We start from the raw sequence: 121,896 nt of genomic DNA on the forward strand, positions 1-121,896 counted from the left end.
AGAAAGTAAATAAAACCAAATTGAAGAGTTAACTGAAAATAAATCATTTTATTGCTACATGTCATCATATTTGACAACAATTCTATGACTGTTATTGCTAATAAGGTTTGGAGGTTGATGAATATCCATGGTATGTAAAAACGTTCAATAAGTTAGTGAATTTTGGGTTTGTTTGTACTTCTATTTGTAACATTTTTCTTTCTTTTAAAAAGTCCTAATCAATGATAATAGTATATAAAAGTATTGGATAAACCAACTTCTTGATAGTAAACAAAAAATACTTTAAAGTATATTTATTGTAAAGCAAAAAAAAATCATTTATAAAGAACAATCATGGTCCTTAAAAAATCAATTGTTTATGCAAGCTTATAGATACCAAACTCAGAAAGTCATAAAGAAAAAAAACTATTAAAAGTGGTCAAAACTAAATATTTCTATTAAAAATGAACAAATTTAAAACACAAATTGGTAAAAAAATAATACTTGTAATTTAATTGAGAAGAGGTCATTATTCACAATACACAAATCATTTTCAAAAAATAATTAGAGTGAGATGTGGCTCAACTGATTGAGCATCTGCCTACCATATAGGAGGTCCAGGGTTGAATACCCCAGGCTTCCTGGCCCGTGTGGTGAGCTGGCCCAAGTGCAGTGCTGCCACGTGCACAGAGTGCCGAGCCACACAGGGGTGCCCCCCACATACAGGCGCCCCACATGCAAGGATTGTGCCCTGCAAGGAGAGCTGCCCTGCACAAAAAAAGTGCAGCCCACCCAGGAGTGGTGCTATATACAGGGAAAGCTGATGCAGCAGGATGATGCAACAAAAAGAGACACAGATTCATAGTGCCACCTGACAAGAATGCAAACAGACACAGAAGAACACACAGCAAATGGACACAAAGCAGACAACAGGGGGAGGGGAGGAAGGGGAGAGAAATAAATAAAATAAACCTTTCAAAAATTAGTAATAATAATTAGAAAAAAAAATTCCAAGAGGAATAAACAGATAAGATACAAAGTAAAAATTTTAAAGTACTAATTAATTTACTAAATGTGCTTTATTTTATTACTGTCAAAAATATAAATCAAAAAATAAAGAGAAGTTTTTCTATATATTGGCATAATATTTTTTAAATATTCAGTTTTGAAGAAGGGGAGATTGTGAGAGAAAACTTTCATGCACAGTATATTTAAGAAAAATTTGGTTAAAATCCTTTTGAAGGGCAGTGGAGAAACATTTAGCAAACACTTAAATATGTGCTGTTATTTTTAGAGCAATGTCTATCGAGTAAATTCTTGCTATAACAGAATTCTGAGCAACCATTAAAAATGATATTTTAGAGGCAGTGAAAATAATATGTGAAGGAATCCAAAAGACTTAAAGCTTTTATGAACATTTGAGTGGCACTGATATGTCTTAGGGGATACACACAAGCTGAAACTAGAGAGACAAATGAAGAATAGAGTATAAACTATGGTTTTATATACAGAGGGGAGGATTTTGGAGTTTTTACAAATGTTGGAGAGCTGCAAAGAAAAGAAAAGACATGATTTCAATTTTAAAATTCTTTAAAAGTAAATATGTGATGGTAGCACAACACTGTGAATATAATTAACAGCACCAAATTATTAGGAAATACATACATTATGAGAACAAAACTTTAAAAAAAATGATAGGACTGTATGTACAGAGAGCCCTAATGTAAACTATGGACTTTAGTTAATAGCACAATTATAATAATATTATTTTATCAGTTGAAACAAAGGTAACATACTAATGCAATGTGTTAATAATGGAAGGGGGGATATATAGGAACTCTGTATTTTCCACATGATTTTTATGTAAAACAACTTTGCTAGTAAAAATACATAGGTTATCATTTATTCTAAAGTAAGGCCTACTGATAGAGTATCAAATTCCTGGGATTGTCTGTCCTATCTGTTGTGTCTAGATGTCTCTAGAGGCCCCAGGAGTCCCCCTGCATGAGGCACTGTTTACTGTGGCAGTCAGTGAGATCCTCTTCAGATGTGCACAAGTATAACCTCTGTTAGACTCATTTATAAGTTTCCTATACATGGTTCTTCTGTCCCTTTTATTCAAACCTATAATTAGTACAATAATTAAATATGTGCCCCCAGAGACTTAAATCTTCTAGCTGTTCATATGCGGGTTGAACTCTGAATCTCACCAGAGTTGCAGCCCAAACCTACTCTCCAGGTCATCAGACTTGCCCAGGACAACTAACAAATGATGATGGTGGACAACCCCACTTCAATAACCAGAGAATATCTACAATTGCAAGCAAGACAGTTCCTCCATCTGCCCCATAGGATCTAAGTCCCCTTTCAATTGAAAGCAGAGTGGGCATCACCATTCCAAAATTCTCAAGATTGAGGAATGAACAAACATAGTGGGGGAACGCAACTATGGGCTAAAGTAGACTTACTATTCTAGTAATGGAAGAACTCGAAACATTGATATAAAGGCAGTGGTCACCAGAGTTTCTGAGAGGAGGGAGACCGAAGAACAGGTGTAACATGGGGTAATTTGGGGGACGTTGGAATTGTTTTGCATGACATTGTAATGACAGATTCAGGCCATCATACATTTGGTCAAAACCTATAAAACTGTGCAATGCAAAGTGTAAACTATAATGTAAAATACAGACCATGGTTAGTAGCAATGCTTCAAAATTTATTCATCAATTGTAACAAATGTACCACACCATTTTGTTAATGGGGAAAACTGTTGGAGGGGAAGGGGGTGAGATATATGGGAATTCCCTATATTTTCGATGCAACATTTATGTCATCTGAAGCTCCTTTAAACCTAAAAAGAAAAAAAAAAAGAAAAGAAATAAACAAAATAAGTAAAGTAAAAAAAGCTATATTAAAAAAAAAGCTAAGGGGAAGCCATAAAACAAAACAAAACAATAAATAAATTGGCTCTTTACTGAAGATTTCTATGGATTATTAAAGAAGGGTTTATATGGTTTATTATATAGCATAATTCCCTAAAACCTTTTTTAAATATTTCTCCCTTTCCCAGTTTCTACCCATCACAAAAGCAGCTTAAATCTTTCTTGCTCTTTATCTTCAGCCTCACAGGCCCTTCCTGATTTTGCTCCTCACTTTTATTTTCCCTTTTTTTGCTCATAAAAATGAATTTGGCCTCCTGAATTAGCCTCTTCATCTGTTATCTTGAGCGTCACAACAAAGATGTAGTAAGTGAATAGCACAAAGAAAGGATCCTCCTTCCAAAGTGGATTAGGGTTGAGTAGGAAGGAGAAGACTGAGGTTTACTTACCCATCGTCAATCTCATGACCTTCATCGCCACCTTCCCACCTGTCTCAGGACAGAGGAAGACAGAGAAGACTGGTTTCCAGCTGGGCAATGGTGTGAATGGGGATGCCATTCACATGGGAAGTGTGGGAGAGGAAATGGATTCATGGGGGAAATGAGGAATTTGGCCAGAATTCAATCTAACCTTAATGTGTCCTGTAACACAGAAAATGTTAAATTGCCACACTTACATAGAAGAATAAATTCATGAGAAATAATATGTAGAACAAGACTGCATGAAGAACTATGCTGATTCAAGTATCTCCAGGATTGTATCTAGGAGAGTTTAGACGAGTGCAGGGGTGTAGACAGTGGCTAGAAAAAGTACTTTAAAAACTTCTTTAGATGACTTATCTGCTCTCTCTGAATTCTCCGAATAAAACTAATGCACACTGCAGATTGAGAATAAAAGTAAACAACATATTTTGGTGAAATATACATGAGCAGTCATCCCAATCTTTCACAGACACATGCCTCTGAATTTAGATTTTGTTTTCCTACTTATAAAGAAGTCAGAGAGAATATTGAATATGGAGCTGTCATTTCTTTCCTTCTTTCCTTCAATAAGCAATGTAATTCAAAAGAAATTAAAGATGTACTTCACAGGAGATAAGACAAATCCATATAAATCTAAGAATTTTAAATGAATTTGTGTACAAAGGGAACAGCCAAAGGAAAAAACGTACTAATTAGGGTCTGTTTTCTATTGTACTATAAAAAAGAACTTCTTAGATTAAATAAAACCTGTATTTTACTGAAAATTCTTTTTTATGAAAATTTTGACTGAGCATGAGTCCTTGGTAGGCAAATCAAGTACAGAATCCAAACATGATATAAAATGTAAGTGCACTTTTTAACAGCCATTGAATTATAACCAGACTTCATAGACGGCAGGTCAAACAAAAAATAATTCTAAGTTTACATTAGAAGTGCCCATAAGACACTGAATAATGAACTTACTAAAAGCATTATTTCATATATAGTTTATGACATAACTGCCTATTTAAAAAAACTAATGCAAATAAAACATAAGGTTCAAAACAGATATTAAGGATAGAGGAAACACTAACTATGGGTTAAAAAATAGTTTCTTAGAGTAGATGGAGTCTAAGGAAGTATTCAAAGGGAATTATGGGCATAAAGGTTAAGGTAAAGATGATATAAGGGAATATATTTTATTATATATTAATATAGTTTTCATAAAACTTCAAATAAGCTATTTAAGAAACAGAAACACTTTGTGTATTCTAACACCATTGCAACTGTTCCTTAACTTTGCTGATAATCAGAAGGACGTTGCAGATGAGAAAGTCAAATCACAAAGGCACAGAGAAGGATAGGAAAGACAAGCATGAGAAAGGCAAGTAGTCCCACCTAGGGAGATACAGGAGCAAGAGGCACAAGGACAGAGTGACAAGAAACAGGGAAGCGTTATATTTTTTTATTTATTATCAATTAAAAGTGGAAATTTCAGCTTAAGTCACGGGCTGGCCCCTCACATGTTTTGTGATTTTAAACAGCCATCTTGTCTTTGTTGACCTCAAATACTAGACAAAGTAAATTCTAGGTTTTTACTGTTTTAGGATTCCATTCCTTATTTATACCACTAAATCCATACTTATGCTCATGTTATTTTAAACTTGCAGAATAATTTGTTTTAATTTAACGGATTGAAATAGGCACTTGAATTAAAACAGACGATAAAAGACTGAACATGTTTCTAAGATGAGCAAGAACGACCATGGCAAATTGATATAAGGCTGCTTTCACTTCAAACTAGAAATAAGCAATAATAGGATATTCAAGATAAAGGATGCAAATTAGGGAGTGTGTGCAATTTCTTTCTTTGCCATAGTTACATATTTTTTTCCATTCTGTTTCTTGCAATAAACATGCCTAAAGCAGGCCTGGCCAATCTGACCACAGGACTCTTCAAAGAGTTTCCACTCTTCAGCCAAATAGAAATAAATTATTTTGCTTTCTATTTGATTGATGACACATTTTTAATCAGCTTTACTGAGGTACACATTACATACATAAAATACATCCATTTTAAGTGCACATGTCAATGAGTTTTGACAATTGTGTATGCCATATAACCATCGCAGGACATATGTCCATCACCTCTGAAAATTCTCTTGCAGCCTTTCTCAGTTAATGACACCCTCACCTTGACCCCAGGCAACCATTCACTCTGGATTAAATTTGTCTTTTCTGTGGTTTCATATAAATGGAATCACACAGTAGCCATCACCAACACACTCCAATTTGCTTATCCATCCCCTGTTGATGGACACCTGTATCATTTCCATTTTCTGGCTATTACGAATAAAGTTGTATGAACATTCATGTGCAAGTTTGTGTAAGCTTAACTTTTTCATTCTCTTAGGTGAAAACCTAGGAGTAGAATTTCTAGATCATATGGTAAAGGTATTTTAAACTTTATAAAAAGAAACTATCAAGCTGTTTTCCAAAGTGACTATACCATTTATAGTCCCAAAATCAATATATGATAGTTTCAATTGTTCTACCTCCTGACCATTTGCATATCTTCTTTTGTTTATTCCTCCTCTGCTTTGTGCTTTTGTCACACATTTTACTTCTGCATACATTATAACCCCCAAAAACGTATTGTTATTACTTTTTCTAGAGTGATAAAATATTTTAAAAGATACTAAACATTACAAAGTAAGGTCTTTTTCTTTAATCACATATTTAAGATTACCAGAGCTCTTCACTCCTTTGTATAGGTGCACATTTCTATTTGGTATTATTCTTCTCCAGCTGAAGACTTCCTGTAACATTTCTTGTGGTTCAGAGCTGCTGAAAACATATTTTTAAATTTTGTTTCTTAAAAATATCTTTATTTTGCCTTCTTTTTTGGAATTAATTTTGCTGTTTTTAGGCTTTTAGATTAATAGCTTTTTTCTTTCAGCACTTTAAAGATATTCCATTGTCCACTGGCTTATATAATCACAGAAGAGAAATACACTATGATTTTTATCTTTGTTTCTCTGTATACCTTTAATTGCTTTTAAAATGTTCCTTTTCACTGGCTCTCAGAAATTTTATTTTGATGTGTCTTGATGTGTTTGTTTGAGCAGGTATGTTTTTATTCTACTTTTTTGAGTCCATTGAGCTTCTGGAATCTGTGGAATTACATTTTCATCAAATTTGGAAAATCTTAGGCCACCATTTCTACACATACTTTTTAGTCCTTCCACTGTCCTTTGCTTCTAGGACTCTAGTTACACATATATCAATCCACTTAATATAGCCTTACAGTCACCAATACTCCATTTTTTTTTTTCTGTCCTTTTCTTTCTGTGCTTTATTTTGGATAGAACTTATAACAATATATTCAAGTTTTCTGGTCTTCTGTAATGTCCAATATGTTGTTAACCCAGTCCAAGAAAATGTGTTCATATAGTGTACTTTTTAATTCCAATAAAGTCCATTTGGTTCTTTCTGATAATTTCCATTTCTCTGCAGTTTTCGTGTTTTATTTATATATGTAAAAATAATTATAATATCCATTTTAACACCTCTGTCTGCTAATTCCAATATTGCTGTCATTTCTGTGCTTTTTTTTCTATTGACTGATTTGTATCCTAATTATAGGTCCTTTTTCCTTCTTCGGCATCTTTATAATTTTTTACTGAAGGCTGGATTTTGTGAATGTTATTTTCCAAGGGGTTTGAATGTTGTCTTCTTCCTTGATAGACTTTTCTAACTTGCAGATCAGTTTCATCAACGGAGAGCTTATTTACACACTTTGTTATTGTGGGCCTACAGTGAACTTCCTTCACTCCCGTGATAATTCACTCATGCATGATAATTCACTTTGGGACCTACACTGAATTTCCAGATGATCATCAAGGACTCTCTCTCTGGATGTTCAGAGCTCAAATGTTTTCTTGCCCTTGGTGAGCTCTGGGAATACTTCAGCTTATTACTCCATGGTCACCCTTTGTCCACCTTTGTGGAGTTTTATCTACATCTGTGCAACCTAGTGCTCCTCAAAGACCAAAGGACACCCCACGCATATGTATAGAGTTTTTCTCCTGCAACTTGCCTCTTTTTCCAGAATTCTGCCCAGTAACATCCAGGTGCTCCAGTTTACCTAAATTCTGAACTCCCTACTCTAAACTCAGAAAGATTTTCAGGCTCTGTTTGAGTTTCCCTCCCAGTGCCATTGTTAGAAATTGAGTCTAGGCAGAAAGCCAAAAAGATTGTAAGGTTTATAGTTATTTCCTTTCTCTCAAGGATCACAGTCCTACGATGCTTTTTCTCTAATCACTGCAAACAGCTGTTATTATTTTTGATGCGTTGTCTAAATTGTTTACTCTGGGAAGTTAGGGGCTGTCTGACAGTTTTGTTTTTTTTTTTAAACACAACCCTGCTACAGGATTTATTCCTGAGGGGGCTATATGGTGAGTATAGATTCAGAATACATGGAATTTATATGGTAACTTCCTTCAGAAATTGCTACCTGAAGCAATGTTTTGTAATTACATCCAGAATGTTTCAACAAAGACATTTACTGTCATGTTATAACTGACTGTGGGGAAGTGGACTTGGCCCAGTTATTGGGGCATCCGTCTACCACATGGGAGGTCTGCAGTTCAAACCCCGGGCCCCCTTGACCCGTGTGGAGCTGGCCCATGCACAGTACTGATGTGCGCAAGGAGTGCCGTGCCACGCAGGGGTGTCCCCCGCATAGGGGAGCCCCACACGCAAGGAGTGCACTCCGTAAGGAGAGCCATCCAGTGCAAAAGAAAGTGCAGCCTGCCCAGGAATGGTGCCGCACACACGGAGAGCTGACACAACAAGATGATGCAACAAAAATATACACAGGCGGCAGACTTGGCCCAGTGGTTAGGGCATCCGTCTACCACATGGGAGGTCCATGGTTCAAACCCCGGGCCTCCTTGACCCGTGTGCAGCTGGCCCATGCGCAGTGCTGATGCACACAAGGAGTGCCCTGCCATGCAGGGGTGTCCCCTGCGTGGGGGAGCCCCACATGCAAGGAGTGTGCCCCGTAAGGTGAGACGCCCAGCGTGAAAGAAAGTGCAGCCTGCCCAGGAATGGCGCCGCACACACGGAGAGCTGACACAAAAGATGATGCAAGAAAAAAAGAAACACAGTTCCCATGCTGCTGACAACAACAGAAGCAGACAAAGAAGATGCAGCAAATAGACATAGAGAACAGACAACCGGGGTGGGGGTGGGGGTGAGGGTGGGGGAATGGGAGAGAAATAAATAAATACATCTTTAAAAAAAAAAAAAGAATATGCCTTTAAAAAAAAAAAGATACACAGATTCTCGTGCCGCTGACAACAACAGAAGCGGACAAAGACGACTGCAGCAAATAGACACAGAGAAACAGACAACCGGGGTGGGGAGGCGGGGGGAGGGAGAGAAATAAATAATAAAAAAAAATTTTAAATAAAATAAAATAACTGATTGTGGACAGCCACCTCTGACTAAACGCAAAGCTCAAAGATCCTATATATCTTTGTACATCTCAGACAACAAATTTTAAATTAATGCAATGTTGTTACGTTAAATTAACCTTATTATTTCAAAGAAATTCATAATTTTTATATTATACACTCACATATATGCATTTATTATTATAGTATAATCCAATTTTTATTTTATTTTACCGGTGTTTATGTATATATGTCCACAAGTCCAAATTGTGATAGCTCTGTTAAAAATGCTAACTTATTCAAAGTGTTCTCTAGTTATTTCTGATACTCCCAAATGGGTGCCAGTAATGTTACCATTTAGCCAATCTCTAGCAGCTACAGTCAATACGTGGCATCCAATATCCTCTCCCTCCCCCTTTCATTGAGCATTCCTGAAGAATCTTACAACTGTCCTCCCTGATGGTATTCATTACCCCAACATCTGTGCCAAGGGTGCCGAATCTTAAAGCTCTCCAAGTCCTGGGAATCTAGAGCAGGAGTGGACTCCATGAAGAGTCAAGGATAATGGGCCCCAGATAGTTCTAATATGTTTAAAGTTTTACAAAGTGTTTCATAGAAACAGTTCTTCCAAGTTCTAGCTCTTCTCATTGAATCCCTAGTTCCAGTCCAAAGAGCCAAGCTGAGAACATATGCCATACTGTACCTTCCATCCTCCTGCTTGACCAATTTCCAGTGCCCCCTGCTCCCAACCAATCTTAGAAGTAGGTGGAAAAATGGGAGTTAGGAGGCTGTAGATATTTTATATTCCAGAAACAACTGAATCCCAATCCAGACAGTAAAAATGCCTTTTAATAGGACATTAATTATTCATTGAGATTTCAGAAACCGTAAAAATGGTGTTTACATATTTCTCATTAAATGAAACATATTTTCTTTTTAAAAACCCTCAAGATTTTTAAATATCCTAAAATAATTACCATATTAAGATGCTTTAAGAAAGTAATTTAAATGTTCAATAAGATCTCATTTTAATAAGAAATTATAATGAGTGACAGAATAAGCAAATTAGAAGTCAAAAATGAGGAGAAATTATGTCATGAAAAAGGGAAAATAACTTTTGAAGAAACATACAATAAATTCCACAATGCCAGAAATTTAAGTAGATAAATACCAAAGTCTATTAGGCCATGTAAAATATGGAGAACATCCTGCATCTATTTTGCAAAAATATTTACACTGCTTATAGAAAATGTACAATTCATAGCAATCTTTTTAATAATAGCTCTTCTGTTAATGTTAACCATTATTTGGTAAATAGTAACTTCTAATGAACTATATTCATTTCGTTTTTCACCCATGCATTTAAGCAAATCAAGGAAATGGGAATGTATTATACTATATTTCTTCTTCAATGTGAGTAAGCTCACTTCATTTAGTATGAATGTTTTAGTACATTCATACTAAAAACTAATCATAATATAATAAAATGGATTAGATTGAGGCAAGAAAGTTCATAGACACAATTACTCTCAAATCACTGAAGAACTGTTAAGGCAAGAGCACAACTGGGAAATCTCCTGAAAGTCTTCAAATCCCCAGTTACTGGATATACTAGATGAACTTGCTGTATAGAATCATATTTCTCAACCGTAGAGTATATAAATGTCACAAAGATTCATGATCACACATGATTTGAGAATAGTTTCAAGATTCTTTCTCTTTTTTCCTTTCTTTCTTTCTTTCTTTTCTTTCTTTCTTCCCTTCTTTTTTTCCAGGTATATACGCCTCAAAAAATTTAAAAGCACAGGAATCTGGACATATTTTTAGGAAAATATAGCTGAGTAAGTATATGTGGATGCTGATAGGACTTAGAAAGAAAGAGAGCAAGAAAGGAAGGGGAGGGAGGGAAAATTTTCAGGACTTCTCACCACCTATCTTCCATTTAACTCTTTTCTCATTCCAGGGGGATGGATTTGCAACCTTTCCCCTTTTTAATTCTCTTCTGATACTCTTTCTCCAGATTATAGCACAATATATTTCATCAACCGTTTTTAAGCACATGATCAATTTTCCACATTGAAAAATGCCTGAAGATTCTAATTCTATATAATTAAATATATCCTACAACTCATTGTCAATTAACTTCACTCAGCATAAAGCCTAAGTGAGTCTCTTCCAGGCACACCCTATTTCATTTATTTCAACCCCTGGAAGACTGGCCCATTCTTAACACAAGCTTCCAGATTATCAAACTTCTTTATTAATTCACTGTTTCTCCATCCCACTTCTCAGAATTGACTGACTATATTAAAACAAGTTCGCCTCATACCATTGACAATGTCATTTGAATACTGCCTCTAATACCTCTAAAGGCCTGTTATGGTCAGTGAAAATGCACACCTCAGATCTCCTGCCCAGGAAGCATAATCTACAGGCGGCCCTAACTGCTGCTCTCAGAATCCACCTGAGTTCCTCCTGAGGCCAGGCTTCATACATGCTATCCCCAGCCAATGACTAAGCATGGCATGGATACTAAAGCAGGCCCATCCCTGTGATTCTCAGGACTCATCTGATGGGCGACTTTGACCTGGCCAAAACTTTCTAACCTTTATCCTGCAGTCTGAGACTCTTCAAACTCTTGCCTTCCTTCTCTCTTTCACTTTCCACTGAGGTCCATGATTTTCCCCATTCCCTATAAGTCCTTCCCCCTTTTCTACCACAGGCATTTCCCCAAAAGAAACTATTGCAGACTGATCCCATCTTGGTGTCAGGACACAAACTAGTGCACCCCCAAGTCTATAGCCAAACTGTCTCTCTCAACACCAGCCCATTCAACAGTGCTCTTCATTAGCCATAATGGTTTCCCATTGCGGGTGTATAAATAACCACAGACTTTGACTTAAAACAAACTTATTGTCTAACAGCTCTGAAGGTGAGAAGTCCTAAAATCAAGGGTCAAAAGGGCTGTGTTACTTCAGGAGAGTAGGAAAGAATCTGTTCCTTTGCCTTTTCCAGTTTCTAAAGGTTGTCTGTACTCCGTGGCTCATGGTCCCTTTCCTCCATCTTCAGAACCAGCAGGGTAGCTGGTTCAAATTTCTCTTTCTCTCTCTCTCTCTCTCTTTTTCTCACCACTGCTTGCATTATCACATCTTCTTCTCTGACCCACCTGTCTTAGAAGCATTTTGGTGACTGCATTGGTTCCATATGGCTAATCCAGGATAATCTCCACATCTTCAATTAATCACTTCTGCAAAGCCCCTTTTGCCATGTAAGGTAACATATTTGTAGGTTCTGAATTTAAGACATTGACATCTTTGGGGGTGTCATTTTTCTGCCTCTATCTTAAGAACTCTCAGAATTCTTTATTGAAGTATAATTATGACCTAAGTAATTTGCCCACGTAAAGTATCCTAACATGAAACGATGCCTCATAGACGCTTGAATATTAATTCTATTTGTTTGCCCCCACACTTTAGGAAGTACTATAGAGTTTGCAAAGTATACTTTAAGATAATTTTTCTCATTTGTGCCTTACAAATCCCTTTGAGTATGTACATGAGGTATTTTTATTTTCATTTTATAGCTGAGAAACTGAGCAATTCCTATGTGCCGGGTTCTGTTCTAGGCACTGGGAATGGGATATCAATCAATGGCAAAATCCCCACCTACATGGAGTTTGATCAGTAACTCAAACAGCACTTCTCATTATAAAATATGGATAATTCTCAAAAAACATTATGTTAAGCAAAAGAAGGCAGACAGAGCACATACTGCAGGATTCCATTTATGTAAGGTTCAAGAGTTGGTCAGACTAACATATAGTGATAGAAATCAGAACTGTTGTTTTCTCAGGACAGGAGACTGGATGGAAATTGACTGGAAGGGGCACAGGGAATGTTCTAGAATGATGAGTGTTCTGTATCTTGATTGGGATGATGGTTACCAAGACATATGTTTGTCAGAATCCACAAAACTCTGCACTTGGGACCTGTGCATTTTACTGCATGTAATTAAAATTCAACGAAGAGAATAAATAATTTTTTTAACTCCTTTTCTCACTACCATACTTCCTCTTCTTTTATCAAGGGCTTCAGCAGCGTTGACACAGCTGCTTGATAGATAAGACAGAAGCAAGACAGGATCCTGGCAGTTCAACCTTTCTCTAGCATTGGTTAATTTGCTAGTAGGGAGATGATTTAATCTTTGTTGATCATATTGCATCCAATTCAGCTTTAAGTCATTCCTGTTCATCTCTACTTTTTATTTCATTCCTAACTGTGTTCTCAATCTTCATTTTGTTTTATCTCTTGCCTTTCATTTGTTTTTGGTAACATTCCTTTTATTCCTTTTAGGGCAGATATATTTGCTAAAGTATCGTAATTCAATGTGCTATAAGCCTTGGTTTAATCATGTTTCTCCTCTTTTGAAATTCCATTGTGATAGTCTGTTGTGTCTAGCTGTTCCTAGTCAGTGTCTAGCTGTCATAGTCAGTCGGTCATACTTTGTTTCTCTTTCCTATAATCTGCTTTCCTAGTCAACAAATGCTTTGCTTATATGAGTCCAAGATGGGGGGGAGGAGGCAAGATATGAGTCCAAGATGTGCAATTAAGTTTCCTGCTTCATCCAAGTTATGAACTTGTTATTTTTTATTAGTTTAAATTAATGGCAGAATGATTGCTTCCCTCAAAACATACACTTTCATCTCCAAAAGGAATTTTTCAGCAGATGCTCTGCTTTTAACAGAATATGTCTTCTACCAACTGTCCACCAGATGAAATTCTTGCTTCTCCATTACATCTTGCCTTAGGGACACTGTTACTCACACCTTCCCACTGGACAACAGGTTTGTAGTAGATATCTCACAGATACACCCTCTGTTTCTCTCTCCTTTTATGGAGATAGAATGTTAGATATTCTAAACTAGATAGCCTTCTTAGCACTCAGTACCTTCTACTTCTATTTAATATATTTTCCCAAAGAAATAAAAAGTATGGAACATTTATTTATTCAAGAATAAACAATTCCTCATATTAACACTTGCCCTTTTAAAATGATATCTCTAGACTTAGTTCCTTCCTCGCTGTTTATTTTCAATATTACTAATTTGTTATTGTATATATGTTGAAATGGTGTTAAAAGTTTAACAAAGTTCCATGAATAAAATCAAACAAGTTAAATATGGTTTTGTATTACATAGTTTTTTTGTTTTTTTGTTTTTAAAGATTTATTTATTTATTTCTCTCTCCTTCCTACCCCTCCCCACCAGGTTGTCTGCTCTCTGTGTCCATTCGCTGTGTGTTCTTCTGTGATCATTTCTATCCTTATCAGTGGCACCAGGAATCTGTGTTTCTTTTTGTTGCATCATCTTGCTGTGTCAGCTTTCCGTGTGTGCAGCACAATTCCTGGGCAGGCTGAACTTTCTTTCACACTGGGCAGCTCTTCTTACAGGGCACACTCCTTGCACGTGGGGGTTCCCTACCCGGGGACACCCCTGTGTGACAGGGCACTCTTTGCGCGCATCAGCACTGCGCATGGGCCAGCTCCACATGGATCGAGGAGGCCCGGGGTTTGAACTGTGGACCCATGCGGTAGGCAGACGCCCTATCCATTGGGCCAAGTCTGCTTCCTTTTATTACAAAGTTTTGACACTATGGCATCTACGGCACAAGACTTTGAAATAATAGGGATATAAGAATTTTTTTAAACATCGTTTGAAATAAAAGCTGTATTTTTAAGTGAATATTCGATAAGAACTCAATAATGTTCAGAAAATGCATTCTCGTATATTATATGTAAATATGTGTGTGTGCATGTGTGTGTGTGTGTGTGTGTGAACATATGAGTTCTTAGTTATGCTTCTAATGTTTGGAAAGGTAGGGAGGAACAATTCATTGTGTGATTGAAAAATATTGCTATTAGATGATGAGGCAGAGTCCAGAGAATGGAACCACCCAGTTCATTTCCTTTTCTGTCATTTTCCTTATCAGTTCATATTATGTCTTCCTTAAAAGTACTTTTTGCCCCTATAACTTCCCCAATGTTCTGGATCTCAGACCAATTTGCATATGTTGTGTAGAGGAGGGTAGCTTTACAGCCTCGACCCCTCAACTCCTTTAGAAACCTGGGAGCAATTCAGTTACAAGACACCACTTTCTCTTACACTGACCATTTCTTCGAGTTCCAGGATGTTCTCACCGACCTGGATATTTCCCACATGCTCTGCAAATATACTCTCCATTGCTCCCTTCCCTCCTCTGTGCCCCAGGAAGCTGGCATTATGGGCTGAGTCAAGCGTGCCCTTGCCTGTTTTCCAGGCAATTGGCCAATTGGAGGCAATGAGGCTGAGAAGAGAATGAAATCTGGGTTTTATTCCCCCAGGGCCCACCAGCGACTGTAGGCCTCTTCCAAAGGCCATACCCTCAAGTGACTTCTGCATCCTGCCTTCCAGACCTACTGTTCGTAATGGGTCCTTTTGCTGTTGTCGTCCCTCCCACACTCTTGTAAATAATTCCTCATTACCCTCTCCTCAATTATCCCATCCATTTCCTTCCAGGGCCCTGAATGCACACAGTCTCCTGTCTCCTTTCTTCATCTTACCAAAGATCCCTCCTTTTAGCCTAATATATCAGGATCCTGGGCCCCACTGGGGGCAAGGGAAGGGCCAAATTACCAGAAAGTGTCATGGGCAAGAAAACCCCACTCTGTAAGAGTGAGCCATATGAGGGATAACTACTAGTCAAACTATAAACAGAGAACTATATATGGATGAACACTGTTAAAAGTTAGAAACTGACCATATTTGGCTTGAAAAGATGAAAATCCTACCCACAGTTAAAGCTTTGCTTCTCAACTGCCAAAACAAACATTGCAATATACTTAACTTGTAATGCTCTTATGTTTAATGACGTTTAAATGAATCTACTTTTCTGACATAACAAGATTTTTTTCTCTTAATTTGAAAATATATTTTAATGCCTTCAACATATTCACTAAAAAAAAATGTGAAAAATAATGAAAATCACTCTGAGAAGGGAATCAAGGGCATTTTCAGAAGGTCTTGAAAAGCAGGCTTGGTTCCCAACTTCCTGGAATCATTGAGGAGTGTCTGGGCAGATAACTTACATAAGTAGAATATGCTCAGAGACTGGACAGCTGTGGGTTTATTTGCAACCATACCTTCCCCCCCCCGCCAAAGCCCAGATTTTTCTGATAAAATTAGGGTCAAAATTAGTATTCTAGACAGCAACAGAGGGAAAAATAAATTGCAAAAGATAAGCCTGAGGAGTCCCAAAGCACACTGCCTTGATCCATAGTAATGTTCTTTGCTTTTTTCCCCTCAAAACTCCTTAAGAGAATTTGGAAAAAGTATGTAACTTTTTGTAAACTTCTAGAATGACATATAAAACTATTTAGCCCAGTTGGAATAACTGCAAAAAAATGCCATTTGCAGAATATTAAAATACTAGATTATTCTTTCAAATGTAACCAATGGACTAGAAATAACATATCAATTTTATGCCATCATCGTCCATCATATAAAATAGATGAGCAAATACATGACAAGATTTTCTTTATTGGTTGAAAATTTGTCTTAGTCCTTTTTCTCCTTGAAATGATCGTACCATGTGACTTCTACAGAATCTACAGAATATGATTTTGAAGTAATATATTTTGATGAACAAAAGTATTTTGATCACCTTCTCATAACTCTCTGCTACATAAAATATGGCTGTGAATTGAAATTTTTATTGCCTGTTATTTATTTAATGAATGCTAAGTTAATTTAATAATTATGTCCTTATAAATGAAATTAAATTGGTCTGAATATAAATACTCTGAGAATCAGAATATCCTCTTCAAGTCACCAAATTTATTCTCAGGATCAGGACTTTTCTGATGCTTTGATTTCATCCCCTATTACGGCTTCAATTTCTGAAATATCATATTCCCTCATCCTATCACACTCAAACCATGGCTGAGCTCACTTCTGAGCTTCTTTCATTTGTTCTTCAATTAAATAAAGGTCAAATTGGATTCCTTTAACATTAAATTTTGGACGTTCCCAGCGTTTGGACCAGGGCTTTAGGCTTCATTTTTACTCTCATTGTATTAACAGGAACTTCTTCGGTAGGATCTTGTGCTGCTGGCTTCATATTCATATTAAAAGTGCTGTACTCAGAAAGGGCATCTCGTAAGTTTAACGAGCTATCATCCAGTCATTTCTCTAATTTGACCACTTGGATCTCCTGAACTTGAGGATTATTAAGTTGAAAGCAAATCTCAACACCTTGTCCTTCAATAGTATTCCGAAAACTAAAAGTAGCTCCAAGTCCTTTTCCTGGTGTCCGGAACCAAATCCCCAGAACTGGCTGGTTTTTCCATTGGCGCATAGGTCGGCTGTAGTAACACGGCCTTTGCTTCCAACATAGAACCATGGAATGTGGAGTACTTTTCTCCTTTCTAACATATCTTTCCTTTCTATTTGAAATTTCAGAGGATCTGCTCTTTCCTTTGGAGGAAAGAATTCAGGCCTGTCTCAAAGTACCTTCTCTCCTGGCCCGGGGGGCGGCGCTTGTCCACGATGATAGGTTTGGGAGGCTGACCTCACCGGGCGGGAAGGCCCTGTGCTCTGCAGTCGGCACAGCCCCTCGCCAACCAGCAGACCACGGAAACTGGCGCAGGCAGAAGCGCTCGTAAACTAGGGTCGCGTCCAGCGCAGCTCCACAGCCCGGTGCCACGTGGGCCGCCGTGTCCACTTGCCTGCCTGTGCGCTTCAGCATCTAAGAACGAAAACTTTTCTTCTGGAGTGAGGTATTGTTACAGTCCTGGTATTATATTATAATAATAATGATTAAAATTATTAGCAGTACACAACTGATCAAAACAACATAAATATTTCACAAGTTTTCATGAATAAAAATAAAGTCTATTTGAAAGGTGTATCGTAATTGGATGGATTAGGGAGTGTTTATGGTGTCTTTACTGAAGTACATTTTGCTGACACTAATATTTTAAATTCCTCTTTTGCCCTGCCCCTCACTCATCTACCCACCCACCCATTCACTCACTCCACTGACACCCAGAGGTATTTCCACCACTAAGCGCTGCAAAGTGGTAAGTTCAGGGTGGCTGAGATGCCTGTATTTCTTTGGTATAAAATGGAAAACGAGTAATTGTAAAAGGGGAGGTGGAAAAGGTAAACCACAGATGACTTATCTGGCAAATCAATTTTTATGAAGGGTACATATGGAAGTCCAACTACTGATTCCCTGAAAACCAATTGGTTCATATTGCCCTTGAAAAGTCTCTGAATATCCCCCAGAAGAATCTAGGGATGTTATTCTATTTATCCTGTTGATGGAAGTGGGGGGAATTCCCCAAGTAACTAGATTAAACAGTAGCATAGGTTCTTGGTACAACACCGCCCTCCAGAAAAGAGATAACCAATAAGGAAAACACCATAACAAGTGGCAAGTGATAAATCCAGAGGAAAGAGGTCCCTGTGGAATATTAATTATATTTGGAAAAAATATTGTTCGATAAAATTATTCAAATGTGCATTTTGAAAGTCCAGTAATGTTCCTTGAATGACATATATATAGGCTATATCTGGACAAGATGAAATCTATAATCATCTACCAAAGTGCAAATCAATGATAAACCACTTCACATGCCCTAGGAAGATTGTACTTTTAAAATACAGTTAAAAACAAGTGATGGCAAGGATGTGAAGAAATTGGAACCTTCTTACCCTGCTGGCAGGAATGTAAAGTGGTATAACCACTTTGAAAAACAGTCAGGCAGTTCCTCAGAGGTTAAAAATTCAGTTCCCTTATGGCCAACATTTGTCTACACAAAAACTTGTACACAGTGTTCATAGCAGCGTTATTCATAATAACAAAAAAGTGGAAACAACCAAAATCTCCATCACCTGATGAACAGATAACCTTACTATGATGGAATATTATTCAGAAAAGAACAAAGTACTGATACATGCTACAACATGAATGAATCTTGAAAACATTACACTAAGTGCAAGAAGCTGGACACAAAGGACCATATATTTTATGATTTCATTTATCTGAAGTGTCCAGAATGAGCAGATCTACAGTGGTGGAAAGTAATTATTGGTTGCCCAGGACTGGTGGGCTTTGGGGGGAATGTGGAATGACCTCTTTTTGAAGTGACGAAAATGCTTTAAAACTAATTGTAGTGATAGTTTCACAACTCTGTGAATATACTAAAAACCATTTAACTTGTACATTTTAGCTTTGTAAATTGTATGGTATGTGAGTTACATCTCAATAAAGCTGCTATTTAAAAAGAAATAAGAGAATCCTATATTTTATGCATGACTGTTCTGTAAACCCACAACTTCTCTAATTTAAAAAAAGAAATCTATAACTGTGCCTAAATTTTTTTCATATGGATTCCAATCTTCCTTTTAATCATTCTCCCATATCAGGCAAAGTACATGGCATTTCTTTCTCCTCTTTCAATCTAGCATTTTTCGATGAACTTCTCTTTCATCAGAGCTATTTGGGTTGAACCTGCAGCCAAGTGGGTGGTCGCTTTCCTGATCTTGTCCCCACCCCACCCCCTCCGAGAGGCATGCGCCACTCCCATTGCTTGGAACACCTCTGTTTTTCTTCTTTCCTTTGTCATTGAAGAACTAGCAAAGTCCTAACTTAAACACCGAGATTTCTGGGATTAATTCCAGCTTTCTTGTGATATCAATCAAAAAAGGCAGTGCTGAATAATCCTAAACAATAATTTGTCTACAATTTACTTTTTATTTGCTTTTGAAATAGCTTATGTGCTATTTATCACATTGAAAATATTAATTTCACTTTGCATGTAATATCAGCACCCCCAGAGCATAATGCTCTCACTAAATGGAAGGTTGAAGGAAAAAGTCTGAGGTGTGTCTAGTAGTCAGGGGAAAACAATTATAGATTTGAACGTTTGTTTTGCAATAACCATAGTGTGTAAGCTCTTTGCAAATAATGAGAGGTTAGTGATTTTATCCTTTAACTGCTTCCAGAAATGTATTCAACACCTCGACTGCATCAAAAAATAAAGGGAAGCATACCAAACAACCAAGCATACTTTTTCCCCCTTTTTTAATCTTTTTTTTTAAAAGATACTAAGTCACACAAAATGTTACATTAAAAAATATAAGAGGTTTCCTATATACCCCACTCACCACTCCACCCCCACTCCTCCCACATCAACAACGTTTTTCATCAGTGTGGGACATTCAGTGCATTTGATGAATACATTTTAGAGCACTGCTACACAGCATGGATTAGAGCTTACATTGTAGTTTACACTCTCCCCCAGTTCATTCAGTGGGTTATGGCAGGATATATAATGTCCTGCATCTGTCCCTGCAGTATCACTTAAGACAACTCCAAGTCCCAAAAATGCCCCCATATTACACCTCTTCTTCCCTCTCTCTGCCCTCAGCAATCCAATGGGACTGTCTCCACATCAATGATACGAGCACAGTACAAGTTACAACTAATTGATTACAGTCAGTTACAAACACACTTTTAAATATTTTACACAATATTTCCTTTCAAGTCACTGTGATACCTCGCCCTGAAGTGAGATTCAGTTACATGATCAACCTAATCCTGTGGTTCTATTTCCCAAATATTCACCTGATAGAAGCAGGAACATCTTGTTGTATTGGGAAGAGTCCTGGGCCAGGTCTCAAGAGATTTAGGTCCCAGGTCTAGCACTTAACTAATCATGGGAACTTTGGCAAATCCATGTACTTCTCTGAACCTCAGTTTCCTTGTCTGCAATATGGGTATAATAAGAATTTTCCTGACTCTCTCACAGGATGGATCTTAGATTATAAGTATTGAGGAAAATTATAAAAGACATAGGCAAATATTAAGAATTTTTAGTTGGGTGAGATAATTGGACCTTTTGCAATATTAAGCCACTTGCCCTCCTTTTGGCCACCTTATCTGAAAGAAATTATCCCCTCAGGAACTAAAACATACTATCTTTTCTGGGAATCAAAGAGCTAAATGGCTTCCAGGAATTTGTTTCATTCTTATGTTATTATAATTAACAAAGTAATTAATTAATTTTATAATTAAGAACCCAAGAAAGGTTGCCTAACAATCAGAGTTACACAGCTCTTGACTTTTAGAACAGGAAGCAATATCTAACTTTAAAGTCACATTTTTTTCCAGTATACAATATTTTTGGAGGCATTCTCCTTTCTTTGAACTTCTGAACATCCTCCATCCTTTTAAGGCATCCAAATTAGAGTGGCCACCATCCACAGCCCCTGGAAATGGAGAAAGATGATATGAAGACTGTTAGCAAGTTAGGATGGCAATAGTGCCCAGTTTATTCACTATCTGTCTACACTGGTTATCCTAACATAATTATAAACAGTGTCCTGCTTTCACTCTCAAAAATGTCTTGATCTGGACCTGACATGCTTACACTGGCTTTACACTCTGAAAGTTAATCAGAACCATCAAGGAGTTGGAATACATTGTACTTATCAATTTTCATTACCAAATATCAACATTAAACTGTAGCCTTCTAAACATACTACAGACTGGTTTTTAAAAAAGCGAGTGTAGTTAAGCTAAAAAGGCATAACATAAAGATAAAAGACACATGATTAATTACACTCAAGAGACAGAAAGAAAAGAGAAAGAATGAAGGCATGAAAAAGTAAATAAAGAATTGTGATACTGGACTTCTCAAAACACTCAGAGAAAAATAATCCACTGGTACATAAGAAGATATTTTGAAAGACAGTGTGTAAAAGCAAGATATCTCCTCTAACATCTCACATTGTCTCTTCAAAGGAGGCAAGTGGAGTGAATAAGAACGCATTTTCCATTCCCCATAGGGACATTTTAGCTAGGTTGATTATTTTGGCCCCTGTGTGATCCTATGAGTGCATGTTTGCCAGGGACCCTCCCCTTGGAAAGAGTATTTTTCTTAAACCAGTACCCAATTTTGCTTTTCATCTATCTCCTGGTTTTAAATGACAGCTAGGATATGTTGCCTTTTACTCTTGAAGTTGCCAAACTTAAAACTATCTCCTATTCCTACTGAATTCGCTAATTTGTTTTTATGGTTTTAGCAAAATCAAAGTTATATGTGCACATGACTTAAAAATATCAAATATTTCTACAATGTTTGCTACTAAAAATAGTGGAAACCTCTCACCCCACCCAGGACCATTTCTTGTTCCCAGAGGTAACCTCTTTCAATAATCTCAGCTCTAAATAAACATGCTTGTAATGTGTTTCTTATTTTTCTTTAGCTTTACATATTAACTACTTCCCACCCTGGAAGAAGATTCAGTCATCTTCATCCCCTCTCTCCATTTTCTTTCCATAAGGAAAACAGAAGATAGGCAAAACAAAAAACAAAAAAACAAATATTGATTGATTGATTGCATAGTACTTCTCTAATGAAATCATATGTTAAAGAATGTGTATAAAACAATCATGGGCCTGTAACAATACCATCAGGGTTATTTTTCAGTTATTTTCAAAAGAAGTAGAACAAAAAGGTATAAACACATAATTCGGTATATGTAGTATATTATTGGGAAAGTTAAAAAACTTTGTGTATGTAAAAAACAGGTATGTGTGCTAAAAATTTTTGTACTTAGTAGGCAATAACTCGTTTTTTCCTCAGGCCTAGGATATAAATACTGTTAAGGACACAGAGGAACACAGAAATCACATACATTTGCCAAAGTCCCACAACTAAATGTGACACAGGAGCTCTGGGTTCAGAGCCTGCACATTGGACATTGCTCTGTACTATTCATTCTGGCAAGAGTGAAAAAAGTACTTCAGTAGCATAAATAGATTAAAAGCCCTGATCACAATGAAATATTTTCCACGAAAAGAACAGAACTGACAAATGAGTTCCAAACTGCAATCAGTAATCTCTCAGTAATTGCAGAAAATTGAACTTGTAACTTAAGATGGAAATGAGTAAAAGTCACCTTATGTTCAAAGTGGAGATGACAAATATCATATACTAAATTCAATGAATCTACCATCAGTCTTGGTCACAATTCTGAACAAAGTAGTAAGTAGATAATTTGGGGGAGAAGTAATGATCATTAAGTATAGGACTATGATCACCAAAAATAGGAAATGCCCATTTAGATGCTTAAATTTTACTGATACACTGTCAAACTGATAAGCTGGTCTGTATTTCAGCAATACACTTGACAAAATCTCTTGTAAAAAGGTTGTGAACAAGATGAAGAAATCAGACAATAATATAATGAAATAAACAGATAGCCAGAGGAATAACTGTTACCCCCAAAAGTGATAATTAAAAAGTCAATATTAATATGAATGACTGTATTTATATCATTCATGCATTCATTCAACAAATATTTATTTAGTGCCTACTATGTGTCTGGAACTGTGCTAAACTTTAGGGCAAAGCAGGAAACAAAACAGGCAAGGTTCTTTCTTGAAAGAGGCAATCAGTAAACAAAACAATTGCAGATTATATTGGTACTAGAAAGGAGATAAAAAGTCTGAAGAAATAAAGTGTTTGCAGGGGAAGCTACTTTAGACTGGGTGTTTAGTGAGGCTCTCTCTGAGGAGGCGACACTTAAGCTGAGACACGAGGGATGGAAAGGAACCATCACTGCCAGGAGCTGAGGGAGTGGTATTCCTGGTAGAGTGGTCAGAGGGGCAAAGGTCTGAGGGAGGAAAAGGAAGAGAAAGGAAACCAGTATGCCTGGAGCAAGGCAGTGAAAGGGAAGGCGGTGTGAGACCAGGCTTGTGAAGAAGGCTGAGGGCAGGTCACTTAGGTCTCCTGGGCCACGGTGAGGAGCTTGTACTGCCAGAGCAAGGAGAGGCCACTGAAGGTTTTAAAGAGGAAAGTAAAAAGATTCAATTTGCATGTTTCAGAATTCTGCTCTTTTCTGACCACTGTCCCACTGTGAACAAGTAAAAATCTGGAAAATATCACTTAAAGAGTTCGTTTAAAGGCATAGATGGATTACCAACGCAGCCAGATCAAATGAAGCCAAGATTGAGGAGAGAATGGAAACCTACAGTGATGTGCTCAGCATTTAAATCTGCTTCCCCTTGATTACTAAAGCAGTTCTTGAGAAGCTGAGAAACTGAACATTCGACAGTTTCATGGGGCTGGCAGAACACAAACTTGGATATAAGGGTCCACAAAGAAGGACGGACTTTAGTAAACACCTTTGACTTTTACTTCAGATTCCAAAAGTAGCAGGAGTAATGTCGAACTAGAAGTAGACCAGATCCTGCAGACACTAACTTCAGCTTTGTGTCAGCTCTCTCTGATTCAATTATGGTGCTCTCTGCTTATCCTTACTGCCTGCCAGAAGCAAAAGTAAATATATTCGCTGGAGGACGATGACTATATAATACCTCAAATCATCTCTACAATTTTTCATACATAATCTGTGGTACAATATAAAAAATAACCAGGTACACAAAAAGACAAATACTGCTTGAAAATCAAGATTAAAATAAAACATACAATAGAAACAGATTTTAAGGAGATCCAGATATTGGAATTATAAAAAAAAAACATTTAAAAATAACTGTGATTAATATATGATTAGGAATTTTAATGGAAAATTGAAAAGTATGAGAAAAAATCAAATAGAAATTATAGAACTGAAAAACAAAATAAATGTTTAGAAGCCAGTGTTAAAGAGGATTCAACACATATGACAGAATTAGTATTCTGGAAGATAAGTCTAACAACAACAACGAAAAAGACAGACTTAACTGCATAAAGAGGAAAGGAAAAAAAATACACAGAAGAGCATAAGAGATAATTGGGTAATGTAATGAAATGTAAAAGTAAAAAATTATAATAATACCTTAAAGTATTCAAAAGAATTATAGAATAGAAATACATGGCATGAATAAGCACCAGGAAAATAATTGGAATTAAACAGTTCTAAAGTTCCTACATTTGTAAAAGTATTGATATGTGTTGGAGTTTAATAAGTCAAGTATGTGATTTATACTCCAAAGAAACCACTGAAAGGATATTTAAGGAAAAGTGTAAGGTGAATAGAAAAAAGAAGAATATAGCAGATTTAAACCTAAATATATCAATAATGACTTTAAATATAAAACTGCTAAATATTTCATTAAAAAGATAAATATTATAAGACTAGATTTTTAAAAGTTATATGTTGATTACAAGAGGTATGCCATAAACATATTGATAAAGAAGGTCAAAAGAAAAAGTATGGAAAAAGAGTCACCAAGCAAACACTAACCAAAGGAGATTTAGTGTTACCATATTGATATCAGAAAATGTAGAATTTAAGAAATATAAGTAGAGAAATAAAAAGGATATTTCTTATGATGAAAGAAGCAACCCACTAGGATGAGATAATTTTTACATCTGTGCTCCTAATGACGTAATTTAAAAATATATAAAATGATAATTGACAGAAATAAAAGAGAAATGGGTAGTTCAGAAAACATAATCAGAAGATTTTAACAGACATCTCTCAGTAACTGATAGAACAAAGAGCCAAAATTAGTGAATAAAAGATTTGAACAATATGATTAATAAACTTGACCTAATTAACACTATACCCAAAAACTGAGGAATATTCTCTTTTTTGTAAGGTACGTATGGCATATTTAGCAAAATATACCATATACTTGGTCATGAAGGAAATTCAACAAAGAATTGGAATAAGTTCTCTGACTGAATTAGCCAGAAATACCCAAAAGATAACTTGAAAATTCCTAAATATTTTCAATTAAAAATGTATTTTTTAAAAGATATTTTTTAAAAGATACTTAGATTACATAAATGTTACATAAAAAATATAGGGATTCCCATATGCTCCACTCCCTACCCCTCCCACATTTTCCCACATTAACAACATCCTTCATGTACATTTGTTACAATTGACAAACACATTTTGGAGCATTGCCACTAAGCATGGATTATAGTTTAAATTGTAGTTTACACTCTCTCCCGCACAATTTTGTGAGTTATGACAAGATATATAATGCCCTGTATCTGTCATTGCAATGTCATTCAGGACAATTCCCAAGTCCTGAAAATGCCCCCATAATAGTCCTGTTTTTCCCTCTTCCTTCCCTCAGAACCTCCAGTGGTTACAGCCTCCAAATCAATGATAAAAATCCTTCCATTGTTGGAATAAGTCTATAGTAGAATACCAGTAAGTCTAGTGTAGTCCATCTTTCATTCCCCAATCCTGAGGATTCTGGGATGGTGATGCCTGCTTCACCTCTAATTGAGAGGGGGCTTCAATCCCATGGTACAGATGGATGGGACTATCTTGCTTGCAGTTATAGCCCCTCTCTGTTCCTTGGGATAGTCATTGTCCATCATCATCTCCTTATTAGTTGTCCTGGGTGAAGGTAACGAGCTGGAAAGCAGGTGTTGCAACACTGTTGAGATTCAGGTCCCAGCTGGCACATGGAAAAAGCAGAGATTTTATGTCTCTTGGATATACATCTAATAACTCTAGTACTAACTATAGTTTCAAATAAAAGGGCAGAAGAGTCATATGTAGGGAAACCACCACTCTGTCAGAGTAGGGAGTATAAATTCCAAGTAAGGCTCTCTGGTAAGGCACCAAACTCCTGAACTGTCTGCCCTGCCTATAGTGTCTGGATGTCTCCCGAGCCCTCAGGAGCCCCACTATTTTAGGCAATATTTACTTTGGCAGTCAATGAGACCCTACTGAGACATTTATAAGCATAACCTGTGGAATAACCTCCTGACTCATTTTGAAGTCTCTTAGTCATGTAAACTCATTTGTCTTTACCTGTTCCCCTTTTTGGTCAAGGCCTTTTTCCAGATGCATTGCTATTTGGTGCTTGTGCCAGGGAGGCTCATGCCTGGGAGTCATGTCCCATCCTGGGGGGAAGGTGATGCATTTATATGCTGAGTTTGGCTTAGAGAGAGGCCACACTTGAGCAACATGGGGGATCTCAGGAGGTAACTCTTAGGCACCCTATACTATTAGGCTAAGTTTCAATTTTGAAAGTAAAGGTAAATAAGTACAGTAATCAATATCAGGGGTCCATTAATGATCCATCTTCCTTCACTAGTCACAGCCCCTGTACTCAGGGTATCCTTGCTGTCCCATTAAAGAATGTGGCAGAGCTCCCCAGGATGGGAATTCGATATTCTTTTGGTTATTGTGTGAATTTCCACCCACCATGAAAAAGCCCCATGAACACTTGAACACATTTCTATGCCTTATAGATATCCAGCTGGACTTCCTCCCATGCATCCCCCTCACTGAAACCTTGCACCAATGATCTTCCCCTGCCAGTTGCAACCCTTCTGTAATCCAAAATTTCTTCAAAAATGAAGCCAACAAAATAACCAAATACAAGTAATAAGAAAAGAAAATAATAATGATTGTTTTAAAAATATCAAATAAAATACAATTTTTAAACCTTTAAATAAAAAGTAATAAGAATATAAAATTTTTTTTAAATGTGTAAATTATGTTTTTCATCACTGTAAGATCTCTTGTCTTGTATGTGCAGTGACATTTTCTTCCATTTATTCCCCCAATGTCTCATTTTTTTTTCATTTTGTCTTCAAAGAAGCTTTAGGTTACAGAAAAGTGATGTACAAAATATACAGAATATAGGGGATTCCCATATACACAACATCCTCCCCCTTTTCCCCTTTCCCTTATTAATAACATATTACTTGTGGATCATACATTTGTTACAAGTGATGTACAAATACTGAAACATTGCTACTAACCATGGTCAATGATTTACATTATGGTTTACATTTTGAAACATACACTTTTATAAACTTTGATGAAATTTAACACAGCCTGTATCCATTATTGCAGGATCATGCAGAACACTACCATGCTCCCCCCACCAAATGCCCCATGTTCCATCTATTCTATTCCTCCTTTCCCCTCCCCTCAGGATCCATGGCAACCACCAAGCTTCACTCCTTGAAGAACAAGATTCAGTTACTTGCAATAACATTGAGGGCTTGACATACTAGCCTGTCCTCCCCTATTAAGCACTGCCTCTGCTCTCAAGAGACTCCTGCCCGGGAGCTGTACAGAACATATATCCAGGGGGCATCGTAATGATTGGATATACTCATAGTGGCAACAATTAAAAACCACAGCAGGGGGGGTACTGGGTTCCTGGCCAGTGGTGCTCTGTCGCGGTCCCTAGGGAAGCAGCGACAGTCTCCCAGGTACAGCGGCGGGGACCTGGAGGGAGTGAGGGTTCAACAGTGAGCCCCTGATGCTAATGACTATGCTTGTGAGCTGATAAACCTAAAATAAGAACAAGGCCTAGAGCAACATTGTGCCTGGGAATTTCCTCCTGTCAGCCTTCATGTTACTCAAATGTGGCCAGTCTCGAAGCCAAACTCAGCATGTAAATGCAATGCCTTCCCTCCAGCGTGGGACATGACACCCGGGGACGAGCCTCCCTGGCAACGAGGGACCACTATCAAATACTAACTGATGATGCAACTGGAAAAGGACCTTATATGGAAGGTTCAATGCGGATCAGCAGAATATCCATGTCTACATAAAATAACATGACTTTAAAATGCTGTTTGACCTAAAGTAAGGGGGAAATGGAAAGGAGAAATGAGTTTATATGGCTACGAGTTTCTAAAAAAGAGTCTGGAGGCTGGCAGAAGGATTGCCCTCATGCACAACTGAGCAGAGTCAGAGAGACAGATAAAGCAGATACAACCCCCAGATATTGGTTCCTTTGAAGGCTAAAGAGACCCATGAGAGTTATGGCCATGGCCGATGGGGTTAACTACCAGGGCAGATGGCCCCTCATTGGAAATGGTGTTTATGTGTGATGAATCTGGACTCAGATGGGATCTCCCTTCATAAGACTTTCATGCTAATGTGCTGGAGGTGCAGTTAACGTTGGGATTTAAGATATATTTAGGGGATTTGAATCTCTGGACTGACAATGTGATAGCCAGGTCCTGAGCCTCAACAGACTCCAGCACCTACAATCTGATTTATTGGACTTACCACACTCAGCTAAGATGGAGTTGAAGAAGGACAATCACCACACCATGGAGCCTAGAGTGATTACAACTGAAAATGGGAGGATTGCATCCAGCATCCATGTGGAATTTGAGCCTCCTCTTGACATAGACGTGCAATGGACACAACCAATCCAATGTCCACATAGAAGAGGTGGTATTGGATTGAGAAAAGTGGACATGGTGGACGATGGGTATGGGGAAAGGCAGGAAGAGATGAGAGGTGGAGGTGTCTTTGGGACATGGAGCTGCCCTGGATGGTGCTTCAGAGGCAATCACCGGACATTGTAAATCCTCACAGGGCCCACTGGATGGAATGGAGGAGAGTATGGGCCATGATGTGGACCATTGACTATGAGGTGCAGAGGTGCCCAAAGATGTACTTACCAAATCCAATGGATGTGTCATGATGATGGGAACGAGTGTTTTGGGGGGGAGAGGGGGGGTGGGGGAGTGGGGTTGAATGGGACCTCACATATATATTTTTGATGTAATATTATTACAAAGTCAATAAAAAAAAAAAAAAAGAGACTCCTGCCCCCTCTATTCGAGAACATAGCAGAACTCCCCAAGATGGGAGTCCAAAATCTTCCTGCTCATTACGTGAGTCTCCACCCACTGATACCACACACTATGGCAAAATGAACACTCATATACTCCCTAGAAGCCTGCTCCAGCTGTGCCCTATCCTGCATGCCCACCACATTCAACACCTTAAACCAGTGACCCTCCCCTGCCATCTTTGTCAAAAGAATATTCCCAACATTGCAGTTTCAACCACATACCAGCAAATCCCCAGGGTTCACCTGCTCCCTCCCTCAAACTTCCCCCCAGTTCCATAAACAGTCCAACCCCTACTCCCCATTCCACCCCCCTAACAACCCAGCCAAACCGCCCAACCCAATGGCATCACTGTCATTCCCATCCACTGCACAACTACACTCTTCCACCTTATCATCAATTTTGCCCACATGGGCATTAGCTCACAACCTTCTTCTCCCTTTCTGTCTCCTATAAACCTATCTTCCAAACTCTATTTCTGTGAGTTTGCTCAATTTGCTTAATTCAACTATATCTGAAAGGGGTCTAATCCAACATATATAAAGAAATCCTAACCTCAAAAATAAAAAGACAAACCATCCATTTTTAAAAGTGATTTGAATAGACACTTCTCCAAAGAAGAAATACGAATAGCTAAGAAGCACATGAAAAGATGGTCAACATCACTAGCTATTAGGGAAATGCAAATCAAAACCACAATGAGATACCATCTTACACCCATTAGACAGGCAACCATTAAAAAAAAACAGAGGATTACAAGTGTTGGAGAGATTGTGGAGAAACGGAAACCCTTATCCGCTGCTGGTGGGAATGTAGAATGGTGCAACTGTTGTGGAGGACAGTTTGGCAGTTCGTCAGAAAGCTATCTATAGAAATGCCATATGATCCAGCAATCCCACATTAGGTATATACCCAGAAGAATTGAAAGCAGGGACACGAACAGATATGTGCACACCAATGTACACAGCAGCATTATTCACTATTGCCAAAAGTTGGAAAAACCCAAATGTCCATCCACAGATGACTGGATAAACAAATTGTGATATATACACACAATGGATATAAGAAGGAATGCAGTATTAGCACATGGGATAACATGGATGAACCTTGAAGACTTTATGTGGAGTGAAGCAAGCCAAGCATTGAAAGACAAATATTACATAATCTCACTGATATGAATCAAGAATGCATTTTAAACACACATGACTCATGACCCAAAGAAGAAATTACAGTAGTTGTTTAAAATGTTGTTATGAATGACAATAAAAACACAGCAGATGAAAACTTATCAACATAAGACTATTCTTAGGTGAATTGGAGCCCTACCTTATGCTATGCACAAAACTTAAAGTTGATTACAGACCTAAATGTGCAAGGTAAAACAATAAACCTTCTGGAAGATAACATAGGACACAATCTTCATGACTTTGGAGTAGGAAATGTTTTCTTTAACAGGATACAAAAAAGCACAGTCTGATAATAGAACTACATTAAAACTAAGAACAACCATTCATCAAAAGACATCATTGAAGGAATGAAAGGATATTTGTACAAAGTGGTAGAAGTTGTTTGTAACACATATACTGACAAAGAATTCATATCTAGAATACATGAATATCTCCTTTAGGTCAATTTGACAAAAATGAAAAAATCCAATAAAAATGGGCAAAATACTTGAATAAGTACCTCACAAAGAAAATATTCATATAGTCAATAAACTTATGAAAAAGGGCTCAACATCAACATCATTGTTCATCAGGGAATGCAAATAAAACCCGAAAGAAATTAAATACACACAGATCAGAATGGTCACAATTAAAAAGACGGACAATTATGAAGTTTTGTGAGAACGTGAGCAACTGAAACTCTCATTCACTGTTGGCAGAAAGGTAAATTGGTACAATCATTTTATAAAATTGGAAGTGTCCACTGTAATTGAACACACACTTACCCTATGACTCAGCAAATCTTCTCTAAGGTAGAAACCCAACAAGAATAAGCATGTGTGTATCTGCACCAAAAGACATATTCAAAAATGTTCCTTAGAGGACTATTCATAACGGTTCTAAACTGGAAACAACCTACATATCCATCAACATTAAAATGGATAAATAAATAGGGATTTATCCATATAAGTGGAACACCATGCCTAAATGAAAATGAAAATAAAATAACTGCTTCTACATTACAACAACATGGATCTCACAGTCACGTTTAAGTGAAAGAATTCAAGGCCCCCAAAAAAGAGTAGTAGGTATCATAATTCTCCTTATGTAAAGTATAAAATGGGCAAATCCAATGAATTGTGTTAAAAGTCAGGGCTGTGGTCACTGTTGGGGAACAGGTTGGGGATCGTGATTGATACTGTGCACGAGAGAGGCTTCCGAGGTCTGATAATGCTCTATTTCTTGATTTGGGTGGTGGTCATAGGATGTGTTTTCCTTGTGATATTTTATTAAGCTGTATATATATGATTTGGCAACTTATATGGCACCTCAATAAAAAAAGTTTTCATTCTTAAAAGATTACTTTTTGTGGAGAAAGCAATTTATGGGAAAAGAGCAGAAAGCAGAGTCAACCAGTGGTCCCGTGAGACCTCAGACAAGGCAGGGGAAGTGAAATGGAGGAAGGTGAGGGGATATGTCTTGAAAGTAAAATTAACAGGATTGGTAAGTATAGAGGCAATGAGGGAATTAAAGATATCCCCTCGGTTTTTCAGTTTGAGCAATAATGCAATGGAAATGACCAGAGAAGGGCAGATTTAGGGGGCGAAATCAAGAGCTAGTTTTTGGATGTACGAAATTTAAGATATCAAAGTTGCCAGCAGGACATACAAATCTGAAGCTTGGAAACAGGCACAGGTACAGCTATGAATTCAGGAATCATCAGCATATATAGGGTATTTATGGTCATTAAATTGAAATGCTTCATAACTTCACTCTCAACCTTGGCTGATTCACCATTTTATCTGTGACTATGGATGAAGGTGTAAACAAATCCACAGATAACAGTAAAGTCATACATTAAACACTGTCAAAAGTAAGAAAACAACTCAAAGCATGATAAAATTTATTAGGAATAATGTAATCATCTTCTTAGGTTCAAATCATCTTACTAGTGGTATGACAACTAAAATACAAAGGAGTGAAAAAGACATAGCAATTTTAATTTCCAACATGATTCACTTGAATCAACACTAGGAAAAAGCAGCAAAAAAAAAAAAAAAAAAAAAATCCAACAGTCTAGAGATCAGTGCAATGAAGAGAAGATAGTATCTTTGCTTTACCCTGTGCTGATCAGACCACAGACCAGTCACACTTTAAGTGTGATTTTTGAGATACTAGAATAGATTCAGAGAAAAAGATTAAATGGGAAACAGTGACATATGAAGAACCACTGGAAGAAATTAAGATGTTTAGCTACAAAAGAGATTCAGAGGGGTCAGGGGTTGGTGTTTAAAAAACTACTTTCAAACACTTTAAAAACTGTGCAATGGACACAACCAATCCAATGTCCACAGAGAAAATGTGGAATGGGTGTGGGAATGGTAGCCATGGTGGCTGCTGGGTGTGGGGAACGGGAGGAAGAGATGAGATAGTGGAGGCGTTTTCGGGACGTGGAGTTGTCCTGGATAGTGCTTCACGGACAATTACGGGACATTATAGATCCCCCCAGGGCCCACTGGATGGAACGTGAGAGAGTCTGGGCTATGATGTGGACCATTGACTATGGGGTGCAGTGATGCTCAGAGATGAACTTACCAGGTGCAATGGATGTGTCATGATGGGAGAGAGTGTTGCTGTGGGGGGAGTGGGGGGTGGGGGCAGTGGGGTTGAATGGGACCTCATATTTTTCATAATGTAATTTTTAAGAAAAATAATAAATAATTTAAAAAAAAAAAAAAACTGACTTTTAACACTTTTTCCCTAACTTTGGGGGGAAAATTTAAGATCATTGAATAAAATTGTAGATAGATTCTGGCACAAAATAATGAAGAATTTTCTGATAACTTCATTTGGGTTGCTTTATAAACTAATTCCCCACTGCCAAAATATTTCAGTGTCTGTATGGCTACTTCCAAAGATTCACAGATGGGTGGATTATTGGTTGCAAATCGCTAAAGCCTCCACACCTCTGAGATACCATGAATGAGTAAATCAGGGATTGGGAAAAATAACATTTTGGAAAGGAAGGGAGCAGTAAGCAAAAGGAAGGGGAAGAGGAGGAAAGCAGAACAGGAAGGAAAAGGGAAACATTTCTATCATGGAAACACTTTCTCTGACAGGAAAAAACAACAACACAAGGACACTCAAGACATTTAGGGGAAAATAAGATCCATAGCATAGGCTACTAAAGTAGGTTTTTGATACCGTAAACATTTCCCTACATCTAGAACTTACCTGGTCTTTACTATTTTCCTAAAGGACAATCCAACTCTGATAATCAGCATCCCATAGTATGAATAGTTCAAACGTAACAATTGTCACCTCTCATTTATTCTATTATGATTTTTTTAAATGAAAAAAATAAACTGGCAATACATGCATGGTGAAATTGGACACGATTTTTCAAAGTGAAAAAATAATAACTCTATTTTTTGGCCCAAACATTTAGCTATTTGTGCTCTACTCCTTCAGAAAATACTTTACTTTCATAGTACAAGTCTTCAGAACCAAGTAATTTGAGTACTGTGCCCTTTACAGCAACATTCTGCAAATTCTACTACTTCCAAATAAAGTAGTATGCAGTTTTCAGGACCACAGTGTTTTACTATCTGAGTTTATTTTCAGTGATTTGTTTATCCAAGAGTTACCAATGACAACAACAACAATAATAAAGCATACTTTCATTAAAACGTGCAATTATCTAAATGTATATAGACTGAAAATAAGTGATAGGTGGAATTTTATACTAATATTAAGGGGAGAAAAGTCACTATTTTTAAAATAATAGTTCTCATATCCCAAAAGTGAGATGGTAGCATAAATACAGATGTTATAGAAAACAGAACACATTTTAAGGAAGTTTGTTTCTGTTGAGGTTAGCATGATGAGAATGTTCTGAATGTACTAAAGGATTCCTCTTTTTTTTTTTATGAAAATGCAAACATCTACTAAGATTGCTTTTGAAATAAGATGTTTACTCATTTACTGCTTGTTTACCTAGAGAAGAGTGACCTTATTGAGACACTCAAAAATGTCAATAGCCTGTTTATAATGTATTTAATGGAGTAACATCTCTATTATCTACCTTTAGAGACAATCCTGTGGCTATTCTAAACAAGAAACTGAGAAGCTAATAGGCAGATGCCAGGCATCGAAGGCCTAAGAGGACTCCGGACACCCGAAGGAGTGAATACGGACTTCTAAACTGCCTAATTTATTTTTTGTCTTTAAGGACAATAGAATTCTGCCTTAGAGATCTGTGTAACCAGTGAGCAGAAATACACAAACATTCTTTAGTAAATGCTTTGGAAACAAAATTCTTCCCAGATATTTATTGATAGGAAAATCTAATCTAAAAATTCTTCTGGCCAGCCCCTTGGCAACATCCCAGGCTTCCATCTGCTGTATGCAGTTGGGTTTCCTTTGCTCTTGTCTCACAGATGACTCTCTCCAGTATTAAAGTAACTCAGGAGGTCACCCACTTGGTAGAAACCAAAACAGTAATTACTAAGACCCAGGTGCAACACACTCTGCATTTTAGCCCTATTCTCCTATTGGAAATATGCAAAAATCTTCCCATCCTTTTTTCTTTTGGCTAACATAGCTATGTTAGTTTTGAAAATCAGAACTGACTCCAAATGAAAGCAGAATAAAATCTGTTTTTTTTAAATTACCAGTGAGCACAAAAGCTTTGAATCAAACCCTAATAAATTTTTGTCCAAAATTAACACCCAAATCAAGAAAACAACCTCTAAATCTGTTGTTATAATAACTAGTAATCATTTGTGTACATTTCAGTTGGTATTAGGAAAGACTTAACTATTGCAGCTTTCCAAAAATTATGTCCCCATTTGAATTTGAGGGAGTTGTACTATTAAGAGTTTAATTTGATTCGCTAAGCCAAACTCAGCATATAAATACATTACCTTCCCCCCAGCATGGGACATGACTCCCACTGATGAGCTTCCCTGGCACTGCAGGATGACTACCAAGCACCAACTAGCAATGCAACTGGAAAAAGACCTTGACCAAAAGTGGAAAAAGGTAAAGACAAATGAGTTTATATGGCTAAGAGGCTTCAAAATGAATTGAGGTCATTCCAGAGGTTATACTCATACAAATCTCAGCAGAAACTCTTTGCCAAAGTTGATACTACCCCAAATAGTGTGGTTCTCAAGGTCTCTGGAGACATTCATACACTATAGTCAGGGCAGATAGTTCAGCAGTTTGGTGCCTTGCCAGTGGGCCCTACTTTGGAACTTATGCTCCCCAGAGTGACAGAGTTCGACTCAGTTGTGATTTCCCTACGCATGGCTCTTCTGCCCCTTTTATTTGAACCTAAAATCACTACTATATTGGTAGGTGTATGTCCAAGAGACTTTAATCTTTGGGCTGCCCACATGCTACCTGGGCCCTGAATCTCATCAGAGTTGCAACATCTACTCTCCAGTTCATTGTTCTCACTCAGCAAAGCTATTAATAACATGGAGGTGATGATAGACAGCTACCATATCAAGGAACCAAGAGAGTCTACAACTGCAAGCAAGAGAGTCACATCCATCAGCCCTATGGGATTACAGACCCCTCTCAATTAGAGATGGAGTGGGCATCACCATCCCTGAATCCTCAGGATTGGGGAGTGAACTATGAACTAAAGTAGGCTTACTGGTATTCTACTACAGCCTTATTGTTATTCTAGCAATGGAAGAAGTCTTATCACTGATTTGGAGGCAGTGGCCACTGGAGGTTTTGAGGAAAGTGAGAGGGCAAAACAGGAGTAATATGGGGGCATTTTCAGGACTTAGGAATTGTCTTGAATGACATTGTAATGACAGATACAGGCCATTATAAATCTTGTCATAATCTACAGAATTGTGTAGGAGAGAGTGTAAATTACAATGTAAACTTTAATCCACACTTAGTGGCAATGCTCCAAAATGTGTTCATCAATTGCAATGAATGTACCTCATTAATGGAAGATAATGTTAACGTGGGAAAATATGGGAGGTGTGGGGAATAGGGCATATGGGAATCCCGTATATTTTTATATGACATTTGTATAATCTAACTTTAAAAAAACAAAAAACAAAAAATAGTTTAATTTGACAAGTTAGTGCACATCAAATTTAATTAATGTCCATTTCATGTTCTGGAAAGATAAAATATCAAAGTCCTAAGAAGATATCTTATTTATATATACAGTAGTCCAGAAATCAATGGGATACTCAAAATATTAAGGGGGAACATCCTTCACTTATGGAAAACAGGATAAAATAAATCTAAAATTAAGTGTCATACATTGTTTGGAGTAAGAATGAAAATGACCTATCCAATCAGCTCTAATCATGAATATAGACTTTTCAAGAGTGTACCTTCTTCCTCGTTTATTTCCAATAGCCAAGTACAAACAAAAGCTAATTCTTGGAATTCTTGTGTTTGAAGAGAGGCTTTTGGCTAGAGGAAGTGCTATTTGAAACAGCCGGAAGATTAAGCTGGCCCCTATTACAGAAAGCTACCATGTCTTAATACTAAGTAAAAAATTCCCTGCTTCATTCTATCAAGGCTTATTTTACACAGAATGTGAACCAAAAGGCCAGTGGTTGGTAAGGGGAAAAAAAATGAACAAAACTTTCACTAAATACCATACATCTCTCTGGCACCACTCCACAAAAGTTGATTCTTGAGTAACGTGAATAGCAGACATTTTTTTAATCTGTTCCTTGAAATATTTGTGTGGGGTTGTTCTGTGCATCGTGGCCAGGAGTGGGGTTGGGAGCCAGAGAGGAGTACAGGGGGAGGGTAAGGACAGGGAATTATGCATTATATGCAAAGTATATGAGAGAGAAGCATGCACAGGAAAAGCAGATCTGAATTCCTCAAGGCTTGTTTTGTTAACAGTAAGCCAGCCTGGGAAGGGCCCCATGAAGAACCTGGTAAGCAACTACCTGGCTGTTCCACTGACAAATCCGTGGAGTTCCTAGTTAAGATGACCTAAAACATGCAAGAACTACTCTTCACCAAAATTGTAAAAACAAACAAACAAAAACCTGCTAAATTTTCATAGCAAGATGGTATATTAGGGATCAAGAAGTCCCAAACCAATGTTTTTCAGATCTACTTTTTAGAACAGTCCTGGCCTTTGTGGAGAAAATGGAGGCAGCACAGCAAGGTAGACAGGGCTTGGCAGTTGCCCCTTTTGTTCTCTTGGTGTCAATCTGCCTTCATTAGCACCAGCGTAGTATCCAATATTTGCAATTAATCAATGATAAAGAGTTCTTCTAAAAATTGTATAGGATAGACAAATATCGTTAAGCATAATTTTAAAAATTCCTGGATTTCTGATACATTGGAATAATTGGAATTGCAATTCTGAGATTTGTTTTATCTTATGCATGGGTTTGGAAATGAACAGCTGTAACTGTTCCAATCATATCTAATCCAATAGCTCTCAAATGGCACTGGGGATTTTTCTTCCCAGGGGATATTTGGCAATGTCTGAAGATATTTTTGGTCATCATAACTGGGGAGTGCTATTCGTATCTAATGAGTAGAGGCCAAGGATACTGCTAAACATCCTACAATGCACAGGACTGCTCCCCATAACAAAGAAGTATGCAGCCCAAAATGTTAACAATGCCAATATGGAAAAACCCTAGTATAATTCAAGTGCTTTAAGTATTATTAAACCATAATGATGAGATCAAAAAGTCATTATTCCCATTAATAACCATTCGGCACAAAAGCAATTTGAAAAAAATGCTTAAAGCTACATGTAAGCTATGCAGACAAACAGATGAATTATTTATGATTTGTAATAAAATTGAAGATGAAAAATGAGACATTATTTTGATTAAAATGTTCACATATAATTTCCAATGAAAAAGATAACCTTCTTTCTAGGGTACTATGTTGAGAAAAGTAACAAATGGTTAGAGACTATCCTACTCACCAATTCCAATCTATCATCAAATTGTTATTCTTTAAATATATCAATATTCCATCTGAAAGTCAGCCCCCTTGCTAGAAATTATGGTAACAGCTAGAAAATGTATATACCAGTAAGGATTTATCATGAAAGTTTTGAGTCTCCTTGGTTGTAAGACAATAACATCCATAGCTTATTAGTAAGTAATCCTGTGACCTAGGAGATACTAGAGTGTGCTCAGCCATTTAGCTCCAAACCACCTCCTCTCTTCTCTCTTTCCTGTTTACCTCAGTTTGTAGGGACAAGATTCCGTTTGCTTTGGGAATCACTCTGGTTTAATCTCCTTGAGAACAATAACAATAGCTAACATTTTTCTAAGCATTTACTACTAGGATAATCAGAATCATTTTTATAGCTCCTCTTACAAAATCTTATGTATTAAAATGGACAAGAATTTCATAAAAATAAAAACCTCATACAGACCAAATCCACTGAGGGGAGGATGTTGCTCCATAAAAATTTGGAAGTTAATGAGTGAATAAAATGAATAAATGAATCCTCTTTGTTTAAGTTCTATGCTACATATACACAACAAACTTAAATGGGTTTTAGAGACACTATTTAAAGTTTCTGGCTCCCAAAGCATATACCACACAATGGTTTGGCTTAAACAATCATAATTTATTGGCTCAAGGTTTTGAGACTAGGCGAAGTCCAAAATCAAGGCGTTATCAAGGCTATGCTTTATTCCTGAAGACTATAGCATTCTGGAGCTGGCTGCTGGTAATCCTTGGTCCTTGGTTTTTCTGTCACATGTCAATGCACGTGGCAGCCACTCCTGGCTTCTGCTTTTTCTTCCAGGTTCCATTGACTTTCAGCTTACCACTGCTCCCTCTGCTATCCCCACACCCCTTTCTGGCCTTTGCTATAAGGTTTCAGTAAGAGAATTAAGATCCATCCTGACTCAGATGGGCCACACCTTAACTAAAGTAACCACATCAAAAGGACCTGTTTGCAAGGATTCACACCCATGGAACTGGACTGAGTTTAAGCACATGTTTTTCTGGGGTGCATAGCTCCAAACCACAACAGGCACTTTTTCACAGATATTTTTCATTTTACAAATACATCTATAATCCAACCTGTCCTGTTAGGACCACATTAATTTCATGTTATTTTTGGCCTATTCCTGCTGCCTGAAAAAATGAGTCAATTATTTGTGATAACAATTGCAAGTGTCTTCAAAATCCTACTGGAAATGTAAATCTCATCAAGGGGCAAAGACTTACCCTAATGCCAGATATTCAGCCAGTGCTTAACCCTACTCTTTTACTATGGGAAAGGCTCTCTTTTTTGGATCAAATGTCTTAAAATATGGGATTAAAATAGTGAAGAAAATTAATTCTTATGAAACTTTATTTGGCTGTGAACTCTTTTGTTCTCCATTTCCTAGTCATTGATATGACAGATTCCCTTAAAGGATTAATGTCTTCTATTCACTGTGATAAACACTTGGACAACTCTCTGAGAGCCCCAGCCCTCAAAGAGACTCAGCTTGGTTGGGCCAGTTGGGGAGGTAGAGAAGTACAGAAAAATCAAAAGGAAGTTCAAAGTCATTGCTTTGGAATTAATTGAACATAAATAAATGGGAAAAGAAAACTAAGAAGGAGGTGATTGAGCAAGCAGGGCCCTGTGGGGAGAGGAGAGGCACCTTGGGCACTGGAGCCAACCTGTAATACTGCAGTGTTCCAACATGTCCAACCTTAGGCTGCAGTAGCAATAGGTAAACTTCATTTAATTTAAAAATAGTGTGTTCTGGCTCCAAGCATTTTTTCCAATTCAGTTCCTGTTCCTTTTGGCCATTTTTATCATTTTTAAAAAGCAGTCTTTTTGTCTCAGAAAAAAAGCAATTCTTCAAATCTAGTTGACACAAAGAAACTTGACAAGGGCAACGATTTCCAAATGCTCCAGACACTTCATTAAGCAATACTTACTGTGTGCCTAGTATGTCTTAGGTTCTGAGGAAGCTACAGGCACCACTTAAGTATTGAGACCCATATTTTGCTTTTGGCAAACTGTTCAATAGGTTCCCCTCCTCCCAGAACACACATCTATGTCCACCAAACCCTAAACCCTTTATAAAATGGCAAACACCTTCCTTCTGAAAGCTTTTCAATGATTCATCCCCAAGCTGGTTTCACCTATTTATTACAATATGACTTTATGCAACATTTTGTTGACATGGTTCCTCCAAGGTGGCTGCACATGTCCCTGCAACTGAAGTCTTTCAAGAGGGTCTGATTCAAAGGAAAAATAAATTGTAATTTTTAAAATTAATAATAAATCAGACCTCCCTTCCGGTCTGAAGGTGCAAACTCCTAGGGCCTGGGGCTTCCCTACCCAACTTGGCATCCCCACCCACGTCTTCTGCAGGACCACGCATTTCGTGGTCTCTTGGAGAGCTGATGCCCTTGAGGGAGCCCCTGGCAACGAGATAGATGTCCTCCGGTCAGGTGTGCTGTGTGGCTCCTTACCTCACAGTGCAGCAGCAACGGCACTTATTAGAAACAATATGAGTTAGGGGTCAGGTAAGGGTTCTGTATGAATCAACTCATTTAATCTTCACACGTTCTATGAAGCAAGTGTCATTGTTTCCATTTTACGAGGCAGGTGAGGTGCCCAGAGCTTTGCTACAGTAGTCCAGAGTATTCAAAGCTAACTGTAGAGCCCGCCAGTGAACACACACAGTCTGAGTCTACCCCCCACGCTCTTGACCACCACGCTGCCTTCCATCCAGTAAAAGCCCCTCATCCCTAGGACAACCTGGCTGAAGCATCGCAGGTCCTGGGCGTCTAGGAATGTCATCCAGAAGGCCCTTCGGCCCCTCTTTGGAGAGAGTGCAGGCCCTCGTCCCTCTGGCTCGCCTCGCCGAAGGGTGGGAGAGGGTACGGGGTGTGACTCCGTGGGATGATCGCCTGCGCTCCCGACCGCTGAGCGGAAGCTGTGTGTTGCCTGGGCCAGGAACGGGCGAGGAAGAGGGCGGGACCGCAGCCACTCGCCCGCGGCGGCCGGTCCCCGCCTCCCAGGCCGGGCCACGGGGCGGGGCTCGGGAGCCGGGCACGGAGCTGGAGTCCGCGGCGGGAAGCGGCCGCCGCCCGGGACGCCGCGGCCGAGGCGGGGCGGGGCGGGGCGCCAGCGCCGGGGAAGCCGCGCGGGGCCGGAGCCGCCGCGCACGCCGCGCCGGGATGGGGCTGGAGACCGAGAAGGCGGACGTCCAGCTCTTCGTGGACGACGATGTCTACAGCCGCCACAGCGGCGTCGACTACGGGGATTCCGAGAAGTTCACGGACTTGGGAGTGGACCGGGATCCTCGCCGGCTCAACTCGCATCTCCAGGTGAGGCGCCGCGCGGGCCGTGACGGGGCTGAGGCGGGCCCGAGCGCCGCCGCCTCGGCGCGAGGAAGGGCGCGCGGCGCCCACTCCCCACTGCGCTCCCGCCCTCGACTAGCCCCCGACCGCTCCTCTCCCGCCCCTCCCGCCACGGAGCCGCCGGGGTACCTGGCCAAATACCGGGGCGTCCGCCGTGACCCTAAAAGAAGGTGCGGACACCGTGGCCGAGTCCTCCCTTCTTTCCTCCCTGCCTCGAGCGCTTCTGGTTCCGGGGGAAGCAGGTTGAATAATAGATCGGGATCCCTGCCTCTTGTCTCCGCAGCTGGGTTTCGAGGACGTGATCGCCGAGCCCGTGTCTACGCACTCCTTAGACAAAGTGTGGATCTGCAGCCATGCCCTCTTTGAAATCAGCAAGTACATAATCTACAAGTTCCTGACGGTGTTCCTGGCGATTCCCCTGGCCTTCGCTGCTGGAATTCTCTTTGCCACCCTCAGCTGTCTGCACATCTGGTGAGAAGGGGCACACTGGGTAAACCTGCTTTCTGAAACGTAGCTGGGCTCCCCCCACCCCCTCCCAGCTGGAGGGCATGGGAAGAGAGGCTTCAGCAAGAACTGGGGGGCCTTGAAAGGCGGTGTGCTCGCTTTAAAATAATAGGTTGAGTTGGGAGTTTAAGCAGAGGAAATTATGTCCCTCTTTCCTGGGGTGTGATTTTCGCTCAGATGCAGAAGGCCGAGCTATGTGGAGGTGCAGACTTGGAGGCCGTGCTTCCTGCCACGGATAGGCTGCTCCCTCACAGGGCCCTGTTATGACTTGTGCTGTGGTTCTGGGCAGGACTCTTACTGCTTCCATCACCATTTTTTCAGTCACCACCTATGCTTGATGTAAAACAAAAGGGATCTCTAAGCAGAATGCCACTGCCAGTAGTCATTGGACAGGGGTGGATGATCTGGCCATAGCAAATGGCAAGGATGGGGCCAAAGGAGGTGACCAGGTGGATCCATTTAAGGTGAGAGGCCCCCAGCACAACTGAATGAAAACTAAAGCTGCAGGGTAATGAATTGAGGAGGCTTCCAAATTCCTTGTTCACTTGATTTAGCACAAATAGGAGTGGGCGTCTAGTTAAAGGGAAAAGAAATATGGAAACAAATTGGACAATAACAGAATGTTTTATGTGACTGTATTCACACTCAAAATATATCACAGAAGCTTGGAAAACATTTTTAAGCATTAATAAGTTTTAAAAAAGGAAAACGTCATATTTTACCACAAAGTGATCTTTATCGTTGTTATTGCTGTTGTTTTTAAAAGGTCTCCACTTTATTCTAAGAGGAATAACATTCAGACCATCCCTACTATTGCGAGAGTTACAGCAGTGAAGCTGGTGCTTTGGGGCAGCCCTGGAGAGATATATATCCCTAAATGCCACCATGTCTGTTTCCTCATTTTCCATGGTATTGCCACATCCTAACAAATGTTCAGTGCTTGTTGTTGAAATTTACCAAATTATTCTTCACTCTCCTTTACCATCTGAATTTTAATTTCTTTAGCTAGTTGGCTAGCTAGTTAGTCCAGCAAATTGCATGACTAGTCTGTGCTGGGCTCAGGAAGAATGTGAGGTAGGATTGACCCTCGGTTACAGTCTATCAGTGCAGCTGGCTAGACAGAGAGGTAATGCTGAGGAAAACACAGTTAACTCTGAAGGTGGAAAAGTCTCTTAAAGGAGAAATAAAACTTCACCAAGTAAGTGAACAAAGAACATGGATTTAATTTGATCACACTGAAGAGTGCACACAACTAAACTGTGTTGAAAGTGCCAAAAGACTGTCAGAGAAATAAGAACCTTTGCCTTTTTACATGAGCAGATCCACAAAGGTCCTGTAATTTTGTCAGATGTGTAGTTACCTCATATTCTGACATTAGCACACATATTTATTTAAGGTACTTAAGTTAGCATATCAAATTTTGGATTCCTAATTAACCAGCCATCTAACCTTTGTGTCAGTTTTCCTGTTGCAAAATATTGGCTATGAAGCTATTTGGAAATATAAAATGCCATTTTATAGTCAATAAAACAGGGCTTTTCTAAAGCACTTATGGAAGGATTGAAAAAAAAATTTTTGTGTTTACCAAATAGTAGAAAGATATAAGTAAAACTGTAAGTAACCAACTGATGTTTCTCTCTGTGCTTTTTGCTTTTTTTTTTTTTTTTGAGCAGTACTTCCATTGAAGAATCAAGAAATTACTTCTTTTTTAGCCACATAAAATGTATTATTTAACTTCCACTTGTGTTTCAAATTACATTTGTGTGGTACATACTATTTAACTGTCTTATATTTGCCATCAGGCAGCTGTGATTGCAAGTACATGAAGTATTTTTTTAAAATAATGCTAACGTTAGTTCAAACCTTGATAAAATAAGTTTATCTGACACAATAAGACCAGATGAAAGAGAGATCTTATAGAAGAGCAAACCCATTCGGGTAAGCTTTTTTTTTTTTTTTTTTTTGGTGAACTCAAGGAAGTTGTTTATTGTTTTACCAAGGAGTTGGTGACCAAAGCTATGAAAATATACAGTGATGGAACTTTGAACCAAGTCATAACATCACAACGAATCTGAATTTAGATTCTTTAAACAAATAAATAGCCACGACAAAAGAAACTAGGCCAGAAATACAGGTCACACAGGGACTCGTGAATTGATTTGACCCCATACCACAATCAGACTAAGATAGTCACTGATTGGTAATTGAGTATTATTGGACAAAAGTGGTCATAAGTGAATCATACCAAAGAAATGTGGTTAGTGCCCTCATACCCCTTGTTTTTACTGGGATACAATTCAGATAGATGTCCATCTGATAGAAATACAGTAGTAGCAATCTCATTCCAGAGGACAACATTTTTAATATAGCAAATTGCTGTGACAGTTTAATCTGGATGTCACTGTAGTTAATACAAGGCTATCCAATGGAGGAATATATAATTATAGAGTATAAAATTTATTAAAGAGTTGTTTGGTTTACCACATTGCACCTCAGCCAAATTTTGGGTATGTTCGAATTGTCTGGAGCTTCAGAAAGGAAATAATCTGAGATGTTAAATCCATTTAAAGTTTGTGTCAGAGGATCATTGGATTTTCTAATCCAAAACTGAAGAACTACCACCTCTAGAAAATCTAATTCAAATGAGTTCACCACATCCTATGAACTGAAGTCCTCAAGTGTGAGCAGCTACACTTTGCTGAACTGGAAAATCCACTTTTGTTGTGTGTGTAATTCCCTTTTATGACATGGAAATCTGTGGAGTTATGGGGATAGAAAGTTCTTAGCCTAAAGAAGAATGGAAAGTACATCGATTCTGGGTGAAGTGGATTCGGTTATGAAACTTTGATCTAACTTCAGTCTCACAGTACATTAATTAGTCAATTTGAGGTCATTTTGTTATAGTTATTTTCCTTATAGATTCTGACTTCAAAATAGATATACCTGTTCATATCAACAATGGTATCCTATGGGACATTTCAAAGGTATATAATAAGTGTTACTCCTGATAGCCAGTATCTGTAAGATTTCTGTTCTCACTTTAATTTGTAATGATTTGCCCAAGGCTGGACATCAAGTGAGAAACATAATGAAATAAGAAGTCAAAATTGGCCATCTTTCAGGATTGTTTTCCCACTGTTTAGCTCTGAAATACCCAGTAATTAGTTTTCTTGTAAAATTACCTAAAGTATTTAGCACTGGGAACACAACACAAGATAAATATGTGTACACAATCAATATGAATAATTCAGTATTTGAAAAGCAACTCAGTCAGACAGTTGCCAGATCTTCCCTTCACTTTGGGCTAAGTTTAACAGACCTTTATCTAAGTCACATTTGAATAGTAAACTAAGAAAATGAAACTTACTCCTTTGTGCCCACCCAGGTAACAGGCAAGACTGCATGGAGGTCATCAGCACTTCCTGAGAAATCACAAATATTTTTGTGCTGAAAGAATACTACTACAACAGAAAGCATTATTAAGAGGGTTACACAGAAAATTAACCAGGCTGGGCAAAAGAAATATAAGCAGTTATTTCAGGAAAAGGCATATAGAAACAATAATTTCAGGATAGCGTAGTTTTTCTTGTTTAAGAGTCCTGACAAATTGTAGGGCTCTTTTAAGTATTCCACACAGCCCTTTTCAGTGTCTGTAATTGCAATGAAAAGTTATTAATATAAAGCATAATGGAATGCTAAAGACATTTCAGTTCATACATTACTAAGGGTCAAGGATGTCTTCACTTAAAGAGCTTACCTTCTAGGAGGGAAGACAGGAATCTAAGCATCTACTTATGATATCTTTTGGTAAATTTGAGGATTGAGTCTGTCTCGGTATTTTGGAAGCACACATACAAAGTTAAATAACAAACCTAACCCAGCCTGTCCAAAGGCGGGGGTGGGGAGTGGCGGGCACCGTGGAACGGTTCAACAGGAAAAGCTACCAGGAAGTGGATCCTCAGGGAAACAAAAACAGGCAGCTTAAAAGTTAGGGACAGGGAGTAGGTAATTAAATCTGTTGTCATTTAGTTTTGTTTTACTGTTTTAGGTAGCATGCCACCAGTAGAAAGAATATTAGTATTTATCATCTACATTCCTTTTTATTTTCTCTGTGCATCTTATCACCATGGGAATAATTGTTCACTTATTTGTTTCAAACATTCAGTTAAATTTAGGTGAATTAGGTCATTATAACTACTCATGAATGTATACGAGTCAGTACCTTTATTTGAGAGCATCAGTAATCCTCACCCATCTCTCTTCCTCTATGCCAGGATTACAATGCCTTTTGTAAAGACCTGCCTAATGGTCCTGCCTTCGGTGCAGACAATATGGAAAAGTGTGACAGATGTTGCCATTGCCCCATTGTGTACGAGCGTAGGACGCAGCTTCTCTTCTGTCAGCCTGCAACTGAGCCACGACTGAACACTTGGACCCCAGGTCTGGAGATTTAGAAACTGTAATACTTCTTTGTTGTTATGTCATAGAAGCACTACTGTTCTGTTCATTTCCCAACTGTCCTCATTAAGAAAACTATTGAGAGACAATGATGTTTAGACATTCTTATTGGCAGATCTTTTCAAATAATCTTTTATAATTGGTAGCTAAGGATTTCATTTCTAACTTTGTAACAAGTAGGTTGGCAACACTTAATTTTAAAGGCAGACGATTTTTGCTTTTGCACAAAATTTTATAATGATGAATTTATAATGATCAATGGGCATTTCTCTCAAAACATTGCAATAGTTTTGTGTACAACTGCTAATAAAAACGTGAGATTTCTTATTTTTTTACTCGGGGAGTAGTACTTTTTAAATTACCTTTACAGGTAAATTTTGAGGGATATGTAGAGATAGGATATATAAATATCCTAGAAATAGCAGTAGTAGAAGTATACAGTGAGATAATAACTATTGAATATAATAAAATGAATAAATGTGAAAATAGATCCATGAAAATATGTTCCTTTAAATAAAGTATTGTTAACCTACAGTCCTATTTAACAAAATGTTCATTTTACTGTATATTTTGTACTTAATGTAAATGTTGCTCTCATGCGATTTCTTTAAAGCACTTTTAATTATATTTGTTATCTTATTGAACTAATATATAGAATGAGTAAATGTATCTTCCACAAGGAACATCTTTGGAGAGATTGCACTGTCTTGATTATGTAAACATATATCTTTTTTGTAATAGAATGTAAAAGCTGATATGCAATGCTTTCCTTTCTAATTTTTCTAAGCAAGATCCTAAAATATTTTATGACTGATGTTTACCTGGCCATAATTTTAAAATAATCCATATCTAATTGGTACTTAGTCTAGGAGATGCTCTCTACCATATAGTTTAAAATTTTAACCTATATTCTGCATTTCTAATTATGTTTCACTGTACCTTCAAGTAATTTTGGTGCTATTTAATAACATTTTATACTAAAGACTACTTCTGGCACTCACATACAATTTGCCCTACCATGATTCATGTAGAGAGGCTTATAGGAGAGCTGGCAATTTCTTTTTGGATCCATGCTACTGACTATATGTATAAATTATAAACTAACAGCTACAAGCTTTTAAGATATTATGTAATATAAGTTTTATAAAACACTATAAAGTTGTTCCATCATTTTTGAACAATAGGGTCCTTTTTCAGCATTGGGTCACTTTTTTTTTTTTTTAAATCCCATTACTCCAAAATGATGATGTGTACCAAAAATGTCTATGATGGGAGTGGTTTTAAACAAATTTATTACAAATTACACCTCTTAAAAGTGTGAAAATCCTCAAATTTCAGAATTACTCTCAGAACCCAAATTAGTATTCCCTTGAGTATCCTCATCAGTGAAAAACCTTCATTTAGTAAAGAGTAATTTTTTTCAAAATTGCCAGAACTAGTGAATATAAGGGATGATTGAACTGGAATACTACTGGGGACCAAAACTAATGAACAATTAAATTATGAAACTCATATCCTCTTGAGAGTAGATACAAAAGAGAAATTTCAAAACTGCCTCAGGCCATTGTAGCATCCTTGGAAAAGACTGTCATGATCTTTACTTTAAGGAACTATCGCTCATTTGGCTGTTTAGAGTTTATTATGTTAGTTAAGAAGACAGTCTCATGACTATATAGTTACAACTTGTATTTAAAATGTTTTCTAAGAGCGTTTGGATATGTTGATGGGCCAAGTGCATTTGATTAATCAAATATCTATTTTAATAAATCATGAGCTAGCTTTTCAAACAGCTATTGACAAGTTTTAAAGTCTAAATATACAAACACCATCATATTAAAAAACCTTTTCATTATTAACAAATGGTACATATGATTTCCTTATTTCTGAACAGGACTGATTACTTTCAAAATGAATTTTTATTGAGATTTGCCATTAACTATTTTATCTCAGACACTCAAATTTTGTACCAAGTGGGTCCAAGTTTCATGTATGAACATGTTGGTTCTTTTATGTGGGGAGTCAGGGTTGGAATGAGACTTCCTCAGTATTCATAATAAACTTTGTAAAGCCCTGTAAAATGTGTTAAATGCTTTTATTACATTAAATATAGAATTGTTCAATAAGAACCTTTTCAACCTCATTTTTACCATATTAGAACTCATAATATATAATAAATATATAAGTTATTGCTAATTCAGGAGTGTTTTTGTGAAAGATTATGAGATTAGTAATTTAATTCTGTTTTCCCAACACTTAGAGGTTCCATATAAATGTGTCTGTCTATCATTTGATTAATAGCGTGGAAATAGCTTGTTCACAAACCCACCATACTTCATCTGCTTCATGAAGTAAAGCCTCTTCTTGCTAATCCTAAATAAACTGACATTTCTGTTTTCAATTTTTAAATAAGAAAGTAATAACAATATAAATCACATATACTTGGATACCTGTCCCATGAAGCCAGACTAGAATCCAAATTTTTTTTGGAACATGAGTATGTGAAAAGTAGTTCCTGATGTTGGCATAGATTTTCCTGTTGTCAATCTGGAAAAATGACCAACCTTTAATAGTAAAGCAGGCATTCTGACTTTTGAAATGTTCTTTCTCGTTTTGAAGAACTTTAAAAGTCACTCTTTTTCTAGTCATTCACCTCCAGTTAATTTATTTTAATGCTTTTCTTGAGACCCTGGGGGAGTGTAGTGAAAAGAGCCCTGCTCTGGATTCAGCCTCTGGCTTCTGAGCTCAGCACAGCCATCACTGAGGTGTGTACCCTCCAGCAAACGGTTTAATCTCTGTGTCTCAGTTTTCTTATCTTTAGTGGAAAAATTGGACTAAATGATTGCTAAGGAGGTTCCCATCTCATTGTATTCTGTGACTTCAATAGGCTGAAGATTTGGCTATGTATGTGCAAACCAATGTAGCTGTTCAGGAATTTTAAAAAATCAATGAATTCTATCAGTTATCAGGTTTGTGTGCCAAAAATACATAATGCATGCACTTTAAACTCTTCATTTGATTGTAAGTCTGTGGATGTGGCTCTGATTCTTCATGACAGGGATTACTAAATTTTTAACCATTTAAAATCTTTATTACTATTATATATTCTAAATCTACTCAAATTTTATTTAGAAAGTTTCATCCAAATTGCTGCTATCCCCCCATTGACGTTGCCATCTTCATCTTTTGCCTGGCTCAAGTTGCCACAGCTTCCTAAGTGACCTCACTCCCTGTCTTCAATTATTCTCCTCCAATCCATCTTTCTCTGTTTTATAAAAAAAAAAAAAAAAGGTACCATATCAGAATTGCCACATCATTTCCCTGCTTAAAGCCATCAATTGTATGTGATTGCTCTTAGAATAAAATTCAAACTCTTGAGTCACATATATAAGGCCATCATTATCAAGACTCATCTTTAGCAAACTTAACGACCTGCCTGGGCTGCTCCTGTGTCCACTGCTTTCCCCTGCCCACCCCTACCGCACTGGCTGTCCTCTTACCTGTCCTTCCTTAACTCCTACCTGTTCCCAAATCTCCACACGGATTCACTTCTTTCACATCAGTTCCCCAAACAACCCTTCCCTTTTCTCAACAGTAAGCACCTCATCTGTGTCTTCACATTAAACCTTATACAAATTTATATTACCACACACACTACAAAACTAACTCACTAGGCTGCTAGTTGGGTGTTTAAGGACAAAAAAAGCATGATTACATCTTTGTTTCCTGGGATTCTGAAATGGTGCCCAGCAGTTAACCAGTTTTCAACCAACATTATCTGAATAAATGACTATATGAATTAATAATGAAGAAAAATCTTGGAATATTTGCAGATCTAGCGCTGGGAATCACACTTGAACTTCAGAACTTTCTTCATGTACATCTTTGAGATGGACTTGACTCTAATAAAATTTTTCTTTTAACCATTTTCTCAGGAATCTAAATTGGGAAAACTAAAAGTTAGATAAAGCTAATCTGATGTATTTTGACCTTTGGGATAATGCCTATCTTCAATTTCAGTCTTCTTACTAGAAACATATTTAAAGTGTTTAGGGGAAGGAAACCCTAACATTGGTTTGAAAATATATTTTCAGATATTTTAGAATGTTGGAATTTCTTTTACTGTTCTATTTCCCTTTTTGAAATTTATAATAATAAGACATTGTTGATATCAAGTTTTACATGTTAGGAAATACTGTCCCATACATTCTCTCATTTGAATCCCAGGGCAAATTAAATACTTGTGGAGAAATCACAAAAATAATGGCTCAGCTCTTTTAGTTTGCAACTTTATCATTTCAGAATGTGTTTAAGATAACAAGTTTACAGAATCTTTACATGATTACACACTATTAAACAAACAAACAAAAAAATAGAGCTGCAAAGAGAAAGTACTACCACTAATGTAATTTCTCATAAATCGGGATTCAGTGTATTTCCTCCCTTCAAGGTATCTATGTGTAGGGAGGTGGCAGGTAGAGTTGGAGGAGAAAGGAGCAGAGGATAAGAGCAGTTTTTATGTTTTAAGAATAAAAATGATTTTGGCTTCCATATCTAATCATCCCAATTTCTTCTCCCTATTCATCCCAAAATTGCATCATGAGCAAAATAGGCAGCCCTTCATGTATTTTTAATCATTTTTGTATCCATCCCCAGCTTCTCTCTGTGAACTATACCTGAAATTATGCCATTGGTACTTTACACCTTGGTGCTTATTTAGGTGAAAATACCCTTGAGTGGGTAACATTTCCATTGCTTTAGAAGCTCTGAGAAGGTGGTATTGAAAACTACAAAAAGGAACCCAAGCTTTAGGGTCCTGAGCACCATGACAGCACTATCTGATGATTAAAAGACACACTACCAGAGGGAAAGCTGGGACAAAAACAAGAAAGCAGGAGGCTCCAATGACATGCTCTTCATCCTTGACGGTTTTGCTTTTGGACCGCCCTGCCCCAAATCCCTAGTAAAAAGGGCAATGGAAACTCACCAGGGGTGGAAGGAGGTAAAGTCAGCTAAAGACCTTTTACTTGTTCCACAAAGGAAAGTTGATTTGTCTTATTGAGTGAAAAGATCCCTGGAAGGGGAGAGAGGTCTACTGCAACCATGTGCCCTAAATTAGCCAGTGTAGAAAAGAAAAACTTCAAATGAAAGCTAAAATATAACCAGTGGCCATCTGTGTTTCTTTGACCTTGCCACTCTTTGTTCATGACAGTTCCCATATGTCTGTAGTGAAGGAAGAAGATCATGCAGCAGTCAGAAAAATCAGAGGACACCACTTAAACAACGACCTAAAAATAGTTCAGGGACACCTCTCTTCCTGCTCTTGGGCGTGTTAGATTATTCAGCTTGGCTGCACAGCTGGAGAAGTCGTTTTGCCATTATAGGAAAAGGTAGGAGTGGTTATGATGAGAGAAAGGAAGAGGCATGACTCAGAGTGGGAAACAGCACATAGCCAAGGGCAAATATTTCTCTCAAATGTAAATGGATCAGGAAGAGTTGGTAGCAACCGGTCTTCTTAGCAGCATTCTTTTCTTTCCCTGCCCCCAAGTCTCCTGTCATCAAGCACCAACCAGTAACAAAAGGCAAGGAAAGGGCAGTAGGCAGAACCTGCCCCAATCCCAGCCATCTGCCATCTGAGCTAATTGGGACGGTGAAACTAGCAGTCATTTGGAGAGCTGCAGGGAAGCACGTGCCACATCCTGGTGAGGCAAGTGGTAAGGATTCATATGCTTACTTTACTGAAGAGGAAACAGGTTTGAATCCTTCATGCATTATATCAATGGAAGAATTCTGATCACCTGCACTAACAGTAATGAGAGCACTTGCATTGATAAACATTAATTACCTGCTAGGCTCTTAATTTTACCTGTACAATAACCCTATGATGCGGGGTCTATTATCACCCCTGTTTTCAGACGAGGAAAGCAATGCCCAGATGCTGATAATTTGCCCAAGATCGTACTAGATCTTGTTGCACTGACTAGAGTCAGTTCAGATAAGCTGTTAGTCACTATAAAGATGATTTCCTACTTTTCCTAGGATATGTGCATAGCTGTTCTAATTGCTTATTCACCCTTTGAGCCAAAATCCTATTTTTCATCAATCGTTCAGTCGATGTCACCTTTCCTGCTCTGCTCTATGGATAACCACTTTCTGGGCCTTCTCTCATCAATGTAGCCAGTTCTGTGTCCTCGATAGTAAAACATCTAGGCTCCCTGTACCCTCACTCCACCACCTCCAAATCCCTGAACCTGCTCCTAGCCCTATAACCTGCTTTCCTGGAACACCCACTCCTTCCATTTATGATCTATGCTCTGTCTTGTCCCTACACACCAGTTAACATCAGAAAAAGGTTTTCTAAATGCAATTATTTCCTTCTTTTGTAAATTTCATGAAATTTCACTACCATCAACAATGATTTGGAAATGAGTTTCTAAAGCAAAATCATAATTTTGTCCTCCATACCAGACATACTGACATATAAAGTATTAACGATTACAGCTATAATTTCTGTCGAGATTGAGCATATATTTTTCAAGACAGAGTCCATATTTTGTAACTCCATTTGGTTGGAAAATTCTCACCAGTTGGTACATCCTTTAATATGTTACACAATCTTATTGTCAGTCATTTTATCTTGGAAATATCAAGAAAGACAGTATCACATATATTTACCTTCTATGAAATACTTTGCTCATGATAAATTTTCAAGAGCAGAGAAAACTGGTTAGAAGTATACAATCATATTCATGGCTTAGCTGTATATTGTCATACTGCTTTTCAAAAGGATTGTATAATTTATAACTTCAACAACTGTTTATGTGTTATCGCTTTCTACATGTTAACAGCATTGGTATGAAGAGGTACATTAGTAAAGGTTATATATACATAATTTTTACTAATATAATAGGTGACAGCATGGTAGTGCTCTATTTTGCACATAGAAAAATTAATAAAAAGTTTTCTATAGTGATGAGTATTGTGATACCCAGGCTCATTTTTCCCTAATTTTTCATTCATGCCTAATATAGCAATACTTTGTCTGGAAATGAGGATTACACGGGACTTCTATTAGTATGGCATGCAGTTTATATTTCCCAGTATTGGCAATGGGTAGCACAGATCCATCCATTCTCCTCTCTTCCCTTCCTCTGCCTCCTCTTCTTGCCCAGTAAATTCATAAGTGAGTTTGAAGGATGAGGGGTTTATGATGTTTTGCTATGGGATAAAGAAAAACTGACCACAAAATATGACCTTGATTTCTTTAGAATTTTGTCTTAATCAAATGATCTAAAAAAGTTCAATATAGCCTTTCTAATTGAACATTGTGTAAACTACAAGGCACCAAAATAAAGAAATCACCAAGTGAGCACGTTTGCAATGGCAATTTTTTTTACATACATATTTTCTCACAAAGTGACAGCAGTAAACTATTAAATATCAAAAGTAGGGGGCAAATTGAAAAGAAGAAATCTGGAATATAAAAAGTCTGGAATATTTATAAAAAGCATAAAATGCAACCAATCCTTCCTCTCCAGGTTACACATAGCCTTAGTGAGGTAGACAGAGGAATAGTACATATTATTTAGGATTAGATACATAAATAAAATGAGAGGATTGCCACAGAATATTTAGAATATTCAGTCAATTTCATGTGAGGGGTGAAGTTGTTGGGGGATGACGCTAAAAACATAGGATATAAAATGCTAAAAAAATCATTTGTTTCCCTGTGGAAGCAACAACAAAGAAATTAATTTAATTATATCCATTTTATTTAGACAAGAAGATCTTATGATAATTAAAATTTAGAAATTAGATCCCTGAAAAGGTGCAAGAGTTGTTATTTGTTCTAGAAATGATAGATGAGGCCTATTAAGCATGACAAATATTGTACAAAGAAAAATTTTAATAAAGCATTTTCTGAGGGAGTAAAAGCATAAGTGGGTTTTTTTGGTTTGTTTTTTTAAAGATTTATTTTATTTCTTTCTCCCCCGCCACCCCAGCCCATTGTCTGCTCTCTTGTGTACTGTTGCTTTGTGTTCTTCTTGTGTCCGCTTGCATTCTCGGCACAGGGAATGAGTCTCTTCTTGTTGCATCATCTTGCTACATCAGCTCTCCATGTGTGCTGTGCCACTCCTGGGAGGTTTGTGCTTTTATCACGTGGGACAGCTCTCCTTGCAGAGCACACTCCTTGTGCATGGGGCTCCCCTATGTGGGGGACACCCCTGCATGGCACAGCACTCCTTGTGCGTGGCAGCACTCTGTGTGGGCCAGCTTACCACACAGGCCAGGAGGCCCTGGCTTTGAACTCTGGCCCCCCTACATGGCAGATGGACGCTCTATCAGTTGAGCCACATGTGCTTCCCTATAAGTGGGTTTTTTAAAGCAACTCTTTTATTGGAGTGGGCGTGCAAAAAACTGTGTCCAAAAATATATTCAAACAAGGGAAAATGGCAGAAAGAAAATTGTAAAATATTTTCCCCAGATGAACTTTTGGGAATAATGAGATCAGGACACAGGCCAGGCTCTACACTGTCTGATGAACTAGGGATTCACTTGAAAATTTGAAAATTTCCATGATTTTATGGTTCTCAGGATTGAAGAAATATTGGGAATTGAAAAGGAATAACCACCTCCACCTCCCCACCCCCAGCCTTGATGCCTGCTGTGAAGTTGGCCCAGCCTGAGACTCTCAGGACAGTATAGGTGTGGTCCTAAGGCAGCCCTGAGCTGCTCCATCTTATAAAGTTCATGTGTGAGGTGCGGCTTCAACTCTTGCCTCTCTCCAATACCTTTGGGGTGTGGCTAATGGGAGAGTTTAATATAACTCAGGCTTTTTTCTAGCAAGGAAAATATCATCTTGGCTGTTGCCCAGTTGCTAATTCTTGATCTCACATTCCAAGAAAACTTCAGTTTATAGAAATGGATAGAACTGCCAGTTCCCTGCAAGCAACTTGGCCAATTTAATTTGTAGGGTTCCCTCTTAAATGATACTTCCTTCGGTTTGTTTATAAATATTTCTTCAATAGTATATTGCTTCCTCTTGTTGAATAGGGATTCCCTGTAAGTCATCCAACCTGCAGTTCTACCATACTTCCAATGATATAAAGGCTCTTTTATGCATAAGTTTGGTTTTTCTCTTCATTTGTGGTTCTTTTTTTAGGAGAGGGTATTTGCCAGCATAACTTCTGCCTTTTTAAGGGCCTTCATGGAATGTGTGTTTCCAAGGTTCTCCTAGATTACTGCTTCTTAAAGTTTAATGTGTCTGCAGATCACCTGGGGATCTTATTAAAATGCAGATTCTGACTCAGCAGATCTAGGACCAGGCCTGAGATTCTGCATTTGTAATAAGCACCCAGGTGCTATTGATGCTACAGATCCCTGGACCACATTTAGAGTTGGAAGCCCAGGTAATTAGCTTAGGTAAGACATGGAGAAAGGTGAAGATGAAGTAGCTGCAGATGAGAAGAAATATTTTGCTTGGTCCTACGAAAAGATTCTACAGGTGGTCCAATAAATATAATCACCCACACCTGCTTTAAAATGTATTTCCATTCCTTCTGAATAAACTAAGTTGAAGGCAAAGCTGATGGTGCAGAATTAGACCCCATTCTCCTGTATGTTCAACAGCAGATGTTGCAACCACAAGTTTTCTCTGGAATTAAAAAAACAAAATCATCATATGATTAAAAGAAAGTAACATTCTCTTTAAAGTCCAGACCACTTAATGATTGGCTAATATGCATTTATATATGTATTTATACATACTCTTTAAAGGGTGAAATGTTTTATGATTAAATATTATTGCTTAGAAGGGAGTAGAATGGATTAATTATCCCCTGTAAAAGCAACCCCTGGTAAATAGTTTATTTACTAGGGAAAGGGCCAAAAGGAAAGAGAGTTTCCTTTGTTAAATAATGGAGCTCTGACTTAAAGCCAGATGGTCTGGTTGCAAAACAAAAGACTTCCAAATATTTACATTAACTTAAGAAAAATATGGAAATTTAATGTCATGGTAGTCTTCAGGGGCTTAATTTTTATTCTTTATCATTTCATTATAATCAAAGTGGAAATTTTTAATGAGTTATTTGTTCCAAATAAAAGATGAGATGTTCTAATGTACTGTTTAAAAGCTCTATTAGGATACTATAAAATGGTAAATATCTCAGATTTTACATATTATATTATATAGTTTATGTATCATATTTTGTTGTTCGTTAGGTTTTATGAGATTTGTTCATACTTTGGATAAGATTTGTGGAATTCCTGTATTTCTAAAGGGTAGTCATAATTTTGTTTTGGTTGATAGGAAGAAACAGTGTAATTGTCGATATATTCTAATATTCCGCTTCTTTCAACCAGATGTTAATGTAACAATCTGGTTCAGCACTTGATCCCAATTTTTCTGAAAATTTCTGTGACCACGCCGTGTATTAAATATTTTCAATCTTGCATTAGGTATGATTATAATTTCCACTTTTACTATCAACATAAATCTACCTATATGAAAGAATTAGCCAAATATTTATTTACCACTTTTATTAGTCAGGATTCTCTAGGGAAGTAGAACCAGCAGGAGATATCTGTAAATAGTATGAGATTTTCTAAAATAGTCATGCAACCATGGGGAGGTACAAGTCCAAATTCTGCACTGCAGGCTGCAAGCCAGGGACTGCAATGCAAGTCCTCAATGAATTCCCCAGGAGATGCTGGCTGTCTGAAGTAGAGATGGAAATTCTCTCTCTGAATACTGAAATCACTTCTCCTTTTAAGGCCTTCAAATGATTGGATGAGACTTCACTCTTTCCTGAGTGAACATTTCCTGCAATTTCCTCATTTGATTGTAGATGTAATCAGTCATATATGCAGTCAACACACTGGTGGTTAAAGTCTATGAAGTTCCCTTGTACTACAATTAGTCCAGTGCTTGCTTGACCAAACAACTGGGCACCATTACCTGGACAAGTTGACAACATTAGCCTAACCATCACACGGCTTATTTCATGCTCTCTGAAGGCATTAGCCATTGATTACACTAGTATTTGACTTTAAATTTAGACAAAGATTTCCTGTATTTAACTAATACTAGGGTGGTGTTTTTTTTGGAAGGGCTATCAATAATCCAGTTATTAAGATGGTAAAGGTAAGTAGATCACCCACTTTCATGGCAGCTAACTTGATTTCTCATTCTCATCATCATGAAATGATTAATTGAACCTGGAATTTTGCATGAACTTTAAACAGAAATAAAAAGAATTCAGTGTGACTTGACTTGCTTATCATCAACATTTTCTCAATACTTGAATACACATTTATGCCAATGAGAAATCAAATTGCTTTTATGATCTTGTTTTTAAAGTAATTCATGGAAGAAAGTGTCAGCTTGAACAACAAAATTTGTGGATACAAGAAAAAGTGAGGTTATAAATTTTGAGACACCTACTTTTAGAGTCAAAATTTTTCTGCTTTCAAAGGTAGTCACAAGCCTCATCTGATTTAATTATAACTCCAGAACAATAATAACAATGACAGCTTGCACTTGTAGCACAAAGGCCGGTGGTATTAGTTCAGGATGTTTCTGCAATCAGAAGCTTGTGTCTGAAATCGGACTTCAGGCGGCATCTCTGCAAAACTTCATTAGAAGTGTGACAAGTGTACTCTTGGAAGAAGACACCACCAGCACCATCAAGCCACCACTGAATTTTGGTCTGGGGCATGCACCTACGCTCTAACTCTGCAAACGTTTTGAAAGGTAGAAAGAGGGGGGAAATGAATCTTTTAAGGAGTGATTTTGCCAGTAAAATATTAAAATAGAAAAGTTTTACATTCAAAAGATTAGCTTTCAGCTATCCAGAACCAATCATTACTTTATGTTTTCACAGCCAAGATTTCTAAGAGAAGGTAATAGCCTAATTTTTTGAAAGTAGGACAGCCAAGATTTCTAAGAGAAGGTAATAGCCTAATTTTTTGAAAGTAGGATAAATTTTCAAATGTTCGAAAAACACCATTGCATTTTAAGGCAAGAGAATGTATCCTGTGGCCTATCAGGGAGCCTCTTTCTGATGCTCCTCTGTCAAGCATCATATTTGACAATCTTCTTATAGAAGTATGTATTTAATTTAAGATTAAGTAATATTTTGTTGGATATTTTGGATGGAAAGATTTTTAACACATTGTATAAAGTTTTTGGAGAATGAAATACAAGATGGCATATAGGGTATATATCAGAAACTAGGTTGAAAGTTTGAAAATTGAAAGCCAAAAAGAAGTCTCAAATGACCACATACATTTGTGTAGATTTGGACTCCTCACACCTCCCTGCATTCACATCATTTCCTCAGCTTCATGGGTGGTGGCGTTTACTTCCTCACCCCTTTATTTTGAGCTAAGCCTTGTTACTTGATTTGGTCATGGGAATGAACAGAAGGGACAGTCTATCAGTTCTTTTTTTTTTTTAATACAGCAGGTTTTTTTTTTTTAGATTTATTTTTATTTATTTCTCTCCCCTTCCCCTCCCCCCCCCAACCCAGTTGTCTGTTCTCTGTGTCCATTTGCTGGGTGTTCTTCTTTTTGCCCACTACTGTTGTCAGCGGCAGGGGAATCTGTGTTTCTTTTTGTTGCATCATCTTGCTGCGTCAACTCTCCATGTGTGTGGCGCCATTCCTGGGCAGGCTGCACTTTCTTTCACGCTGGGCAGCTCTCTTTACAGGGCACACTCCTTGTGTGTGGGGCTCCCCTATGCGGGGGACACCCCTGCGTGGCACCACTCCTTAACACACATCAGCACTGCATGTGGGCCAGCTCCACATGGGTCAAGGAGGCCCAGGGTTTGACCGTGGACCTCCCATATGGTAGACGGACGCCCTAACCACTGGGCCAAGTCCTCTTCCCTCTATCAGTTCTAAGTCTAGATTTTTGGAGGTCCTGCGTATTTTTCATTTTTTGTTTTTTTTTTAAAGATTTATTTATTATTTCTCTCCCCATCTCCCCCACCCCAGTTGTTTATTCTCTGTGTCTATTTGCTGCGTGTTCCTCTTTGTCCGCTTCTGTTGTTGTCAGCAGCACAGCAATCTGTGTTTCTTTTTGTTGTATCATCTTGTGTCAGCTCTCTGTGTGTGCGACGCCATTCCTGGGCAGGCTGAACTTTCTTTTGCACTGGGCGGCTCTACTTATGGGGCACACTCCTTGCGTGTGGGGCTCCCCTGCGTGGGGGACACCCCTGCGTGGCAGGGTACTCCTTGCGTGCATCAGCACTGCACGTGGGCCAGTTCCACACAGGTCAAGGAGGCCCGGGGTTTGAACCGCAGACCTCCCATGTGGTAGACAGATACCCTAACAACTGGGCCAAGTCCACTTCCCCTGCATATTTTTCTTGCCTTCTTGTGATTCTGATATTTCTTGGGGCATGAGAAGAACATACCCTGATGAGCCTGATGGTCTAAGGAAGAAGAGAGAGATGAAGCAGAGCCAACAGACATTTGCAGTGAAAAGAGCAGAGCTGTCCTAACTGCTCCCAGCCTAGCTCAGCCAAATCCCAGCCTATCAACCTGTCGATCTATGAAGATAAAGGGCTGTTTGCAGACGCTGAATTTTACAGTGCTTTATCTGCTCAGCATTATTGTAGCTATAATTGATATACCATATAAATTGTTTTAAAATCTCTTTGTTATGGCCAAAAAACTATTAGTTCACTGCATTTTTCACTTTCATTAGCTATTGTGATATCATATAACACAGCCATAAAGCCACAGCTGTACTGACCTAATAATTGCAATACAGCTCTACCTCCATTAATTTTTGTAAGGATGCAGAAAAGAATTGTACATATCTACATGAAATTAGCAAATCAAAAGTTTTCCAAAAAAACACCTTATTTCAACTATATTAAATAACCAGTCAGATCGATTTGGTCATGAATAACAAAAGATTTAATGAGAAAATTGTAAAGGAAACTTACATGGTAAAAGGTAAAGGCCAAATATATTATTCCACTACCAATAGCATTTTGAGTTCGCTAGAGGGATGAGAGCCTTAATGAAAAGAGATATATGAGGTATAAATGTTGTCAGAATTTCTAAAACAATCTTGAAACTAGAGTTCGAGTGTTTGTCTATAATTCAGGAGATCCCAAACAGATCTTAGAGAATTTGGTTGAATGGGGAAGAGGGAAAATTAGTGAAAGATATCACTTGAAATGTTTCCTGACCTCCTGTAAGACTGGAAGCGTCCTTGCCCACTGTGTAAAATGATTGTTCGGTGAGTCTGTGAAAAAGAGTCTTTACCTTAGTGTGCATCTTGATCCCAGAAGTCCAGGCCCTTTGGGATTCCAGGTGTAAAGAACTGTTGGCTGGATCCAAGCCTGGAGAGTCACTCCATCTGGCAGCGCCCAGCCCATCTCAGAGCACCCCTGTCTGGATATGGTGGAACTAACTTTCACGCGCTCCCTCTGCAAGGGTCAGATTTGCCATCCGGAAAAGACGACCTCTATCCTTTTTTCCTTTGTATTTTGATAAACACCGAAGAAGCTGCAGCTATTAAACTTTTTCTTGCGGGGAGGGGGGCAGGAAGCAACCTCAGAACTCTTATTTGGTGTTGTGGAAACTCTTACTGCTTTCAATACACAATTAGCAATTTTGAAAGAACTGTTGACTGCGATAAGAGCAAGGATTTATGCTCAAAGGCAAGAAAATTGGGAAAGAAGGAAAGTAATTTTAGACATCTGGAATTTAGATGCAACTAACAAAATGAAAGAAACCAGGAATTTGCTGCTTGAAAGAATAGAGGTTTGCCAAAGAAATTAAGTTCAGTTTTAGAAAAGAGAAATTTACATTCACAAAGGACTTATTGTATCTTCAATGTTTTTCACTTTTATCAGTCTGAAGCAAATAAGGTAAAATGCTCATATTTGATTGAGCTTGATGGTGGGTGTTCATTATACTATTCCCTATATCTAGGAGGGTTGCGCTATTTTATTTTACAATACACATATTTTCAGTTAAAATATATTTATTCAGGTCCTAATTTCATGGACTGTGATTTGCCCCCTTAACCCTGGCAACAATTATGACATAAGCAGTATTCTCCTTTAATGTTCTCAGAACTCCTACTGGGCAGATTTCTATTATTGTTCCCGTTTTACAAATAAGGAAAATGAAGCTAATTTAAAGAAACAGTGTGAAAAGGCCGACTTAGACTGTTTAAAAGGATTGGTTGTTTGATGGTATTTTTAAGAAAGGAAATAAGAAAAAAGGTCATTTAAAATACAGTGGGAAGACTCAAACCAAGGGTGATTTCACTGGGACCTTTAAGCCTGGACAAAAATAAGAAGGGTCCCCGTGATGTGGCAATTCTTCATGTAGAAAGCCATTTCTTTCCCTGGATAAAACGGGCAGGTAGAGGAACATGCTCTCAATGGAACTCGTCAGGGTGAGGAAAGAACGGGCGAAGGTGTATAGGTGGTGATGGTGATAAACAGAGTAAATAGTCACTGCCTCAATATGTACCTCCTCTGCTCTTGTCCTTCTCCTGAGGCACCCCATCCTCCCCACCATCCAGCCTCTAAATGAAGGGTCTAATGCCTGGCCAGCAGGACACCAAGACAAAGCTCCACTGCTGTGACCCTAGTCCAGAATGATTGGTCGGTGGCTTTCCATATTGGATATTACAAATTATTTGTATTTCACACCTGCTAATAGCTCCCATTATTATTCTTTCTCTGAGCTCACTGACAAAGGCACATTTGGGAGTGTCTGGCTTCTGAGTACTGCAAAGTGTAAGATAACCTGCTTCTTAAAACCATTAACATCACTTTGTGTGGACAGACCTAGGACTCCTTATCCCCTAATCCTATAGTGGTTATTAAATGAAGCTAGCTAAGAGTAAGAAAAAGATGCAGGGTGGTGGGGATGAAGCCCAGTGGTTGAGCACCTACTTCCCATGTACAAGGTCCTGGGTTCAATCCCTGGTACCTCCTTGAAAAAAAATTTTTAAATATATTTAAACTTCAGTTTCCTCATCTCTAAGAGAGTTGATTTAGAATGATCTTTGTCCCTTTTAGCTCTATATTCTGATAAACTCTGATACATGAATCAACCTTTAATGCTGCTTCTAAAAATAAAGTATTGGGCAAATGTATTGCCATCTAGCCATTTTTTTTAGTAAATGATTTAGAGAAAGTTATTAACTTGTCTGCAAACCTAAAGTTATCCATGTGGGTATCAAAGAAAAAATGTTTTGTTTTGTTTGTTCATCTATTCACTTCATATTTTATGCCTATGCTAACACTGTTCTTTATCTTTTCTTTATTTCTCATTAAGTTGGAGCCATTTTTCAAAGTTTGCTTTTATAAACAGAATAAGATCTGTTTCTCTTCCGTGTCAGCTTCTTGTTGAGGCAGGTCGATACAGAGTTTGTGGTTTTTCCTCTCATTAGAAATGCATTTTGGCATTGACAACGCTTCACTGATCATTATGATTCCATGTGCCTTTTACTTGACACCTACATGGACTTCCCCCAACAAAGTCGCTTTCCCTCAGTTAAGTACTGGTTAAGCATTCACTCACAAACCTCCCCAGAGAGTCCTTTCCTTGCTGGAATGCAGGACAAGCTCTCTCCATATTCCTGTTGACTTTTTTTTTCACAGTAAAGATTACTCATAGGAGCTGAAGGCTGAATAACAATGGATGGGAAATGGTTTCAACATTTTTCCATAGAACATAGCCCCAACTGGTTTGCAACCAATATTTATAAAGGAAGAGTTAAACAGCCATAATCTTTTAGTAGTCACAGTGGTAAACTAGGCACTATACAACACATTGAATCTGACACCCTTCTTTTCTAATATTTCTGGTATGTCATGTTTGTTTAAAAAAATTTAGAAATGCAATTTGGCAGAAATAAAAATTAATAAAACTCAATGTGGGGAAAATCTTTAGTTTTCTAAAAGTGAAAGGCTGGCATAATTAAAATCATGCCAACATTCGTGACACTTTCCTTGCCATTTCTGGTTGAAAATGATCTTTTTATCCAAAATTTTATTGCCTTTTTGCTATCAACAATAGCCTTTCCTTTTTGTTCTCTTTCATGTTTTCATGGGGTTTTTTTTCTCCCCAATTAGAAAAACCGCTTATTTAGGATTCTATATTCCCTTCTCCTCCTTTCCCCTCTCCCTCCTTCATAGTCTTTCTAGACTGCCAGTATTTTTTATTTAGCCTGCATCCCTTCAGGTGTATTCCCAGCTTTTTAATTTCAAATGAAAATCTGACTTCATAAAAAATATGTTTTTATTAGAGAAGTTATGAACTTACAACTGTATGTGGAATTCCCATACAACACCATCCACCTATACACTACACTGTTGTGGAACATTTGTTATAAATTTTGAGATAACATCAACAGACTATTACCACTAACTATCGTCTATAGTGTACATTTGGTATATTTTTTCCATTACCACTATTATTAACACAGTACATATTTGGCATTGATGCAAGAACATTATAGTATTGCTGTTAACTATACTCCATAGGTTAATTATATTATTCCCCATGTTTCTCCACATTCTTACTACCTTGTAATAATGATGTACATTTGTTCTAGTTCACAGAAGGACATTCTTGTATTTGTAGAATTAACCACAATTCTCATCCACTTCTGGGTTTACTTTATTATTCAGTCCCTAGATTATTCTCTAGCTTTCTTTCAATTGACATTTACATCATAGACTACCCTTTTCAGCCACAATCCCATTTATAAACTGATAATTTGACTTTTGATTGCATATGGAACCTTAGGTAAAAGTCATCTTCATTTTTTCAGGAGGTTCCAGGGGAGTGAATCCTGGACCTCATGCATGGGAAGCAGGCACTCAACCACTTGAGCTACATCTGCTCCCTTCCTCTCCATTTTCAGTAGTGAATTTCCAGATTTACTTTAGCCAAAAAATAAGTGATGATTTTTAAAATTCATCTTGTGTGGCTTTATAATAAAAGAAAGAGAGAAACCCCCAAATAAGGAACAGATAAAATAGTTTAACTTCTGGGGGAAAAAAAGTTCCTAATAAGTAGAAAAGCCAAGTTTCCTTTAACTCACAACCAAACACATTTTTCAAAAGTCGTCTCTGATAATAATCTTGAAGCTTTGATTAAATATTTCTACAATTGCAAATATTTTATATATTTTGTGAGTATGGCATGACTTGTTAGCATGACCTTCTTTTGTTCCAGAAAAGATCAACAGTAAAATTTGAGAAAAGTTAAGCATTTACATTTCTTATTTCAAAGTGTTTGGGAAACATTTCAGAAGCTGTCAAGAAGCGTTACATTCTGCATGCCCACTAATCCACGTTTCCATCCACAACGATTAGAAGTAAACGAGTGTCACCAAAAGCACACACACTCACAACCACAAACATTCCTTCCTTGTGTTTGGATGTTAAATGCACCTAAAAGTTCCCAGTCATTTTCATCCCTTCCCGTGTTTCTCAGGCAGCAACGGAACATGGCCTGGGCGAAGAAACGGCTTAGAAGCTGGCAGGATTCTCTGAGGGCTCCGGTGCCCATGCTGGGCATCTGGGCTAGCTTGTTGGCTTCCTGCAGCCCCTGCCCTGCTAGGATGATGCACCGCGAAAACATTCGCTTTCCCCAGGACGCCTCATGGTGGTTCAGAGCTGGGAAAATGCTATCCCCAGGTTTAAAATATCTGGTCAAGTAGCTCAGAGCGGGTGAAACGCTTTCCCACTCACTTTTTGCTCCCTGCGGGCCCTCCCCGCCCACTGCTGCCAGAACCTTGGGGATGTGCCTAGACCCGGCGCCGCGCACGTCCCGGCCAAGCGCGAGAAGAACAAACCCTTGGCGGGCGGCCAGGAGGCTCCCTCCCAGCCACCGCCCCCCGCCAGCGCCTTTTTTTTTTTTTCCCCCATACAATACAAGATCTTCCTTCCTCAGTTCCCTTAAATCACAGCCCAGGGAAACCTCTTCAGAGCCTTCACCCAGCCACGGGCCAGCATGTCTGGGGGCAAATACGTAGACTCCGAGGTAGGCTTCCGGCTCGCGCCCGGCTCGCGGCGCGCTGGAGTGCTTGCTTCTGCTATCTTCCACTCCAAATACTCCGACTGTTTTCCTCGTCCCAGCCCTCTCTCGACTTCGGGGCACTCCTCTCGCTTTGGCTCTGTGAAGGAATGGACCTGAGCGTGAGAGGTGACGAGGAGGGAGGAATGTCCTCCTCTGAGAAGGGGGATCGGCGGTGCCCTGAGATAGGGGAACACGGAAGAGGAGGTTAGGGTCCTGAGTTGGATCTGCCCTGCCGAGAACGCGTTTTCGGGTTGGGTCCGGAGGCTCCCTTTTCTCAGGACTCCTACGGACTGATCCCCTCCCTGAGAGGAGGGCAGAGGGGATGGGGAGTGGGAGGGTTACTGGCCCTGCTGGCCTGGGCGCAGACCCGCGAGTCCCCACCGGGCGCCTGGACCCGCTGGCTCGGGCGGCGGCGCGCGCGCTGTTCGCACTTTAAAACTCTTGAGCCATCTCAAGAACTTTTCCAGCACCTTGGCTCCTTGCAGGAGTGTTTGGAGAAGGGTGGACCCTCACCCCCAATATTCCCAACCACCTCCCCGCGGTTGGGCTCCGCTGGATGTGAAAACGTCGTCGTCCCGAACGCAGTCGCTATTCAGCCACCGGGCCGCAGCTTGGGAGTGACCTGAGGGTGGGTAGATGGAAGATTGCCAGGGAGATAAAACTCAGATTTGGGAGATCCTGAGATTCTGGCACGTGGCGGGGTCCAGAGATGGGGGGTTCGGGACTGTGACCACCCCGGCGTGGGAGGGGAGCCGTGCGTATTCGAGAGATCAGAAGAAGGCTGGGGGCGCGGGCAGGTGCGAGCGGTCAGGAACCAGCGAAAATGGAGAGACTTCGTGGGTGAAGGGGGTTTCAGGCTGGATCATAAGGATGTACCTGGAAAGGCATATGGAGAGAGGGAGAATGAGGGCCGGCGACAGAGAGGAAAAGGGACAGGTGAAGCACGCGGGACTAGAGTGGCGGGACGAAGAGAGGGTGCAGAGAAATCAGAGATCTCGGACGCCTCCGCGCCGGGGGTCGCCGCTGGGTACTTCCGGCAAGGCTTGCGCAGGGCGGACCCGCCGCGGGGTTTGCCCTGACCCCTGGCGGCGGGCGGGGGAGGCCGGAGCTCCCTGCCTGGTACCGAGGGGTGTGGTGTCCTCTCCTGATCCTCTTAAAAAGCTTGCGGCGCGGAGGAGTTTACTGAGCGCGGAGCAGCGGCTGTGGACGCTTTTAGTTCCATTTCAAGCCTCGAGGTTTTCTCCGCCTGCAGGCTGACTTGTGACCGCTTGTTTTTCTCTTTCAAATTTTCTTCCCACCGCCGGTGCCACCCTCCCCCTCCTGGCCGTCCGCCCTCCACAGGGACATCTCTACACCACTCCCATCAGGGAACAGGGCAACATCTACAAGCCCAACAACAAGGCCATGGCAGAGGAGATGAATGAAAAGCAAGTGTACGACGCGCACACCAAGGAGATCGACCTGGTCAACCGCGACCCCAAGCATCTCAACGACGACGTGGTCAAGGTAAGCGAAGCGGGCTCTTCAAGGGACCGCTGTCAGAGCCAGGTCAGGCTTCTTCTGGCAAGCAGCCTGTGCATCCTTCTCCAACTTTGCCACACACACTGTTTTCAGGGCTTGATGTGTGGGAGCTCACGGGATGTCAGTAATGTCATGTCCTCCTTCCCCACTCCCTCTGGTTAGTGCAGCTGGAATTGAGCTGACTTGAATTTTGTAGGAATTCATATATCTACCCTTTTCTCCTGGTAAATGAGGTTCCTGACCTCAGCAACAGACAGGCCTGCACTGCTTGGGTGAAATGGTTGCTCTGCAGCAGACCCTCTCGTTTCCAGGTTGATAATATAGTGAAGGCGATGTCCCATCGAACATGGAATTAAGACCATAATATAATTTTGTAAGGTCTTGTGCCAAAGGGGGGAATCATATTACAGAATGTTAAAATTTAAATACCTTGAAATGATTTTCTTAAAAACAATAAAGTGAATGTAAATGCTTAGAACTAAAGACTAAATAAATAAGCTAATTAATATACATATATACACATTTATTTGCATATGTATGTAATCATAATCAAGGCAATGTATTTTAACTAGAGAAACATGGCACTAGTGCAGAGCTAAGCAAATTTACAAAAGCAAAAATCACAATGTGCACCTCTTGATTTCTTCCAAAGCGGCTTCTTTGGTGACTGCTTAGATTAGCCTGACCTGAGCTAACGGGATGCTCTACTGGAGTTGGAATTCCTTTTTATACTTTCGGCATCTGCTTGGTAATTTAAAAAATAGATTAATTGAATAGGTTATTGGCCAAACATATCTGGCTCAGTGGTCAGATTTTATTATTTTATGGGGTCTTTTTTATTACTATGTTCCTCAACTCTGACCCTTTTAGCAAATCTCTTCAGAGGAATTTATTGACTGGAACCCAACTGGGTTGAGAAATCATGAGCCTAAGCCATGCTTGGCAGAGGGCTTTCTTTGAGGGACTGGGAGGGCCAAGGAAAGTCCTGGCTTCAGCAGTTCGAGTGTAAAGACAGTCCTGTACTACCCTGGAAGAGCCAATGGTGTCAGAAATCTAGCAATCTCCATCCATCGCAGTCTGCTATCCATGGACGGGAGGAGCTAGAGTTCAGAGACTGTTTACATTTATGAATAATATATTTCAAAGTGGGGAAACAGTTTCATCTGTAACTGGGAGGAAAATGCAACTGTCAAAATTGACTCTCTTGGCTTGCTGGTGGAGGAAAAAGGAAAACTGGAGCATGAACAGGTTTTTCTATGAGCCAGAGGATGGAATATTTTAAAGCAGCAGAAACTACAAAAGTACCTTATAAAATGGAAATTAGAATTGCTCAAACTGTCTACTAAAACCATCATCTTAAAGGGGAAAGGGCATCTTTGTCTTTTTCCCTGCTCATTTGGCTTTGGCCAAGAAGGAGAGTTGCCAGCAAGAAGAGGCAGCATTTGGAAAAAGCCTGTTCCATTGCTTCCTCCCTGCTGTTCCACTGCACTGGGAGTGGGATTCCCTGGAGCAAACGAACCTCCCGAGATGAGTCAGAGTGCCCAGCAGATTTGGGTCTCCACACACAGCATGACTAAGTTGAGAAAGAAAGGCTCCTCTGGGAAAAGAGACTTCAACGCAGATGGAAAAATAAAAAGCCTAACAGGCTTAGAGGAAATAGCAGCTTACAAAATAGTATTTCAAAGAGCAAATGTGGGGATCCTCAAATTAAAGAAATTAAAAGGAAGAGTTAGAGCAAGCTCCTGCTGGTCTAGAGAAACCAAGCCTCTCCTACTCGCTCATAGAACTGTGAGCAAAACAAGACAGTCAAACAAAAATCCACCTTCAGTAGACTTTGGCAGCCCCGTTTACTCAAACACCCCACCCAGAGAATTTCAGAGAATGCCCCACAGACAGAGACCGAGGCACTGGTGGCTGCGAACGTGAATTCTGTCCCGACTCCTGGCCTGCCAGCAAGGCAGGAGAAGAGGTGCTACCCCTTATAGACACCTATTTTATCATTTATTTTCTTTGGAGTCAAATACAAATGTAATGATAGAAAGAGAAAGGAAATGATCCTATGCCTCTACCATAAGAGTAAATAATAGTTTCCTAGATTTTACTTTTGATGATATAGACTTCCTAAAATAATAAAGAGACCTAAAGCTAAATGCATGGTAATTTAAAACCTCACTAATAATAGTGAACAACTGAATCTAATCTAATAAATGTTCCCAATTTGTCAAGTAAGGAAAGGCCAGGTCTATATATAAGCTACTCTGTAAAAGACTAGAACCATGTTATCCAATACTATAGGCACTAGCCTCATGTACTATTTAAATTTAAAATAGTTAACATTAAATAAAATTAAAATTCAGTTCTTCAGTAGCACTAGCCTCATTGCAAATGCTCAATAGCTACAAGCTAGTAGCTGCCTTTGTGGGCAGTACAGACATAGAACATATCCATCATTGCAGAAATTTCTATTGGACAGCACTAGACTAGAGCACTTGCTGCATTTTAAAATACTCCCTATAACAAAATGTTGGGGAAAAAAAGAAACAAACCTCTAGATGGAGAAGAAATGAAACTAGTGTAAAGTATGAAGAACAACACAGTGTACTGGCATAGTATCCTGTTCAGACTCATAAAAAAATATGTAGGAAGGGAAAGAAAACTCAGAAGCTACATGTGCCATGAATTTATATTTCAGGAAAAGGGAATATTATCACCTATTCCACTAGTGATGGTATACAAAATATACAATTTAATTACAGTAAAGTCAGTTTTTTATCTTATTAAAGGTTTGCTGTTCCATACTATGAGCTATTTATACATAGAAATTTATCAAAAAATATTAAGTAGATTAGGAATACCTTCTTAAATTTTCTCTAAATAAAGTTGGTGCAATCTCAGATCCTTTCTCCTCCCTCTGAGATTTCTGTGTCTTCCTCTTACACTAACATTTTCATATATGTTTATTATGTACAATGTCTATTTTCTAGATAAAATGGGTTCACATTTATTATTCCATATCACATTAGTCATCAATCAATTCATTTATTAACTTCTTATGATATGCTGGACTAGACACAATGCTACATACTACAAAGGGCAATTCCTAAAATAAATCCTAGCTATCACAAATATTACCTTTGGTGAGACAAGATGCATACACATAGAAAGTAGAAAACACACACAAAACCACTACATAAAATCACTGCCAAATGATAACTAATGGATCTTTTTGCCCTTTACCTCTTTGCACTTTTTTTTAGCCAGGAAACTTACAGCTAATTTTTTTCCTACATTCTTTTATTCATTATAGTATATATATGCAGATCTGTTTTATGTACAATAATTGGTTCTGTCAAATAATCATACCAAGGCATCCTGGTAACCTTCCCCAAATCAGATTTAGGTAAAATTAGATATTTATGCCCTTCAAAGCCTACCAAGCACTTGAGACTTCATTCATGATTTCAGTTTTGAGGCCATACACATGATTTAAAATATACAATAAATAGGTTAAGGCGATAAAAGTGGGCTGAAAGAAACCACAGGATTCAGAACAATTCCACCATATATGTCCCTTGCTAATTAGAAGCTTAACATCAACAGCAAATACTTGGCATATCTCCCAGCTCTTTTATTGTAGTGAGGGGCTTTTGAACATGTAAGATGACTGCACAGCAGGTGGGGAAACAGGTGACATGACCTGCTGGAGGCTTCGCCAAGGGCTCATTGCTTCTCTGTCTCTCCTTTCTTGGCCTCTTGTTTCAGTTTGTAAATCATCCAGGGACCTTGATTGCATCTTCAGCCATCATGGAGCAGTGCAGTTTCACAAGAGGATGACAGAGTTCTCGGCGATATCTGTGTATTTGATGGTTAAGCATTCTTCATCCATTTTCCCTTTCACCCATTCAGCGGATAACAAGCTGGAGGCAATCGCAGAACCACAGCCAAATGTTTTAAACCTGGCATGCGCAATCCTCCTTTGTCACCCACTTGAATCTGTAATTTCATTATATCACAAGCTGGAGTCCTTACCGATCCAGTTCCAACATTTTTAGATGTCTTGTCAAGGTTCCCCACATTTCTAGGATTTTTGTAATCAACAACCTTCTTGTGATAGAGCTGAGCAAGGGTGGACAGTTCACCAACTGCAGGTGCGGCCTTCACAGTAGCAAGGATGGGCAGCCCACCTTAGCCGCCACCATCTTGTGGGGACCTAGCTAAATTTCAAATTGTGTTAACCTAAGTTACCTGTTCTCTCCCACAGAAAGTTTAGCATTTTCTCTTTCTTTTTTTAACTCTTTATATCATCTTCATTGTGAGCATTCTCATCACCATTTTGAAAACATTTCATTATGCAACATTATGCAACATTATATATAACAATATATTTATTATAATATATTATTTAATATATTATATTATATAATACTATAATAAATAAATAGTATTAATGTTGCATAATGAAAAGGTTTTAAAAAGTGAATGAAAAGGTTTTACAAAGTCTTAGCTCCCTAAAACTTAATATCAATAAGAGAAGGCAGTGCAGTGCAGAGAAGGAGAATGCGTTGTCGATAGTTTAATGGAGAAGAGCATGAGGAAGGTGCAATCTGAGTTGGGTACTGAAGAGCAGATGGAATGCAAATAGCTGAGAAAAGCATGGGAAGACATTCTAACGGGACAAAGCATAGAAATGGGAATGTCTCCCCCAAAGCATGATCCCTGGAGGTTTAGTGTCCCATCTGGATTAGAGTTAGAGGTTGTGTGGGAGAGTGTTAGGAAATAAAGATGAAAAGGCTGATCATGGCCAGGAGGTAGAGTCCTGAGTACCAGGACGTTTGAAAAGTTTGGACTTTATCATGTAGTGGGAAGCCACTACTGACTTCAAACATGGGAATGGCATGATGAAGGTGGACTTTTTTTGGAAGATGACATTGGTGAAGTTACAGGATGTGATGAAATGGAGCTAGACTGCATGAGCAGAGAGCAGTTAAGATGGAATTGTTTGGGTTTCAGATGTGAGATGAGACGGGCAGGGTGTGGTGGCACAGGGAATAGAACCCTAGGTGTTCATAACTTTCTTCTCAAAAACATGAATGTAATGATCCTTAAATATGCACAGGCATAAAATCAGTTTTCTTTAACAGTCAAGAAGAGGCCCACACATAGTAATCAGATTAGTTTGGGTTTCAATGGTCTAGTACCTCTGTAATCCCTTTCAACTAAAAAGAATTCTAGAGCAATTGGTGCTTAATATCAATATAACAGAATTTTAAAAAAAAATGTTTTCTTGATATGTCTATAATAAAAGCAAATGTAAAAGATCAGATGTCTCAGAGCACTCAGCATCATGTTAATATTCTGTTCTGTTGGAAATAGAATCAGTTTTGCTTGTTTGTTTGCTTAGGAGATAGCTTCAAAAGATGGTGATTGATATTCTGCCACATATGAGATCATGCATGGAATTTAGAATCCTCAGATTGTAAAATAGCATTATGATGATCTTTAGTGAGAAATTATTCTCACATTACTGGGAAAAGAATGATACTAAAATAGGGCATAGTATTCGTTCTTAAGCATTTGGAATGCTTTCAAGTTCAGCCAGCAGTGATATATATTTTAAATACTTATTAAAAGAAAGTCATTTTTTTCTCCATTTCCTAACTGTAGTAAAAAAAATATTAAGGAATTAGTTCTACTTTGTTTAACTGAGTAAAATTTCGTATTATTTATCAACATTTAAGACAAGATATCCCAAATAGCCTTGAATTTTAGAAAAGTTAGTGATATGGATTATTCTTCCAATTAACAGCAATCTTGGCTACATTTTTTAAGGAGCTTAAAGTACAAACAGCTGCAATAGTGAGCAGCATCTGGAAAGTCCAGTAATTTTGAAAACCACCTGCTTCTTCATCCTGCCCACTCAAGTCCATAAAATAACAGACACTTTCATATTCCAAATGAAACTGCTTTTTAGTTAGTCCTACTTTTAAATATAATTTCCCTGTAATGAAATGCCCAGAGAGAACTGATCCCTATGAGAAGATTATGTGCACTGATGTGTAGAGTTCTGAGCCCTGCATGATCCTCCAGGTTGGGTTAACAATGGAGAGACAGAGAACAACTGCAGGTGTCTTACAAAATTGGCTTATGCCAAGGTACACACAATCATTCTTCTTCCATGCTCTGGAGACTTTGTATAGATTATCTTTCTTACTGTCCTCTAAGGACCTGGAGAATAAGATTTGCATACTCTATTCCTATTTAAAGAAACTTCTAAAAAGGAGTCCTAAGCCCCTAGAAATATGTGTAACGATTTGGTGCTCTCAGAGGCACCAGGATATAGTGGAAGAGTATTGTGCCAGAAGAAGAGATTTTTACACTAACTCCTCCTCTTCCATTAGTGTGAGACCAGACTATTGATCTTCCTCAATAGTCCCTGAGAGTTGGGCTTATAAATAGCAAATAAATTGTTTGGCTAAAAAAAGGTTGATATATGAGACAGAGGGGTGATTATTAAGGGATAGAGGTTTTTTTGTCTGTCAGTTTTTTGTTCATTATTATTGGAGTCATGAAAATGCTCTAATATTGATTGAAAAGATAAATACACAGTTCTGTGATTATACCATATACCATTGCCTGTACACATTGGATGGACTGGATGCTTTGTGAAAATGTATCAATAAAACTGATTTTCTAAACAAGTTCAGAAACATCAGCCCTAAAAAGATTTTGGGCAAGCTATTTTATATTTCCATGCTTTTATTTCCTTAACTATAAAGAAATAAATGAGAGTCATTCTCATATAGTAATACCCCACCACCTCCACAAAAGCCATTTTTCTTTCAGTAAATAATTATTATGCATCTACTCGTATGTGCCAAGGGATACAATGTGGGAAAAATAGCTATGAGTGCTGCCCATGCAGAATGTATAGTCTATCTCATTGCTTTTTTTAATGAGTTTCCTTCACAAACTTCTGTTTGGAATTCCTTTACCAAATTCTACTGTCTACTCCATCCTTCATGTCTTAATGCAAAAAGCTCTCATCTATAATGTCTCAAATTGCTCCTGAGCTAGTTAACAAGGTTTGAGAAAAATAAGGGACATGGTTTTTTTTTCCCAAGAAGTTTCCCCAGTTTTGGTTCTATGAAAAGTTGTAATGCAGTTATGAAAAATATGTATGTTTCTCTCTAATATTCTCTTTCTGTATTGGCTCTCAACTTCTAATCTTCCTATTGAAAGTTTGAACTCTGGAGCCTTTACCTATTCATTACAAACCCAAGAAGGATCCCAAATTTGGCTGGCCATCAGAATCCTTGGAGGAAGTTTTAAAAGTACAGATCCTGGGCCCAATCCAGATCTATTAAAATAGAATATCCAGGAGTGGGGCCTGAGGATCTGTTTTTTTTTTGTTTTTGTTTTTTTTAAAGCGCCCTAATGATTATATTATGAAGTCAGATTTAGAAAGTATTGTACCCAACGAAGATTGGACTTGTAGATACACACCCTGGTTGGTTCCACCCTAAGAGAAAGAGTGGGTTATACTGTAGAGTTCTAGATGTTCTCCTAGACAGAAGAGTAGCTGAGGATGAGGCCACTTTAAATCCTGGCAGAGAGTCTTGAAACACCATGGAGGGCTCCCAAATCAACCCTATTTAGCAGTTCTCCATTCCCTTGAGGTGACTTGACTGAGTGCCAACCGAATGCTCAGAGCCTCAGGGTCCCATAGGAGTGAGATCACCAAATGATCTAACTTGTCCCCTACAACCCTAGTCAATGCTGGCCAGCCTTATGTGACTATTATTAGTGCCCTTTTCATGCTCAGAAGTGTCCAGTCTGAAAGATAAATCATAACATCACCAGCAGATTACAATAACCTCCTATTACTGATTCCAATACCTGAAGTCCCAACTCACGCTATGTATTTTGTACAGAATGGGCAAAATCTCCACATGCTAGGCCTGCCAGGCCTTTCTTTCCTCTCCATTCTCTAGTGTCACCCTTCTCCCATCTTTCCTCCCAGCCATCCACTGTACTATAACTTGGTTGCAAAGCCCTTAAGTTCCAGTCCACTCTATTCTCAAACCTGAGTTTCTTTACCTTTAACACGAGGTTAATAAAACTGACATCCTTCCATCACATATCTTTTCAGTTACTCATTCGAGATTAAAATGTTTAAAATAGTTTTAACTATTTTCCGTTTAGTCCAGGAAACATAAAATCTCATGCTTTGACATGAACCATTGTTTAGGGTGGGGGATGTGTTTGTAATTTTGTCTTAAAGGAAATCTGCATGATCCATGTACTATAAACTACCGAGGGAATTAATTGGTAGAACAGATTTACACCTGCACAGAATACACTTCCTGCCTCTCATGGGAAATACGTTGATGTTTCAGTTATAAAATGCACTGTGTTTGCTTTGTTGTACCCTGAGAAGATGCCTCTGATTGCTCATTATTTCATGGCAGCGGAAGTACATATTTGTAAAGACTCAGTGAGCTTCCCCTTAGCCATTGTTAGCTGTTTAGCTAATTAAGAACCAGACGTTTTTCATTTTGAAGAGTTTTAAATCAGTTTTTATGGTGTAGGCCTGGATTTAATATTCTTTCTTTTTTTTTAAAGATTTTATTTATTTATTTCTCTCCCCTTCCCCTCTCCCCCACCGGTTGTCTGTTCTCTGTGTCTTGTTTCTTTGTCCACTTCTGTTGTTGTCAGCGGCACGGGAATCTGTGTTTCTTTTGGTTGTGTCATCTTGTTGTGTCAGCTCTCCATGTGTGTGACACCATTCTTGGGCAGGCTGAACTTTCGCACTGGGCGGCTCTCCTTACGGGGTGCACTCCTTGCGCGTGGGGCTCCCCTATGCGGGGACGCCCCTGTGTGGCAGGGCACTCCTTGGGTGCATCAGCCCTGCGCATGGGCCAGCTCCACATGGGTCAAGGAGGCCCGGGGTTTGAACCACGGACCTCCCATGTGGTAGACGGACGCCCTAACCACTGGGCTGAGTCCGTTTCCCTGTATTTAATATTCTATCGCATAGCAATTTAAAAGTAAAAATTTTTAAAGCTGCAATCAATATGCAAACATTTCCTGAGCCCAGTAAGACACTACATTACAAATGGACCTTGATAGAGTCTATGTAAAAAGACAAATTGTAAAAAGACCTTGATAGAGTCTATGTAAAAAGACAGATTTCACTGGGTCATCTCATGGATGTCAGAGATACCAAACACAATCACATTTTCTCATTTACAATAAATGACCAGAAAGGATGCTGATTTCTGGATCCAGTGGTTAGAAAGTAGAAGATTTAGAGGAAAAGAAGCAAAGACCAAAAAAAGTATCTCACGGGCCCTCCTCCCTGTCCTGCCCTACACTTCTGGGCTGAACAGGGCTATGCAATCCCAACTCCAGGACTCCCCATATCCGTTTTTGCTCAGTGCTGTCATGTCTAATGAAATGACCAGGCTCAGGTATTGAGTCAAACCAGAGCCCCTACATCCGAGGGGGTTAGAGTTTACCGGGGGAAACATGCATGTAAGCAAATCTGAGTGGGGTCGTGTAACTGATGGACAGGCCTAGTTGGGCACAAAAGCGAGGGGTCTTGGCAGTCTCCAAAGCTGAGCACATGTAGGCCAGGCACACATGGCAAGAAAGGGTCCAAGCAGAGCTAGCAGCAGAAGGAAAGGCCCAGAGCCATGAGGGTACCAGGCAGTTGAGCATGGCTGGAGGAGAGGACACAAGCAGGCACCAAATCAGCAGGGGCCAGCCAAGGCATTTGTCCCTTAGTAGGCTACCAGTGACTCACTGAGTGGTTTGTAGGCCATGGAGTGACCTGATGAGATGTGCCTTTTAGTAATAGAAAGGGCTAATTTCAGTGAAGTGAGGCAAACCCAGCACCTCTGGGTGTGTGGGCTGGAGTGAAGCAGAAGATGGAGTATATCCTCTGGCACTTCCTACAGGCCAGCTCGTTACACAGATTATTTTCCTTAATCCTCAGTGGTCCTATGAGGTGTTTATTATCGCTGTCATGTTCACTTTGCAGATAGAGAAACTCAAGCTTGGAAATTTGCTGAGGGTTGCACAGGCAGGAATTGGTTTACTCTATATTTGAACCCAGACAGTCAGACACCAGACCCTGGGTTCTTCAACACTCACTCCAGTGCTTCTCCAATAATAGGATGTATTCCAAGCAAGCAGTGTTGTCACCATAGTGCAGAAAGAACGACAATGTCTACACAGTGGGTTGGGCAGTATATGGCAAGGGCAGGCCTGTTGTTCTGAGACCAGACCCTCGATCCAGGCAGTAGGGTTAGGGAAGTAGGGGTAGGGCAAGACCAGTGCCAAACCGCAGCCCTCCAAGAATGTGGATACTGGGCAGGTTCCCAAGAAGGCAGGGTCAAGTCCTAAAGACCAAAAGTGGAGGACAAAGTAAGGTGTGGTGTCAGGGACAAGGGAAAGCTTCGTTATTGCAAGTGGAACACACACTCAGAACCAGACAAGCTGCAATGCTGGCTTAGGTTGAGTCACCTGAGCCTTTACAGTGCCCCTCATCACCAAGGTTGGGTGATCTTGGGTGGGGCTGATCCTGCCTGGGCTGTGTGGAGAGGGACAAGTGTGTGAAAGAAAGAAGCAGGTCCAACAGGCTTTGCACTGAACAGCTTCTTTGAAAGTTTGCCCATTTGACATCTATAGACATTTGTACACTAAACCAATCCATTCTAAAAATAAGAAACAATTGGTAAAAAACAAAAACAAAAACAAAACCTTCATTTCTACTGGTGGAAGAAATGCCTAGTTAATCCTGAAAGTTTCTGTAAGACTTCCTCCCTAGTAATTACATATTTGTTCTCAAAAACAAATGCCAGAAGTAAGGAGCAAACTTAATAGTGCATTTTTCAAGGCGCCATTAATCTCTTAGTAGAACAATTAAAATGTTCCATAAACCACAGGTCAGATTTGTCTTTTCAAAGGCAATATTATTACTTATTAGCAGTAATAATATATGACTAGAAATTTGCATACAAAAATATATCAAGGAAATGGAATTGCATTAATTGGATTGCATCATCAGTTAATTCAGTCAGGTTAAGAGTTCTTTCTTCTTCACCTGTCCCTGAGAATGAAGCTTCTAAATAGGAAGAAAACTTGTTTATCTAAAAAATTAACCACCAATTCACCAAAATATTTTGGGTAAGACCCCGTTTTCCTAATTCTAAAGATAAGCATGAGAGTCATATTCATGCAGCATGTTCCCCAGAAAGGTCATTCAACTGCTCAGCAAATATCGAGGAGGCACCTACCACACATCATGCACGGAGCAAGCCTTGAGGCCTTCTCCACCAAAGCCTACTTGACAAGACCTCACTCCATCCACCAGGTCTCTCAACCTTGCCTGATCGTCCCCATCAGAATCAGTCATCTCTCCTCTTTGCTTACAACCATATTTTGTTTTTATTTCTATTACCATCTTCCAAGTATTCCACTCTGCTGTCCACACGCCTCTCTTTCATTTGTCTTCCCACTACACACCTGAGACTTTCAGAGCGAGGCAGAGTTCTCCTCACTTTAGTGGCTGGCCCATGTCCACACTGAGTTGGCTGTCAGAAAATGGATGCCAAACTAAACTGATACTCTGAAATTCCTTTTTTATTAATGTAATGTCTACTGCAAGTGAAAATGTACAGTAGGATTATATTATTGAGAGTCTTTCTTTGTCCCTTTTCTCTATATTGGCCACATTTAAAACCTAGTAAGAAAAAAACATATAAAAATTTAGTGTAAAAATCCAAAACACTCACTATATTTACTAAGGTAAAGATAAAACATGTTCTAATATATGCTAATATATGCATATACATAAGATATTCATTAATAAGGTTTTTTTTTCAATCTCCAGTTTTAATGAGAACATAACTGCATCTCTCCTGAGCCTTCCAGTAAGAAGGCCTGTGGTACCTGGACAATTTCCGGGGGCCCTGAAGGATAAGGCTAATCTCCTAAGACTCTGGCGTGCAGGGCAGGCAAATTCCCAGAATGAAAGAGGTGCCAGTGGCTGCTGCTTGGCATTTTTCCATAAGACCAGAGGTGTGTAAGTAGGGCCCTGTGCCCTAGGCCATCCAAGAACTCTCCTGCCAGGAGAGCAGTGGAAAAACTCCCTGCCCAGCCCTCCTATGCCCCCTTGACAATGGGGGAGGGAATCCGAGCAATGACCAGGTCAGGCAACAGCTTCCTGGAAGAGACAACAGCTTTGAGAAACCGAGGCTCCTGCTTCCTTCTCTTTGGCTTTACTACTTCTAGACTTAAGTATACAGAGCTCTGAAATTTTATCCCCTCGAAGGCGGTAACTGTTAATCCACTATTCCAATAGCATGGAACTTTCTTTTTACCTCTGAGGTGGTCTCTCTTAGATCTCAAATCTCTTCTCACTAGGGAGTTATAAACAGGCAAAACACTTAAAGGCCTACAGAAAGGGTTAGATGACATTCATTTTATCACTGATGGCTTTGCCAAGTGAAACAACAAGCACTAGCTATTTTTCCAGATATACCTCCTTCCCTTGTTTACTATTATAGACAGTGGATTTGCTATAATATCTATAAAAGTAAGATTCGTCAATTTGGCCCCAAATAGTTTTCCTATCAACAAGCTAAATATAAAATATTCCAGGATCATTATTCAGTTAAGAAGTTGCTATCAAAAAAGAATGATGATGTATAGTAATTTCTGGTGTGACTTGGTGTCTAACATACAGTCAGGACCACCATCTTAGTACAGTTACTGTTTTATCAGTGACTGGAATAACTGAGTTAAGAGGTCTCTCAACCTTCAAATGATACTCAATACGATGGCCTTGTTAACATCTATGATATAATGTCAACGTGGTTTTGACAAATAATGAATAGCCCTCCAAAACAGAATAAAGATCAATACAAAGTAAGACAGTGCAAAACGGCTAGAAATAAAATGTGTAGATACTAAGTGGAAAATAAATAGGTGTGTTAGGATTCCCAGAGAAACAGAACTGACAGGATATATATATTTACAGTATATGTAAATGTTAAGAGATTTATTAAAGGAATTGGCTCATAAGACTGTAGGGATTGGCAAATCTGCATTCTATAGGGTGGGCTGCAAGTTGTAACTCCAATGAAGATGTCAAATTCCCCAGGAGAAGCTGACTAGCTGAAATAAAGACAGGGATTCTTTCTGACTGCTGAAATCCTGAGTTCTCCCTTTCAAACTTCCAGCTGATTGTGTGAGACTTCTCTCATTGCTAAAGGCAGACTCCTTTGTTGGTTGTAGATATAATCAGCCATAGTTGCAACCAACTGACTAATGATTGAAATCCACAAAATACCCTCAGGCCAATGTTTGCTCGACCAAACAACTTGGCACCATGTCCTAAGCAAGTTGATACACATGAACTTAACTATCATAATCGGTAGACATATAAAAAATAAAAAATACAGGAAAGAGTTCCCATTTCTGTGGGAAAACCAAGGTGCTTGGTGAGCATAATGTATATGAAAATCACTGGCAATAATTCCCACAGCTCCATGGGACTAAGATCTCCAGGTTGAGAATCATACACCCGTAAGTGAATCCACACTCTATACCCATTGGACAAAAGGGGACCAAGAACTGAGTCTGTCAATTATTTCAGAACACTAAACATCTCAATAATTTAATGATATTTTAAAGGAAGCATATGGATGAACTATTTCAAAAGGAATGTCACATATAAGATTCTGTGCCTTATTTGCTATTGGTCAGTTATTTAGAATTAGTTCCTATTTTGATTTTAAGAGGGAGGTAGATTTGCCAAAGGTCTTAGGAAAGAGAAACAGGAAACTGGAACAGAGTGAAGAGACACCCGAAACATAATGCTAGAGTAGGTACTGCTTTGTCTGGAATTATCAGAATGGTTGGAAGGGAACATGGAATCACAGCTACCTTCAGTTATTGCCGAGTTATTATGAAACATACAAGAAAAACACTGCTGAGACAACACCATACCAGACTGGGAAAAGAGGGTGGAGGGATAGGTATGCTTAGCTTTAAAAAAAAAAAAAATTGTGTTAGGTTATATGAGAGAAGAACGCTAAAGTAGTAGTAACAGTGGTTCATCCCCAAAATGTGTCACACTATTGTGTTTGTATTAGTCAGCTAAAGAGGTGCTGATGTAAAGTACCAGAAATCTGTTGTTTTTTATAAAAAGGTATTTATTTGGGGTAAAAGCTTACAGTTACAAGGCCCTATAGAATCCAACTCAGGGTACCATAAGAGATACTTTCTCACCCAAGTCAGTTGCCATGTGTTGAAGTAAGATAGCGGGCCTGGTCTCTCCTTCCTTCTTCCTCTTAAGGCGTGGGCCCAGCTTCTTCTGATCTAAGCTATAGGCTGGCATAGGGTTTGTTCCTTTCTGGGCTTCCTCAGCTCAGTTGCTCTGTTCTCTTCAGCTACAAACTATCAGGCAAATGGCTCACCTCTCTTCCTGGGGCCACAGGGTTAAAGTTCTCTCCTCTGCCATGTCTATGGAGCTCTCTTTCTTCCTGTGCCTTCTTCTGTGCGTCTTCTTGAGTGATTGTCCATTTATATAACCCACCAAGGGGGCAGAGACTTAAACTGAGTTATACCCTACTGACATGATGGAATCAAAGCCCTGATCTTAACATAATTTAATCAAAGACATCTCAGCTGAATCTAATACAATCAAAAGTTAGCACACCCAGGGGAACAGACCAATTTGCAAATATAATCTCTCTTTTAGGAATGCATAAATAATCTCAAACTGCCACAGTTCTGTACTAAATTGCATGTTAAAATTCCTTATCTATATAACTTCTTAAACCCCTACAATTACTTTTTTTTTACAATTACATTTGATGTAGACAATATAAATATACACAGCCTGATATTTAAACACAAACATGCATATGAACACTTTATTACATCAGGATACCTGGTTTGTTTAGGGGCAAAAAAGAGTTGATGTGGCATTGTTTTAAATAGTGGTTTAGAATGCAAGTGGTAAACATCTAAATGTAGAACACTACAAAATACATGCATTGTATGTACCAAAAGGTCAGTATGAAGCATTATCTTTATGGCAAGCTTGCCGATCCACTCCCTCCCACACATGGCATATTCCCACAATTTTACAGCTTGTATAAAACCCTATTGTGATTTAAACCCATGAGAGAACGTGGCTTCTTCAACGGTGATTTTTCTGTGAATTTAGACCAGTGGTTCTTTATCCTGGCTATATATCATCTGAGGAACTTGTAAAAACTACTCTTGTGCATGCCCCATGCCCCAAAATTCTGATTTAATTGGTCTACAGAGAAGCCCAGGCATATGTAGTCTTTTTTTTTAAACTCCTCAGGTGATGCTAATGTACAGCCAGAATTGAGTCTATATTTAGGCTCTCTGTTAGAATTTCTTAATAAAATGACTGTAATATGATAAAAACTTCTAGGATCAAAAGGTCCACAGTGGAGAAATTATTATTTTTCTAGGTCCTCAATTTTTAGGTCCTTTGCATTTGTATTGGAATATGAAACTTGTCACTCAAATTCCTAATATTTAAAAAAAAAATGCTTTCTGAAACTCTGCTGTAGCAACTGCATAGATGTACTTTGTACACAGGATAAATCCTATCTCAGTTACGTAATCCAGTTCTCTTGTTTCTCCCTATACTTTGCCATTCTTTCTCTTCTCCCCACGAGGAGACTAGCTGGTTAGAGAGGGTCAGGGTGCCATCCCCAGCCCCCTATTGAGTTAAATGGCTCTGGCATACTAGACAGAGCTAACAACATGCACTGGTTTGTCTCATAATGGTACCACAAAATTCCTGCATTGCCAGTGGTCACAGAAAGCTTCACAAGACCTACAGACTGTCATTTCTCCAGTGCCTTGCACAGAGAAGGGACACTGATTCATTGAGAAGTGCTTTACTGATGCCCTTCACTCCTCAGAGAGGAAATCTGAATTCCAGTACTCTCTTGGACTCTAACTTCTGGGGTTACTTTGGGCCTTGGATAAGTTACTTACACAAGCTGGACAACAGTTTCTTCATCTATAAGAACCAAGAAGTTGAACTAGGCAATCTCTAAGTCACTTTCATTTCTTAAAATTCTGTGATTCCAGTTGGCCAGTATTCATAAAAGTGTTGAAGACTGTCAAAGTGCATAAAACCACACAGAAAGATAGTGGAAGACACTTCATCGATAACATTTTTATTAGCTTCATCTTAGATATTGTCAATGACACCATCATTCTTAATATTCACTCTGTGGGCTTTGATTCAATCATCTTTGAAATATTGAATTGTCAACAGATGGCATGCCGAATGCAGCTCTCCTGCAAGTAAACATTTGGTACTGAAGAAGCCCAAAGAGCCAGAGTTCATTTCCGCTTCTGAGCTGGATTCAGAACTCTGTTATTGCCCTTGCCTCCAAATAGACTGTGTTCCAAGATGGATCAGAAAATCAGTTCCAAAGTTGGTTACAAAATTTCAGTACTTGGTTTTTTTGTTTTGGTTTGGTTTGGTTTTTTGGCAACCAGGCAATTCATCTCAGTTCACAGAACAAGGAAGTGCACAATTACTTGCAACTTCAGTTAGAGCAGTGGTTTTAAAAAGGCCGAGCTAAATAGAAAATGCTCAGACTTTCTGAGTGCTGACAGTTGTCAAATTCACCTAGTTCATATGGCCACATTTTTGAACTTCTTTTAACAGTCCATCTGTGAGCATTAGGATCAGATGACTAAGAGCTACAGGGCAGAAATACTATTACTTTGAGTCAGATTTTCCCATTACCCCACTATAAAGAGTTTGTTTCTATCTAAACTACATTAAGTTTCACTGTTAGGGTCCTGGACCATTTTAATCTCATCACTCAGTGTGACTCTGAAGGTAAACATCAAGTTGTATGAATTTCAGAGCAGTCTTAACATTCTCAGGAAACTCATCAGCAAAATAAGCAAACCTATGTGAAAATCTGTAGGTTTGATTCCAAATTTACTGATAAGCAAAAACCAAATTGACCTTCTTCCCTGCAATTAATCACCTTTTGTTCATTCTACCAAAGTTACAGCTTAGCAAATGGCAACATTAATTAATTCATTCACTTATTCTACAAATATCAATTTAGTACCTACTGCTTATAGTCTCGTACCAGAAGTAATAACCACCATTAAATGAGCATGTGATAGGTTTGATGAAAAAAGGTTCAGGTGAGAAAAGGGGGTGGCAGTGAGACCAGAAAGAGCTCATTTAAGAAGGAACATTTAGGTTCAGACCTTAAGAATAACTCAGAGTTTGCCAGGTGAAAAGAGATGGGAGGAGAGTTCCAAGCAAAACCATTAGCCACTGAGAAGGGTCCAAGGCAGGAAAGAGCTTGGGTATTGTCCTGGGAGAAGGTAGTCAAGATTCCAGTCTAAATTCAAGAAGTTAGTGCTTTGGGGAGGGACAAGAAAGATACTTCCTCTCTTGCCCTAAAAGTAAGGTTGAGCACCATGGAAGGACACCACTCACTTGATATTGACTCCTGAACCAGCTTTAGCAGCCAGCAGCCATAGAAAACTGTTCTGTTGGCTTTGTCCCCTTTTCAGTGACCTGTAGCCAGCTCACGGACCTTGACCTGACCCTGTTTCCTCAATTCACATCGTCCATTCTTGAAAAGGTCTTAAATATATATTTAATGAGTGAATCAACTCACAAGACCACAGTACTACAAACCGAAAGTGCCCACAAAGCAATAAATAAACAGGCATTGTAGGCTATTAACATTTCTAAATTCCAGGTCCTGATTTATTGTGTCATAATCTAATTTTCTAGAGCAATGGTTTTCAGCCAAGGGTATTTTTGCCCCTCACCCTCACCCCAGGGACATTTGGCAATGTCTGCTGACATTTTTGGTTGTCAAAATTTGGGGCGAATGCTACTAATATTTAGTACATAGAGCCCAGGGGTGCTGCTGAAAGTCTTAAAATGCACAGTGTAGCCCCTCCTCCACAAAGAATTAACTAGCCCAGAATGTCAGGAGTACCAAGGTGGAGAAACCCTGCTGGAGACGGTGGAGGCTGCGTCTTGAGAGCCACATGATATAAAGTGCCCAGGAGTTTCATATAATGTACTGATTATCATTGCTTCGACCTTGCAGGAATCCTAGGACATATCTTTTTTCTCACATGCCACATGGAGTTCAAACCTGCAAAGGTTTATTTCATTCATTTTCTATTTGTTTAATAAACAGACTAGAAACACTGGAAGGAAAAATATTCTAGCAGTGAGGTAAGACTAAAGCTATTAGTAATCCTGGTTTGGCTTAACTGAATGGTAGGAAACGACCTCTGCCATCAGGAAGTGTATTGTAAGAAACTGAAAAGAAGTTAATAGTGTTTTAAAAGGTCTGGTTCAAACAAATGAGTATGCAGCCCAAAGGGTAGCCCGAAAATGGTGAAAAGACATTTCCGTTTCTTGTGTCTTTGATAGACTAGAAAGAGCTTTTATTTTCTTTAGTGCAGTCATCATTCCTCTCTGTTCCGTGATACGCCCAGTAGGTTAAAGAATAACAAACTCCCAAGTATAAACACTGAGCCAGTGAGGCCTTTGGCTGAATGCTTATAATTGCACGTTTGGATGAAATGAGATTTAAATGCATTAAACAGTGCAAGGCTTTTCTCTTTGGGAAAAGAATCTTCCACATTTTGCAGGTCTGTAGTTATTTCTCCTCATGGATGGCAAGGATGAGTGCCCCCAAGATAACATGGGAAGCAGCTTCGCTCCTCTCTATTCAAGTTCACTGATTTATCCCCAGTCCCAGTGCTCTTATCGCTGGTTCTTGCTCAGCCTATTTTTACACTGTTCACCACTCCAGGTCACTTGTTTGGTGTCACTCAACATCAGCAGGTGCCAACAAATCGACACCAGAAGTATGAGACAAAAAAGGGATCAGAAAGATGTGCAGCCTGCTTTGTACTGAGTCATCTGCAACTAGGTGCATTTTGTGATAATGAAAATGTGAGGCTTCTGGGCAAGAGATATGTCAGGTTGCTGAAGAAAGCTCATGCCAAGCGGGTCTCAGTTGTACCAAAGATGGTTTTAGCATTCGGCTGAGATCCCCATATGAAAGGGTAGATAACCTACAGAAGGAGATGGGAAATTGTGTTGGAAAGCCAGATAATCTCACTATTATTATATTATAGTTTTCAGGAATTTGGAACGGGCTGTAAACTAGGAACATACAGGAGACTCAGTTTAAATTTTCAAAATTTTAAGAACCCCAGGATGATTCATTCTCCATCCTAAGAAGAGCAAAAGATGGAGGAACCGGGTGGGTGCCTTCAAAAAAAAACATAAAAGGAAGGATTAGATTAAAAGGAATTAAACCAAAGCAAAGAGAGTTCATCTCCTTGGTGTTGGTGCATCCTTCTCTAGGGCATCGTCCCTTCCAGATCAGTATGTGCCCCATGGAAATGAACTCCAGGAGGCTGGTTCACTTGTGAGAGATGAGCTAATCTTTCTTGCTCACTTAATGGCAGAGTGCAAAATCAGCAGCCACCTGCATGGAGGATTTCAGGAATGCCAAAAAAGTTCTTTTCCAAAACGTTTCTTCCATCCTCTAGACAGCGTTACTGAAGTCCCTGCCCCTTCCTCACTCCTCCAGGTCAGTGTCTGGGCGAGAATCTGCCAATGCAGCACTAACTACTGCACAAGGAACTGTTCTAATTATTTCCTTAAGTTAACTCATTTAATATTCAGAACACCCCTATGAGGTAGGTACTATTTTCATCTGTATTTAACAGATGAGAAACTAAGGCACAGAGAGGTTTAGTAGCTTATATGAGATAGCACTGTGGAGCTGGATTTCAAACTCCAGCCTCTATGCTATTGACCAGGGCCCTATGTTGCCAGTCAAAAGCAGGGAACAGTGCAGTAACCTATTGTCATGCTTACTCCATTCTGAGTATCAGACTTTTCCAATCCTTTCATCTAGCAGAAAAGGAAGCCTGAAAAAGCTTTTGTTACTCCATTTGGCCTCCCAGGACCACCTGCATCAGACTGGGAATCAGAGGTGCTCCCTAAAAATATAGAAGTACCTGGCCTCCTACCCTCAGACCAGTTGATTCAGAATCTCAGGACCCAGGAATCTACATTTTAACGAGTATTCTTAAGTATACTGAAGTTCTAGAACCATTGCCCCAAAGGAATGGAATAAGGGAAATGTTCGGGACTTGGAGTTGTCCTGAATGATATTGCAGAGACAGATGGAGAACATTATCTATCCTGCCATAACCCACTGAATGGACTGGGAGAGCGTAAACTACAATGTAAACTATAATCCGTGCTGTGTAGCAGTGCTCCAAAATGTGTTCATCAAATGCAATGAAAGTGCCACACTGAAGAAAGAGGTTGTTGATGTGGGAGGAGTGGGGGGGAGGGGAGTGGGGTAATGGGAACCTCTTATATTTTCTAATGTAACATTTTGTGTGATCTGTGTATCTTTAAAAAAAGATAATTAAAATAAATAAATAATCAATTAATTAATTTTTTAAAAAGAGAGAAAGAATCCAGAAAGAGATGGCAAGGCAGTGGGAACCCAGTAACCAATAGTCAAATGTCCCGGGGTCCTGCCCAGAGAGGAGTTGAGTTGCTGGGGGTAAAGGGTACTGCAGGATGGAGAGGCTTCACAGCAGAAGGAGACCTGCCACCTCCTCTTTGCTCTGAGCACATCCCTTCTTCTTGGTGGAAATGGTGATTTACTGAGTCTGGGGAGGACCTAAATAGAAAAACCTAATTTTCTATTAGGTCGGATGGGGAGCACCGGGGCAGACAAGGGAAGGCAGTGGGAACATATGGGTTCAGAAGTTCCCACGTGACTCTCTTGGAATGAGCAGGGCTGCATGAACAGAACAAGAAATGCGGCATAGGCCTAAAGAGAGTGGTGTGATGAGGGAGGCCTGGAGGAAGAACCAGGGACCAAGTCCTGGGTTTGGGCCAGTCACTGACTAGTTATGTGGCCCTGAGGCTCTTTCTGTAAAATGGGGAAAGTCATGCCTGCCATGCTTACTTCACAAGGATGAGATGTGAATTCGTTGAGGCACCTAGTGCCCTATGTCATAAGTGATTATTCTACGTCCTCTGTAAGTTTCCTGCCTCAGAATATATCTGCCACAGGGATGCCTGGTGTCTACCGATGAGGCACGAAAGACGCCTGGAGGTCATCACCTTGCACTGTGCATCCCCTCCCCACTCCCCAGGAAAGCAAACACATTCACTTAAAGTTATTCTAAAGTGTAAATTGCTGATATGCCTCCTTTCCTTAGAGTAGAAAAGCACAGGGGAAAAGTGGAAGCTAGAGGCACCAAAGAACAAATTCACTCTTGTCACCCTGTTCCTTCCCCAACTCGACCCTCTGCTGCTTCTCCAGCAGAGGCAGAGCCACGGCCCAGGGCTGCTGTGCTTGCATACCTGCTTTCTCCCTGCGGCCCCCTCCTCATCCTACTCCAGTGCATGCCCCTGCTTTTGGGCCAGGTATACACAATTGCAGTTATTCAGATATTTGGGGCAAAGCTCAACCAAGCAAAAAACATACTTTAATTTATATTTTCTAAATAGTTTTTCTTTAAAGATGAGGCTGTCTGAGCTTGATTTGCCCCCTCCTCCATGGATTTTCTTTACTGCCCCAATTATCTAGGTGATAATCCTCCACTTCCTTTTGATCAGAGGGACCATGGTATAACGGAACTATGGTGAATAAGAACATCATTTTGAGTAAAAGGGGGGGACCAGTACATAAATAATAAATAAATGAGCACTTGTGCCACAAGGCAAAGAACTCATATATGGTTAGTGAAATCTTCTGTGTGCCTGTGACCTCTTAATCAATGTTTACAGCTTCATAAAATATTATACTTACTGAAGAAATCTTTGTCTGCTAATATATGTGTCCAAAGCGCCACCAGGAATTATGGAGAATGCCAAGATGGCTGAGTCAGACAGAGACCTTGCCCTCTGTCCAGTTTTAGTCTGGTCACTTAGCCGAGTGACCTTTCTTTAGTGGGGGATAAAGAAACTATTTACTGTTCTTTATAGTGATGATCACCTAAAACTTCACAGGTGTGTAAAAAGAATCAGATGAGTTCAATAGATGAGAAAAATGTGAAATATCATCATGCTAAAGCCTCTAATAACTGGCAAATGACAAGAGAAAAGTCAGTCCAAAAGAAGACTCTAGGGTCCAAGCTGCAGGCTGAGGTCAAGGACTGCAAATCCCCCACTCCCCTCTGTCGGCAACCGCCCCCATCCATACACCCCATCCCTCTTCACTCACTCACAGAGGTAGTTCAGCGTACCCACATGTCTACCCTCTTCCAGCCTGAAACCCCGTTTAGCAGTGCAGCCCTGACCCCACCTCTTGCCCTTCTGCCACCTGAAAAAGCTGCTTGATACCTGCAACCCCTTCAAGCAAGAACACACATGATGTTCACATCCAACATTTACATGTTTCCTAGGGCAGTGGGCAGAAGCTTCTGGGAATGCATTAGCAATTCATCCTGTGCCTCCAGTTTTCTGTTGGGGTTCCAAGAGCACTCTGCAGCCTTTTCCCCCTTGGTCCAGTTTGGCCCAGTAGAACTTGCTGCTGAGAAAACACATGGGTATTAAGGCAAAGTTCCTGTGTTCTGGTAATGTTTAATTGTACTAGTTCTCAGCCCTTCTGCACACACAGACTCACTCACATTTGTCCACTGACTTCAAAGGGAGCACCATATGTTGGAAATATGTGTGGGAACAGCAAGGAGAGTTAGAAATTGGTCTAATTCCTTTCTCTGTATGACTGGGTTTGTTATATACTTTAGGGTTTGGAAAAGGCATATTTGATATTTTAAAGCATGCACTTGTGTATACAGGGTTTAGCATAAAGGAAATAAATCAGGATTTCTACTGCCAGTTTGTGTAAATAAATAATGGCTCCTTGTCCAATAATACATATTGCAAATTTATATTAGGAAAATCCTTTCAAAGATGATTTCTATTCATTTCTCCACTTGCATCTAGATGCCATCCAGTATACAAGCATCTCCTGGAAAGAAACTGAAAGCAAATTAGGGATTCGAGGTCCAGAGGCGGAAAGGGATCCAGAGGCCAATAGGGTGGCATGGGCAAAATAGAGCTGCCACTAAATTCAAAGGGGTACCATGGCATACTCTAGCTTAGAACTTCTCAAAATGTAATCTTTACAAGAGGAAGGCAGGCAGAGGTCCATATTAAAATGCAGATTCCCAGGGCCTACCCCCGAGTGTCTGGTCTGAGTCTGAAATGAGTCCAGAGAATCTGCATTTTCACCAGTATCCTATACCAGGTGATTCTTTGGCCACACTACGGATGGAAAGCTCCTGTGCCAGTGCCTCAGGGACATTATATTCAAGAGTTCAGATTGGGTGATGGGACCTTTAGATGAAACTGGTTTAGTCTTCGGTGCCCAGCTGGGTCACAGATCCAAGCCATTTTCAGTGTGGGCTGAGAGTGCTACCTAAACACTTAAATCCTAAATTCATAAAATATTTATTTTTATTTGGTGCTGAATTGTAGAAAGTTGAAAATAATGAATTTCCTTTTCATATATTTCCAGGCCTTGCTCTAGGACTAAATTCCAGGCTATTTGATATATTTTCATTGTGTATGATTTTCTATAAAGCGGAAAATTGAACCTCTAGTAGCAAAGAGAAATAAAATAGAATATAAGAAATAATAATCAAAATGAAGAAGATGTTTGAAAATTGGATTAATTATCTGTCGTGACATGACAAATTGCCCCCAAACTTAGCAGCTACAAACAACGACCATTGATCCTCTCGTGTTTCTGAGTGTCTGGACTCCGAGTGTGGCTTAGTGAGTAGTTCTGGCTCAGGGTCTCTCCAGGCTGCACCTAGGGTCTGAGCTGGAGTCATCTCAAGGCCACCTGGGGTGGAGCCTCTTCTGAGCTCACTCACTGGGCTGCTGGCAGCATTTAGTTCCTCCAGCGCTGTTGGACTGAGAGCTTCCTTTTCTCACCAGTTGTTGACCCGAGTCTGCTCTCAGTTCCTTGCCACATGGGCCTCTCCATAATGCAACTCCCAACACGGCAGCTGGCTTCCAACCACTCAAACAAATGAGAGGCTAGAGAGACAAGCAAGAAGGATGTCACCAGCTTTTGCAGTCTAATCTTGGAAGCATTATCCTATCACTTTCGCCATGTTTTAGTATTTAGAAGCAAGTCAAAATGTTCCATCCATTCTGGGGGTTGGGTGGGGGCAGTTGATGCATGAATACCAGGAGGAGAGATATTTGGGATCCTTGTTAGATGCTATCAATCACAGGGTTGCATTAATTTGTTTCTCTCATTGTCAATTTATCATCTCATTTAAGCTTTGCTAAAATAATGTTAATGTCAAGAGAACATGGTTTGATACATGTTAAGCAGTGTATTCTGGGAATAGTGTCTAGTAGTGTTGGAAGACTATACAGAGGTTAGAAATTGAATTCAGGTTTCTAAATGAGATGTACATGTGCTATGCTACCCTACAGGAAGGACTGTTAGTTACTGAATTACTTAGGTTGCTTTCTCCAACAGTTAATTGAAAACCAGAATAACAGTGATTTAAAATAGAAGTATGTATGCCTCGCATAAGGAGAATTCTAGAGGTAGGCAGCTGTTGGCAGCAAAATCAGCATTTTTTTCCTCTTCTTTTGGCTTTTTAATCATGAGGTCCCCTCAAGGTCACAAGACTCCTCTATGTCTAGGCCACATACCATATTATAAACAGGATGAGTGGTACCAAGTGTGATGCCGGTTGCCTCTTTCTCTTTTCAAAAGGACAATGAAGTTTTCCTGGAAGTCTCACTCAGTGGACTTCTATTCAGATATCATTGACCAGAACTGGGTTCACCCTAAACCAGTCTTGCCCAGGAGACTAACATCAGCGTGGCAAGTTTAAACCAACCATAACACCACTGAGATCAAAGGTCCATTGCTACTACCTGAACAAACCAGGATTCTTCTGGCAGAAAAGTGGGGTTGTAGATGTTGGGCAGGCAACAGCCAAGGCTTCTGTTAACATCTTTGGGAGTGTTGTTATTTATGCTTCTAAATATTTAATATTATCACAATTTCCACTAAAAAGTTATTTTCTCATAGAAACAGGACAGGAAAGCATCCTGCTTATGAAATTCCAATTGTACTAAAAGTTTCCTCCTTGAAATTTCCTTATTCAAAAATAAACTATCCAGGGAAGCAGATTTGGTCCAATGGATAGCGCATCTGCCTACCACATGGGAAGCCCACAGTTCAAACCCTGGGCCTCCTTGACCCGTGTGGAGCTGGCCCATGCACAGTGCTGATGTGCACAAGGAGTGCCCTGCCAAGCAGGGGTGTCCCCCGCGTAGGGGAGCCCCACGCACAAGGAGTGCACCCCATAAGGAGAGCCGCCCAGCACCAAAAAAAGTGCAGCCTGCCCAGGAATGGTGTCACACACACGGAGAGCTGACACAACAAGATGACGCAACAAAAAGAAACAGATTCCCGGTGCCGCTGATAAGGATAGAAGCAGTCACAGACGAACACACAGCGAATGCACACAGAGAGCAGACAACTGGGCAGTGGCAGGGGGCAGGGGGGGAGAAATAAATTTTTAAAAATATAAGAAAATAAATAAATAAACTATCCAGATTTTGAGACAAAAATGATGCCATGCTTTTTAAAAACGTGTGTACATATAAACTGTTTTTAAAATATTGCCTAAGGATACATTTAACAGGATGAAATCTCTGAGATTTACTGCATTAGCCAAGTATATCAAAACACAGTAAGACAGATTGCTTTTCTAGATGTCTGCTGCTAGATTTTTGTCAACTTATGTTTCTGAGATTTTAACATCATAAGCCAATGTTGCACAAAGCTATTTAATGTCATTTATAAAAATCTAGTAATATAAATAGTTGACTCCTTATAAAGCATCTATTAAGACACAGAAACATCACTGGAACAAATTCATGCCTTTGATCTCAAGGTCTGCACAATGATTCTTGCCAAAAAGGCAACTTGTTCCATAGACACAAGACCAAAAATCAGTCCTTGGAGGAGCAGCTCAGCCTCTTCCTGAGGCATCCCATTCTAAGAAACTAAATGGCACCTGCATCTCTTGATTGCCTTTAAAAAAAAAATCCTATTCTGCTCCAAATCCAAATAAGCAGTAAAGTGCTGCTGCAGCAAAAGCTGCCATGCTATAGAGCAGAGTGTGGAGAGGGTTCCTGAGGAAATGGGACTCAGGAGTGAGAGTTTTTCTTAAGGGTAAATCAAACTAATGATGCACGTGAATACTGAGCACATTGGGGATTGTTGGAGAGAAGCACCATTATCCAGTCAACAAATAGACACGGGGACCTCTTATGAGCTCAAGTTGCGATGCAAGTCCAGCAGCCTTTTGCATTAGCCATGGAATGTGGCATCCAGGCTGGTCAAGAGTTTGTAGTGACAGCAGCCAGTAGCAGGAGAACTCAGGAGAGTGCCTAAGCATGAGTTCCAGTCCTGTGTCTACCATTAAATGTCAGTTATCTTGCAGTTTTGGCCATCAGTTTCTCTCTCTCAACTGGAATTCCATTTCTTTAAGAATCCTTTCAGCTTTAAATATCTACAAATTTGCTGAAGCAACTGTGCTTTTCTGATGTGGAATTTTAGAGCTGCCTTTAAATGGAATGATGGGTCATTTAGCAGAACTTTGTTGGGTTCAGCACATTCTGAATACATGTCAAAAATGTACAAAGAAGGTATTTTTGAAAAAAACATTCCCTCCAGTTGTCCACCCTAGATAAATGTACAAAAATAGCAATGCTCACGTTGTGAAAAGGACATTTCTCCTAAACTCACACAGAGTGAAGTCAGTGTTCAGGAGACAGTGAGAGATTTCCGTGAGACCCAGAGATGTGACTGGGCTAGGCAGACAAGGGGCGTGGTGGGGATGGTGGAAGTTCCTAGGGAAAGAGGGTAGAATGCAGGGCTGGATGTGGGTCTGGGGATCAGAAGTTAGAGCTCTAATTTCAGCTTCTCCACTGATTGGCTTGGGACCTTGAAAATGTCTCACCCCATTTACTCTCCCTGTGCCTCAGTTTCCTTATCTTCCAATCAGAATAAGAGTCCTTGGCTGGGTGCCAGGATTGTGAGAACATACTTTGTGGGGCCATGAAAATGCAATCAATACCCAAAATGCAAAACATCTCAGTTCCTAAATGTCCTAACTGTAAGTGAAAAAGTTAACAGTAATTTCTTTAATAATCAGAATGAGAATGTTTTAGAAAGCATATACATCAAGGTGAAAATTAATCAAATAAAACTTGTTAGCACTGGTCAGTCCCCAGGGTACATAAGCAAAAAGACATCAGACTTGAAATAAGATGGAGTTCCAGTTTTACTACTTACTGTCTGTGTAGATCATTAACCTCCTGCAGTAACCTCATCTGTAAAATGGAAATAATAACTATATCTTAGAGAGTTTGTGGTAAAGATTATTACAAATGGAAGTTAGCATTTATGAGCCACTGATTGCCGGTGAGCTCACAGCCACTCTACGCTGTGCTGTTGATAGTTCTTTTATTATAATTGCCTACTGAAAATCTCAGTCACCTAGAGCAGGGGAATGTTTTAATACTACCATTTATTGAGTATTTACTACATGCAGGGTTCTATATCTTATGCTAAGTACTATATAAATTATGTCATATAATCTTCACAAAAATCCTATCACTATTACAGTTGTGGAAATGCAGGTGGAGAGAAATTAAGCTTTATATCTGGCTCATTGGTATGTCCTTAACCGGCCTTGCTTTCTTTTTCTCAGCTTCATCTAATTTGCTGTACTTTTCATATTCTTTTAAGCCACTTTAAATTTCCAAAACTAACGCAGCAACTAACTGAACTATTTATATAACATGTTATTTTTGTCATATTGCTGTCTACCCCTGGAGACCAGCTCTAAATTCACTTGGATGCTTGAGGATAAATTCATGGTCACTGGCATTTTCTGCAAAGCACTGAAAAGCAGCCACTCAGAAATTTTCTAAGCAACTTAAAAGAAGGATTAAGAATTTCTAGTATGTTCATCAAAGTATTTATATTTATTCTTAAAAAAATATAATTATCAAGAAATCTTACACACAGTCAAATGTTCATAGCTATCTTGACAACACACCAATTGTTAATGTGGTGTTGGTGTAATCATTATTAGTTAGCAGAAATATCAAATTCAGCATTCTCTTTTTTAATTATGAAATAATATAATCATCACAAAGAAAACTTGAAAAATATTTTTAAATACTGTAGTATTGTTTAGATCAGATTTAAGCCACAACTCCACAATTTATTAGCATTTCTGGACCTCAAACATTTTATCTGTGAAATGAGAATAATATATAACGGTGTTGTTGTGAGTTAAATGAGAGCAGTATCTGATCATAATAGCCAGTCAGAAAATGCTAGGAACTGACCCTTCCCTTGAAAAAGAATTTCAAGACAGACCTGCTCTTAGAGTCTGTTCTCTAAACAGATGGGGGGAAGCAGACATGGCTCAACTAATAGAGCATCTGTCTACCATATGGAGGGTCCAGGGTTCAATCCCCAGGGCCTTCTGGCCCATGTGGTAAGCTATCCCACACGCAGTGCTGCAGCATGCAAGGAGTGCCATGCAGGGGCATCCCTGGGTAGTGGAGCCCACGTGGAAGGAATGCGCCCCGCAAGGAGAGCTGCCCTGTGAGAAAAAAGCACAGCCCGCCCACAAGTGGCGTCACACACAAGGAGAGCTGATGTAGCAAGATGACACAACAAAAAAGAGACACAGTTTCCAGTGCCGCCAGATAATGCAAGTGGACACAGAAGAACACACAGCAAATGGACACAGAAAGCAGACAATGGGGGAAGGGGAGAGAAAAAAATGAATCTTTAAAAATAAATAAATAAAGAGATGGGAATCCTGTTCCCTGAGTAAAGTGCTTCCTAATCTCCTTTAGTAATAGATTTTTTCCCCCAATAAAAGTGATGTACCCTCTCCCATTATACTCTTAAAATATATGTGCCATTTCAAGGCATTCATGACCCCCATTACCCATCCTTTGATCCTAGATGAAGAGCACCTGCTCTGGTGTATTAGTTTTGACTTCTCCAACTCCGTCCAGGAACAAGATCATCTTAAGAAAATAAAATGTTTGTGTATCTTGAAACTGAATGGGAAAAAAAGCCTGAGGCCCTTATTTTTGTTCGCTTTGGAGAAGAATGCAATTTCAGAACACGAACACAATCCCATAATAAGCAATTAAACAAATAGCACAGAATAGTCATTAAATGACCCATTTGATATGTCACATATTTTAAAACCCACAAATGGCAGAAGATAAAATCAGAAGATTAGGGAGAAGGAAAAGCTGGATTTAGTGAGGAAACTAGGGGACAAGGAAGGGGAGGATTTACTGGAGAAATGAGTCTGGTTTGTGGTTGCTTAAGTTGTCAAATTGCTCATTAGCTTTGGCAAAAAAATTCTTTAGTGAAGCAATTTTTTATTGAGAATTTTTTTAAAGTCCTCTTGATACTATTCAAAGTATGCTGTCCACTGGGCCTGAGATATCTTATTCCTTTTCTTTTTTAAAAAAAGATTTTATTTATTTCTCTCCCCCTCCCCCCCTTGTCTGCTCTCTGTGTCCATTCACTGTGTGTTCTTCTGTGTCAGTTTGTGTTCTCATCAGGCAGCACTGGGGATCTGTGTCTCTTTTTGTTGCATCATCTTGCTGCATCAGCTCTGTGTGTGTGTGGCATCGCTCCTGGGTGAGCTGCGATTTCACACGGGGCAGCTCTCCTTTCACAGGGGCCACTCCTTGCATGGGGGGGCACCCTTATGCAGGGGCATCCCTGCATGGGCCAGCACTCCTTGCACACAGCAGCACCATACGTGGACCAGCTCACCACACGAGTCAGGAAGCCCTGGGTATCGAACACTCGGACCTCCTGTATGGTAGACAAACACTCTTATCAGTGGAGCCACATCTGCTTCCCTTTTATTCCTCTTCATTCCTAAGCCAGCTGTCAAATGAACAATTTTGTTCAAGTCACATGTTTCCCATAGTGATCACTGAAGCCCAAATTATCCATGGTGAAGTAATACCATTTAGAAAGATAGTTGCAAGAATTAGGATTATTATAAGAGTATATATAAGAAGCAGGAGTTTTTCCTGGAGAAAGAGAGGATTTAGACTTAGATGACCCCATGAGAGCTGGCATCCATCAGTCGAAATGCAATGTTTGTGCACCACGGATCTTAGGCCCCCAACCTGATGGCTGTCCGCCTTTGAATGCAGACCGGTAATCTGTGCTGCCCCCAAGTAGGTGGGCAGAAATTCTCTCTGGATCAAAGGCAAGCTCTCAGGACAAATATCAAGATGGAAAGAGAACTTCATTCAGTTTTATTGGTGACACACAGCAATGTCTGTCAAAGTGCAACTGCAAACCCACTGGTTTTTGAGGCCAGTTCAAATAATAGGCTTATTGGACCTATACCTGTGTTGTACCCTGTGAGTCTCTTTCTGACAAACAACACTCAGACTATGCAATGCAAAAAGAGAGCAGAAAGGGAAGAAAAAGAGTGGTCTGATTTCCACTGAGGATGCTCAATAAGTGGGAACTAATAAGAAAACCAGGGTACCAAACTTAGATTAAATAACTGAAGAACTCAACCCAAAGTGACTGGAGTTGAGACCCAGTGCTGACTTACAATGTCAGCATGGACTCGGGGGGAAGAAAAGGTATATAAAAAATAAAAATAAAACCCAAATGTATTTACCTCTGAGCCTAGATCTAATTGAGCAAAAAGCATAGAAATGAAAGAAATATTAGGATGATAATAAATCTATTTAACTTAGTTGACATAATGGGGGCCATACCATTATTACATATTACATTTTGTAAACATTGAACAATAGATCAAAAGTAGCCAGAATGTTCTAGAAAATAAACTTTTAAAATTGGTAAGCACCCTGTACTTTTTCCAAAGAAGTTTTACTGTGTTAAATCAAAGGTGGCTCCTTGGCAGTAGGCAGCTCCATGGAGGCATCCAAGTCCTCATTCCTGAGCTTGGCTGGATTGCTGCGGCAGTCATCAACTTATTTGGATTTGCAACTATATTGGATTCCTTCCTATAGCTGCCACCACCTAGCAATTGAGCTGGGTTTGTCCTACCCTTTTATTGGTAATTTTTTTTAATCGAATGCTTTGGCTTAAACTATATAAATCTTTAGAAGGGATAAAAGCTCCTGAGAATTCATTTATTTTAGGTGCACATGTACAGTAGGAAGGTGTACTATTGGGAAAGGGACTTTGCATTCGGCCCTGCCATTGCTGTTGTTTGACTCAAGCAAGTCACCTTGACCTCTCTAAACCTTTGTTCTTTTCATTCGTAAAATGACAATAACTTACTTTAGCTAATTGGTTTAAAACTTCGGATCACATAGAGACAATGCTTGTAGACGTACATGAACTGTTAAGGGCTTTGTGACTGCAAACTCATTTGATTACCTCCTAGCAGCCATCGAAAGGGACTACTATAAGATTACTTGGTATAGACCATGGATATTTGCAATTATCTGTCGTTATCCAAAACTTTATTCTGAGTTTTATTTCATTCAAAAGTGAATCTCTCTCTAGTTCATTTTTTTTACTCCCTTCCCTTTCTAATTTTCTTCTTGCTGACAGTGTCGCCTCTGTTCTCCACGGCAGGCAGGTCGAGATCTCAAAGATCCAGCTCATCTTCAGTTTTGATTTCTCTCTTCCCCCATCCTGAAGTAACCAAGTCCGGTGGATGCTTCATGTGAACATCTAGGCGATCTTTCATTTCTGGTTTTCATGGCCACCATTCCAGTTTTGGCCCTGCCATCTCAAACTCTGGTTACTCTCTACCTTGTTTATCATTCCTCTTCTCCCCAGTCTGCATGCTGATGTCAAATTCATCTTGATAAACTGCCACATTGATTGTAGCAGCATTCCCCTGCTCCCATATCTTCTGTAGACCTTCCCCTTCCCTCCCACCCACCCCCTATGTGTAGAACAAAATCTAATCCAGCTCAATCTTAGCCACACAGGTCTGCTCCAACTGTGAGACTCACTGTACTTACCCTTCCTTCTTCCTCGGGTTTTGCTCACACCATTTCCAAAGTCCCATCTTCCTTTCCTCCAAACCATACCCCATTTTCCAATTCCTGCTTAAGTCCCACTATGCCAATGCCTCAAAACTCAGAATGATCTAATTTCCTGAATTGATTCTACTGACTGAATTTTGAAGAGTAGATAATCCATTATGAACTAACTACCCTTTAACATTGTGTGTGTGGTTGTTGAGGGCAGTTAACTATTGTCACTTTGCTTACATTTTACTGAGTGCCTTGTACCCTTATCCATGTTACCGGGTTTTACTTCAAGTCAGGGAAATTTATCATATCCGTTTGGTTCCCTCTAGAGCAGTGAGTCTCAACCTTTTGCATGGTAAAGAAGTACCTGAAGAACATGTTGAAAGTTCTCCTGGACTCCACCCCCAGAGATTCAATGAGGTTGGTGGGGGGAGCCCAAATAGCCGCATATCCAATAAGTCCCAGGTGATGCTAATGCTACTGGTTGCCTTTGAGCATCTCACACAGAACCCTCACATAGAAGCTAAGATACAGTTATGCATACCGAGTAGTGTTGTTGTCCCACCCCTCCCCCATCTTCTGTTCCATGCTCACATTCTGTCGCTTCTTTGTTTTAGATTGATTTTGAAGATGTGATTGCAGAACCAGAAGGGACACACAGTTTTGATGGCATCTGGAAGGCCAGCTTCACCACCTTCACCGTGACGAAATACTGGTTTTACCGCTTGCTGTCTACCCTCTTTGGCATCCCAATGGCACTCATATGGGGCATTTACTTTGCCATTCTCTCTTTCCTGCACATCTGGGCAGTTGTACCGTGCATTAAGAGTTTCCTGATTGAGATTCAGTGCATCGGCCGTGTCTATTCCATCTACATCCACACCTTCTGTGACCCACTCTTCGAGGCTGTTGGCAAACTATTCAGCAATATCCGTATCAACATGCAGAAGGAAATATAAATGACATTTCAAGGATAGAAGTATATCTGGTCCTTTTTGTTTTTCTTTTAATTTTCTTGGTGCCAGCTTCAAGGTCCAAGTTGCTAGTACAGCAACAATTGATGAATGCATATCTTGGTTCAGAACAAAGAAATCATTTACAATTTCTCAGTTACAACTAACTATTATTTCGTCTCTTTCTGAGCTATTTCATCTATTTTTGGTTGTCTGAATTTTTAAAATACATTTCAATTTTTTCCTTGTCATTTTATTTGCATGTGGATTGTTTTGTTGGCTAAGATATGAACACATTGTTAAAAGATAATATATTGAGATAAATATGAAGAACTAAGGAGGGAAAAAAGCAACCCCAGCTCCTTACTCTACAATGTTGGTCATTTTATGGTAAGGGCAAGAATCAAAGGCTGTGGCCTTTGGGTGCACAGCTATGTGGGCAGATTTTAAGCAAATTGTCTCCCCACTATCTGAAGAGTTAGTGGATTGCTGCCATTTACTTTAATGATCCAGTGGGATCTAATGATCCTGATCAAGTTAACAAATACAATCTTCTGCATTCACATGATCCAACTAATGCCTTACCATTCTCGAAATTTTAACCTATGATACTTTCTGTGCCTGAATATTTGTTATGCAGATAGAGAGACCTAAGTGCCTTCCTGATTTTCACGTTTTCCTTTTCTAATTGGATCTAACTCATCAACTTACCTTAAGTTAGCAGCCTCCCTGAAAATCAAAATTAGAAAATGCATTGCCTAGTTTGCTCTTACTTCTGACTACGAGATAGTCCGGTGAAACTGGTGCCTATGCTGGATCATGCAGCATCTTTATCCCTTTTGAGTACAGGGGACTTTAAACCCCATGAAATGAATTAAGGTGGGTGAATGGGCTGAGCACTCCCAGGCTGGGAGGGCTAGAAGCCAACTTTCCCTGCCTCTTATCAGCTGCATGAGGTCAGCATGTCTATTCAGTTTCCTTTAGTTTCAGGAATAATCACACTTTCCTGAATCCAAACTAATCCATTACTGGAGTGGTTTAGTGGCTTAACATTGTGCTCCCTTTCTCTGCTGATCTTTGGGCCTCCAGGGAAGGGCTGTCAAAATGGAGGCCATTGTGTGAAACTGTCAGTTGTTGCAAATGTAACCCCTTCAAAGTACGGCATTTGCAACTGTCTGTTATGCTGTGACATGTGGCCCCTCCCCCCTGCCAGGAGCTTTGGACCTGATCCAAGCATCATTCTGCTCAGAGAGAACAAGGGGGAGGAGGCAGTAATAAAAGACGGAGGTAATTTTGCTGGAATAAATTCAAATTCTTCTGAACTCAAACTGAGGAATTTTGCCTGTAAACCTGAGTCAAATAGAAAGCTGCCTGGTACATCTAAAGCCTTTCTTTTTCCTGCTCATATTGTGATTCTGCCCTTGGGGATTTTTTTAAACTTCAATTATACTTTTATTTTTATTTTCATATACATATTGGAATGCTGCTTGGTTTTTTCTTTTGCTTCTTCCATGTTTCTTAACAATTTAATTATCACCCTGTTACCTATTTTATTTTCTGCATTTAAGACAGACACTGGCATGGGCATAGTTTTACTTTTAAACTGTGTACATAATTTAAAAAGTACTATATTACATACTTTAAAGTATAAAGGTATTTTTATCTTTATATAAGGAAAATCACATGGGACATTGCTTTGTGATTCAATCTGTAAACTGTATCCTAAGACATGTCTGTTCCACATAGATGCTTAATCCCTCGTGCAAATCAGTTTGCTGGTCCAAAAGATTGAGGAAGTTTTATATGCTTACTGATATATTTGGCACTTTTTTTTTATCTTGCATGTCCTGTAAAAGAGTACACATCTTCACAATAAAAATGTTTAACAGTTCAATAGTCCATCTTTATTATTTATCCCAGAAACAGAAACAGGTGTGGTGTATGTGGATGTGTGTGTGTGTGTGTGTGTGGCATGTGCATAGTATGTGTGTAGAGTGTGTACGTGTTTGCAGCGTAAAAACGGAGAAGGGTCTTCCGTTTTTTAATTATTATGAAATAAATCATTTAGATGGAACTTTTCTTTTAACATTATTTACTTCAAATAAAAGTTATAAATAATAATAAAGAGTTATTTAGCAAATACTTTGTCATAGGAAATCAATTTGCGCCCCCAACAACTTTGTGTGATGGATAGGATTCTCATTTGGTAAATGACACAATTTTCATTCAGGGGGAATGCATTGAACTTTGCTGTGCCTAATTGAGATTTTTTAAGACATTCATTTTAGCCACAATAAATTATTGGCTTTGGCTAGGTTTACATTCAAGGCTTTCAAGTCAAATTTTGCAAAAGGGTCTTCTATCTATCTCACCCTGAAACTCCTTTCATGCAGTTTCCCGAGTCCCTCTCATTTCTGTGCTCTCCAGTAATTTCTGGGGCTGCTTAGTTATTTGGTCTGGGATTTGTGTTTACCCAACAGATCCATTTCTAGCATGCAGAATTAAGACATGTCTTTGATCATGGCAGCATGTGAGATCCTGAGCCAACCTATACCCCCAGTTCAAGCACAATCAGTTAAATAACTGTACAAGGATAAACTTCCCTTTGGTTTTATTATTTGAATTTCCAAATTAATACATGCTAACAAAATCTAGGCTTTACTTATTTATATTTGGCTCAGCCACACACATGAAGCAACTCCATCTTTAGATGCACAAGTACCCACAGGCCTTCAGACAACATTTTACTCCATACAGGGAATAAACAGCTTCATAACTTTACACATTTAACCAAATATTAGTTACATAACAGTGCACACCAGTCCAGTGGAGTTGAAGCTCTGTCTGAAGCATTAACTCATACCTTCTCTGATGTGGCTGCTGATTTTTAAATGTTCCATTTTTTACATTATAATCAGCTTTTGTAGAATTGGGGCAGGAAAGATGGGTTTAGAAATGTATCCTTAACATAACACAAAAGAGTAAAAACATTAAGAAAAGATCATGGCTGTGAATATACAAAATGTTAGACTTCTATATATCAAAATCAGTAGAAACAAATGATAAAGTGGTAAAAGAAAGCATTTGTAATATATATGACACACACAGCATTACAGAATATTTAAAATAATGGAGCTTTTTTTTATAAATTAATAAGACGAAGCTGAACATGCCAACAGAAAATGGGCCAAGGTATGAAAAGATAATCAAGAGAAGAAATGTACCTATGAAAAAGCTTATGCTCAGTAATGATGTAATAAAAATCCGAGCAATGAGATATCCTTTTCACTTCTTAAATTTGCAGAGATCAAAAATAATAATTAGGTTGGTGAGGATGCAGGGGAGCAGGCACACTCACTCATTATTTGTGTTTGGGGGGAGAATTAAATGATTGGTTCAACAATTTTATATCCTAAATAAAAACAATAGAAGCACACCAAGATTTATTATCATCATGGATGTTTGTTACATGATTGTCAATAGTAGGAAAAAATTGGAAACAATATAAATATTTAAATATAGGGAAGTGATTAAATAAATTACGGTAAATCCATTTAATAAATGATCATTAGTTTTTAAATATTTCCATGCTGTAGAATATTTAATTTCATGGAAACATGTTCATAGCATAATGTTAACTTTAAAAGTAACATTTAAAATTGTTTGCAGGGTATGCTGCTACTTTTATTATTTTGAAAAATAAGGTTTTGGTGCTCAAATACATCATTTCTGAGTGCCTGCCAGCTACTTTACAAGCATAATGTAATGTATGCAATTTATCAAAACAGGTAGTGATGTCCCCATTTTACAAATAAGAAAACTGAGATTTAGAGATTTTTAATGAGTCACCAATTCACACAACTAATAAGCATTGAAGCTGCCATTTAATCCAGGTGTGTCTGATACCGTCGCTCTGCTCCATCCACCCGTCTCTCCTGGAGTTCTGTGTGGTTTCTGATCCTTAAGCCTTCTATCTATTCAGGACATTTCCTGTCCCTACTGGTTTGCAGAGTCATCTCACCCACACTGAAATATATAACCAGGTAATATAATTGTGAGCAAAGTTGGAGTAAACTTTAGCAACAATGTAATAGTGGTTAAAACTTATAATTCTGTGCACTTTAAATATAAGTAGCATCCCAACTTTACAGATTAAGAATTTTAGGCACAGAGGAGTCAAGAAGTAACTTGCCCAGGTTACATAGCCAGTAATGGGTAAACGCAGATTTATGAGTTTCTGAGATCTGGCTCCAAGGTCTGGGAACTAAAGCATAGCAACACAGCTGAAGAGTTAGTGATAATGCTACTGAGAACAAGTAATAATAGACAATATGAATGGCAATTCTATCATTCATGAATTGCTATGTCTTCAAGTTTATTTTGCTGGATATTTATGTAACTATACCAGTTTATTTAGGGCCAGCATTTGCCTAGGGATCAATTCCATTCTTTTATTCTCAGGATGATATGTATAGCAATGGCACCCTGGCACTGCACATCTCTAGGAAGTGTCAGTCACAGACTTCCATGTGAATAGCATCTCCTAGATTAGTACATGTAACTTTTCCAGGCTCGTATGCTTTATGTGAGTCTCTTATACACAGCACAGAGTTGGGATTTTATTTTTAATCCAATCTTACAGTTCCTGTGTACAACCATCATTTGCATGCTGGTCTATCATAACTACTCTTTCTATTTTTACTCTTGCCCCCATACAACTCACTTGGCCGTTTCACTACACAGCAGTGAAATTTGCTGTGTAAATTTGAGAAATAGTCACACACACAAAGGGCTGAAAACCTCTCTTGACTTCTCATTGCACTCTATATGAAACCTAAGCTTTCTTACCCAGGCCTACAAAGTCTTATGTAATCCAGCTCCTGACTATCTCTTCAACCTTACCTCATACCTCCTCTTCCTTACTATCTGTCCTCCAGACATATTGACTTTCTTTCAGTCCCACGAATGTGCTGTGCCCTAAATGGTCACAGGACATTGTGCAAGCTGTGGTCTCTGACTGGAATGTTCTTATCGTCTCACTACTTTGTGAACTCCTTTTCATCCTTTACAACTCAGCTTCAATGTCACCCTTTGGAAATGTCTTCCATTACACATTTTTATACCCTTTCTAATTGTCCCACAGTTCTTGAATATTCTGTTCCCTTGTTTTGGTTTTATGTTTTTGCTTTTTTTTTCATTCTTTTATCTCTGCATTTCCATTTCAGAAGCTTCTACTGACATATCTTTATGCTCACTGAGTCTTTCCTTGGCTCTGGTCAGTCTACTGGTTAGCCCATCAAAGGCATTCTCCATTTCTGTTAGAGTTTTTTTAACTTCCAGCATCTCCTTTTCATTCTTTCTTAGAGTTTTCATCTCTGCTTTCATTACCCTTCTGTTCTTATTGTAGTCTACTTTTTGCATTAGAGCCCTTAGCATATTAATCATAATTATCTTAAATTCTTAGTTTGATAATTCCAAAATATGCCATATATGTTCCTTGTTCTGATGCTTGCTTTGTCTCTTCAGATTGTGTTTTTCGTGACTTTTAGCAGGTCTTATAATTTTTTGTATAAAATTGGACATTATGTATTGGATATTAAGAACTGAGTTAAATAGAATGTTGGTGTGACTCTTTATGTTTATCTGGCTAGGAAGTAGACTGTGTTTAATGTTTACTACAGCTGTAGGTGTAAGAGACTTCAATTTCCTCTAGTGTCCTTGTTTTTGTTTCCCTGGTTATCTTTCGGTTTCCCTAGAAACTCCTTAGTTGGAGTTTATGTCGTGCAGCTCTCTAAGTTGTGATCCACTGCTATAATTCTGGAACCCTGTTGATATGCTGGTAAAGTTTTAGTCAGGGGAAGCATTTTATGATTAAATCTTTTTTTTTTTTATTAGGTGGTTGGTTGGTTGGTTGGTTTTTAGTGGACACAGTCTCTGGGCTGTGACTGTCAGAAGAGCTGCTTAGCTTTTTAAAAAATCTCCTCATACGAGGCAGCAAGGCAAGAAGAGGCTGGAGTTGGCTAATTGCCTTTCCTGCAGGTCAGATAAGGCTTTGGTAAAATAGTTTCCCTTGAGGGCTGGCCTGTGTTACAGGAAACAGATCTCTGGGTATATTTCAAAATGGCTACTTTTCCCCTCCACCTGTCAGAAGCTTGAGCAATTTTTCTCCAGTCCTCACTATGAAAACTTGCAAGTGTAGGGTCCCCTTAAAACTAGGACCCAAGAGTTTTTAACTCTCAAGCTAGTTCATACTGAGCCTCCAGCAATTCATCAATTACAGTTTTAAGCATTCGTACTAGCACTGGCTCCAGTGGCAGGCTTTCACTTCTGTATTTCTGCTCCTGGTAAGCTCAGTATTTTCCTGTAATTCTCAGTATTTTCCTGTCTCTCCAGTTTTGGGGACAGCAGCTTTCCATGTGACCTCAATTCTATGATGGATCTAAGAAGAGGTGTTTTTCACCTTTTTTTTCTTGTTGTAAGAATGGAAGTGATGATTTCCAATCTATTGTTTTGGAGTAGATACCAGAAGACTATCTTCCTTATCTGAAGTAAAAAATATCCTCCTTTTTTAATCTCTAGCTTAGTCTCTTACCTATTTCCTTTACAACACATATTATATTTAGTAATTATTTTATGTCCTTATAATTTTTAAGTCTTCTCCCACTTTAGAATGCAAAAGTCCATGAGGCAGAGATCTGGCCATAAGAGACACTCAATTAATATTTGTTGGATGGGTAGATGGATGGATGGATGGATGGATAGATGGAGAATATGAAGGCATAAGGTGCTAAATTCTGCTTTATCACTTACTGTTCTACAAAGAAAGTCACCTAAAATAATATGATTGGAATTTGTTTTTCTGTTTCCACTTCACTAAATTTCTCCATGATTTTGTTTTCCATTTAGGCTTCCTCTGTCATTACCGATAAACATTGTTCAATATACATATTTTTCTTACTTGAATAATAGCAAACACATGCCGATACAGCTATTAAGGAAAAAAAAGATATTTTTCCAGCAGCTGTTGACTTCATCAATTCCACTACATGATGAGTCACTCTGGCTTCCACAGGGCTAGAAAGTTAAAACTAAGGAAGTCGGATTTTTTTATTGTGATGCGAGAGAAGTGGGAAGAGTTAGATTTGGGGGAGGTGAATAAAATCAACCGGAATGAGAGACTTGATACTACAGAAAGTTGTATAATCTACAAATCAAAGGGGAAAAGCTATACAGCAACTAGTACTTAACAGAATGACTAAAAAACACATGAAAACTGGCATAAAGGGGGGAGAGTTTGTTACAGGAAGAAGATAGTCATTAAAAAAGGCAACAGCTGCCAGTCTGAGCCACTTTAGGAATTGTCAACAAAAAACCTACTCCTCTCCTTCATTTTTATTAATATGATGCCAACTCTTAATGAGATAATAACTATTCCAGGCATTAGTAAAAGTCCTTTTTGAGATAATATTACTTAAATCCTCCAACACATTGCCCAAGCTCTTGGAAAGGTGAGATTTAATTGCATGCCAACTCTAAAACAGAAAGCTCTGTTGACTGTTTAACACAAAGTAAGCATTCTGTGAAATGCATAACACAATGTGCACACTGATGGATGTAATTTGGCTTGACACTGACTTTGGATTTTCACAGTGATTTTTTTCCTTTGCTTCACTGCCATTCATATTGCCCTGAAAAGTAATACCTTCAATTGATTGAGCACTTAGCATATGCCAAGCATTTTATAAATATTACTTCAAAGAATAGACCTATGCCCTAGGTGTTATTGTCTAGGTCAAGTGGATACCATTAGCTCTCTTTTAGAGGTCACGAGACAGAAGTTCAGAGAGGTTAAATTACTCACTCAGGGTTACCCAGTGAGTTTAGCACCCATGACAATTAGCTCGAAAGGTCTTCTTTATGGAGAAACTGACTTTATGCTTGGGAGAAATTGCAAAAATGATTGCATTGTGTGTCATCGAGGGGGGGAAAGGATAGTAAACCATTAAAAGCCATTCAGATAATGTTATCCCTAGCCCAAAGTTCTGTTCACATAGTTGTTCACTTTATTCCTTCAACAGGCACTTATGCAGCAACAATTTTGCCTTGTAGGGAAAACAAGGATGGGTAAGACAAGAAGGTCTTATAACTTTGTCTTCAGTGGAGTTCAGTGTAGCATCTAGGAGAGCAACCCCAAAATGAAATTAATATTCTGTTATTTTACTGCTGAGAAAATAATGTTTGGCAAAAATAAAAATTGTTGACAATAAATTTTATGGGTTAATATAGTAGCCTAGATACTGTGCCATATAACTCCAGGAATATTGACTAGCTCCCCTGGGGTGACAGGGATCAGAGGAATGGGGCTGACCACTTTCCCTCAAAAAGTCAAACTCTAGTTTCATTACTTTTTCACATGAGTTTTCAGCAAAATATTTCGTTTGATTAAATTGTTCCATGTTTTAGTTTTCTAAAAGTTGCCAAAAGCAACATATTAATACCAGAAATGGGTTGAATTTTATAACAGGGATTTATTATGTTGCAAGCTTACAGTTCAGAGGCCATGAAAGTGTCCGAATCAAGGTATCATCAGGTGACGCTTCCTCCATGAAGACTGGCACATGGTGGCATCTGCTGGTGATCCACGACTCCTCTCTTTTGGGTTATGTTGATTTCAGCTTCCTGCTCTCATGGCTTTCTCTCTCTGCCCTGTGCCTTTTTCTCTGTCTGTTTCTGGGGATTTCTCTCTAACCTCCTGTGTCTTTTTCTGTATTCATCATGTTTATAAGTGACTCCAGTTAGAGGGTAAAGACCCACCCTGGATTATGCATTGCTGGAATAATCTAATTGAAAGGCCCTTAACTGAAGTATTCTAACCAGAAGATCCCACCTGCACTAGGTTTACACCCTCAGGAATGGATTAGCTCTAAGGACATGATTTTCTGTGGTCCACCCAGCATCAAACCATCACATTACATCACTAGGAAAATTTGGAAACCCCTGACTTTATGAAATACATATTTTATACCAACAGATGATAAGTGAAATGTTGGTACTTGCTTTTGTGATTATCACTCTAATATGTTCTCAAAATATTTTTGAAGGTGTAGGCTCAGCAGAGCAGATGAGAAACACAGAAAATATTTATCAAATACATGATAAATACCAATTGGAATCTATAATAGTCTTGCAAACTCTCACACCCTATTCTCACAGTAGTGAGTAATGATTTGAGTGGGGTGAGTAGAAAAAAAATGGCTGTGTCATTTATATTACTGTGGAGGAAATAAATTAACAGTGAAGTTATTAGCGTTAGGACAAATATCTGGGAAGATGTCAAATAATGCTTAGGAAATTTACAAAGAAAAAATTAGCCTTCAGTGTCTACATTGACCTAGACCAGTTCTTTAGATATTCTCATTTCACTTTCAACTTTCAACCTTAACCAATAACAGGAACAAATAATAAGCTACTGTGTAATAGAAAATTTTTTAAACTTAGAAGCAGAAACCTGTAGTCAAACCCTTAGTCAACTTCAGAACCAGCTATGTACCTTGATTAAGTCATATAACTGCTGGCCCCAATATGACTCCTACCTCATTAGATTATGATGTGAGTGAAAAAGCTAAACAACTAAATGAAGCTGGACCACACAGAAACTAGAGTTTTAAACAGCCCCTCACTCCATCACTCTTCCTTGCTCCTTTTAATGCCCCATGGCCATTTATCTGCTTTTCTTAACACATTCAAACCATTCCCTTGCCTCTCTCCATAAACCAGATTTCTTCTTCTGCTTGTCAACATGAACTAAATTTAAAATATTCAAAATCTACCCAGTCTTTTACTTCAAGTACCCATCATCTTCTGACTTCCTTTTCTGTGCCTCTGTTTAAAGGGACTCATGGCTGACATCTGATTGGTTCAAACTAGATTGTAGATGTGGGCTCCCCTAGATTTGTTGTCCAGTCTAGTCCAATAACTTGTGGCTCTGGGAGCAGAGTTACCTGACTTGAAAGGTTGCCCATTCAGGGACTTGAGAAAGGAAGGGGAAGTTAATAAAGGTGGGACAGGCAAACTGGAAAGCATGTCTATTACAACCTGAATATCCATAAAACCCGAATATTTCCAACTCTTCCTCATCTGTGTCTTCCTGTATTCCCTTGAGATAAGAAGGGAGATGTACTCATAACTCCATATTAGGTGGGAAAAATAAAGCACCAAGGATGAATGGTTTACCCAGAGTCATTTAATGAGTCACTGGTGGAACAAGAAATAAATCCAGACTGTCAGAGAGTTTAAGTTGCCTGGTTTCTCTTTAACACTTGAGAGTACAAAGATTTCAAAACATACAACAGATGCAAAATATACTGAATTTTATCAATTGTAGAGGCAGAAACACAGGCACTGAGAAAAGAAGAAAATGTCACTAGTGAGTGATAAACCTGCTTCAAATAGACTTCTGTCTCAACAGAGTTGTACTTTTAATCCAAGGCAACTTTCTCCCAGTAAAGAACTATTAATGTCAGTCAGCAAGGAAGCTGAGGGTTAAATTCTTGGCACCAACCCCAAGAGGCATTGGAAAGCTTCAACCTCCAATAATTCAGTCAATAAATAGGTGTCTCTTTCATGAAAGTGTCAGAAAGCACAGTTAATATTCAGACATTACCTGCAAATTAAATGAGGAGCTATCTCACTGTAAAGGACATTATCTCTTTGTGTATTTTAAATAAAATTTCTGGAGAGAGGAGGCACAAAACGCTGCTGTCAGGAGTTAAAAAAAAAAAAAAAGACAGCTACTGGCCATCCACAGCTCTGTGGACCATTGTGAAACTCAAATGGTTCCTGTACCTAACACAAAGTGAGGAAGGTAGCGGTGGTGGTGGGCTGACAGAAGGTTCTCTCAGCTTAAGGCAGCAGAGTAGAGCAAGAGACATCATTGGCACTAGGTCTAATTTCTTGCTTTATGATGAATGCTGCCAAACAAATTAGGGAGTTGTCACAGTTCCCGCCCTATGGTCTGGGCTCATTTGTAAAATAGAGCAAAGGGATCCCAGTGCTTTGAGAATGTCCGTACAAAATTATAATAATTGCTTATTACATAATACAGTTATTAAAGCATTTTATTTGTGGTTCAAGAAACAGGGCATGTACGTTGATAGAAATGATGGAGGCAAATGCACATAATTGTGTTTTCCTCTGGTAACTTTCCCAGGCAATGAAAGACTCTGGTCCCCGTGCCTTGGGGCATTTTAGTCATATCTCCACTGAACTGTAAGCTACTGGGGGTCAGAGACCAATTTTTAGACATCATTGTATCTACAGAGTATTACATAGTGACTGGAACAATAAATATCTGCTAATCTGAACGAGTACTCTGTTACAGAGTTTATCATGATGTATTCTTAAGTTCTGCTACACACATACAAGAATTGTAAACCTTAAAATGGAGGGACCAAATCTGATCTACCTTTGCAATGGTAAAGCAGTGCTGTCCAATAGAACTTCCTGTAATAATGAGAATGTTCTATTTTACATTGTCCAATGGTAAGCTATTAGCCACATGTACTATTGGACACTTGAAAACCTGAGGGATTGAGTTTTTTCTTTTTTTTTTTTTTACTATCAATTAATTCAAATTTAAATCAGCCATTGTGGCTAGTGGTTACTATATTGGACAAAGCAGATTATTGTCCAGGAACATGCCTGGCACATATCAGTTGTCACTGGAATGTTTCTGAATGAATGAATGACTGCACACACAATCCCTCCACACACCCTGGTCTAGTTTGCTAACACTGCTCAAAAGAAGATACCATAAAATGGATTGACTTTTAACAATAAGAGTCCATTAGTTTAGGAGATTATAGTCTTGAGGCTAAGAAAAATGTCCAAATCTAGGCATCATCAAGGCGATGCTTTCTTTCTTAAAACAGACTACCAGTGATCCTAGACTCCTCTGTCACATGCCAAGGCACATGGCAGCATCTGCTGGTCTCTCCCTTCTCTTCCAGGTTTCATTGCTTTCAGATTCTTGCTTCCTTGACTTTTTCTCTTTCTGTCTGAATTTCATTCTCTTACAAAGGACTCCAGTAAGATGATTAAGACCCACCCTGGGGCATGCCTCAACTGGAGTAAACTAACCAAAAGGTCCTATTTACAGTAGCTTCACACCCACAGGAATGAATTAGCTTTAAGAACAAACTTTTCTGGGGTATTTAACAGCTTTGAACCATCACACACCTACATCTCTCCAAACAGCTCTCAGCTGCAAAGTGCAGTAAGCAGTCAGTATGCTCAGACTACTTGGTTCAGTTGGGGTTAAATATGTGGTCTAAAGAGAAAGAGAATTTGAACATTCACTGGCTATTTTGAGGAAACCCTTTTGTAGCTAATTTGAAAGATGTACTTCAAAGTAATCAATTCACTTAAGAATACATAATCTATAGATCATATCTTCATTCCAAGTCTTACAGCTTAGGGCAGAGTGGTTGAGTGGAAAAATAATGTTCTTGGGTTCTAGTTCCACTCTGATTTCTACTAGCTAATTGACCTCAGAAGCACAATTAACATGAAACCACTTATCTTTTCTTAGCTGCAAAATAGGAAATTCCTATATGCTATGCCTCCTTCCCAGGATATTGTCAGGAGGAAGTGAGATTACATGTGTGAAAATATATAATGATAAGCAAATGTAGATTATTATTATAATGTTACTCATTTTGAATTAAATAATATTTTAAACATTATTATAGTAATGATGCTTGTATAATTATCAAATAATTTAATATACATTTTCTTGCACATTAAAAATATACATGTGCCAAGAAAAAAAGAAAAACAATTTTCTTCTGCTTTAAGAATTTCCATATTCTTCTCTGCCACTTCAAACTTCCTAAAATCACATGCTGGATAGCTTCAAGTGCACATATACAACTCTTCCTCTCACCCACTTTTTGGCATCATTAGGTGTGTCTATCAGCACAAATAGGTCACATTATAAACACTGAGTTTGTAGAATAAAATCCCTATTGGCACATTATCTACCCAGACAACCCTTCAAGAAGAGATTTCACATAGTGTTTCTGATGGCCCCTTGAAGAGAGATTATGTGGATGCTTTCATAAAGGGAAATAATGGAAGAAGCAAGACCAGAAGACAGTTTGAGCAGCATCCCCCAAAACTGGGAAGCAGAGATGTGTGGGTCCCCATGTGCCTATGCTCTGATTCCTTGCAGAGCCCCAGGATATGACTGGACCTTAGAAGGGAGCAACCCACCCACCTAGAGTTCCTAAGGAGACTCGACCCAGGGCCCTGGACTCCCAGCCTCGCCAATGGCCCCAATGCCCCAGACAAGCAGTGCCCAGGCAGAGCCCCCAGCCTCAGGGAATATAACAGCTTTGAACCATGAGCACATCAGCTGTGCTCTCTGGAGACCACAACCAAGAGACCTTGGGGCCTTCACATGCCACTAAAACAGAGACCATCATGACAGAACTTGAACTTACCAACAGTCAGACCAAATGGAAGCATGGGGCATATTACACTTATCTAGAGAAAAGAAAAAAATGTAACATCACTCACATCCTCTAGACTGGGGGAAATCATACTGCTACCCACTTTATGACTGGGCCTTAAAGCAGGGCTGCATTTCACTTCATATTTTTCAGAGAGACTATAGTAAGGTGAGTTTTTGTTTTTACTCATCTTTTGTCATAGTCCCCATCCCCATAGAACTCTAAGGGCTGATTTGGAAACCAATCCAGTTACATTCACTAGGCCTTGTTCAAAAACCAACATTTCCCTCTAATCCTCAAACATTTTTCTTAGATCAAGTGAGTATATCAAGGGAAATAATGAGCAAATATGATTGTTCATGAGTTTAAAGTTATTTTTGGCAGATACTGGTCAATTCCAGTAGCTAGGAGCAGGCGACATGTCATTATCGAAAGTACTTTTCAGGCCAAATGTGTCACCTGTTCAAATACTCATTGCAATCAGTCCTGAAATGGGTATGTAACCTAATACTATAAGCACAAAGAATCTCAGACAGAAGAGCACCATGTATGAATGGGTCACTCAAGGCAGAAGTGTCAGTCTTCTGGTGAAGGGTGGTTAAATTTCTGGCCAGATACCAGGCGGCAGGATCCTCTGTTGAGATGCTGACCTAGCCTGAATGGACCTGTGGTCCAAGAAGTTCCGTCTAAAGAGGGTAGGCTGCTGAGCTCTCTCCAGATTCTTATTCCCTGTTATTCATGCAAGGGCAGTACAACATTTCTGAATTATCCATATATCTTGATCATTCCTCATTTCACCAATGAAAAATGATTTCTAGCATCCCTCAAACTAACCTCTAGTGCTCAAGGGAGGGTCTTTCAAATGCTAACTGAGTATCCCTCGAGTGTGAGTTTCTTACCAGAATATTTCAAAAGTTAACTATTCGCCCTTAGAGTGTTTCCAAAAAAACCCATGCACACATATGCACCCCTCTGTCAGTGCTGAAGAATTATTTTTTAAAAACTTACAGAAAATATGATGCTACCACTTTCCCTTTGGAAGTGTTTTCCCCTTGAACAACTGAGAGGTTTGAGCTCTCACTTCTTGCCCATTACAGGACTTAACCTTGTAGTTCAGCATTTCCCTTCATTGCCTTTCCTCTGTCTCCCATAAAAATAAGCCTCTGGTGAAACCACAGAGCTGGCTATGTGACAACTGTGCATGTATGAGATGTAGAGGACACATGGCTTAGCAGATTTACTCCTGGTTTTCCCAGACCACCACATAGGCATGTGTCATCTTTAAAAGCAAGTGCAAACCCAGTAGCTCTGTTCCAGCAAATCTTCAGGATTCTCCCATTTTTCCAATTCACCTCTTTTCTCCATTTGACCACACACTGCTTCTTGTGGCTGGGATTGGGACACCTGAGAAAATTCCCACATGGGGCTTGAACATTGTGGAATCTGCAACACATTGTTTTGTTTTGTTTATTTCTTACAGGAACAAAGCACCATAATAAAGCATGGTTCTAACAACAAAGACCACTGTATATCTATTGTAATGGACAAAAAATAATACTTTAACAAATCTCCTACTTGAATTTTCTTCCTTTATGACTCCTGAATTACTGGCCTCTTGATATGTGTGTCTCATTCAACCAGAGTTTCCCAAACCATGTGTGGTGACTTATTAGAGAATTGTGAAGTTGATTTATTGGGTCATGACTTTAAATTTTAATGAAATATGGCTAAACCAAATAGAATAGAGTAGAAACAGATCACAGGAGTAATAGGATGAATTTAATGACTTGATTCACTTTTTAAGTGTGTGTGTATGTGGTGAATTGCAATATATACCATATTTCTTGCTGAAGATAATAGCCAAGAAAGTTTAAAAGCCCCTATCATAATCTATTTGGAGATAAATTTTTCTTGGATCCCAAATAAAGTAAAATAATTTTTTAGTGGAAAATTGTCATGTGTGGAGGTCTGTTGACATTGGCTACAGGGGAGGTTAAGAGTAAATTTCATTATGATCCAAAAATATCTGCTTGGGGAAACATAATTCTAAAAGTGTCAGAATGAGCTCCTCGCACAGCCCAAGCTATTTTCTGAAAAAGTAGTCTTCATTTGTGTTCTCCCAGAAGCAGATGCTGAGCCTCGGGTTCATGTGCCTCCTGAAGCCTATTCAGAAAGAGCAGGAATTGTCAGCAGGGAACCAGGAAAGTCATTCAGGGAAAGGAAGGCAACTATAAGAGTAGCTATTGCCAGCTACTACAGTTGACTTATAGGCGTGGGAAAACTCGGGTAATAATGCACAATATTCACCTCAGAACTATCCCACCCAAGTGGCAAGAGAACAGGTATTTATAATTCAACTTCCAAGAATCATTGGTCAAAGGCTTCTAGAGCTGGGGGTTGAAGTTGAATTCCCTGGCCCTTCCAGCCTGCCCTACTCCTGGGCAAAGTGAAGCAGAGAAGCTTTCCACTGGTATGGATGTAAGTCCAAGGGCCAAGAGATAGAGATACTGAATGGTCCATGGGTTGCGGACCAGGCACTGACAGCACCTGCTCAGGTGGCCTGATCCTACAGAGACTCAGTCCTATATTCCACCTTTGCCTGCCTCTGGTCCCTCTTAGATTTAGCACTCATTCTGAAATTTTGGGCTTTGAGCTCCTGCACAGCTTCTTAATTATTCCACCCTTCTGGCCTCAGCATCCCCTGCCAGCTGGAGGGCAGGGGGTGGCAAAATGCAGTCCTCAGCCTCTTATACCCTCCCACCCACTCCCACCCCAGGACTGGTGCCCTATTTGTACTGCTCCTGCTACCTGGGCCCCTGCCACCATGGGTGGGGAGGGATATTTGGTAAAGATCCATGGCTTCTTGGATTCACTGAGCTGGACAAATCCAAGCCACCTCCATATCCTGTGCTGGGAAATACCCCACCTGCTACTTCTTTTTTTTTTTTTTTAAGATTTATTTATTTCTTTAATTCCCCCCCTCCCCTGGTTGTCTGTTCTCTGTGTCTATTTGCTGCGTCCGCTTCTGTTGTCATCAGGGGCACGGGAAGTGTGGGCGGCGACATTCCTGGGCAGGCTGCTCCCTCCTTCGCGCTGGGCGGCTCTCCTTACGGGTGCACTCCTTGCGCATGAGGCTCCCCTATGCGGGGGACACCCCTGCGTGACACGGCACTCCTTGCGCGCATCAGCACTGCACATGGGCCAGCTCCACACGGGTCAAGGAGTTTGAACCGTGGACCTCCCATGTGGTAGACGGACGCCCTAACCACTGGGCCAAGTCTGTTTCCCCCCACCTGCTACTTATAAGTATGGAGCAATTTCAGAAGGATATCAAGGGGATTGGTAGTGTCACACTTCCTCATCAATCAAGCAATTGCAAGTTCACTTGGCAGCTTATGGCTCACAGGTTGCAAAGGAGCCTGGCCAGGCAAACGAAATGGAATTACCAAGATAAGTTTAGATCTGTGGTGCAATAGAACTTGGGGACTCAACCACAATGTCTATTAGACTCAAGGAAAGAGAAAAAGAGTGCTCTGTAAGTCTGCATTCCTCAACTCCAAACGATTGCAGAGACCAAAGACCTACTCTGTTCAGATCCAGGGTTAATCCCACCAAGTATGGCAGAGTGTTAGAGACCCCTCCCCACCAGGTGGCACAGCCTGGAATTGAGTTTCCACATCATGTCCTGAATGTCTGTCTGAGACCCTGAGCACCTATCCAGACCCAGTCTACAACTTGTGCTGTATTAGCCTAGAAATCAGGACTGAGCTTCTGCCTTGGATTCCCCAAAACCACTTTAGTTCCTCCCTGGGAAAAGAGCCTGTTTGGGCCCAAATCACTGGACTGTGACCCTCCCACCTGGTTCTTCTCTGCCTTCTCTTCCCATTCCCAAGGGAATGACCCCTTGTCTCTATGCCTCTGTCACTGACCTCTTCAAACTAAACAGGAAGTAGGTACACCTCATAATCTGACTTTAAGACTCCCCATTGCTTCAAAACCAGCCCCTGTCATGTTCCTACCACTCTCAGGCCCTTGGCATCAACACCAGCCAACCTGGGAAGTGGAATTTGGCCAGCGTGGGAGACAGTGGTTTCTCTGTGCACCAGTCTCTTGTACCTTTCCTCCTGGACACACAGCTAGACTATATTTCTCAGAAGTTTTGGCAATGGCCATGTAAACTGAGGGCAGAAATTATGTTCGCTAGGGTCTGGGTCATAAAAACACCCCACATGGTCCTCTACCCTTCCACTATCTGTTGAAGATCAAGGGCATTCATCAAAAGCATGTGTTGAAACATCAGAGCTTTTCTCAATTTAGGTCCTTGAAGACTAGGTAGAGGAAAGTCCCATCGCTTGCCCCAATGCACTCTCCAGCAGTATTGGGCTTTTACATAAGTATGAAATTTCCATTGTGCTGAGCTAGCATGGGTTCAGCAATTATCTGCTACACCAACACAATCACCTATGTCAAAGGCAAGGCTCTCAGTCAAGGCAATTATCAGAGCTGTCTGTGACTTGTTCCCACCTCCCTTACAGTTGTGGAGGTCCCAGCTTTCGATATTGGCCATGGAGGCAAGTTTAGACATATAGGGTGTGTATCTACCAGGAGATGTTTCTCAAGGGAAAAACTGACTTTTCCATATTTTGTAATGAGAATTTTCCATGGTCACACAGTGAGTCAGAGCAAAGCAAGGATTTTCACTCTTCCTTGAGGAGAGGAGTCCTCTCTCCTGCAGGATGGGAATTTAAGATTCTTGGTTAGGTCCATACCAAGGAACTGAGAGCATCTACAACTGCAAGAAAGAGAGTCCCACTCATCAGCTGTATGGGATAGAGGTCCCCTCTCAATTAGAGGTGGAGTGGGCATCATCATCCCAGAATCCTCAGGACTGGGGAAAAAAATATGGACTAGAGTAGGCTTACTGGTATTCTACTATAGAATTATTGGCATTCTAGCAATGGAAGAAATTATATCATTGATGTGAAGACAGTGGCCACTGGAGGTGCTGATAGCAGGGAGAGGGAAAAAGTGGTGTAATACGGGGGCATTTTGGCGACTTGGAATTGTCCTGAATGACATTGCAAAAACAGATGCAGGACATTATATATCCTGCCATAACCTACCGAATAGAGTGGGAGAGAATGTAAAACTATAGTGTAAACTATAGTCTGTGCTTAGTGGCAATGCTACAAATGTGTTCATCAATTGCAATGAATGTACCACACTAATGAAAGAAGTTGTTAATGTGGGAAGGGTGGGAGATATGGGGAGTGGGGCATATGGGAATCCCTTATAATTTTTGTGTAACACTTTGTGTAATCTAAGCATCTTTTTAAAAAATAAAAAAAATATATTTGAAGAAAAAGATTCTTGGTTAGGAACATGGAACAGAAATAATAAGAAGCAATGTGAAAACAGGACTTTACCTTCTGATGTGGACCACAGAAAAGACTTTAAGTCCACCAGGGCTCAGACAGGGGAGGAAATTTAAAATCAGCTGGGCAATGCTATTTGGTTTAAATATGGTACTGTCTTACTTCTTCTCCAAAGTGATTTTAACCCATCAGTATTTTCATGTCATTAGAAAAGCACAACTGTGTTGTTTAATCTGTAAACTACATGGACCAACTTACTTGTACAAAGAAATAAATTGAAAAGACTACCCTGTGCTGTCACCACACTTCGCAGCTAAGTGTTGCCTCCCAAACACGGAGCAAATTAGCTTCAGCATTGAGAAAGAAAACACATTCCAACAGGGTGCCCTGAGGCTCCTGACTCTGTGTGCCAGGCCACCACCACTAGCTCACTTTCCCTCAGAATAAGGTTCACCACTGCAGCACCCGCTTTTCATGTGTCCTCCGGGGATTTAGGAATGCTTCAGCAGCTCTAACCCTGAGGGGAAAGATTCCTCAGAGCAGTGCAAATGACACAGAGCAAAGAAGGGGAAGGAGGCTCCTGGAATGCAGCCGGCCTTGGTCTGCAGAGGACTGGCTGGCCTGGGAGTGCACTGCTGAGCCTATATTTAGTTCATCCAGAGACATCTTTGCGCCTCAGCGCCATCTCTCATGATAACAAGGGCCTGTGAGACTGAACGTTTTTCTCATTGTAGCAGGGCTCTGACTCACTAGTTTAAAAAAAATATGAGAACAATAAAACCCAAGGGGACAAGCAGTTAAAAAAAAAAAGTCACGCATTCCTGCAGGCTGAATAAAAAACGATGGCCCTGGAAAATTTTTCTAAGAGGCCTCCAATAAGCTCTTTTTTGCTAGAAAACAAAACTAAATTGCACCAAATGCTAGTTAATAATTTCCAATGAGTTCTGAAAAGCACAAACCTGCTTTTATGAGTGTTTGCAAACTGAAAACTTTCCTGTTGGCTATTTGCGTCTCACTATCTATTCCAATAGCCTTTGAGGGATTGATTCCAAATAGCAGCCGTATCACATTGAGCCAGATGGTGACCTGTTTGGATTTGGGTCTTGAACCCCAAAAGAGATTAGAGGCATATTGAACATTTTTCAACCAATTCTATTCTAAGTCTGTAAACAACTTACTGCAGGGTTTGGCAAACTTTTTCTGTAAAGGCAAGACAGTAAATACATTTAAGCTTTGTAGGGCATAAGGTCTTTGTCACAACTACTCAACATTGCCATCTGAGATATAAAGCAACCGTAAGCAATAGGTATACAAATGGATATGGCTGTGTTCTGATAAAGCTCTGTTTACAGAAACAGGTAGTGGGACAAATTTGGCCTGTGGCCAGTATGCTGACACCTGATTTAGTGGATTAAAGCCAGTGTTGATGAGGCCAGGCTCACAAATACCACCCAAGGTCTTCAGTTTGCAGGCTTCACTCTATTCTATGGCCAGAGCCTTCTCCACCCTAGAAGACTGTCTCAAAAGCCCTCTCCTAGCCAAAGAAGATCAAGCAAGAGAGAATGAATCCATCTCTGCATGTCTATCAGCACCACAAGATTATCAACTCAAAGTCTAACTTAGTAGGAAACAGTCACTGGGAATCTGAAAATGAGTTCATTTTCTCTTAAGTTTGAATCTGAAGGAAGAATAGAGTTTCTAGAAACTCCTGTATTCAGCAATGGGAAGTGAACTGTGAGTCAACTTATCTGATGTTGGGCCTCTTTAAGGTCTGGTTTTCTCAACGCTAGATAGTTCATGTTCGGGAGCCACTACATGAGATTTGGTTTTCACAAATTACTCAAGCCCAGAGCTATGCAAGCAGAGTTTATGGAGGGAGCTAGGGGCCTGGTAAATTCGAGTGCCTCATGCCTGAGCATCAATATTAATGGATAATTGAGTGGTCTACCCAACATGTGGAATTTCTACTTTAGTACTACCTGGTTGAGGTTCTTTGGGCAAATAGCCAAAGGAATTACCAACCAGGGTAATGGTACAAAGGCTTACCAAAAAGCTCATTTGGGCACATATAACCAATACATTTTTCCCAAGGAAATAGTAAACTCTTAAAATCCCAGGTAAAGTCTCAAAATCTGGATCCTGCTTCTGGCTCTTTTCACTAAGGCAAAGGGCATGGAGTTTGTTTTAATTTGCTAAAAGCTGCCAAGACAATGGGTTGGCATTTACCACGTGGATTTATTAGTTTAAAAGCTACAGTTTGGAGGCCAAGAAACATGTCCAAATCAGGGTTTCATCAACTGATGCTTTTCTCCCTGAGGACCAGATGCTAGTGATCCTGGGTTCCTCTCTCATCTGGTGAGTACCTGGCAAGGCATATGGC

At 39.3% G+C, this 121,896-nt stretch overlaps 2 protein-coding genes, 1 long non-coding RNA gene and 1 pseudogene across 4 annotated transcripts; 2 read left to right on the forward strand and 2 right to left on the reverse strand.

Annotated features, from left to right (window-relative positions):
* Positions 1 to 16,234: 16,234 nt before the first annotated feature.
* LOC131278414 (large ribosomal subunit protein bL19m pseudogene) lies at positions 16,235 to 17,558 on the reverse strand (annotated as a pseudogene).
* A 2,326-nt stretch (positions 17,559 to 19,884) lies between these two features.
* Positions 19,885 to 41,535, reverse strand: LOC131278522 (uncharacterized). The gene is made up of 3 exons (XR_009185864.2): positions 41,323 to 41,535; positions 25,995 to 26,249; positions 19,885 to 21,088 (listed from the first exon to the last, which is right to left on the reverse strand). It is a non-coding gene; the product is annotated as an uncharacterized lncRNA (long non-coding RNA).
* Positions 41,536 to 41,673: 138 nt separating this feature from the next.
* On the forward strand, positions 41,674 to 49,015 carry CAV2 (caveolin 2). The gene is made up of 3 exons (XM_058297251.2): positions 41,674 to 41,894; positions 42,211 to 42,398; positions 46,706 to 49,015. The coding sequence occupies exons 1-3, from the start codon at positions 41,745 to 41,747 to the stop codon at positions 46,854 to 46,856; spliced, it is 489 nt and encodes a 162-aa protein (XP_058153234.1). The 5' UTR covers positions 41,674 to 41,744; the 3' UTR covers positions 46,857 to 49,015.
* Positions 49,016 to 65,787: 16,772 nt separating this feature from the next.
* On the forward strand, positions 65,788 to 102,524 carry CAV1 (caveolin 1). Of its 2 annotated transcripts, none has more exons than XM_058297252.1 (3): positions 65,788 to 65,920; positions 67,298 to 67,462; positions 100,295 to 102,524. In XM_058297252.1, the coding sequence occupies exons 1-3, from the start codon at positions 65,891 to 65,893 to the stop codon at positions 100,634 to 100,636; spliced, it is 537 nt and encodes a 178-aa protein (XP_058153235.1). In that variant the 5' UTR covers positions 65,788 to 65,890; the 3' UTR covers positions 100,637 to 102,524. The 2 variants fall into 2 exon arrangements, with proteins under 2 accessions (XP_058153235.1, XP_004449346.1); XM_004449289.5 differs by lacking the exon at positions 65,788 to 65,920 and adding an exon at positions 65,961 to 66,584.
* The last annotated feature ends 19,372 nt before the right edge of the window (positions 102,525 to 121,896 follow it).

This window comes from Dasypus novemcinctus, chromosome 5, assembly GCF_030445035.2.
Source record: "Dasypus novemcinctus isolate mDasNov1 chromosome 5, mDasNov1.1.hap2, whole genome shotgun sequence".
Taxonomy (NCBI): Eukaryota; Metazoa; Chordata; class Mammalia; order Cingulata; family Dasypodidae; genus Dasypus; species Dasypus novemcinctus.

Coding starts and splice junctions, on each gene's coding strand:
- CAV2 (XM_058297251.2), top strand. CDS start 41,745: ATGGGGCTGGAGACCGAGAAGGCGGACGTCCAGCTCTTCGTGGACGAC. Junction 41,895..42,210: donor GGCTCAACTCGCATCTCCAG/GTGAGGCGCCGC, acceptor TTGTCTCCGCAG/CTGGGTTTCGAGGACGTGAT. Junction 42,399..46,705: donor CTCAGCTGTCTGCACATCTG/GTGAGAAGGGGC, acceptor CCTCTATGCCAG/GATTACAATGCCTTTTGTAA.
- CAV1 (XM_058297252.1), top strand. CDS start 65,891: ATGTCTGGGGGCAAATACGTAGACTCCGAG. Junction 65,921..67,297: donor GCAAATACGTAGACTCCGAG/GTAGGCTTCCGG, acceptor CGCCCTCCACAG/GGACATCTCTACACCACTCC. Junction 67,463..100,294: donor TCAACGACGACGTGGTCAAG/GTAAGCGAAGCG, acceptor TCTTTGTTTTAG/ATTGATTTTGAAGATGTGAT.